We start from the raw sequence: 117,873 nt of genomic DNA, 5'->3' as shown, positions 1-117,873 counted from the left end.
GAGCCGCTGGCACCTGGTTGCACCCAGGGTTGCTTCAGCGCTGGTTTCTCAAGCGCTTGCTGGCAGTGCCCAGCCCCACCGTGCCCGTGGCCCCAGGGTGGCACCGGGACAGGGACGCCAGCTCCGCACAGCACCGGGGTGCTGGGGGCAGGCAGGAGCTGCTGACTTAGCATCACGGCTGCCTCTCACCCAGATTTCCAAAGATCTCCAGGTCTTTCCCATCCCACCCCTGCAGCTGGATCCGGCACCTGGTGCCACCCTGGGCTGCCCGGTGCCCCACCGGCCCTGGGAAAGGAGCTCACCCCGGATTCCTGCTCTGCTCCAGCACCCCATTTTTTACTAAAATACTTCCTACTGCAGCAGTGGGTCAAGGACACAAGGACATGAGGACATGAGGACACAAGAATAAGACCCTGCAGCCTCCCGGCTGCTCCTGCCAGCCACCCCTGCCCGCCAGGACATGCCGCGCTGGATCCCAGCGGTATTCCCACACCGGGACACCCGGTGCGGGTGATTAAACCCCCCTCACCAAGCCAAGCCAACCCGCTCGGCTTGTTTGCTGCTTCCCTTCATCCCAAAGGGTCTCCCAGCACCCAGCCCAGGTCTCCCAGCACCCAAGTGAAAAGCCAAGGTGCCGTTTAATATTCAGAAGAGACAGAGGGGCCAAGGGCAGCGGCTGCGGCTGCCTTTAAGCCAGTGACCACGGATTAAGCCGAGCCTCCAACCACATCGGGCTGAGCCCCGTTGCCGCGGGGTGAGAGCGGACCTGCCGCCTTCAGGAAAATCAAGGATTTGGTTTGGGTGGCTGCTGCGCAGGCTGGGGTTCATGACGAGGGCAGGGGAACCGCCGTCTCCCCTCGCTGCCCCCGCCTCCCCCTTCCCAGCCGTGTGGTGGGCAGCCCTGCGGGGAGGAGGGGGACAGGGGTGTCGGGGAGCCCCACTGTCCCCCCAGACTGGGTCGTGAGGCCACCAGAGATGGAGGAGCCCCAGCTCACTCCGGTGGCTCTGGGGATGCACTTTGGTGGCAGGAGCAGAGTTACGACCCCAGCAGCCCCCCCAAATTCGGGGACTGAAGGTAAGCCCCCACCTCTCAGCCCTGTCCCCCCTCCCTGGCCAGTGCTGATCCCAGGAGAGCAGAGACCCATCCCAGCACCCACCAAGCTGGGGCACGGGTCCAAGCACTGGGCAGCCCCCATGGGTGGCAGCTGGGACGGGAGCACCAGTGCCCTCCAGCTCCCAGCACCGTGAAGCCTCCCTCACCGCCAGCACCCACGCAAGCCGGGCCGGCCCGGGCGGCACCCTGAGCCTGGGGGCCTGCACCCCACAACCCCACGTACCTACCGGCCGAGGGTCCCACCGTGCCGGCTGGGTGCTGAGCGGGGTGCCGTGCCGAGCAGGGCTGGGGGTGCTGCTCCCTGCACGCCACGGCTGGGCGGACCGGCGGAGTCACCCGCCCGAGCACCCAGCCCTTGCTGAGCACCCAGCCCTGAGCACCCAGCCCTGGCGCAGCAGAGGTTTGGCATTCCTCAGGTGCTGACAGCCGGGGAGCCGGTCAGGCTGGTTCCCCAGCACCCAGCTCCTCCGTTTCCTCCGACTCAGCAGTGCCGGGAGGGAGCCCGGCCGGCCTGGGTGACTCTGAGCCCCCTGGACCCCTGCCTGGCCACCCCCTCCCCACCACCCATCTCGGTGAGGGTGAGCGTAACCCCGGAGGGGATCTCAGTGACCAGCTTTGTCACCGCACCTCCAGCCAGCCGAGGCACTGCGTCGGCCGCGCTCGGCTGGGCAATGGGGCTGGAGGGGTCCAACACACTGCGGTGAGGGGCTGGGGGTCCCCGGAGCTGTGATTGCACCTGGATTAATTGGCTACGTGGGGTCCTACATGGAGCCCCCAACACTGCAGCACGTTCCCAGGAGGCTCCCAATGCTGGGAGGTCTCCCAGGTCTTGGAGAGCTGGGGGTCTCGAGGGGCTTTGTGCTGGCTTGGGGATGGAGCGGGGGGTCACAGTAGCCCAGGGCCACTACAGGAGACCTGACCCCGGGGCGCAGGGCCCTTTCCGGGCAGGGCTCAGAGTGACAACAGCAAAGCCAGCACCCGCCCTGTATCCTCGCCCTGCCCTCCCGCTCCACCCCAGCACCCGCGGGTGCCCCGCCATGGTGCCAGCCTCACCCCGGGGCAACCACTCCCGGCTGCCGGCCCAGCCCCGGAGCCTCCTAGGCCACTGCCAGCCCGGTGCAAGTGGCCACAGTTCAGCTCCGGTTAGGGTGCCCGGGGCCACCCAGCTCTGGGTGCCACCGCTCACACACCAGAGAAGCCGAGGCACAGCGGAGCTCCCGCCACACCTGGTCAGCAGCGCTGGGGTCCGGCGGGGATGTGGAGCTCACGGCTCGGCCATCCTCCGCCCGCCGCCGCACTGGCTTTACCCGTCCTGGAGAAGTGCCGGGTCACGGCAGGGGCTGGAGCGAGTTGGCCGGACTCTGCCCCGTCCCTCCCCGCCGCAGCCGGCAGGACACGGTTGTGAAAGCCCCGGGAGGAGCTGTGCACCCCTGAGGACACCCCTGGGGTCTGTGTCCCCAACCCCACCTGGGGAAGGGTCTCTGAAGACCCCCTGTGCTGGTCCCCATTGGGGGATCAGCCTGTTGACCCCCAGAACCAGGGGAGCGGGGGGCTCCGGGGAGCCCTGCCGGCCCCCAGCCCGCAGAGCCGCAGCGGCAGGGCACCGAGCCGTGCTGCCTGCTGCCACTGCAGGAACCAGCTCCGGCCCCCACACCCCATGCCCTCCCAAGGGACACCGGTGGTGATGTCCTGGGGACCCCAGGGACCCTCTCCCTGGGGAGCTGCACCGGGTTGGGGCCGGGCCCTGCCGAGGGCGGGTGAGCTGCAGAGGCAGAAATGTTTATTGAATAAAATCACGGGAGGGATGCCACTCGCCGGCCCCAACCTTGGCAGCAGGCGAGGACAGCCAGGGCTGTCGTGTCCTTTGGGCGTCAGCGAGATGCTCGGGGTGCTGGCAGGATGCAGGGATGGGTGCTCTGGGGTTGTAGCAGCACCCAGAGGTACTGGAGATGGAGGTAACCCCCCCCTTCCATGGCACCCCAGACAGAGCCCCGGAAGGGTTCAGCGGCGGCACCAAGCAATGATGGACATGATGGGCATGATGGACAGAGCCGTGTCCCCGTGGCACCACGGTGGTGGCACACTGGGAGCTCGGGGGGGCACCTGAGATTGGGGGGAGGCTGAGAAATTAAAGCTTTTTCTGTGGAAAGGGGGGGTTGTTGCACCCCGGGTGCAGTAACGCTGCAGGGTGGGGGCACGGCCATGGCCTGGGACGGGGGGCTCACCGGGAGGGTGCCCTCCCCGAGGGCTTTGGGGACAGGGGGCTGCTCGGCGCTTTGAGGGGATCCTCCTCCATCCTTGTTCCCGAGGCTGGGGCAGTGCTGATGGAGCTGGGGGTTGCAGTGGATGATGGCGGTGGCTCCCCCTGGCCCTGAGGGTCTGGAGCTGGTGGGCAGCCTCTGCCTGCGCAGCCCCCCGGGCCGTCCCGGCTCAGACAGGCTCTGCCTGGGGACACCATGACGGGTCCCCATGTCCACCCCTGCCCACCCGGGCAGCCCCTTCCCCACCTCCCCCAGCACGAAGCCCTGCAGCAGCGCCTTAGCTTGGCTGGGCTGGCACCCTCCTTCCTCCTCATCCTCCTCCTCCTCCAGTCAGCCGACATCCAGGCTGGAGCACCCACCGGCCAGGGCAAGGCAGCTGCGGGGGGCCAGGGGGTGGGCACCAGCGCTGGTGCAGGCGCCAGTGGAGCTGGAGGTGGATGTGCTGGGAGAAGCGGCTGTGGCACTGGTGGCACTGGAAGGGCTTCTCGCCCGAGTGCAGCCGCAGGTGGGTCTTCAGGTTGCTGCTGCTGCTGAAACGCTTGTAGCATGTCTGCAGGGATGAGGGGACGGGGGGGCTCAGGGTGGGTGCTGCACCCCGGTTTGGGACCCTTCACCCGCCCTCCTGGCACCCAGTGGGCACCTACCGGGCACTGGTGGGGCTTCTCGCCGGTGTGCACCAGCCGGTGCTTCTGCAGGTGTGCCAGCTGCCTGAAGCGCTTCTTGCAGATGGGGCACTGGAAGGGCCGCTCGCCGCTGTGCACCCTCAGGTGGACCTGCCGGGGGGGCACAGGGCTACAAGGGGGGGCACCTGGGGAGCCCAGGAGTTCGGGCTGCCCCAGCCGCCCCTTCCTGGGAGTGTCCCGCAGCCCCAGGGCACGGCTGGAGCGCAGGGGGGTATATCCACAGCCCATCTCAGAGCTCTTCATGCCGATGGGCGCTTTGCTGGGGGGGGGAAACTGAGGCACGAGGAGAGGCCCACAACCTGCCTGCACAGCTGGGACGAGCCAGCGCTGTCCCTCGTCCCCAGCGTGGGCTGACGCTAGGGAAGCAGGAGGGGTGTGCTGCCAGGCTGGGGTGGGGGGGAGAGACCGAGCGTGGAGCACCCAAGTACCTTGAGGTTGGAGAGCTGCCCAAAGCTCTTGGCGCAGATGTTGCACTCGTACTTGCTCCTGATAACGTCCTTCCCCAACCGGTACGGCCCGGTGCCATCAGGCAGCTTGGCCACGCCGTGGCTGGGCATCTCCGGCTGCGGGGCAGAGCGGGGCATCTCCCCCCGTGACGGTGGGCACCCCCCTGCCCCGCAGCCGGGGACGGGGAAAGGCCCTTGGAGGAGAGGGAGAAATCCCACCGGTGGTTTCAGCAGCCCCGGAGCGCCCTGTGCGGGCGGCAGGAGGGTTCCGTACAGCCCCGGCCAGGGCGGCAGATGGAAGAGGGCACCGCCGCAGCTCTGTGAAGGTGACACCAGGGTCCCCATGCCACCCAGGCGGGTGGGGGGCGGCGTGGGCTGCGGGGCCGGCAGGAGCGGGGGACAGCCGCAGAGCGGGAGGCACAGCTGGGGCAGGAGGAGGGGGCACAGGGTGCCCAGGTGGACCCTCAGCTCCCTGGGCAGTGTGGGGGGCGGTCGGGCCCCCGCTGGCACCGGCTCTGCTTGGCTGAAGAGCTCCTTCCTCCAGCCCTCTGTGCTTCTATGCAGCTCTTCAGCCTCGGCTCTCGTCTCCTCCTCCTCCTCCTCCATGCTGCTGGTGGGGATCTCTTCGGTGCAGAGCGGCCACGCTGGCGAAGGGGACGTGTCCAGCCCCACGGCGGTCCCGCAGCTGGTGGCCCTGGTGGCATCGGGGTCTGCGGGCAGAGGAGCAGCCGAGGAGTCAGTGGGGAGCCTGGGGGGGTACAGGGGGGGTTTGGGGACCAGGGGCTGGCGGGGGGGAACCCAACCCAGGCAGGAGCCACGCTGTGTCTGCAGGACAGGCAGAAGCACGTGCTGCCAGGCTTGTGGGGCCAGGGGTGCAGGCAGCTGGGGGGGGGGGGGGCTCTGCTGCTCGGGGGGGTCTGCCGAGCCCTCGGCCCTGGGCAGGAGCCCTTCGGGGGCAGCCGGCAGCTTGGCCCCAGCCCGGTGGGGGCCCGGCCACATCCTCGGGACGGGAGGGAAGAGGCAGAGGAGGGCAGGGAGGAAGAGCAGGGGGAGGAAGGAACGCGGGAGGGTCCGAGCAGAGACCACTATCCCCTTCCCGGCCGCATCCTCACGGAGCCAGGGGGCCGCGGTGGTGGGTGCCGGGTGGGTGCCGGGTGGGTGCCGGGTGGGTGCCGGGTGGGCCCCGGGGAGCTCGGGGCGGGCGGCAGCGGGAGCAGCCGTGGAGGCGGCGGGGGCCGAGCGGGAGGGCGGGGGCGGCGGGGCCCGGGTACACGCAGCACATCCGGGCGCCGCGATGGGGGCCGGGGGGTGGCGGGGGTCCCCTCCGGCCAGGGGACCTGCGGGGGGGGAACATGAGCAGAGTTACGGGGCCGGACCCTCTGGACATCAGCTCTCTGCACAGGGGGGTGGGTTCAAACCCCAGCCCTGCAGCTCGGCGGTGGTTTTGCAGGGCCCCCCCCGTCCCCCCCGACCTGCAGAGCAGGTTCTTTAGCTGTCACCATCTTCCCACTGCCCCACTGTGGTCGTGCCTCAGTTTCCCCCACTGCAGTGGTATGTGGGGAGGGCTGAGCTGTCCCCAGGGCTGCAGTGGGGAGGTCGGGGTGTCCCTGCGGGTGCTTGGAGGTGAGGGGGAGGTTGTGGGGTGACAGAGGACCACGGCGGTGGCAGCACGGTTGGTACTCACCCGCCAGGAGGGCTAACCTTTGGATGTCCCCTTCGGTGTGGATGTCCCCAAGTGGTGACCGGACCTGTGTGTCCTGCAGGATACACTCGCTGCTCCCCATGGCCAGTCTGGGGGGGCACTGGCCAATGTTCAGAAGGGACTGAGGGGTGCTGTGTTGCCTCCTCACCCCATCCCACACCCCCAGACCTGTCAGGCTGAACCCTGCAGCAGGGTGAGGCTGGGGAGCAGGGCAGGACCCCATCCTGGTGGTTCCACTCTGAGGGAGTGCTTGGGGCTGCATGGAGCCCAGCCACATCCCAGTACCCTGGGGACAACGCTGGCACCCAGCCCCAGTGCCCTAGGGATGGTGCTGGCACCCAGCCGTGGCACCCCAGTATTGACCTCAACCCCAGGCATGAAAAGCCATCGCTGGGGGAAAAAAAATGACATTTACATAGTGCTGCCCAAACCCAGGGCCGGGCAGGGAGCAGAGCCAGGGCTGGGGCACATCCAGGCAGGGCAGTGCCCTCGGCTCAGCCCCACTCCCCCAGCCATTGGAAGGCAAACAGGCATTTTTTCCCCCCCCTTTAGCTCATTTTTTGGGGTAACTAAACCCAAAGCTGTCAAGCCTAAAGACCAGGTTCGTGGCATGGGCTGGGGAAGCCAAAGCCCAGCGAGCAAAGCCTGGCATCGCCATGTCCTGGCACCAAAAAGCTCTGTCCCCCCTCCCCGCAGCCGATGCTGCACCCTGTAAAATGGCAAACAACGGCGATGGCAACCCCGAGCTGGAGCGATGGGAGCTGGGATCTCCAGGGGAGGAGGAGGAAAAAGCAGTGCCAAGAGGGATGCCCACACGTGGGGACGTCCCTGCAGGATTTGGCAGTGTAGTGGCACCTACCTGCTCCGCTCTGGTGCTGTGGCCGCTGATGAGCCCCGGCCGCCACCATGTTACGGCTCAGCGGCTGCCAGGAGTGCGAACAGGAAACCTCGGGGTTCTGGGGCCTGTGCTAAATTTGGAGAGGCGAGGTAAAGCCTCTTTGCGGGGAGGAAGAGGAGGAGGTGAGACCGGGTTGTGTCTAATAGACGCAGCCCCACAGCCAGGGACTCGGTTCCCTCGCCAGGGCACGGCCTGGCACCGGCAGCCACCCCCAGTGACGCTGCGATGGGGTCCCCCCAGGGCACAAAATCCCCAGGAAAGCAGAGGGATGTCACCGTGTGTCCCCCCGGTGCTGAGGGCACTGGGGGCACTGGGAGCTGTGCAGGATGGGGGCGCAGCAGGGCCCCAAGCCCCGCACAGTCGGGCTTTCCTGCCCCGGCCGGGGGTGGCAGAGGTGCCACCGCAGCCCACCACAGGGACAGCGGGACCTCGGCCACCTGCCAGATGGAGCCACCGGCCCCAGCTGCACGGGGAGCCTGAAAGAAAGTGTCAGGAGCAGCAGCAGCTTCGGCTGGGGCTGGCCGACAGCCTGAGACCACATGAATGGCTCCCCTTAAACAGAGTGTTAACTCTGAAACCTACTGGTGGCTAACAACAGTCACTGCTTTGAAGAGAAGCACTCGGTGAGTGCACACAGCAGCTCCCGGCTGCGATGGCAGCCCCAGGTGGGGACCCTGACCCACGGGGGCTGCTCTGCTCCTGTGGCAGTGGGGAGGGGACGAGTTCCACACCCACTCCAGCACCTCACTGGGGAAGATCAGAAAAAGCCAATTTCTCCTTCTCTGACAGGTTTCACCGGAGCCTCCAGCGCCCTTCACAGGGAACGTAGTGGCTTGGGAAACCACGTGCAAAACCCAACCAGGTGGGAGGTGGCAGGGGAAGGGTTTTGGGGCAGAAACCTCCTTTCGCACTGGTTTGCTTCAGGAGGAAAGTTTCCCGTGTGGGGTCCCACAGCCGCAGCCCTTCCCTGGGGAAGGGGAATGCCGGCAGCTCCTGCCCGGCTGCCCCAGGGCCGCAGCCCTGCTCCTGCGGTGGTACCAGTGGGTACCAGTGAGTACCAGTTGAGTCCCCTTGGGAACAGCCCCAGAGACAGAGGGGACACGGAGGGGTCCCCAGCGGCCCTGGGGAGCCCAAGGGTGGCTGACCACCCATGCGGGGCCCGGCTGCCCGTCCTTGTGGTCCCGGCACAGGAGCAGGATCCAGTGCCTGCATCCCTCCAGCGCCGTGGGCTCCTGTGAGGGGCAGCGATGGGGAGGTCCCGGGAGAAGTGGGGATGGCTGCAATGCGTGTGTGTGTGTGTGTGTGTAAGCATGTGCAAGCATGTGTACGTGCCAAACCAGCCAAGCCAGCTGGCTGTGGCTCTGCGGGAAGTGGGAGCTCCCTGCCGCGTCCCCCAGCACCACCGGGGCTGGCTGGGGAGGATTTAGTCAGTGCCGGGGAGGGTCCTCCCCAGGGCAAACCAGTTCCCCAGGCACTGGGGGAACTGGAGGGACACTGGGGCAAGCCCAGGCCTTGAGTCACTATGTGCAAAGGGAGGGACGAGGTACGGGGCAGGCTGCGGGGACAGGGACCGGCTCAGCCGTAGCACCCAGGGAGGAGACACGGGGTTGGGGGGAGCACTCGGGCAGGGGGGCCTGTAGAGGGGTCCCCGCTGTCACCCTCCCTCCTGGGAGAGGGAAATGGAAAGGTGACAGCGAGAAAGGGAAGGGAAAAGAAAAGTAAGAGGAAGTTGAGAGAGAGGTCGAGACATGAGACCAAAATAGTGCCAGGTCGGCGGCGGGGGCAAGGCAGGGCTGGGACAGGGACGTGTGTCCTGGGACCCCAGAGCACCCCAGTGCCCCGGGGGAGAGCCGGGGGCTGCAGAGCCTGGAGGGGATGGCAGGGTGCTGGGGGGGGTGACAGGGTGCCCACGGTGGAGATGGCAGGGTGCTGGGGGGACGATGGGGTGCCCAAGGGGCAGCTTTGCGGGTCTTGGGGTGCGTTATGAGCACCCAGGCGATGGTTAGCAGCCCACCAGCAGGGAAGGAGCGAGGAGGAAGGGGAGTGCCGGGTGCTGGGGATGGGGAGGTTGAGACAACAAGTCCTCAGGGACCGCAGCGAGGTGTCACCACTTCCTCCCTGCCAGCACTTCAAAAAGACAGTGGGCACCACCATCATCCCTGCCTGCACCCTGAACTAACAGCACCCACTCGGTGCTGCTCGGCACCTAAGCATCTCCCCCTCCAAAATTTCACACCTTCCCTTCCTGCCCGCGATGGCTCGAGATAAGCGTTTGTGGCGGCAGCAGCTCACCAGCACACAGCCAGACCTGAGAACTGACCTGCTCATGCTATGTGTGACTGCACAACCCCCTCATATCCCCCACTCCCCCCCCCACCCCGCTTTGACCCCTGCAGCGCCCAGGGATGTTGCTGGCATCCTGACAGCAGCATCCAGTATCAGTCCCTGGACCATCCATGGAGCCGGGATACCTGGCAGCATAGGGTGCTGGTGGCATCCCCGTGCCCAGGGGTTGGGGCAGGGGGTCCCCGAACCCCGCTCCCCGTGCACCCCCTTGGCCTGTGGTTGCTCTCAGCGGGGGCGGCAGCTGGTGCTTTTCGGAAACAGCCCCCAGCCCTTCACAGCTCTTTCTCGCTTTGCTCAAGTTGGGTTTTCCTGGAAGGGCCCGAGAGCTTAAAGTAACCTGGGGTGTTGATAAGAAACGGCTTCGGGTCTGGCCGCCCAGCTGGCACCCGGCGGGGAGAGCGGGGGCTTGCCGAGGTGCACTGAGTGCATCGGGTCTCTGCAGCAGCACATAGAGACAGGGATGCTCTGACACCACCTGCCCAGGAGAGGCCTTTGCCCGTGTCCCCAGGGCTCTCGGGGCACCTGCGGTGGCAGGGACAGAGCCACCCCAACCCCTGGGCTCCCTCGGGTGATGCGGAGCTGGGGACTGTCCCTGTGAAGGGGGCTGGCGTGGGGCATCTCCCCCGCAGGTGGTCTCAAAGCACCCGAAAGCTGCTGGGCATGAGGCCCATTTTACGGGTAGGGAAACTGAGGCACAGCAGGAGCAGGGACATGAGAAGGGTCCGTCTGGGCTGATCCAGACCCATACCACCCCCCCTGGGCTGTATTTTGGAGGGGGCGTTGAGCCCCTGATGCTCATTTGCACCCATGGGTACGCAGGGCTGTAGCGCCTGCAGGCAGAGCTCCCCCCTAGGTGAACACTGGGTGCCCCCACCCCGTCCCCGTGGGACAGGCACCTGGAGGGTGCTGCTCCAGCCACACCTGCAATGAGTTTCCAGGTCTCAGCTCTGGGAAAAGAGCTGAGCACAGGGCAGTGTTGGCCGCAGCTGCTGGCGTTTGGGGGTGATGGGCTGTGGATGTACCAGCCAGCTCAGCTTCCCTGGGGTCCCCCTGCCCAGGACTTTGGGTGGGGGGGGGCCTCTAGCACTCTAAGAAGGAGGAAAACCCCCTTTGCCAGACCACTGGTGAGAGAAGGAAGATGATGCGGGGCAGGCTGATGCTTTGGGAGGTGAGATTCAGCCACAGGAGGAGAGGTTCTGCCTCTTCTCCCCAATGTCCTGCCTGGGCCAGCTCCCCCAAACCAATTTTCTCTCCCACTGCCTGGGTTTGGTGTCAGGGGAACAAGGCTTGAACCAGGGTGGGGGGATTTAGGGGGTGAGGAAAGGCTTGTGAGCTCTGGTCTGCTGAGGCTGCTGCCTCAGAGGAATATCTCTTTCAGCTATTGATTTCCCTTTATCAGAGAGCAGGAATATGTATGGGGCTGAAATCCTGATCAATCCCTGCTCTGCAGCTGATCGATCAGCTGCTGCCCAAGGGGCTTTTATCGAAAGGAGCTGGGGATGCAAAGAGGAGCTGCCGAATTTGGGCACGACCCATCGCTCCAGGCCAGGACTGTCTCTACCCGCCTTTACCCCTTCCTGCCTTATCCAAAAGGCAGCGAAGCCATGGGGGAGCCTGGCACCGGGTGGCATCCTGGCGGGTCACCCTGCAGGCACACTCCTCACCCTTCCTTTGTCAAGTGTCGATGCCCTGGGGAGCCCCATCCCCACGCTCCATCCCCACGACAGGGACCCCAGAGCCCCAAACCTGGAGGCGTGGGGCACCCGCCAACACCCTAAAGCTGGAAAGCAGCCCCAGGGGAGCATTTTTGGGGTGTTTGGAAGGAGGTGCCTGTTAGGGCATCCTTGGGAGCACACCTGTGTCCCCGGTAGGTTGATGCACCCCACAGCCCTGTGTCCCCAGCACTGGGAGGTACCGGAGCATCCCTCAATCCCAGCCAGGCTTGTTAGACGCACGGGACAAGCGGGGGGCCGGTGAGGGGGAGGAGCAGGACCGCGGCCTCCATTATTGATTGCCTCGTAGCCAAAGGTCAGCGGTGAGTGTGCAAGGATGGGGAGGAGGGAGGTGGGTGGTGCTGGGACACGAGGGGATCGCTGCCAGCAGTGGGGCTGTGCATGGGGGGCACCGAGCCAGTGTACCTGCCTGCCCCGGTACACAGTCCCCACCGCACAGCTGCCATGGATGCTCCTCGTGCCTCAGTTTCCCCACCAGCAGATGCAGTGCTCAGCTGCACCCTGGGCTGTGCAGGCAGGGAAGGAGGCGCTGGGGGCTGGAGGGAAGGGTCTGTGCCAGCAGGAGGGAGGTGGAGGTGGGTGCTGGGGTGGGGGGGTGGAGGAGGTTTGTGCGTGTCTGTGTGCAGCCGGGAGGGCCGTGTCTGTGGGATGGGCAGGGAATGGGGGGATTCAGAGGCTGCTTTTGAGCTGGTGTCTACCTTTCTGGTGGTTAAATGGTGATGGTGACTGTGCTGGGAGATGGTGCTGGAGCCACAGCCCTGATAACACCATTTCCAGGGCCCTTCAGCTCCCCAGAACCAGCCCCTGATGGGGTCTGCAGCACATTGAGGATACCAGTCACCATCTCTGGCAGAGCTGTGACTCACATGCCTGGGTTTTTCACACCCCCGGAGCCTCATCCTGCTGGGCTCAGGACCTGGCTGGAGCCGGGCAGCCCCCAGACAGCACCGTGCCGCCTGCCTGGGCGTCCGTGATGCCGGACCATGGGCAGCACTGCTGGTGTTGGGCTTCGGCAGAGCACTGCCTGCCCTCGCCACGGCCGTGCCGTGAGGGGGAAGATTTACAGGCTGTCAGAGCTGGGGCCAGAGGTCAGCAGGGGTCAGAAAGTCCATTTTAGAGAGGTCACTGTCCACTTCTTTCAATCTAATGAAGCCATTATTTGTGAAAGCGGCCGCTTTGCCGGCTATTCCCTTGAAGCCAAGCAGGGCACAGCGACTGGCTCTGAAAGAACAGGAAGGAGTCCCCTTCCCTTTTGCATTTGCCATTCAACAGGCCCCAAAAACAAATACACCACACACAGAAATATGATGCGGGGCCATCACCGCTGCAGGACTGTGTTGCCAGGGCCGGGGGAGATGAGGTTGGGACGTAAAGTGGTGCGGCCTGGAAGTGCCGTGCTCAGGGTTGTCACTTGGCTGGAAAGTCACTGAGGATGGGCAGAATTGGGGGGGGGGGGGATGCTGAGGAAACTTGCTGCTGAATTTAAACAGAATTAACAGGAAAGCATCTCCAGGGGCTGCTGGTCCCTCTTGTCCATCAGGAAGGGGCTGGCAGGGAGGAAGCTGGTGTGCGGTGATGGATTATTTTCTGAAGGATTCATTTTGGAGGAAGCAAGGGCTGATTCCTTGCCACGTTCTTGCCCCGTACCCCCACGCCTCTGTCCTGTCTGCCCCAGTACACAGTCCCCAGGCCGTGTGTCCACTGGCACTGGGGTGTCCCCTCCAGGGACAGAAGGGACAGAGCGGTTCCCCCAGGGCTGCCCAGCGCCAGAGGCCCCTTATCCCCCACGAGTGGGCTGGGGTCGCTCGTGGGTTTTTATTTTGCTTTCTGTTTTCCAGGGCTGACAGAGGAGCAAAAACGCAGGCGGTTGGCTGTGCCGTCCCCAAATCCCGGGTGGAAGCGGGGAAGGAGAGGGGCTGGAAGGAGGGATGAGCCGAGATGAATGGAGCCACGCAGAGGCGTCTCCCGCAAGTCTTGGGGTTCCCCCCGCCCCCCCTTATTTCCTCTTGCTCCAGTTATCCTGCAAACAGGAGGAGAACGAGAATAAATGCAACCCGCGGACCTGGCCCTCGCTGGCCAGGAGAGGGTGCCAGATGCAGCCCAGCTCCCGCAGCCGCCGGGATGGTCCTGCAGCAGATCCCCACCCGTGGGTACCGGCAGGGAGAGGGAGAGCGTGAAGGCGAGAAAGTGTAAACACACACCGTGGTTTCCCTCTTGCCAAGACTGTCCCCAGCCCCTCCGCCAGCCCCGTACCCTGGGCTGGGAGCTCTGCAGGCTGCCGGAGCCTGGTCGCGAGTGGGAGTGGCGACCCCGGTCTGCGCCCGGGAAGCGCCCAGCCGGACTCTCCTCTCCTGCTGTCGCAGACGAGGGGCTGCTCGTCGGCTTTGGGGACTTGACTGAAGACTGATGTTAAGAAAAAGAGACTAATGGGGTTTCCCCCCCCGCCCGGTCTATCCCCGTTAAAACGGGCGTAAAGATGAGGTGACACCCTATGGGCGTCATGGAATTATTAACGCTGCTGTGTGCGTGTCACGGGCACCTTCTGCTCCACCCGTGCCTCGTGGGACCCTGGTTCACCTGCACTGCGGGAGGTGGCGGAGCCTTGATGGGCTGGGGGGGCAGGCTCGGAGGCAGCTCTGCCCCAGCCCCGGCCGCGTCCTCCCGAAGGCTCACCCGTCTCCCTGCCCTCGGGGTGCCCACGCAGAGAAAAACCATCCTCCTCCTCCTCTTCCTCCTCCTTCTCTGTTGTCCCCCCAGACCCGCGGGTGAAAGTCCAGTGGGGCTACTCAGCTTTGCGGGGAAGGGGCAACGCGGAGCACCCGGGTGTGGGTAGCCTCGGTGGCGAGCGGGGTGTGTGCGGGGAAGGAGCAGGAGGAAGGGCAGGAGGAGGAGGAGGAGGGGGGGCAGGAGGAAGGCGGCAGCCGCCCAGGACCCTGGACAGGGCCGTTGCCGTTCAGCACCATGGCCAGCGCCGGCGGCGCGGCAGCCGCGGGGGTGGCGGAGACCTCGCGCGGGGCTTCCCACGCGGGATTTTGCCGGCAGCGCCGGGCCGGGCCGGGGGACTCACCCCCGGGTGGGACCGCAGCCTCTGGCGTGCGCAGCCGCCGCACGGTGCCCCCCCCCCCCCCGCTCCTCTCAACGGTACCACGCGGGGCGAATCCCGCGTGGGACGGCCGCGGTCAGCGCAAACGGACCCCCAGCTCTCCCTGCGGCGGGAGATGAGGGTCACTGCCAGCTCACCCCAATTTGGGGGCCGTGGCGGTGCCCCCCCCCACGCACACCCCACACCGCCCGGGCGGGGCGGCGGGCGGCGCTGTGCCCCCACGGGCCGGGGCGGCAGCGGGGCATTGTCCGCCCGCCGGAAATGGAGCTGCTGGTCACTCGCCCTTTGTCCCCGCCCGGCCCGGGGGGCGACGGGCCCCCGCCCCCGCTGCGCCTCCCCGCCGCCGGCACCGCCTCGGCACCGCTCCCCCGCCGGCGGGAGGGCAGCCTGTGCCGCCGGGCCAGGGGGAAGCACGACACGGGGTGTGGGGGGGGACACGGCTACGGGAGTTGCATGTACCTGGAGGTTGCACGGCCCCGGGGGTGCACGACCCACTCGCGGGACACGGGATGGGGCTGGAGGCGCGGGAAGACCTCAGTGTCCCGGAAAGCCGGCCCTCCCCGCTCCCCAGTGCCTCGGCCCGGTGCCGGTTCCCCCGCCCCGCCGTGTCCCGAGGAACGGGCCGTGGCTCCCAGGTGGCTCCACTCGTGGGGGTAGCTGGGAGGCGGGGGCGCGGAGAAACGACGTGGAAACTCCTCTCGGTCCTTGGGGGTCCCACCTCCTCACTCCCCCCGGGGGTCACGTCTTCCCTTGACAGGTGGCCTCGCCCCTAAGTGTGTGGGGGGTCAACCCACCCCCCCCCTCCAAATCCCTCCCGGAATGTGTCGCTGTTGCCGGGGGGGGGGGTGGTGGTGTTAATTAGGATCACGTGGGGGCGGGATGGCGGAGCGGGGCCCGGCGCCCCCCGGCCCCGCGGGTGGGTCCTGGGGGTGGGGGGGGCGGGGGTGGCGGGGGCTGCTATTGTCTGCGAGAATTTGGGAGCCTTTGAAAAAACCCTCCCGCTCCCTCCCACCCCTATTGTTGGAGTGAAGATGGAGTCAAACCTCTCCCGGCTCCCTCCCGGCGGGGTCTAAGCTGGGGTTTTTGTTGAGGGTTTTTTTTTTTTTTCCTTTTTCCTTTTTTTTTTTTTTTTTTTTTTTGGCTGGGCTGATACCCTCAAAGCTGGCCGAGGAGGAGGAGGGAGGAGGAGGCGGTAACAGCCACAACTCGGAATTTGCAAGCGAGTGTCGGGATGGGGTCTGTTTCCAACCAGCAGTTTGCAGGTTAAGTTATATTATTGTCGCAGCCCGCCTCGGCTCCGCGATTATTAATAACGGCGGCAGAGCCCGGCCGGGGGGCGCAGGGACCCCCCCCAGACCCCGGCCCACCCAGCCCCGCTGTGCCCCAGCAGCGAGGCCGGGCCCGGCGTGGCCTCGCTCCCCCGCTGCAGCTGCGGGGAGTTCAGAGGGGGAATTTTTTTTATTTTTTATTTTTCCTACCCCCCCCCCCAGCCCCAGGATGAGCCCAGAAGTTTGGGGCTGGTGGTGGCTGCTGGGGTTGTTTGGGAGCGGTGGTGTTGGGGGGGGTCCCTGTGCAGTGGAGGGGGGGGGGGGGGGGGATGCTAATGGTAGGGGAGAGACTTTCTCCAGCGTGGCTTGCTGGGGGTAGGGGGATTTCGGGTTCGTATTTTGGGGGAGTTTTTCCCCTTTTTGTGTTTTTTATTTATTTTTTTTAACTTGACTTTTTTGTTTGGGTTTTTGTTTGGGTTTTTTTTTTCGTTTTTAACGTTTTTGAGGGGACAACGGATTTAGGGCCCCCACCCCACGCACCATCCGGGTTGTGCCGGCAGGAGCCGCCTTCATTTCCCCCCGCTCCTGGGGTGATCCCCACGCACACGTGGAGGCAGAGCTGACCGCTCTGTTTGGAGTGGGTTTTCTGAGTTTTGGGGGTTTTTACCTTTTCCATCCTGGGGAACCCAAGCAAGATTTGGGGCTCCAGCTGCGGGGGGGGGCTGGGGGGGGGGGGAGGGAGGGCAGGGGACCCGCGGCTCCCCCAGCCTCTCGGCTCAGCGGCTCGGTGGGTCTTTCCCCAGGTGCGAAGCCGGGCGAGGAGCCGGCCGGAGACTCGCCCAAGGCTGAGAACGAGTCCCAGCCGCTGCACGGCTCCGGCATCTGTAAGTGGTTCAATGTCCGCATGGGCTTCGGCTTCCTCTCCATGACCGCCAAGGGCGGCGCGACCCTGGACTCGCCCGTCGATGTCTTCGTGCACCAGGTACGGGGCCGGATCCCGCGTAGGGTCCTGGGGAAGGAAGGGGGTGCAGCCCCTGGCACCCCCTAGGGAGGATGTGAGGCGGGATGGGGACTCCCACGCCGCCTACACGCGAGGTCGCGGCTACCCCCATCCCAGCTCGGTGTCTTGGGGGAGCCGGAGTCCCCCGGGTTCGTTTCCCCGGGGCGAGGCGGGTGGCGAAGGGCAGGCAGAGCCGCTTGGCCCGAGGAGCCCAGGGCTCCTCTCCGGGGACCGGCCCTGTAAGCTGATCCCCGCGTGATTTCATTTTCCCACCATGGTTCCCTGGGGAGCCCCCCAGGGCCGGATCCAGGGGAGCAGGTGCCCGCGGGACGTGCTGGACGGGGGATGCTGCTCACCCCACGGAGGGACCCGGGGACGAGCTGGTTTCCCCACGGGAAAAGGCTCCTGGGAGCCCTGAGTCAGGCAGGGATGCAGGACTGGGCTTTCCCCAGCCGGTGGCCCATCCTCGGGTGGGGGTATCTCTGCCCAGGCCCCTTGTTTCGGCTGCAGCTGGCACAAAGGTGTGTGGGGTCGCGTACGTGCTCCTATGGATCCTGCATGGTAGTGACAGTCTCGTGTCTGGATTTGATCCGTACGCACCTCGCTGAATGGGGAAGCCCCATGTGTGTCGGTGATCCTGTGCCGAGGGAAATCGTGAATTCGGGGCTGTGGCTGCTTGAAACCCCCCAGCTGGTGGGGGAGGATCTGTTGGGGGACCCCATTTAGGAGTTGGGGGAATGGGTTTGGAGATAGTGCCCAAATCGGAGCCAGTACTGAGAGGGAGATGTGGGGCTCGGCGCCGGCTTGGATGGAAAGAGGTCTGTGTGATGAGCGTGGCCCGTGGGCCCATGCCCCGGGAAAGCAGCGGCCCTCAGGGTTGGGGAGCAGAGTGAACATGAGGAAAGGGGGCACGGGCGTCTCTGGAGCAAACACGAGTGGTTTTGTGGGTATGGCTGGGAGCAGCCGCCCAGGATTGAGCCCGGGGCAGCGTGATGGTGCTGGCTCAGGGGAGCCCCTGGACCAGCCGGCTTCAGTGGCTGCTGCTTTCCATGGGCCCAAATTTCCCCAAACTGGAGACCATCCTGCGGTCTGCTGATGGGCTGGGGGTGCAGGACTGAGCCACTGGGCTGTGCAGAGCTCCTGGGACCTGGGGGTCTCTCACCCCCTGCCCATGAGGCAGTGGCTGCTCCAGGCAGGGCTACAGTGACTTGGCAAGTGAATGGTGACCAGGGGAGAATTAAATCCCTTTTCCTTCGGCTGCGGTGTGGTGAAAGTGCCTTGGTAGGAGCTACCGTCCCAGGCCATGGCTGGGTTTGCAGGCAAGGGCTCCAAATTAGTCTGCAAAAACCAAGATCATGGTGCAAGGAGTAAGCAAACGGGTCTTTGCATCTCAATGTAGCACGGTGGAACCCAGTGCCTGTGGGGGGGAAGCCTCCCGCCTTCCCTCCCTTCTCCCCGAGGTTTATTGCCCCTAGACAGTCTGGTTTCCTGATTGCTCTTGCTCACATTCCTGCAGGAAAAGAGAATTAGCTGGGGTGTCTCTGCCAGGAGAATCCCACCTCCCGGGGAGAGGTGCAGCTTCCTGGCATCCCCCGTTTACCAGGGTCAGGAGAGCCGTGGGGTCCTGTGTGCAGGGTTTGCTGCGTTCGGGAAATAGGGTGAACGCTGGGTAAAAGTGGGTTATTTTGGGTAGCAGAGAGGCAGTGTGTGCGTGTGTGGTTCTCCCGTGCAGCGACGGGCAGGGTGCTCCCAGTGCTGGGCTTTGCGTTGCCAGAAGCGAGGTGGCTTTGGGCTGATGTCGAGTCTTTCTCCTCCAGGTCAGGCTTCGCCTCCCGCCCTGCTTACTGGCGGCACAAAGTCACCGCTGACCTGCAGCGAAACAGCCGGGGCTGATGCTGGTGACTCTCCCACTGCAGAGCATCCTGGCACCGGCTCAGCCCCGGACCCCTCCTCAGAGAGGGACCAAACTCACACTCCCACCCCAGCCCCAACGCTTTTGGGTGGCTTGTGGGGAAACGGGCCCTTCGGCCGATGGTCTCCCCATCCCAGCATCCAGGCGCTTCTGGAGAGCGGGTGCCGACTCTGTTCCCTGGGGAGGGAGTCAGGCCTGGGAGGGCAAAAGCCAGAACTGGCTTGGAAGGATACAGATGGGGCAGGAGGTGCTGGGCTCAGGGTGCTGTGCCCGGCACCCACCACCCACACCACACACAGTACCCCAAACCAACCATTGGGCTTTAACACCCCAGAGCCCCCCATAACCCGCTCCCTCCCCTCTTCATTTACATATGTGAATGATGACCCACAGGAAGTAATTGTGGGAGAAAGAAGGGAATTGGCCTCTTTAGATCTATTAAATCACTTTATTACAGGAACCAGGTCTGAATGGCCCTTCTCTGCAGGGAGCGCGTCTCCATCTCCCTCTCCCTTTATCTGATCACAAAGAGATTAAAATCTCGGCAGGACAGGAGACTAACAGGGCTCCTCGGGGCTGCCTTTCCCTCGCATTGTGAGCTAAAAATGAGGCATTTGGGTTCAAATGCCTCCCCTGGACGCTGGAGATGGATTCATTTGGGGGCTGTGAGGAGACAGTGGGGGATGAAGCACGGAGGAGCGGAGCAGGTCGTCCCGGGGAGGCGAAGGGCTGAGCAGCACCCATGAAAGGGTGGGGGTCTTGAGGTGGCAGAAATCAGGCTGGTGCTAGGGAAGCCCCCAAAGCTGCGCTGGTCCCCTGGGGATGCGTGGTCCCCTGGGGATGCGGCCCCTGGGCTTGCACCGCGACTCTGGGCATCACTTACAGGGGTGCGGGGCTGCCGCAGAAGGCAACTTGGAAAAAGGGAGAGGAGAAAATCTGGGCACCCCGTGGCCCCAGGGCTCGGTGCCGCTGGCTGGAGCGGAGGAGCGAGCACAGCCCAGCAAGGCTGGGGTTCACAGCCCGTCCCCAAACCTGGCCCAGTAGCCCTGGCTGAGAGCAGAGAGGAAGGGGCTGGGACCCCTGGGAACCACTGCTCTGCACAGATCGGCTCTGTCTCCAAGCATTTCTCCAAGCCAACAGGTCTAAATCCTTGATAAAGGCAATGTTAGCTGGGGTTTTTTTGTTCTTTTTCATGATTTTGGCAAGGAGAGCTTCTGGGTACTGCTGGGACCCCGTGGCTGCTGTGACCGCAGTGTTCAGTGGCATCTTGGTGACGTGGTCCCGGTGTCCTCGCAGGGACAAGGCTGTGCCTGAGGTTAGACCCGCTGGGATGTGTCACTCCTGCCCTGTCCGAGCGCTCGGTGCCATGTGGGCATGGGGGGGTGGGGGGATTCAGTCCCCCCACGGCCCCCTGGGTGCTGCTGTCCCTGGGAGCTCTGCGGGGGGGATGACGGTCGGGCAGGCAGGGACCGGGGCAGACGGGGGTGGTGGCTGCTGTTCAGCCGTGGGTTTTGGCCAAGCCGACCTGGGTTGTTGCCCACCTGCGCTCGTGCTGTCCCCCTGTGTGTGGCTGGGGATGGAGCCAAGACGCGGGCATGATGTGAGCCCTTAAAAAAAAAAAGAAAAAAGAAAAAAGGCACGTGTTTGGAGCAGCTCCATTCCTGAGCACACAGGAGAGCAAAAGCAGGAGCACAGGGGAGGATTTCCCCACTGGGGAGCAGGGTCCAGCCTTCCTGCAGGGTCCCCCACTGCCTTCCCCTGGGCTGGGGTGCAGGGCAGGATCGGTCGGGGGGGGATTTCATCTGTGCAGAGCCGGGGTAGCGGCAAAGGGAAGGGTGAACCTGGTCAGAGCAGAGGTTTGAGTTAGTCTGTGCCTTGGACCACGATGCCTACAGGGGCACGGGATGTATTTAATTTCTTGCTTTTTCTGCTTTCTCATGTGCATCGCTCCTGTGTTTGCTCTCTGCAACCCGGGTCACCCAAGAGCGCTGGGTGGGCACCCTGAGGCGCCGGCATGGGTGGCTGCAGGACCCGGGAGCACCAGGGTTACGTGTGTCCCTGGGGAAGGAATCCCCCGGGGTGTAGAAACACAGGTCAGCATCTCCACCTTAGGGGTGAGGGGATAGCAGCAAATTCCTTTTTTTTTTTTTTTTTTCTAATTTTTTAAACAACTGCTGGAATAAAATTGTATCGCACCGCTTGTGCGCCACGTCCTGATGGGAAATAGTGAAAGAGAGCGGCTTTATTCCACCCCTGAAACTCCCTGAAGATGCACACAAAAAAAGCCTCCTGTCTCTGTCTAAAGATTAACTGATGGCTGCAGGCACATCCCTTCCCCCAGCTCCACCCTCTCAGCCCCAGGGTGAGGGGCAGGGAGAGAAAACACCCTTAAATGGTCTCCCAGATAAAATGGCCCAAATGAATGGGATTGCTCCCGTTAAAGCCAGGGAGGAGGGCTGGGATGGAGCCGCTGGCTTGGCAAGTCCCTGTCCCTGCCACCGCCAGCTCCAGCATTTCTTTTTCCTCATTTACTTGGTCCTAAGAATAAGCGGGATGAAGCCGAAAATCACTGATGGAAGGTGTGCTGCTGCTGCTGCTGCTCCTGGCCGTGCCCTTGCTTTAATATGGGAGTATGAAATTAATATGCGGCCGCTGATCCCAATTAGCTGCACCCTGGGAAGCACGGGAGGGTTTGGCACCCTCAGGGTGGGGAAAATACAACTGAAGGAGCTGAAGGTGTGGATTCAGGGCAGGTAGCTGATGTATTAAACTCCTTGGTGGATACTTTTTTCACCAGAATTAGCATCTAGCATTTAATTTTGCTGGCTTATGGTGGAAAATTAAGAGCAAGCGTAGTTACTTTGGCAGCAAAGTGGCTTTATTTTGGTTTTACTTGAATTGGGGAAAAAATCCTTGGGGATATTGCTTTAGATGACAGTAGGGAGAGACTGGAAAGCCCTGGTAATATTTCGTTAAACCCCCTGTGCTCTCCCCGTGGGTTCCCGTAGGCATCACCAGCTTTATCTCCGCACCGAGCCCCCGGAGCTGAGGGAGGACCCTCTTTCCCGAGCAGCATCCGCTGGCTGCTTGCACAGGGGCTGAGCCGCAGGAAGGGACCACGGGGCGATTCCTGCTCTGAGCCGTACGTGCATGAGCCTGAAAATAGCAGCAGCGCAGTCCGCCGGTGCTCGAGCTGCCGGCACCACTGCGTGCTTGGGAGAGGGAAGGGCTTTGCTCGGGGATGGATCCAGGCGCTGGCCGTGAAGGCAAAGGGATGTTTTCCTGCTGGCGGTGGGGTGCTGAGCTGGCCCCACTGCGGCACGGGGGCTTGAGTCACCGCTCCGACTTGGCAGGGTCTGACCCTGCCGAAATCTGCTTCGGGGGCTGCTCGGTGTCAGGCAGTGCCCAGCTGAGGGGAAACCTGCTCTGCCGGAACAGGGCTGGGAGCTGGGCTGGGGCTGCCCGGTCCCAGCGGGATTGCGATGGCATCGCTTGGTGGCTGGCGGAGCCGGACTGGTGTTGGCCGGGCAGGAATCGCTGACGGGCCAGCCCAGGCTGGGGCACGTGCCAGCCCAAACTGGGCGAGCGTTAGCCCCCGCACACCGGCTTATTCCTGGTGCAGGAGTCGAAGAAAGGGCTGATCTGCACCAAGCCTGAGCCCTGCGGGGCTGGGGGTGGCTGAGGGCTGGGGCTGCTCCCCCCAGGATGGGAATCCCCCTTGGGACAGGCTGTGGTGGGGCGAAGGTGGCCGGGACACGTGAGGCTCTGCCGGCCACCCTGCACCCCGGTCAGGCTGGCTGCTGCATCGACCGCAGCAGCATGGGTCTGGCTGGCACAAAACAAGGGATTTGGGGGCACGGGGACACTGCGGCTCTGGGGGACAGAGGCAAATGGGGCAGCACGGCGGCCAGGGTGCCCTGAGCACCGTTGTGGGTGCAGGCTGAGCAGAGGGGACTATAGTTGGGTTACCCCCAGCCTGCGGGCAAAGGTGGGGTGCAGTGACCTCCCTGGGGGCTCAGCAATCCCTGTGCCCAATGCCAGGACCTGCCGGGGGGTCCCATCTTCCCTGGCCCCTGTGGGCTGCTTCCCTTCTCTGGAGTGGGGGAAACTGAGGCACGGGCATTGGCTGCAGTGGGGTCGGGCTGCCCAAAACACTCTGGGCATGGCCTGGCCATACCCTTGGCACAGCTCAGCGCTGCCACTCACGTTTCCGCAGCCACTCTTAACCCAGCGTCCCAACCCGGCTTGTTTTCCAAGGGATTTAAGTTTAAACGGCTGCAACGCTCCCGCGCTGGTGAGAGGCGAGGTGCAGCGGCCGCTCCGCCCCAGGCCCCTCCGGACACAAAGATGGTTTGATTGAGTGGCCGGGGCTGGCTGGGAATAAACGTCCCCTTGTGTCGCGCTGGGGAGGCCGCGGGGACAATGGTGACCCCGGGGCCGGCCGAGCCCCTCCGGAGTCCGGCAGGGTGGGGGTGAACCGGAGCCTGGTGGTTTTGGGGAGCAGTGGCTGGATTTGGGGTGCTCCATGGTGTCACCCCTCCGGGTGGGGAAACAGGTCTAATGCTGGGATCTGCGGTGAGGGATTTGCTGGGTGGGAGGAAGAGGAGGGATGAAGGCACCCACGTGCAGGTGGGGAAGGGGTGAGTGTGGGGGACACCCAGCGCCGAGGGGACGGTGGGCAGCGCTCAGCCGCTCGTGTGCTGCGTCTTTGTCCGCCGTAAATAATTTTGGAGCTGCTGGGGTGCGGGATGGGTGGAAAGGCAGAGAGGTGCCCATGGCATCGCCCGGTGAGGGGGTACCCGGGGGGCTGCAGAGGTGGGTGAAGTGGCGGCGCCTCTGCTGCTGTTCCTTGTCCCACTGGTTAACTCTGGACCCTAATGATAACAAGTGCAACCCTTGCTCTAGGATGTGCTTTAAAGCAGTTTTATTATGAGGATGGCAATGCTTTGTGATCCAAGCCCAGGGTCACCCTGCACCCCCCGTACCAAAACCATCCCCCCAAGACGGAACCCTCAGCTCAGCCGTGGGACCCACATCCCAAAACCCCAGCACCCAACGGGCGAGACCCGGCTCTCCCTCAGCGGGCCAGTTGGGCGTGGGGCTGATGCGCGGAGGGGCTGCAGGGGGTCAGAGGGGCCGCGGCCATGCCGGCCACCCTTCCTCCCCCCGCCGTGGCCTGGAACTCCTGGAATTTGGGCAGCGGGAGTGCGGCCGCCGCCGGCCCTTTGTTCTCGCTGGCCGGTGGCTCCCGGCCCTGGCCCTCCCCTGCGCTCCCCCTCATCCCCAGCATCCCCGGCTTGCTCCAATCCCCCCCTTCCTCTCTTTATTTTTTGGGGGGGGGTGTGGGGTGTGTGGAAGCCTGGGAAGGCTCCGGCTTTGTGTGTGGTGTGGGACAGGGGCTCTGGGCCCCTTCCTTTCAGATGCAGGAGGTATGCAGCTAATTCAATGGGCTGCAGTTTGATTACCTATCTGATAACAGAGGAATGCCAGCAATGTGTGTGTTTTGGGAAGGGGGCAGGGGGGATGCGCAGGGACCACCAGCCACTCTGCAGCTCACATCAAAAGGCTACGGCGGGGGGAGAGCTGGGGCGCCCCGGCCACTGCCCCCCCCCTCCTTCCCCGGGGAGAGGGCGTTTCCTTTGGCCTTTTGGCGGAGGGGGCCGGGGAGGCGGTTGTCATCCTCACCCGCTCCTGGAAAATAAATCGCTTCCCCCGTCATGTTGCAGCAGCTTCTGCCCCAGCCCTCCTCTTCCTTGAAATGGGGGGAACGGATGGCTCGGGGGGGGGGGGAACGAGCTGGACCCCCGGCACTGCCCACGGGTGATGGTGTCCAAGGCATGGGCTGAGCTGGGGGGAGCCCAGCCTGTATGCCGGGGTCCCCCCTGCCATGGCTCGGCTTTGTCCCAAAGCTTGGGGCTGAGCGCCTGGGAGTTTTCATCTCCACAGTGTAAACACAGCTGGCCGGGCTGGGGCTGTAAACACCCCCGATAAGGATCTCTGGCTCTCGTCCCCCAGCCTCTGGAGCTGCCATGGAGTGATGCTCGGCTCCTCCTTGCCCCCAAAATGCTGTGGCTGCTGCTGGAGTGGGGCAAATTCTCCATCCGTGGCAGCCCCTGTCACCCAAACTGCCTTGCACGGGGATTTGAGGGGACTGGGGGGGGCAGCACGCTGGGGATGGGGCAGGGTTGGTGTCCGACCCCGAGGTGCCAAAGCTGAGCCGGGCACCTCCTGTGTTGAGCTGGCAGTTGCTTTGCACGGAGAGCTTCTGCTTGGGCAATGCTCAGCACCCTCCTGGTGATGCTCAGCACCTGGGGAAAGCCAAGCTGGGGTTGGGGAGCAGTGTCTGGCCGTTGCGCTGAGCGTGGCAGGGTGCTTGCCAGTGGTAGGTGATGATGGGACCGCTCAGGTCAGCCCTGGATGGGCAGAGGTTGCTGCTGAGACCCTGTCGCATCCTTCTTGTCGTTGGGGACCTTGTAGCTCATGATTTGGCTCTTCCTTTTGGGTCCAGGAGCAGGTCAGAAAGCAAAGGTTTCTGGCGATCCCACCCAGACCGCCCTGGACCCCGTCCCAGCAGATGAATGGACCAGGTGGGTGTGGGTGACCTGGCCCACCCGGACCTGGGCCCCAGGGCACAGAAGGGGCAGAAAAGCAGCAGAAAAAGGGGCCCTGAGGGTTGTTCCTCGAGCTCTGCCACGTTCCCACTTCTCATGTACGCCCATGGACACACACAGGTCCCGCAAGACCCCGCTGAAACAAATTCACTCCTAAAACCCAACAGCTCCATCTCCTCCTCTCCTAAAAGCAGAGATGCTTTTATGTGGGATGTTTCCATGTGGGTCCTGATGAGATTTGGGGTCGAAGATGGGAACCGACCATGCCTGCCCATCCCCGGGCAGCGTGTGCACGGAGGCTCGGTGCGGGAAGAATGGGCGGCCGCAGCCCACGTGACGGGAACTCGCTCGGCCATGAATGGGGGAGATGCTCCATTCATAAATGCAGAGTCCTGCTGCAGCCGCGCAGGCGTTGGCGCCGGCTCTGCCGGGAATCCCCAGCCCGCTGGAGCTGCTCCTCCTCCCTCTGCCAGCATATCCCCCTTAACTCTTTGCTCACGCTCGTTTGGGCTCCGCTAACGAAGTCAAGCGAAAGCCCCGCTGGAATCGCTGCCTAGGATGCAGCGGTCCTCTGGCAGAGCAGGCAGCGATGCTCGTGGCAGCGTTTGCTGGCACAGGGGCCAAGACATGTCAGCTGCACCGCCCGGTTCAGCTCCTTAATGATTTTTTTCTGCTAAAATGGATGGAGCTCCTGGAAATGGAGTGGATTTTTCTATCATCTCACAACCCCCCTTCCCCAGCCTGGGTCTGAACTCCCAAGTTTGATTGCACAGTGATGACTGATGTGGTAATCCTGGGAGGGACAGGAGATGCTTCCAGCAGCGACAATCCAGGGCCAAACAGCTGCTTAATTAATTATTGGGGACATTTATAGGGCTTGAACTGAGGTGAGCTGCAGTGCAGGGGGCTGGCTGGGACTCAGGACCAGCAGTGCCAGCTTCCAGCCTCCTGGCCTTGCTGCGGATCCTGCCACGAGTGGGGTTGCATGTGTCTGTGGAAAGCCTCGAGATCCTTTTGCTGTTTTAAAATGATGTTTAGGATCTCCCTGCGAGCATCCCCAGCACAGGGTGCCAGGAGGTGCCGGGGCAGCTCTCGCTCCCCAGGGTGGGGCTGGGTGGGAGAAGGGGGCTGTTTTGCAGCACTGAGTGCCAGCATTTTCCATCGAACGCTGAAATTCAGGGCAGAGCTGACTCTGCTGGCCCTCTCTTGCCAAACCAGTGAGTCCCACTCAACCGGGTGCCTCAGCTCACTGGGGGCTCTGTGTTATCGGGCTCCAGAGATTTTGGGGAGATGAAGGTGCCCGGCGAGCTCAGTCCCCTCACAAGGAGCAGGTACAGGGGACATTGGCAGCTCCAGTGCCACGGGAGGCGTTTGCTGGGCTGGGGCTTGTCGTGTGCCCAGCAAACACCCCGGCTTGGTGCTGACCCCCGTCCTTTCCTTGTGCCCCCCCTCTCCCAGAGCAAACTCCACATGGAGGGTTTCCGCAGCCTGAAGGAGGGCGAAGCTGTCGAGTTCACCTTCAAGAAATCATCCAAAGGTTTGGAGTCGATCCGGGTGACCGGCCCGGGGGGTGTCTTCTGCATCGGCAGCGAAAGGAGACCCAAGGGCAAGAGCCTCCAGAAACGCAGATCGAAAGGAGACCGGTAAGGAGAGGCTGGGGCCTGATCCAGGGCAGGGGCTGAGCCCTGCGGGCACCAGGAGCTGCCCAGCACCCTGCCTCCAGCATGGGGACGGGCTCGGGTCCGGTGGGGCGGGCAGCGACCCTTCCTCTGGGAAAGCGGCTTCCTTCGGCGGTTAATGAGTGGCAGATGCAGCTTGGTGGGGAAAGGGCAGCAAACCAGCAGCAAAAGGGCAGAGGTCAGGGACACCCCGGGCGGCCGCTCCCCTCGTCTGGGGGAGCCGCGCTGGGCAGGGGTAATTTTCTTGAAGAGAAACCCTTCCTTGTGGGAAGGAAATGGCCGGACGTCCTGGCAGCATGTCCCATGGTGAGGCTTGGAGCCCTGGGGCAAGTTTCTGGCCAGCCCTTCATCCCCCCTCTCTTCTCCCATCCTCTCCATCCTGGCTGCCCAGGGATGCCGCATCCCGGCTTTCCCTGTGGATGCTGCCTGCCCCACCTGGATGTTCTCGCAAGTGGGGTTTAAAATTAGTCAGAAGGGAATTGGGAAGGAAAAGGAAAGAGAAAAGGGTTGTGGCTGTCCTAGAAGGATGCAGGATCCTAGATGGATGCAGAGGACGCTCCCTCTGCCCACACCGCTCTGGTGCGAAGGTGGCACCTGAGGGGATGAGTGCTGCAAGGGTACAGCCGTGAGAGACGCCACGTTTGAGGTTGTCCCCACACCAATGGCCACGGTCCCTGCAACCCTTCTCCCGGCTGGGGCTGTCAGTCGTCCAAGAGCCTTTTCCTGCTCTGCCACGGGCTTTTGGTCCGTAGTGTGTAACCCTGGGTGCAGGGTCTATGGATGCAGGAGCCAGAACCATGATGGAGCCAGAAGGGGTGGCAGCCCCCGACGACCCTGATTTTTGTCCCCGAGTGCTTGGTTTCGGTGCGGGGGTTTGCTGCCATCTCCTGGGTACCAGCAGCACCACTGAGCCAAACTGGCCGTGCTGGAGCTGGGGCTCTGTGGGGACCAAACCCAGCACCACCCACCCACCACCAAAAAGCTGACCCCACATCCCCTCAGTGGCCAGGCCATTTTAAGCCCAGCTCTGTCTGCAAAGCCAGATGGGTCCCAGTCACTGCCATGGCAGCTTCCCACCTCGTTTAATTTCTTCTCCTCGAATCTTTCTCCTCACTCCCCCCCCCCTCCGCAGATGCTACAACTGCGGCGGGCTGGACCACCATGCCAAAGAGTGCAAGCTCCCGCCGCAGCCCAAGAAATGCCACTTCTGCCAGAGCATCAGCCACATGGTCGCCAACTGCCCCGCGAAAGCACAGCAGTCCCCCAGCTCCCAGGGAAAGCCTGCCTACTTCCGAGAGGAGGAGGACATGCACAGCTCGGCCCTCCTCCCCGAAACCCGGGAATGATGGCGGGTGGCAGGGAGGGGGGGGCTTCCATCGGGATGAAAGGGCTTTGGCAAGGCAACGGGCAGTCGTGGGGGCTTGGAGGAGGGAGGGCAGGGTGAAGGACTGGGGAGGGAAGACGGCAGTGCTAACGGCAGGGACCTGGTGTCCCTGCACGGACCTTTTCCCCCCTGTTCCCAGCCCGGGGAAAGCCCTGCTTTAATCCGGATGGCTCGTTCCAAAAATAGGGGGAGGCAGCACCTAACACACCTTGTCCAGCTAAAAAAAAAACCCCACCATATTTGATTAATCTTTATTCTTTTCCTAAACGAAGCCAGGCAGTAGTGTCTCTGGGAGGAGGAGCAGAGAAGCAACATCTCAGGGAGGAGCTCACGGCTCCATGTTCTCCTGAGCTTCAAACAGGCTCCAGCACAGCCTGGGCGAGCTGCGGGGGACCCGCTCCTACGCCTGCCCCGTCCCTCTCTGCCCCAAGGAGGGAGGGCGAGGGGGGAAGGCTGGCTGCAGAGCGCCGGGGAGATGCCCGTGGGCCGGCCCCATGGGTCCATCTGCTCCTCGTGGCTTCTCACTTGCAGGTCGGTGCAAGGATTTGCAGGATTTTTTTTTTGTGGTCGTCCCATTGCTGAAAGCAGCGGAGCCCAGATTTGGGCTCGGTCTGGAAGGAAATGGTGTGTTTCTCGTGGCTGGGCTAACGCTCGCCACCTGCTTGTGGGCTTGGAGGAGATCAGGTCAAAAGAAAAACACTTTTTTTTCCCCCCCTAAGCCTTCCAAGTGCCAGCCCTGAGAGCACAAGGTGTTTTATGCAGCCAGCTCTTCCCCTCTAAGGCTTCTCCCTGCCTCTAAAATGCAGAGCCGGGGAGCAGGAGGGTTTCACAGCGTGGGAATACTCTGTTAAGTCTTGGGCACCGGACACGGGGCAGAGCCAGCTCCCAGGGATGTTGCTGGCAGCGTTTTCCTCGGAGGCTGTGTACACAACCCACCCGGGGCTCACGCAGATCCAACCGTGGCTTGATCCAGACATCCTGGCTCTCCCCACGGGCTCTGGATCAAACCCCCACAGGACAAAAACTTGCCTCTGCTCCTTCTGCCTATCCCACGCTCCAGAAACCGATGGCTCCTGGGCTGAGCCTCCCCAGGGGCAGAGGAAAAGGGTGTCCCAGGTCGTTAGCGGCTGCTGTCCTCCCTCCCCACTGGCTCCCCCAAGTCTTGCCTTTATTTATTGGCCCCAGCGGACGGCCCTTGTCCCGGGGCAGCCCCTCCGTCCGTGCCGAAGCCAACGCCAAGTGAAACCTGCACTAGGACGTGCGTGAATGACGTATCTTTGGGTTTGTTTGTTGTCTTTGTTTTGGGGTGGGTTTTTTTGGTTTTTTTGGTTTTTTTTTTAATATAAATATTCTGGTTTTGTATTTTTGTATATTTTAATCTTTAAGAGAAGAAAAAAAAAAAAAAAAGAGAGAAAGGACATAATTCCTGCAACTTATTCTCAGGTATTCGAGCAATCTCAGGGATAAAATGCCTCTGTAGCCCAGTGCTGGACAGAGAGGAGGGTTTTTTCTAACAGCACAAAGACGTGATGAAGTTTGCATTGGAAGTGTAGATCTACCTCACTGGATGTTTGCTAGGTGGACTGACGTGTTGCCAAGCTTTTCTGTTGTGGTTTTTTTTTTTTTATATGTTTGGGGTTTGTTTTCTTTTTAACTGTATTTTAATAGAGTCTCTTTCCCTTCCCCACTGGACTGAGGAGGAATTTGGGTCTGTAGATTTGTGTGCGGGGACGGAGAAGCCAGGCAGTGCCACGGGGCAGGGAACAGCTGCTAGAGCCTGTGTCGGCTCCCCAACTCCAGATTTTCTCCCAGCCTGGTGGCTTTTGCGGACTGTCCTCCATTTCTCTCTCCTGTTTACGCTCACATGTCCCCTCCCCGTCATCCCGATGGGAATGCTCCAGTCCGCCCTGTGCCCGAGTCTTCCCATTGCCCACGGGTTGGGATGTCGCACAGGCTCCCAGCAGGCTGGTGCCATGTGGTTGGGGGGTCAAAAAGCCAGGATAGGGGTCCCAGCCCGTTCAGGGGGACGTGGTAAGAGCTGACAGCAGCCAGGGAGGTTGTTGGGAGACAGAGGGTTGTCCTTGATCCCCTGCCCTAACCTGCCCTCGAGCAAAGGGCTGGCTGGCTGCCCATGACATCCTGGGATCAGGGACCTGGTGCCAAGGTGCACCCAAATCCAAGGGAGGTGCAACTGCTCCATCTTTCTTCTCCTTTCCTGGCTATCCCCAAATGCTGGCTCATGGTGGCCGAGGGAAACTCCTCTGGATCCCTGGTTTTGAGGGAAACTCTGGATCCCCGATTTTGGGGCATTAACACTCCACTTTGCAGCCCGGGGGCTGGCTGGAGCCTTCCCAGGGAAGGCATCTCGCTGTGCTGGCGTGTCAGGACGTGGGCATGGTTTCTGCTGTTTGTTAGGTAGCAATAGGTTTAGATGTAGAGCGAGGCCGGAACAGACGGGGAGCACCTACTCCGTCCCTGGGGGGGGTCTTGCTGAGGCTGCTGGGGCCCGGTGACCCCTCTGAGGGTCACACAGGCACGGAAGGGGACAGAGTGCGGCTCCCCAACTGTTTGCCTGCCCCCCCTCTGGTAGTTTTTGTGGTGAGGTGGTGGTCTCTTCTTGGGAGGGTGGGAGGGGGGAAGGACTTTTAGTTCTTGACTAGTAATGGGATCTATACAAAACTACTTCAGGAAAACCGCTTTTGTCCGAACGGGGTAAATGCAATAGAGCGCACCGGGCTGCGCGTCTAAGCCTGGGCCTCGGTTCTGCTGCCACGTTGCAGAGGGCTGTTGGCCTTCCCCTGGCACCTCGGTTGTGCTGGGGAAACTGCTGCCCCCCTAATTCTTGTATCTGTCTTCAAGAATCGTGTAGGACCTTTCCCTTCTCACCCCCTGGTTTGATGGTTTGGTGATTTTTTTCTGCTAGATGTCTAGTGTGTGTAAATATCTCTGTAAATCTTTCCATTTTCTCTCAGTATTCTCCTTGATTATTGTTTACAAAAGTAAGAGGGAAAAAAAAAAAAAGGAAAAAAAAATAGCCAAAGCATCTAATAGGTTATGGACCAGGGAGACAGGATCTTCTCTGTGTACTCTGCCTTGCAACTCTGTGTGGGGATATGAGCTCTGTAACCATCCCTGTCCTAGGCTAAAGCAAATAGCAAATGACAGAGAATCACTCAGGTTTCCCCCGGGGCCAGTGTGGTACCGGGATCCAAGAAAACAGGGATTTTTATCTGTAAAGGGAAACCACACTGGAGAAGATGGGATTGATTCTCATCTTCTCATTTTATTTGCTATTGTGGTTCTTCCCGTATCTTGACAATAATTAACTAAATTGCTGCATCATCACCCACCCTGCCCATGCTCAGCTTGCAGGCGCTGGGCACTATGCATTACGGGACAGTGAATCGCGGGCGGATGAGGCTGCACACTCAGGGCCCTGCTGTAACACAGGAGCGTTTGAATGTATAAGAAAAAGCTGTCCCTTGTGGGAGGGTGTCTCCCCTGGTGTGAAAGCCTTGAGTCACAAGATTGTCTAGGAGGAGACGGAAGAATGTAATCCATGTTTACTGCTAGCAACCAAAGCTTGTTTGTGTCAAACTCGTGAATTTTTATGAAGTGGGTGGGAGGGAGGGGATAATGGGGTGGCTGTGTGTTGCTCGGGTTACCTGAGCTGCGGTTTCCAAAGAGATTTCCTGCTGGAGTCCCTGCAGCGAGATCCCCAGTTCCTGTTGCTGCAGGTTTTTCCCCCTCCTTTCATTTTTTTTTTAATTTGTTTTTGTACCAACTATGTAAAATGTGGGTTTTTTTCTTTTCTGGAAAAAACCAAAAAATAAAGACCATGGGCAATGGCTGCTGGTGATGTTCTGTGTGTGGTTACTCTTTTTTTTTCCCCTCCCCTGGGGCTGAGAAGCCCAGACCCAAACTAGGTGCTGCCTGGGCAGAAAGGTAGGGAGTGCTGGGAGCTGGGGCACCCCACAGCTTGCAGGCAATAACGAGCCTGGCTGTGCCACCAGCCCCCCATAACCTGCCTCACTGCCAGCCCCCCCATAACCTGCCTCACCGCCAGGCCCCCCATAACCTGCCTCACCGCCAGCCTGCGGCCGCCTCTCCCCGTACCCCACCTATGCTCACAGCCCCCCCACCCCAGCCCCTCTGACAGCTTGCAGTGACCCGTGAACACCCCAGCTGCACCAGGCCCCCCCAACTCTGGCACGGCCCTGTCAGCCCGCAGCCCTCCCCAACCACCGCGGCCTGCAGCCCCTCATAACCGCCCCGGCCCTGCCAGGCTGCCTCAAAACCAAGCTGACCCCGCCGTCAGCCGCCCCAATACCACAACCCCACCGCTGCCCTGGCCCTTCTAGGCTGCCCCGTAACCGCCCTGGCCCCGCTGCTGGCTCCGGCCCCCCGTAACGACCCAGGCCTCGCCGCCCGCCCACCTCCCTCCCTCCCTCCCTCCCTCCCTCCCTCACGGAGCCGCCACTCCGTTGCCTCACACCGCCCTCCGCGCATGCGCGGGATCCACACCTCCTGCCCCGCCCCGCTGCGCCTGCGCGCACCTCCCACCCTGGGCGCCGGCGGGTGACGCAGGCGGAAGGGCACGTCACCCTCTGCGGGAGGCTGAGGCGGCGCTGCCGGGAGAGGTAACGGGCGGCGGCGGGGCGGGCGCCGGGGCCAGTACCGATACCGGGGCCGACACCGGGGCCGCTGCTCACCGCACGCACGCGGGGGAGCGGGGCAGCCCCTCGGGAGTGGGGTGGGGGTGTCTTATTCCACTGGGTCTCTCCCACCGGCGTCCCTCGGTAGCCGCTTCCCTCCCCTCACGGAGCCGGGGGAGGCCTGAGGGACGCCCCGTCCCCCACCGTGAGCGGGGAGATCCGGCGGCCGCTTCCCGCCTCCCCCGTGCCTGGCGGGGAAGGCTGAGGAGAGCCTGTCTCGGGCCTGTCTCACCCAGAGGAGGTGGTTTAGGTGTCCTTCCTCTCTACCTCCGCTCGCTGCCGGCGGTGGGTGGCAGCCAGGCTGCGGGGAGGGAGAGCTGCCTCCCGGAGGGAGAGCACCCGGGGGACCGCAGACCCTGCTGGGTGCACCCACCCGGCCGGGCGGGAGCGAGTCACGGCCTTTCTGGTGCTCTGTCTCTGCCTTGAAGACAAGGGGCTTCTTTGTGAAGCTTATTTTTTAAGATGACTGTGTAAAATCGTATGTCAAAGATTGATTGCTGTTTACAGCCAAGGGTGGTATTGGAAGAAGATGGGTTTTCAGCCTGAGCTGTTCAAGGGGAACATTAAGAGCTTTAGTAATGGAGCCCGAGGTTCAGCAGTTCCTTGCCTTAATGTTTTGTGGCTGCATCTGTGGGTAGATATCCCTTTCTGTGGGAAGAGGCAGAGAAGGCCCGTAGGGAAAATTAATGCAATCAGTGTAATTTGAATCTGCTTTGTCCCTAGATGGCTATCAGGTGGTTGGATCTGGACTGTTGCCCCCACAGCTCTTTCTTCATAGCTGCCTTGCCCACATTTTTCAGGGTTCCTAGCTGACAGAATTGAATAATAATGTGGAAGTTCAGCAGACTCTTGTATCTTGTTAGCTCAAACCAGATCTTAATATTTGATGTGCAGATAATGTGGTAAAACTTCCAATATTTTTACAGCTCCAGAGGCTAAAGTTCTTTACTCATGAATGAAAAGAAATATCAGTTGGTGACACAAGTGCAGGGTAATTGGTGATGTAGATGGTTGCTTCATTTGAAGGATTTCCAACAACTCCAACACAAAAGCATTGAAGGTCAGTTTGCTCTGCTGCCACCCTGTGACTCACCTGGTAGTAGCCCAAATTTTGGGTCTGTGTTATCTCACCAGCTAGTTCAGCTGGAAGACCTAGTAATGGTTTGTTGGTGGGTTTTTGGTTGGTTTTTTTTCTTGCTACCAGCTAATGCAGAATCTATTCTCATGACATACAGCTGGAAAACCCCAGAGCTCATTTCTGGGCTCTCCCATGGTCTGCTTATTGAAGTACTTGTACAGATGATAAAAAGGGCCCCAAAGCAGCTAGTCGAAGCTTATTTTCCCAAGGTGATCATTTGTAGCATTGCCTTGGGTTCAAACAGAATCTTCTGTACCTCTAACCCCTTTATTTCATCTTCCCATTGAAGAAGAAAAGGAGCTCTCAGTTAGACATGTCGTGGATCAGAGAAGGAGAGCTGACTATCATAGAGAGATTTTGTGCCAACATCATCAAGGTAAGGAATGAATTTGGTTACCTGGGGTAAAGAATTTGTAGGTTCACCGTGGTCCAGAGTGGAACTGTCTCTGACTGCTCTGCTCTAGAAAGATACTGTTGCTGGCAAGGCTGCGTATTAATGCTGGCACTGGATGTACATCTCTAAACAGCATTTGAGGACGGAAAATTACTTAAGCTTAGTCTTGCAAATGAGCAGGCCTGTAGGCAGTGCTTGCCAATAATGAGCTTACACTCCCAGGCTTCCATGTCTTGTGCCCTTGCTGATGAAGGCAGGGCATGGGAAGGAGGAAGAGAAGCAAGATGGTCGGATTAGGAGTCTAAGAAATGAAACTGAGTTTCTGCTGAGTAGAATAAAAACCAACCAGTTCCAGGAAAATTCTGTCCTTGCTCAGCAGAGTCTTGAGACCGATGCTGCTGGATGTGTGCAGACCTAATGAGGTCAGTGGAAAGGAATACTCTTCTTAAAGGGGGGGAAGACTCATGACTTTATTTTCATTTATGTTAATTGTGTCTGTGAAAATGGCCTTGAACTCTGAAATAAAAAATACTCCCGTGACTGCGGAGAGGTAGCTGTGGCAGCGCTGCTCTCTCTCCTGAGTACTACAGTTCTCTGTCATGCAATAGAAATAAGGAGAACAAAGTTGCTTTTCAATTTAGGCAATTGTCAATACTGATATGCTTTTTAGAGAGGCTAAACTGGGGTTAACAAAGAGGTAATTAGCATCTTACTCTTTCCAGCTCCAGACTTGAAGCTGGGAGATACACACAAATAGGCAGCGCTGCCAGGAACAGCGGGACTAAGCTCTCTGTGATGCAAGATGCCAGCTTGGCTGTTCACTTTCTGGTCTGTTTTGTTTCTCCTTGTTTTCTAGGCAGGTCCAATGCCCAAGCATGTTGCCTTCATCATGGATGGCAATCGCCGTTATGCCCAAAAGTGTCACGTGGAGAGACAGCAGGGGCATTCACAAGGCTTTGATAAGCTGGCACAGGTGTGAAGGATGTTTGCTGCTTTTAAGTTGTGTGTGAAAGCTTGAGCTGTGTTTTCTGCTTCACTGGTGTATTGTGTTCCTTTTCTTCGCTGGAGTCAGGCCTGTGCTTGGAGCTGACGTTAGTCACCAGGGTTCCTGCTTCAGCTCCTCTCTCTCTCTCCCTGTTATCTTGCAGAGTCATTCTAAACAGCTTCCCCCCCCCCCTCCTCTGTTTTACACTCAATTGAAATATCCGCCTTGTAGATCTTGAAGCTTTTAATTCTGTGCAGCAGGTTGAATTTCTTTGAAAAAGTTTTGAAAGGTATGGTATTATATAATTTATAGTGTTATCTACAAAAAAGTGTTTTCCCTGGCTGGATTAGTCCCATATCTGTTGTGGATTCACATCCTTAGATGATGTCCTGTTCTTTAAGATGAATCTGACATTTTCACCGAGTGGATTTCATTGCCGGCTCTTGATGGTTGTTTCTTTTGATTCAGTCTTAGCATAGTGGGAAACAACAGGAAGTTTTTAGCAGAGGAGAAGCTGGGTCTTGCTGACTTGTCTGAGTCTGCTTCTCTGATTTTTTGTTTTCCGTTGTATTTTGTCTTCTTGCAGACACTACGGTGGTGCTTAAATCTGGGCATCCGGGAGGTCACTGTTTATGCCTTTAGTATTGAGAACTTTAAACGCTCCAAGGAGGAGGTGGATGGACTAATGGATCTGGCAAGACAGAAATTTAGCCGCCTACTGGAAGAACAGTAAGAACCATTTTGTGCCTGTATCCCATGGGGCGGAACTAAAGCAGAACATGATTACGAGTTGTTACAGGGATGCTGGAAGTTGTGAAAATGGATTAAATTAAGGATGCCGTTCTCCACCTCCAGCTAGAGATTTGTGTTCAGGGTCTCTGCCTACCTGGATGGAATGTAACAGCTCCTGAGCACGCACAGTTCCCCAGCACACCAGATTTGTGTCTGTGTCATAGGGCTTACTGTGCGACAATCCCATGCAGCTTTCAGATGAGCCCGGCACAGTTAGAAATTCCTGCTTAGCGCTAGAGTGCTGGATGCAGACTTTTCATGAAGCATCCAAGCCTTGTCTTACATTCTGTCATAGAATTCTTGGCAGATCAGAGTTTAGCTCGACAACTTGCTGTGCAGTAACTTGAGACTTCTACATATGGGCACACGATGTGTTAAGTCACTTGTTGAAGAACTAGTTCACGTATTGCGTGTAGATGGAACTAGTACAGATTTGAGTGAGCAGGGAGTGGGGTTATGGTGCCTTGTTGCTCAGTGGGTATGTTTGTTTCCCCACGCCTGACTGGTACAAAGAGTGGTTGAAGTAAATTTGAAAGGCAGTGAGGGAATGCAGCTGGAAGAATGGGAGGGAGAGGATAGCATGCCTGCGCTAGTAGAAATTGGGCAGATCAGGGCTATCTGAGCGCTGCAGTACGCCGTGATTCAAAGAGACCGTTTCCCTGGTTTCTACCCAATGCGGCCCTTCATCAGGGAGTTTGTACCACTGGGCAGACAGACAGCAGGAACCTGTAAGATCCCGTGGGGTGTCCTGTCTGCTCAGAATAATGCTGTGGCAGGAATGGATGATTTCCTGTCTCATCTGACATTCACTCCACCATCCCCATCCCACCCTCATACATTAATCTTTCCTTACACCAGAATGTAGTTGTGCTACTCTGTAGGTGGCCATTAGTTATCTTAATTTTTGATTAGTTATAGGTGGCCAGAGTCTACAGTTGTATTCTGAGTTTTCCATAGGGATTTTTAGAACTTCAGGTAGGAATGCTTAACCTACGATTGTTTTCTAGTCCTTTGGGTATGCCTGCACCTCAGGAACTTTTCTGCGGAATGATCAATTTCCCTTTACAGAATGGTTTGGGATGACCAAATCTAAACCAGGTGTCAACACCTGAAAAACATTAGGTCTTTTTGCCTTTTTCAAATTCTTTGTTTTGTTGAAGCTATGCTTGCTACATGCCTGCTGTTTTCATTTGGTGGACGTTGCTCAACACGGCACTTGTGTGGTAGAGTCTGATCTGTTTTCTGTAGTCCTCACTCTTCTTGTTGGGCGTAGGGAGAGCTTGAGGAAGCACGGTGTGTGTATCCGTGTCCTTGGAGACCTGCCACTTCTGCCTGTGGATATTCAGGAGCTGATTGCCCAAGCTGTGCTGGCAACTAGGAACTACAACAAGTAAGTAACACACAGTTCAAAGTAGCTGATACCTCATGCCTTTCCCTTCAGCCCGAAGGCTGAGATGTGGCAGACATGATACACCTTTTTTCTTTTTGTCCTACAAGCACACATAATTGTTGTAGATATTTTTCTCTCCGTCATCTCCTGGACCTTCCTTAGGTCAGTCTTTCACATATTTCTCCTCTTTTCAGATGCTTTCTAAATGTCTGCTTTGCATACACATCGAGACATGAAATCAGCAACGCTGTGAGGGAGATGGCCTGGGGGGTGGAACAAGGACTGCTTGAACCCAGGTAACTCTTGTCTTTGTGTGAGGCTTCACAGATGAAGACTGCCTATCTTACCACCTACGCTTTATTAATAACCTCTCAGAAGCCACGTGGCTTTTAAATAGATCTCATTAAACAGTATGACTGGAACAAATGACTTAAAGTTACTATGCAATGTTTGGTTTTTATTATTTCAGTTACCATGGTGATAGATACACAACCAAGACAGAAGAGAAATTAGGTCTGTGTCTTAAGTTAGTTTAAATATGAATGCAGATTTTTATGCCACAACTATTGGCTGCTTGGCTGGAAGTCTTAGCTATGAGGTCAAACAACAGATGAATCATGAATACTGAACTGTTCCTCCACCCCGGAGGAGATGGAGTAGTTAGCATTCTGATCTCTGCTCCAGATGGAAGTCCTCACGGTCTGGTTCCACCACTGTATTATGTTTCAAAGAGCATGGGGGGATGCTCTGGGGGCTGAAAAAGCATTTGAAAAATAACTTGTGGAGCAGACAGCAGTGTCCATCAGAACAAGTTGATGACTGGCCGTGGTACAGCTCCACCACCCCGTTTTAATCTGCAGTCCTGTGTTTATAAAAAAAACCCTCAGTAATTCTGATTTAGTAGTGCCACCTCTGTTGGGTCAGGAAAGTGATCTTAATAAGATGCATCTGTCTTTTAGTGATGTGTCTGAATCGTTGCTTGATAAGTGTCTGTACACCAACAACTCCCCTGACCCAGACCTCCTGATTCGAACCTCTGGAGAGGTTCGATTGAGTGATTTCTTGCTCTGGCAGGTAAAGTTTTTGTTTTCTTCTTAAAATATTCCATCTTTGCATCAGAGAGTGTTCTACTGTCTCCAGGCATGAGCTGACATGAGGGCTCTTAAACTCTCTCTGCCAGGGGTTAGGTAACTTCTTGGATGGACTGAGTGCTGGGGCACCTCAGAGGAATCTGTTTCTTGCAGTTCTGTGCCTAAAATACCTTGCAGTGCAAGTCTGAAATTGTATCATCCTGAAAACAATAAGAAATCACAAATTAGTTTCTCTGACAGCAGTCAAGGAAGTCATGAATTGCTCATCCTTTTGCTCCTCTTCTCGCATTTAGGCAATTCCTCATTTGATTGGTAAATGCCTGGCTTTGATTAATTTAACCTGGCAATATGTTTCCTGGGATGAGAAAATCCCAGAAAGGATTTCTAGATTCCTGGGAGAGGCGTTTGTCACATGTCAGCTTTGGGTATTGGAGGTGTGACCCTGTAACGTATATGTAATGTTCATGCCTGACGTCACAGTTTCAGAAGTGTATTTGACTTTCATAATGAAACAAGACCCTGCAAGACAGGTTCTAAGGATGACAAAGTCAGCATGACTAGATTGCTAAGCTAAAACATAGTAAGTTCTTAACGCATATAAAGTCCGTGTATTTGCAGGTACAGTATCCAAAGCTGCTTCCATCTCTCTTTCTCCTGTGCTAGGCAATATTGACTTGTTTGTAAGCCAAACTTTGCAGGAGAACATTTGAGTCAAGCAGCTTTACTTAAACCTAATGTTTTGTTTTACATGTACAATTTGGAGCCAAAACCCAATTGCCTTTAAGCAACCACATCAAATGTTCCTATTCCAATTTATTTAATTGGCAAGTTCACAGAAGTTGTCTGGCCTGAGTTGTGGTTGCGTACCAAGGCATTTCCCTCTCCTCCCTGTATTTTGGGGCACGCGTATACCCTGGATGGGTGTCAGTGCTGCGAACTTACGTTTTTGCTTGCTCCTCTTGGTGGTGGTCCTGGCAGAGGTGTCTCAGAGGCTGAGCTTGTGGCTGGTGAAGCATTACTGAGGAAGTCAGTGCTCTGTGAGTCTGGCTGGCATGATGCCCCTCTCCCGGGCCGTGAATTACGACAGAGGCAGCAGAAGAGAACGTGTGCTTGTGCTCCTGCTCTGCCAACTCACATGCCAGAGTGTTAGTACAAATTTCCCTTCAGTAGTAATTGTGTGTGGACAGCCCCAAAGTAGGAGGGACGTCGTGCTATTCAGGATGATTCTCTGGTGTCAAGAAAATGTCCTTATGTTTTTTTTGTATAGAATTGACACTAAGATTTTCTATATCATTACAACTTTGAGTCATGCAGAGTCCTTTTAAGTGTTAGATTTTGTAGTAATGGTCATAGGAGCACACTTACCTGAAACTTTGAGGGACTCAATGGCAAAAATAGGTTTTAACTTGAAATTCTTCATCTTTCAGCTCTAGGATATGTTCAGTGCACCACAACTCTTAGATTCATTAAGCAGTTTAAATGCCACGAGTGGGCAGTAAGGAATATCACGAGATGTCATTTGATGAATGGCTTAAATGTCATGTCCTGATCCTCGGTTCATCTGTTATTCCCTTAACTCAGCCTTTAGTAGTCCAGTGTCGCTATTTTAGTTTTGTTATATGTCTGTAATGCTTAAGCTATTAAAAATACCTCTGTGAAGACCAACATAGCATTAGAAGGAATTCTGCTGGTATTTTTACAGGAATGGATGACTTGTGTCTCAGCATTAAAAACAAATTAGAAAGACTCTACATTGTGTCATTTCAAACTCTCCTAGCTGGTACTTATTTTGTTTTCAGTTGAATTTGATAACACAGCCTAGGTAAAAATCTTTGTGGGGAAACTGGCATAGTTTGACCAACAGAGCTGCATCTTGATGACTTTTCCCTCACTAGATGATTAAATTGTTGGTGATCTTGCTTTCTGCAGACATCCCATTCATGCCTGGTGTTTCAGTCAGTCTTGTGGCCCGAATATTCCTTTTGGAACTTGTGTGAGGCCATCCTTCGGTTCCAGATGAACTACAGTGCTTTACAGGTAAGGGAGCCTTAGGGGGATGGAAAGCTCAACACAGCATGTTATCTGCACAGCTGGAGATCAGGTGAGAGCGCAAAGCGGAAACAGAGGAATTGTTCATTTAGTGCGGTTAGTTAAGATCTTGTTTCAGTAGCAGCTAATGCCAGATGTGTGGCTTGTGCTGTATCCATGTGGCTTGTTAGCAGGTGGCCAGACTCCTCTACTTTCAGGAATATCTGAAGTATCGGAAGTCACCACTGTCTTTACTGCTCATTCCACCAGCTGGAAGTGTCTGTTCCCACTCCTCAGCTGACAGGACAGAAGAAACAAGCATTTCTGATGTGCTACAGGGTAAAATTGAGTTAAACTCAAACCACTCCATTAGTGGTTTAAGCAAAGACTGCTGAGTTCACTCTGGAATGAGCAGGGAGAATTTGCATGCTGTTCCTTTAACTCTGCTATTGTTCTTAGAGTTTTGTAACAAGTGGGTTTAGAGTTTATTTTCTGGGAGCTGAAGTGAGGCTGCCTGAGCTGTGAGACTGTGGACAAGTGTCCTCTTTTCTGTGGGTCAAGATGTGCCTACCAAAGAGACTGTTCCTATTGCTCATTGTCATTGTTCCTCTCCTTTTAGATTTGTTGTTGTGAGCTCTCCCTGACCTGGTTCAGATAAATCTGGCCAAGTTGACCAGATTTCTAAGTCACTACTATTTTTAAGCAAAGCAAGTTTGGGAGCTGGAGCTTGTAGCACAGAGACAGCAGTAACTGGCAGGAGGAGGAGCTCAGTGTGCTGACTCTTAACTTTTGCCGTATCTAGTTGCTGAATGTGTCTGTTTCTTAACTGTTAGGGTCTTCTGTTTTTTCTAGCCAGGCATTATATTGCCTTTTTCTGCCTTCAGGGACCTTGCTCACCTTTAAGAGTTGTCAAAGAGATTATAGATGGTTGTGGTTATGGATGAATTTAATTGGGTGCAGTCACTCTGGAAGCATCCAAATTCTCCATGTCCTTAACATCTTTTATTCCTGTTTCTGCCCCAAGTCTGCCCTTTTCCTACCAGTAATTCATTGTATTAATACAACTAATGGCAATTCACCTTCTGCATGAAGAGGAAAGCAAAAAAAGGCCGTAGTGTTTGTCACTGACATTAGCTTTGACTCTGTCTTGAACAGTAAGGTCACTGCTCTGACTTTGCTCCTAGCGCTAACTTCTGATGGGTAACAAATGCTGCTTCTGTTCCTAGCTAGTCTCATCTTCTGTTAGTTCTCGTCTGTGACTCTGTGTTCGTGCAATGCTACTATTAAGGTTTCTTATCATCCAGATTTGTTCTTTGGTCAGTTTTCTTGCTGTAAGACCCATTTTGCAGTATATAAGGCCACCCTTTTTTCAAGGGATGCAGCCCAGTTGTGCAGAAGGGAGGACTTCTCAAAGGAACTGCTGAGATTTAGGAGCTGGTTTTTTGTTGTTTGGTTTTGGGTTTGTTTTGTTTTTTTTTTTTATTTGAAGTAGGTGATCCTGAAAGCCAAAAGTATCTGGAGCTCTTGGAACAAATTACCTTGGTGGAAGAGTTGCTTGTCAGTCAGAAAGGTGGGGCTAGGGGGTTGACTTGCTGAGAAGTCAGAACATATGACAGCAGCTCTGTCTACTTTGGGAGAGTGTTGCTGTGCTCGGGACACTGGAGGCAGTTACAGTGTGGATAGGCAGTTGGATGGAAAGTTTGACAAGGTACAGAAAAAACCCCTTGATTCGGAGGCATTTCACAAAAGATCCTTCCATCACTTCAAACAGCATCACGTTTAACAGCCACCTTCATATTCCACTTAGCCTGCTGCTCAAGGGAGTCTACTAGTTGGTTGTTGCTCACCGCTTAGTCCCGGGTTGAGCTATAACCATGTACCAAAAGTATGTGGTAGACCGAGGGAGAGAAGGCAGATGTCGGTTGATGGGCCTGCCCTATGGAAGTGGTCACACTGGATCTGTTATGGTGAATAGACAGAATTTCACTTTATCCGAGAGTGGAAGTCTTTGGTTGAACAGGCTGATGATCTTTACATTTCAAATAAGCAGAGCTGCAGCAGTGGAGTGCTATCAATTCAGTTGGTTTTCTGTAGCTAAGGATATTTCTACTTTCATTCTCAGCCCAACAAAAGCTAATTTACAGTGCCAGAACATAGACTACTGACTTGGGTACGGGGAAAATGTGAAGAGTGAGTCAGGCTCTCAGAATAATTATTTCTTCTTGTTTGTTTGAAAGGCCAGCACTCCCTAAGTGCGTGTGTGTCAGGTTATGTCACAGTGACCAGTTCTACCCTTTTTAAAAATGAAAGCTTAATACTCCTGCAAGCAGATGTGGTTTTGCTGTTGGAGGCTGCAGGCTAGGATACGTGCAATAAGAAGTAATTCAAAAGTGAACTGCAAAAATATTTCAAATACTTGAAGGGTAGGCAAGGATAGCTACTGCCTTTTCCTTCCTCCTGTCCATCCTGCTGTGTCTCGAGCCAGTACATCATTGGAACACAGGCATTTGGGAATGCTCTTGTTTTTTTTGCTGAAGCCGATTAGCTCAATACCTGATCATCAGCTCAAAGAATTGCCCCATAAATCATTGTTCTGAATCCCCTAAAACCTTTCAGCTGCCATGCGAGTAGGATCAAAGTTTCTGTGATGGCACTGGCAAGGATAGCTTGTGTGCACGTCTGTGGCTTGAAAGTCCTCTTGTATGCTGTTCCTCTCTGATTCTGATATCTGAGGGTTTTTCCACAATCTGTCATGACCTTTATCTATTTTAACTAGGAGTTAATGCTGTGAGCAGACTTGTGTCTTGGGGAGAAGGTCCAGAAGGATATCCCTGTGTTGTTTTTTTTATAACCAATCAAGCAGGCTGCCTCAAAGTGGAGGAGGCGCGCTCAGAGCCACCCTTCATTTAACCTGCAGATTGATAGCCGAGCAGAGGCTATTTCTTCCGTAACCTCTGCTGCCTTGCATCTGTACCACGGATGAGCTGAAGGGCCTGGTGAAGTGCTAACGCTCTACTGCTTTTCACTCCAGAAGGCCAGAGACTCCTACATGGAGGAAAGGAGGCGACAACAGATGGAAAGGGATCAGGCTTACGTGACAAAGAAGCTGCAGCAGGAAGGGTTTGCGTCCCACGGAGACTCTCAGCGCCGACGGACACTGTTGCAGAAATGCACCGCCATGCGGGAAGAGAGAATCCAGGGCTTTCTACAGGCACTAGAGCACAAGAGAGTGGACTTCTTTGAAAGATTGTGTATGGTGTCTGCGTGACATAGGTGCTGGGTTGTTCTTGGGAAGAGAATTTTTAACTGTGGTAGAGGGAACAGCTGCTGCCCAGAGGAATTCACTCAGTGTGGTTCTGCAGTGGGGATGCAGGGCTGCTATAGGACTTTACGTCCCCGCTGGCCCTGTCCAAAGGCAGGGACAGAGTACTGTGAACCTTTCTAGTTCTGTGAATGCTGCTGAGGAAGGTAATGCCGTCCTTCTGTCTCGTCTCCCTGCCCCTGATGATGGAGAATACGCATATCTCTGCTGCTTGGTACTTTACAGGCCTGGGTGGGTTTGGTGACATGAAGTTAACTAAAATGAGCCTCTGGTTCTGTTTGATGCCTCATGGATTGGCCCAGGCAAACCAATTCAGTCCTGTTAAAATCAGCCTGGATGTGAATTCTTTCCATGGGTTTGCAGTAGTGAATCTTCTGTTGAGATTTCCTCTGCTGTCCCTTAAGGGGAGCCTTGCTTTCTGTAGGGAGAGGATTATTCCTGGTGTAGAAGGGAGCCCTGTGCCAAGCGGTGGCAGAGATAGTCCCCGCTGCCTACTTCATGATAGCATGTTGTCTTTTCCCCACTTTACGTCAAAACCAGCACAGTATCTGCTCTCATCTTCCAAAGAGCTAAACCAAGGTGTTGTCAGCCTTGTTGTAAAGAGAAGAAGGAAAAAAAAAAAATACTCCAAAGCTTCACCGGGTCCTGTAATCCCTTCTGAGGAGTGTATGTGGGGAAGAACCAAATGCCAAAGATCTGATGTTGGAACAGACTGGCTGTGCTTAGGAAAGGCTTCAAGCAGGCAAGGAAAAAGGATTGGTGGGGAATTAACTTCATGGCTTAAAAAAAGAAAATATTAGTTAAAACCAGGTGATGGATACAGTATGTCAAATCCTCTGGGACCTCTCTAGAGCTATGACTTAATGTCCTGTTTTCAGGGAATGAGTGGGCTTGGTTCAGGAATGCAGTAGCCAAAACCAACCTCTGACCCAGCCAAAATGGCTTAGAAGGGCTACTTAGCTGATTCTAATGGGAGTGGCTGGAGCAGCGGAGGAGTTGTTGTTTGTTCTCTTTTCCATCGGCAGGGAGATGGACTAGCTGATTTCCAAGATTGTTTCCGTCTCTAATTTCTCCTCGTTTCCGTCCCCATGGTCAAAATAACAGAAAATGTTTTGATTTTTGTTTCTGATGCAGGTGCAGCAGTATCAGCTATTGCTGTTTTTAAAGTGTTCCTTTTTACCTCCAGGTGAAAACTAGAAAATGCAGATTTAAGAGACTTGTAAGTGCTGCAAACTCAGCACTTTGAATGTGATTGTGAAGAGGATAACTCCATTGTCAAATCGTGAATAAAGCATATTCATACCAAACTTATTTAAAAAATAAGCTGAACATTTAAAAGTATGTAGAACTTCTAAGGTGTGATGAAGTTGGGATCCAGGTCTGATATAATATTGTTTAACCTACGACAGACTCCTCATCTGATTCCTGTTAACTGGAAATTATTTGAAGGCTGTGTTTTTTCTGCAGTCTAGTGTGAGCGATTTGCTGAGAGCCCAAGGCTTGGCTGAATGAAGCTCCGTGCACGAACCTCGTCTTGTGTAAGTAGCAAATAGTAGCTTGGATAAAAATGTGTCGAGGTGATGGGAGCTGTCGACTTTTAAACTTCTTTTGCTCTTTTTTATTTTCTCTGTCTTCACATTTCAGGAAGCTGTCTGTGGAAATAGTTTAATCTCCATGAGATGGAGTACCCTCCAGTCTGCTTTGCCAGCCTGATGGGGAGGGTGTCTTCTACCCAAAAATGTACTTTTGCCTTAAAGGTTTACACTTGTGTTATGATGATACAGGTGTCCAAAGCTGAAGTGGTGGTTTTCCACAAAGTAGTATACTAGTACTGTTGCAGGTGTAGTAATTGAGGGATCTGGTTTACAGAAGCCTTGGAAGGAAAGTTTTTAATCCCTTTTATAAAAGTCATTGCTGTAGTAGGGGAGGAGAAAAAGCTCTTCAAGCTGTGGAAAAAGGCTTGTGTTAGCTGACAGTTTGTTTATTCCACCTGCATTAGTTATTCTTGTAAAATAGCAACTTTCCCTCTAATCCTTGCTTCATTAGAGGGTGGGCATAACTCCGGGTTTCAGGAGTGCATCTTTTTCCAGTGAATCTTTGTGACAGTTGTGGGAATAGAGCTACAGGCTTCTTCCAGTGAGAATTTAACTTCCTAATTCATGTTTATAGGGTGAGGATGTGGAATAAAAAAAAAATTAGCATGACTGGAAAAATGTGCTCTTCTGGCATTTGAGATCTGAAAAAGCCTGAGAGATTACCTGGGGAGGGAAGGGGGGGCAGTGTGCTCCTTGGGGTGTTTTTCTGGATGAGGTTCAATTAAAAGGTGAAGAGTTCAGGGCGGAATGAAGTGTATATCTTCTAATTGGATTTGTAGCAAGCAGGCAGTGCCTGTATCCAGGTGTGGGGAAGGAGCCCAACTTTACCAGCTGTTTAGCGTGAGCAGTGGGCACCTGTGTGAATTGGCTTAGTCTCAATTTCTTGCATTTTGATTTTTTTCCTCTTATTTCAGCATTTTCCTTCCTCTCCCTCCCTTCTCTTTGGATATAACCCTCCCTAGCTCCCTTTTTCTTTATTATTTTTTTTTTTTTTTACAGGAGAAAGCGCTAACCTTCATTCCCCAGCCCTGCCTCCGGGACTGCCTCTCCAGCTCGCCGGGATGGGGTGGGGATGGGGTGGGGGGGGCGGGCAGGGTTCCGTGCTCGCTGCGGCCCCGCGGGAGCGGAGGTGCTGCTGGTGCTGAACGAACAGCTCCGCTCACCTGCGCGCTGCACCGCGCAACCCCGCACGCCGCGGGGGCGGGTTTGCAGCTCCCCGCGGAGGAATTCGAGGGGAGTAGGGGGGGGTGGGGGGTGGCCCCCTTTCCTCATGCCTGGAGGGGAGGAGCGGCCGCGCTGCCAGGCAGGGCCCGGCGCATTTTGCGTTGCTGTTTTTCTCCCCCCCCCCCTTTTCTCGGCAGCGCGCGCTCGGGGGGGGTGGGGGCGCGAGGCCCAGTTGCGCGCGCGCCACCTCCTCAGCGCGCCCCCCCCATCCCCTCCCTCCCCGCCTGGCCCCACCCCACGTGACCCTGACGGACCAATGGGCAGGCGGGGCGGTGGGGATCCGGCTGGAACCGGTTGGGCCGCGTCCGGCTCTATATAAAACTTTATAAACACCCGATTCAAATTAGTGGGGTCGGCAGCCAGCGTAGCCAGCCGGGAGGCAGCCCCGCCGCGCCGCCCGCGCCGCCCAGACAGCCGCTCCGCTCCCTTCTTTCCCTTTCCCCCCCCCTTCCCTCACCCCCCCCCCCCCCCTCCTCCCCCGCTTCTCGCCGCCGCCCCGGACCGAGCGCGCCCGGCTCCCCCATCATTTCCCCCCCCCCCCCTTCCTCCGCCTTCTCCCTCCGCCCCCTCACGCCGCCCAGCCGAGCTCCTCTCTTCCCTCACACACACATACACACACACACACAACACGCCCGCACGGAGCCATGCCGAAGAGAAAGGTACGTGGCGCCGCCGGGCTGGGGGAGCGGGCCGCCTCACCGCGCCCCTCTCCGCCGTAGGGGCCTACCTTCCCGCCGCCCCCCCCCCCGCCGCCGCCGCCGCCTTCACCGCCTGTGGAAGGGGGGGCGGGACTAGGCGCTCATTCCCCCTCCTTTCTCTCACACACGTTCCCCCCCCCCCCCCCCTTCGGGGCGGTAACGGTTGCGAGGTGGCGCGCGAGGCCCCAACGGGCACGGGGGTGGGGGCGGGGCGGCGCGGAGACCGTTACCGGCCGCGCGCGCGGGGGCTTAACGGCCGCGGGGGGCCCTGCGGCGGGGGAGGGAGGGGAGGGGCGCGCCGAGCGGCGCCGGTCCGATCCGGTTGGTTTTGGCGGGAGGTCGGGGCGAGGAGGAGGAGGAGAGGGGGAGGGGAGCGCCGGTGGGGCGGGAAAGGGCGGGAAGCGGCCGCGCTGCTGGCGCCCGGGCTGCTTTGCCGCCAAAACCGCCGCCCCACGGGGGCAGCCGTGGGCGGGAGCGGGGCCTCCCTGAAGGGGCAGCGCTGCTCCCCCCTCCCAAACCCCCGGGGGAGGTGTCTGCTCCCGCCCCGCTGTGGGGTGGGTCGGTGTGGGGCTTCCGCCCCGGGGGTTTGCCCGGGGATCCCGCGGCGGAGGGGGCTGCCAGCTTGTCTTCCTCCCCCGCCCCCCCCCCCCGGTCCCTTCCCGAATCTCGGCGGCTTCCGAAGCGCTGTCCGCGGCCGGACCGCCCAGCCTGCCGGGCCGAGGCGCGGTGAAGGCCTGGCACCCTCGAGAATGGGTTGAAAACGTTTCCTTTGCGGATGGGGGGGGGGGGATTAAAAATAACGGGTGGTGCGGGTATGGGGCTGAGCGTGCCTCCCCTTAACTCGTCGGTACGACTTGTGCTTCCCGTCCTAGGCCGAAGGAGATACTAAGGGCGAAAAGGCCAAAGTTAAGGATGAGGTAAGAAGTTCAATATTTTGAGAAAGTTGGATCATAAAGTGTTTACGTTGGAAGATGAGGTTTAACTTCATCAAAATAAAGAACTGGGGATGGGCGGGAGGGTTGGTCTTAGTTGATTCTGACTTTTCAAAGTATTAACTGTTTTTTAACCTTAACCATGAAAAATCTAACTACTGTTAGCTATTAGTGATTTAAATGGGATAGGCTCACGCTTCTTGAGAATGAGAGAAAAGTGAACTAAAAACTTAACCATTAGTTCTGGGATTTTACTACTTTGAAATGAGAGTTACTTTATGAGTTTTTTTCATCACGTTAAATTCAATCCTTTTTCTTTCTAAACAGCCACAACGGAGATCAGCAAGGTTATCTGCTGTGAGTATTCTCTTGTTGAGCAGAGATGTCGCGACACCCAATAGTTCTAGGCTTGAGCATTACGTACCGTGTCTGTGTGAGAACCGTAGGTGTTCTGGAGGGACGCGGTGTTGAGTTGAAAGTAAGTTACTGGCTTAACGAACTGCCCTATTGTGTTATGGGAGTGGTAGAATAATTGACAAATCAAGTGCGTGCTTCAATTTCAAACATTTTGATTTTTTTTTTCCTGAAACCGAACTATTTGGGTTGAATGTTTTTAAAAAGCAGTATGTTTCTCTTAAAGTAACTTGAATAACGCAAGGAGGTTTTCTCATTTACAGAAGCCCGCTCCTCCGAAGCCAGAGCCTAAACCGAAAAAGGCAGCTCCAAAGGTAAGTCGTTGTGTCAGTGCTATTATTGAGAGGTAAATGGGTTATGAGGTTTAGATTTGTCCAGTAATAACTAATAAAACCTTGAAAAACAGCGTATGTAGTGATGAAATTGAGCTGCATCGTTGCTTCTATAAAGTTACACAGAAAACTTGTGAATTTTACAAAATTTGCATTAAAAATAGAGAAGATTCTTCACAGTTGTTGTCAGTCTCTTAAACACACAAACGTTTGTGCGTTGTGTTCTTTTCAGGTCAACATAAAACGTTGGGTTTTACCATTCTAGTTTTTGGATTCTTGTGGCTTAATGTTGGTAATTGTAACATCATCTTACGTTTACAGAAGAGCGAGAAGTTGCCCAAGGGAAAGAAGGGGAAAGCTGATGCTGGCAAGGAGGGAAACAACCCTGCAGAAAATGGAGATGCCAAAACAGACCAGGTACAACAGCAGCTCTGGCAGCTTGTGTCACATCAGCAAATTATTTTTTTGCCATATCAAATGTAGACAGGTCTAGGCTTGCGCTAATGAAGAGGAATTATTGCTTGATTGTTTAGACCTGTTGCTTATGATGCTAAGGACACATCTACAGATGGAGGGGGGTGTTGGTTGGTAAAGAGTTTGAGTTGTCTGTTTGCCAGTTGAAGGTGCCACGTGAAAGCACTGAAAATGTGTAAAGTTCGCATGTAATAAAGCAACTTACGGTTGCCTTCCACGGTACTTGAAATGTCAGATTTCAGTTTGTTAAAAATGATGGTGCAGCCCAGATAAGATTTCCTCTGTTCAGAGAACTGCTCTTTAGAAAAATGAGTTATCAGTTGTTTGGTGCAAGTGGTGTATATTGACTGGTTCCCCTTTTTCTTTTAGGCACAGAAAGCCGAAGGTGCTGGTGAAGCCAAGTAAAATGTGTGAATTTTTGATAACTGTGTACTTCTGGTGACTGTACAGTTTGAAATACTATTTTTTATCAAGTTTTATAACAATGCAGAATTTTGTTTTACTTTTTTTTAAGCTATGTTGTTAGCACACAGACCGCTTCGTTGTTGTGTTGGGGGGGGGCAGTGGGGACAAATGTCACTTAGTCTATTTCTTGGAACCTAAATTTTAATCAGAAAAGTTTTCCCAGTCCCCCAGATTTTGGAAGAAGGGCCCTTCCTGAATAGAGGAGGAAGGGATTCCTTTGTGCCGCACGTCTGTTAAGTTCTGTGAAGTGCATCAGAGTGAACATCGCAGTTCCCAAGATGCCTGTTGCCGACTTCAAACCCACAGTTTGTAACGCCCTCTGTATTTCCTTTTGCCTCCTTGTTTGCCTAGGGTCTGTCACTCCAAAATACGGCAAAAATGGCATTTTGGGACTTAACCACTCTAAATGCATTGTCAAGTGATCTGGACTTCTGTCTAATTTGGGATATAATGGCTCTGAAAGGAGCTGTATTTCCTCTTTTATATTGTGGATCTTCAGATTAAGAAACCTGCATTTTAATTTTATTTTTTTTTTCCTTCTAAAAGTCAGGGTAGGTTTGTGAAGAGTTGTTAAACAACATGCTAAATGTGAAAGTGTCCACCCTCACTCTAAACTTTTCCCTCACGAGTATGAAATGAAGATTCTTCAGTTTTATAGCAACTTTTACGTTTTGGTAGTCCATGAAGGGAGGGGAGTTTGACAGTTGTTGTAAAATGTTGCAGATTGTAGCCCATGTCCTGCCTAAATTACCATGATTGTTTATGAAAAGTACCTTTAATAAAGCTGGATACGGTTTGGCTTGGACTGTTCTTAATGCCTTTCTAATTTCTCTTGCCTTTATTTCATCTCTAATGTAGTTTATGTCTGAAGAATACTTGCTGTGTACGTGTATGCATTTGTATTTAGGCAGCATTTTGCTAATAGCCAAGAATATGTTTTAAGCATCTTGAATTAAGATCATTAATTCAGTCCTAATTCACAAGCGAGATTTCCTTACCTGAAAGCTAGATTGCTGCAGGGTGTTTTGAAACTCCTGGCTTACCAGGAGGCCCAATATGGAACCTGTAAGTGAATCTACCAAGATAAATTATCTTTGTTACTGTTTAAAAAGTAGTACTATACAAAAAGGGGAAGAACAGAGCAATCTTACAGTCGCTGCAGAGAAAAATAAATTTTGGTAAGCTTTTCTTGGTAGTGAAACCAGAACTAGCTCCGTAAAAGTGATTATGTGTTAGAATTCTGCGCTGAAGCTTGAATATTGTTGCTTCTGCTAATCAAGTACAGACTTTGCTGTGGTAGTGACTAAGCAGGAAACAAGATTTGTTGAGTAAAAATGCACCATTTTTATAGTCGCTACTTAGACTGTAGAGCAGAGCCAAACCAAAACCCCCAATGTGTAAATGTCTCCTTCAGTAGCTTTCTCAGAGTATTTTTTCCATCTCTGTTTGGCCTTTCCTGGGGCTCGAGTATCTGTTCTCAATTAAGTTTGGTGACCTGTTTCAACCTGTGCTGTTTTCAGAGGGAATCCAATGCAAACGAGCAGGGCAGAGGTTCACATAAAGAAATTTTTGGTATCTAGAGTGCTGGAAGTCTTCTAGAATGGCTGGACGTACAGAAAACAGCCAGTTTAAAGTGGTTTAAAACCAAACTACTTCCATCTTGCATTATAGCTGGTATGCCTTATGTTTCCCCTAGCAAACGTAAGAAAAATCGCCTTTAATAATCTTGCATGTACCCCACCCAGAAGCGGCCAACAAAATTCCTGACAACTTGCTGGAGCGACCAAGCAGCAGTAGGATGGAGCTGCTGAAAGGCTGCGGCTCCCCAGAGCTTGGGTCTGCTCCGCCTTGTCCTGCGGAAGAGACTCCGCTGTAGGGAGCAAGAGCTCATCGAAGCACCGGAGCGACAGGGCTGGTGGCGGGTTTGAACTCCGATGAATTTTTAAGTGCCGGTGGGAGACGACCCTTGAGGCTGTGGAGTGGTCTGAGATTCGGTCACAACCTGGGTGACGCTGTAGGCGCTCTCCAGGCAACGAAATTGGGATTTCGCCCAATAATAATAACAATTGTCATTATGTTATAATAAATGCTTTAAAATCAGAAAATTTGAAATATCCTACCTTGCCTTCGCGGGGCCTTATGTTGGGCTTCTACAAAGAGAACGGGCTGTTCCAAGTGAATCTGGTTTTGAGCTGGTTGCCAACTGGAGCGCTCTGGTGTTCTCTGCAAACATCTCTGTGGTTGGAAGGTCTCTTCATCCCCTAGTCGTAAACTGAAGTACTGCTAATTGCGGGGTTTCCTTTTGTTGAAGAACTTACTGCTTAACTCTTAATCTTTTCAATACCTAGAAGTCTGAACTGCGTGTAGCTGTACAGGGCATTCTTTCCAGCCGAGCAGGAAAATAATTCTTTATGTTTTGTGGTAACTGCCACGTAAGCTGCTCTGTAGTTACTCCGCCGTGCTATCTTACTGCTAACCGGTGAACTTCCAAACCTCCTTACATCTCGGATACGCCGAATCCACTGCCCTAACATCTGTGCCACTTGTTACTTCGTGCTGGTACCACAATGCGCTTTGCAAAGTATTGATGCTTTCATTTTTGCTACAAACCTCTAGTATTTTCCTTTATCCTGGTCTGAAACCTACTTGCTGGTCAGAACATCCCCTCTCCTCCATACTTGTAAAAAAATTGTTAGAGAAGTTTTTAACACCCTTAGATGATCTGCGTCTTGGTTACGCGAGGGTTCTGCCCGTCTCTACGTATGTTCGTTGCTGCAAGATCTGAAACTCTTGCTGCATCTGAGGTGTTTCCTGCTGGATGTGCCCTCGTGCTGGAGTTATTGGCCTGTTGGGCTTGACTTGACATGCAGGGCTCATCTATTTCTCCTTAAGCAAATAGAGGGTAAGGGATGCTAAAGACGGTAAATCCGACTAATTAGTTCTGTAAATTAAAAGCTAAAGAGCAGGCACTGCTGCGCTGCAATCCACGGATGTTTAGTGGTTAGAAGAGCCACAAATCTGCATCTCCAGCTGCCAGAACGCCTTAAGCTAAAAATAAGTTTTTTCTGTTAAATCGTAATCATTTTACATGGAAAATCGTCTCTGTGTATCTGCCAGGAATGTGATTTATGCTGCCGGGTGCGTTTAAAAAGCTGGCCTGTCAGGTGGTCTTCACATTAGCATGTGTTTTGTCCTGTTTGTTTGAGCTTACAAAAACGAGACCACCAGTGTTCGACAGAAACAAGACTAACACGGAAAACTACCCGATGATCTCCTGTATGCAGTAACGTGTGCTTATTTCCCAACTTAGCATCCTACTTTAAAGCGAGCTGAAGAATTGAGAATTGAAAAAAAATCTGGGAACGCACGACGACACTTCCCTCTTGCAGCTGAAGATGAGGAAAGGCCACGGGTTGCACTATAGGTGAAAACACAAGTATTAAGTGTAGAGACAAACTACCGTCAGAGCTCGGTTGCATTCCTGGGCTGCACTCAAGGAATTTGGTTTTCGTCCGCTGTTCTTCAATACTTCTCAGATGTCGATATCTTGAGGTGACGTTTTGGATGGGAAAGCTGGGATCCTGGGAATGGTCAAACAGCCGCATCGCTTCATTTTAGGTGGTTACTGTGAAAGCTGCGCTAGGCTGTTAGGCAGCGCTGGGTACGTTGGATGTGTCCCGTACTTAGAATAAGACACGAAAGCTTTTTGTCTTTCTGCTAATTACCCCAGTTCTGAACATTCGCTGTCAATTTACGTGATAATTTTTCTTGTTCTGCTGTCTGACACTTTTCCCACCTTCATTTTATCTGTCTTACAGAAAAACTTGACTTGCACAAGAGACGTACAATGAACCAGAAGCCTGATGCAATATGCCGGAGGAATCTCTTGCTCGGAGCTGCAGCTGCTTATATGTGAAGGGGAACGGCCGCATCCAGGATCCAGAAAGTCGCCGCCGAGAGCAGAAGGGCGCATGAGTGGGTTCAGCGCTCCTTATCAGGCCTTGTAGAAGTAGTTGTGTACCAGTATGGTCTAAATCCATGGAAAATTAGTGACTATACCGTTAAATTGTTTCACAGTTTATTAATTTCAGCACAAATTGCCTGGGAAATAGACCCAAACTTCTGTTATCATTTATTTGCCTCTTAATAGGTAAGATTGCAAAGAGTGGCTGAGTTCTTATCGGTGCTGAAACCTTGGGCAGGCTTCCAGCAGAGCCCGTGGATGATTCCTGTTTTTCTAATACTTCTCATTTTTGCCGGGGTGTTTAGAACATCTCGATTACTGAGAAGCGATAGAGCGATGTCTCTGGACTCCCCAAAGCAGTGTGACAATTAAAACCCAGTAGAAGTTAACGTGAGCTAATCGCAGGCCAGTGGGTCACTTACCATAATCCTACAGAACCGCCTTTACCCCAACTGTGTTTTTATTTTCAAATGAAAGTGGATTGTCAGGCTTAAAAAACCGTATGAGAGCAAGTGAACTTAGATGTGTTGAGAGGATTCTCCGAGAATGACGAACTCCTGTCCCTGTTCCTCCTACTGCAGTGCCCTTGGATTAACAGTTTGGAGTTTCAGGATAATTTACTCCTGCAGCAGTTTTCATCTTGCATTCACAGAGCTCAATTATATTTGGAAAAAGTGACAGGTACTTCTCCCATCTGCTGAGCCCTGCCCCGGGTGGGTATGAAAAGGAACAAGGAAGGAAAATGGACTAAATTTCAGTGAATATTGAGTTGAAGGATCATTTGTGTCAGAAGAATCACCTGCCTCGATGGCACAGGGATTTCATTGTCCCTAAATCATCCCGGATATGGTAATACCATACCCAGGGACTAATATTGCTGACTATAACTTCTGAGAAATGGGTCCTTAACGGAGCTATAGTTAAACTCACAATTTACAATGCGAGTCTGTCCTCGCTGGCGAGGGAGGGGAAGGAGATGGCACAGGGGGAGCTGATCTGAGTAAAGTTTGATTGAGGCTAATGAGGAGCAGATCCCACCTAATAAAGAGCTCTAGTAAGCTGACATGAGGAAGACTTCTGATGTGAAAGGCTGGGCTTTTTTTTAAACTATTTTGACAATCATTTTGGTTTTTAACCATCTCCTTGCAAAGGGAATGGTTAGGGTGCCAGGAAATCTATAGCGTGACAGAAGAAATAGCAGTGGAAAACGTCAGGGGAAACTTCTGAAATGTGAGGTCTATTAAAACGCATTAAAGCCTCCAAACAAGAACATGTTATCGCCTTAGGTGCATAAAACCAGCCTGGAGAAAGTGCTAAGAAAACGTAGAAGGAACGGTCCCGCAGTGGCCGCGGATGACCCAGAGGTGCGGCATCTCATCGCTCCACCTTCCAAAGCACCTGCAGGTACTGGAAGACTTTGCATTTTGCTACCGGATACTTAAACCCCAAACTTTCTACGTTTCCCCTTCTAAACAGATTTGATAGCGGATTTCATTTTATCTCACTCAATTATACCACTGAGTTTACTTTTGGATTTTTAATAAATTTCCCTCCAGGCAACAGCTCTTCCCTGCTCTCAAGCTTGTAGGTTGTTGTTGTTGTGTATACAGCAAGAGAGGAATTACTATTAGATTACTATTAATCTAGATACGCTAGGTTACTATTTTAGCATTGCCCAGACAGGAGATCTTGTGTGCCTTTATTCTAATAAAGTGGTATCTCGGTTGCTTATTGTTGATGGAAATAAATGTTATCTAAGTAGAACTGAATGTACATATATGAGGGGTTCTTAGTCTAGCCTGAGGACTGATTGTAAACTTAGGCAATTAAATTAGTTTTTCTTGTAATTTCCTTCTTACTGGAGATAACACCAGAGATTGTTAGTACGCTGCGGGTGTTTGGTGAATAGGTTTTGTTGGACCGCAGCCTGGTTCGAGATGCCCAGGTTTCCCAGCCACGCCGTGACCAAATTAGCTTCCTTGTTGGCAAGCCCTGCAGAAATCAAGGAAGGAAAATTCCATCGATACCGAATTCATTTCTCTTGCAGGGTTGCAAAATTCAACTGGAGCTGAGGCACGTTGGCAGGGAACGGCTGGATTTGGCAACCTCGCTGTACCTCCTCACCACGGCTCAGTGGATTTGGGGATTTGGGTAGCGCTGGTTTATCTCATTAACCACCCGCTTTGATTAACAGCCTGTTCCTTCCCTTCGCCACACGGTGGTACCAGGAAACGCAGAATCGGTGCTTGGAAGGCGATAAATGGCAGGCAGCGTCCAAATGCAGCGCAAGCTGTCGGGGAACAAACTTGGGGGACTGGAGCCCGGTTCATCGCAATCTAACGTGTGTTATTTGCTTCTAGAAAGCGGGAGAAGCGCTCCTCCAGCAACCTCCATCGCCCGGCTCTTCCGCCACCTCCGGAGGATCAATAATCGCCCGAGCAGTGTGAGTCTCCTCTGAGCATCTCTAACGTATCATACAATCGCAGTATGCGAATGCTTTCCAGTTTTTGTTACGTTTTTGCTTGAAATCCAGAAAGAGTGCTCAATTCATCATCAGTTTACAGGCGTAGCCGACATCTCACAGGAACCTATCTGTGGTATAGCAGGTCTTTGAACTTAGGCTTCCCAAATTCTATTTTAAGAATCACTGGACCGTTCCTTTTCTTCCTCGGGCAGTGCTGTGACACATGGCCTGAACATTTAAGCCTAAACTAGAGCTGTCACTATCCATCTCATCTGTCCTCAACTAGGGAAGGGATACTTTATCTTAAACCCAGATTTAAATAGGTATCATATAAGCCTGGTTAGTTTTAGGCTTGTTGGTACAAACTACTTATATTGGATTTGCTGAATTTTCAACCTGAGATTACAGAATAGATGGTATTGCTCAACGAAATAATAATTTTTTTATTGACAAGCTTCCTGCGCTTTTTGTCACGGCTCCTTTTGCTTTTGGATGCCAGTATTCTGAGTCTGCGTGCTTTTTCTCTACAAGCTAAATCTAGGAAATCAAAGTGTAATATTTGCGCTAATTGCCAGTGCTCCTTAAAAGCCTGCCTAGCGTGATTTTTCTGACGCTGTAAAGCTCTGTGCTCAGTTTGCTAGCCAGCGACTTTGACCAGCATTGCATTACAGAATCCCATCCTATAACCTGTATTGGGCTGAAGCAATACCATCGATTGCGGAGAGCCTGTTTTCCTCCACCTTTTACATCATGAAATACCTTACTCGTTGGGTTATCACCTTCTAACACATGCTTTCCATGTTTACCTTTACCGAGGAGCAGTGTGTAAAGCTGGAAAGGAAGTGGCTGCTTCCCAGAGTTGGCGAGATTGCATGCGGAGCACTTGACACCCTCGTGATACTTCCTTGCAGAGGATGCAAAACGGAAAAATGAGCTCCTGGTAAGCCAAACTCATTCCTTTTCTTCAGTTCTCAGTGCCTGCTTGGGGCGGGGACTTATGCATTTATTGGGGTAGGGATTTATGCATTTATTGGGGCAGGGATTTATGCATTTATTGGGGCAGGGATTTATGCATTTATTGGATGAAGTAGGCAAAACACCACCCAGAATTATAGGGAAAAGGCAGAAGGCAGAGATTTCCAGTCGCAAGTATAAATGCTGTGGCATGAAGATGTAGCAAACATTGAAACCAAATGTTTCAGGGACATCTGAGTGTGCACTGTACTGAAAAATATGACGTAGATTTTATTCACATGTCTCCATTAAACTGTCCCTGTCACTACGCCCCACTAGTTCCTCGATAACAAACCTACAGTGATTATTCAGTGATTAGCAAAATGAGCAGACCATGGTTCTTATCCGTTTGCAGGGGAATGCTTTGGGACTTTGGTTTATTGATTAACTCAGTGCATGAGCAATTTCTATCAGGAAAGCAAGGATGAGCCAGCTTTAAATTGAACTTAGAGTTTGGGGGTGGGGGGGATGGGGAATTGGGAATGCTGATGACTCTTTCCTCCTGTCGTTCACAGAGGTGGTCGGGCTGGCTGGCCCACGGCTGCCTGAGCGAGCAGACTGAAGTGTACCGGCCCCAGGTAGGTTACATTCTATACGGTGCCTGGCTTGCACACATGAGTAAACAGATTGTTTAAGATAAAACGCCCCAATGTCATCCCAAGGTCCTTCTCACATGCCGTGTGCTTGGGGCCGGGTCCGTGCGTTCGCTGCCTTTGTGCACCAGAGCGGTGAGAAGTGCAACAATTTATTTTTTGAAATCAAAGGCGTTGGGTTCCTGCCCGGTATGAAGAAACGGTGTCTGAGCAGGTAGCTCATTACACAACCAGACACAGGTGAAGACAGAACTGTGGCTTCTCTGCACTTGTGTGCAGCTAACCCAGCAGCAGTTCCGTGCACAGCTGCCTTATGTAAGTCTCCGTGCAATACCGGGCTTTCCTCGCAAGAGGGATTCTTCCAGCGTCGCCACCTCACCCACGCTCAGGTTCTGCAGATTTTTTTGCATTTCAGACACAGTTCCCCTCTTACACTGGGAGGCAAATAACTCCATTTTCCCCGTGACTGGTGCTAAGAACTGTGCTAAGGACCGTAAGAGGTAACTAAGTGATGCTCTGGGTAGGCTGGTTTACCCTGTTCTTGAGCCGGACTGGTTTGCTTTCTGACACAACCCTTTCACTTCACTGAACGATTCATTTCTAAGGCCATAGTGATGCTATTTAAAGCCATCCATTTCTGTCTGTAGAGTGATGATATTTCAACCCATCCATTTCCGCCTGTATCCTCTTCCAAAACACTTCTGTCAGCAGGCGAGCTTGTGCCAGAAGTGAGCTGGTGATCCATTTGTCCGTTGGTAATCAACTCCCTTATTAATTTCCAAGGACTTGGCAAACAGCTGCCAAAAAACTGTTTTCCATCTCTGTTGATCAATATTACCTTTCAACAAGTATATGGTGTTATGAGTGTTAACAGCTAATAGCACTGTGTTTCTTGTACTATTTTAAGGACTGTAGCATACCCCAGAGTCCTTATATTCGAGAGAAGACTTTTGAGTTAAATAACATTACATCAGATGTTATTTATTATCCATTTCCAACACACTGACCCTATTTCCACTGTATCTTATGCTGGCCTGCTGCCACTGGATATTTATCTCCAACATTATGTTAGTGGATTCTTATGGTTGAGGGGGAAAATGATTCTGCGCAGACTTTAAATAGACAAATAAATAAGACAGCAGGTCTGGCCAGGACTTTCTGAAACCAGGTTGTGAGCAAATACCTGATTTCTCAGAGGAAAAGGGTGGAAGGAGTCATTACCTACCGTGCAAGTCTCATTTTTGCTGTCACTGAAGTCAGTGGCAAAATTCAAACCACTTTCCAGAGTTGGAACCTTTTAAAATGCTCACTGCCTCTGGCAAAACCTTTATTGATATAAAGCAGCGTGCACCGAAGCTTTTATCTGTCTATTGAGTGCCCGTCGCCGAAGTTCTTACGTTGTGGATTGCTTTTCCTCAGCGGCTGGAGACACACGTGCGAGCAGAGACGGGAGGTCCCACCAACGGTGAGGACATGTCCCTTGAGTGCTCTGGGTGCTGGAGGTTTCTCTGTGCATTGAGCAGTCTTTGCTTATTTTATATTTTTTATGTGCTTATTTTATGAATTCTTAAATGTGAATGTTGGGACACGTTTCTTTAGAAAAGAAGTTTAGTCCCCAGTGGTACGAACCTTGCCGTCTGAGCAACGCTGCCCTCCCCTCTTACAGTGACAGAGGAAAGGCACAGCCGCAGCGTAACAAAGAAATGGGTTTGATCACGCCAGTGCCCACAAAGTTCAGCGGAAGAAAGATAAAAGTAAGCTTCTTGCTTTTGATCTTAGAAATTATCTTTTCTGAGCAATTCTGGAGTATGACAATGAAATGGCAGCAGCGCACAAGAATCAGCAGGTGGATTTTTAGCCTGCTAAGGGAAAAACCCTTTGGGCTGAACTTTTAATGCCTGTACAGGCACTAGAGAATAATTCTGAGAGAGGATTTTTCTAGTTGAGGATCGAGTGGTTCCTCCCTCATCAGCAGAGGAGTACTCTAGGTTAACTGGACAAGAAATGCACCAAGCCTCTGCTCAGAGAGCCAGAAAAGGCCCAGCTGGACAGTCCTTACGTTGCTAATATGAACCCCAAGTGCCTCTTTTGGAGAGAAGAAGGTCTAAAGAGCAGTCTCTGAGCTCCCTTCCTTTACTCATCATGAAGGAGAGAGGAGGAAAAGAGCAATTTAAAAAGCAGAAACAAAAAGTTCCTCCACCGTTAGCAAATTCTCTTCTGCTGTCAGGTATTGATCCTGTCCCCGGGGGAGCAAGGAGGGTGGGTATGATGAAACAGTCAAGCAGCAAAGTACTACCCTTGTATTTCTGCACCGTTTTATGGTGTGCTGAGACATGCAACGCTGCAAAATATCTCAGAGCCTCACTAACTCCAGAATCTTTTCTTTTTTGTAACACTGATGAGGGACGGAGGGGTTTTCTTTTGCCAGGTAGTCGGGTTTCTGACATCCCTGAACTTACTGTGCCTTTTATTCACTCCCCAACAAGGAAACCATTGAGCACCATGGACGTGTATCTGTACCTGACCACGCAAGCCGCCCGACTTCTATCTGTGCTGTGGTGCTGCCTCAATCAGCATCTGAACTAGAGGAAACAAGTGTTATTAGAAGAGAAGTTGGAGACCTGCTTCTCTCTCCCTGCATGATGAAGATACCTCTTCCCCACACTTCTCTAGAAAATTGTGCTTGTATTATGTCTTCCTATGTAAAACAATTGGTCACGAGGCCAAAATACTCCCAGTAAGGATTATTTCTCATATTCTGGAAGTTTATTTCTCTGGTTATTTTTGTGATGTGGCTTTTCAAGCCCGGATGTGTGCAACAGCCTCTGTTTTGTCAGACTGAGAAATAAAATACTGCCAGTATATCAGTCTTCAACAAATCAGAAATAAAGTTTGCTTCTTCCCCTAAGAAAAATCAGTTACTGGGGTCTTTAGGCTTTTCCTCCGGATTTCTGAAATTCACTTCCAATTCTGAAATTTTTTTGTTGGTTTGTGGTTTGGTTTTTTTTAACCTTGAATGACAGCGTCCCTAACTGTGCAATGGGGTAATTAGGAACGGGTATTTGTGTGTGCCCTCTATTAAGCAGGACGAGACTTGTTCAGTTGCATGACGTAGGCTTGAGACCACGAACACTGGAATGACATTTTCCTCTCGCCGGAGCTGGGTTTCTGCTGAAATGAGGTTTTGTTTTCCCCTTCCCTGTCTGGAGAAACTGGGACCTCTGCACCTCAGTTTGCTCTGCAAGTAGCACAAAACTAAGGACATCTATTTGTATCCACTTAAAAGCCCCATCACTTGTTTACAAGTTCTTAAACCTAAAAAACCCATAAAAACTGACTGTACTTAGCCCTGTTGTTTACTCAGCTTTCTCCCTGGCTAGGGGACAGTGAAAACAGGCCCGGCAGTTTCACTTCTGTTTACAGTTTCTAATAGTTTTCTCTTTCATGTTATCACTCCCTGGCATAGCACTACGCTGAAACAAACTACAAACATAGCTGTATGCTAATTAAAAACCAAAATGTGCCAGATAACTCGCTCTAAATAACTTACCACCTGGGCTGCAAACCTGCTTTACAAATTAAAATTAAAAATAAAGCAATTCCTTGTATTTTATATGGGTTTTTTTTTTTTAAAAGCCTTTCTCAGGTGTAGTTTGAGCCACACTTGACCTCTCGTTTTTCCTTTTGAAACGGGGAGCTGAAGTCACTGGGGCCCGCAGAGTTCTGCCCGGGTGTGCGTGCAGCTGGCAGAGTCCAAGTCCGTAGCAGCTCGTCGCGAATCCTAAAAGCTGAGGGAGAGCGAAGGCTGAATGGGCTGTGAAAACAGCTCCTCTGAGTTCCTAGGAAATAGCTAAAGGTTAGGGCAGCACCACGGGCAATTGGGCAGAGTATTATCAGGCTCGCATAGTTTGAATACCGAAAAAGCAAGTCACCTCCCACTCTCCCCTCAGATGATGTTAAAAAGGAGATGTCTGGGTTTGAAACAGATGATTTTTCTCCTTTTGTTTGGCTGTCAGGGGTTGTGTTCTGCATAGGAACAGGAGCAGACCACCGCTCGTTTATTTGCATCCAGGAAAGGGAAGGTAACTGATACAGGAGACCGGCAGCGATTGTATCCATGACAACCAGCAGATATGGCCTCGCTGCCTCGCAGATTCCCCATCGCCTCCCCTGCCTTCCCAGGGCGCATCCCAGCTCCGAGGCGTCCCTCTCCTCAAGGCACCTCTTGCCTGCGGCTCAGTGTTCCTGCGAGATAGGTGCAAAATTCACTAATTAAGCGCATTTCCCGGAGCCAACAGCCGAATCGATTCTGCTAGCTAAACTCTTCCCTGGCTCGAGCTGTCTGTGCTTCAGCCAGGGGCTCCCCGGGAGATGTTTCAGAAGATCCGGTCTGTGGAGGGACGGTATGGTTTACAGTAATACCACGGAGAAGCAGGGTGGGCTTAGCAGACCGATAGTTTGCAGAACCAGCAGGCAAAACGCAATATATTCTGCAAAAGAAAGGGTTTCAGATACGCTAGACACCTTGCGCAGCTCGCCGGCGTTTCTGAAGGTAGCTTGATGCTCGCCTTTGCGGGAAGTACGGGCAGAGGTTAAAGGTGTTTGCTCTATGAATAAGCCTTTGGTCCGCACAAACCCCGTTCGGGGGAACGAGAGCCGTGCTCCCCAAGGAGCTCTTCATCCCGCTGCCTGCTGCGGTGCGGTTTCTGCATTCCGACCGCTGCCTGGACCTGCCTTGGAAAACACTGGCATTCGAGGCAGCTGCAATCGCGCACGGTGCTAAGGAACGGAAAGAAATCTGTTGGAAAAGCAAAAAGCAATTCTGCTGTTAAACACAGCCAAAGTTTCTCATTTCCCGGCCCCTGCTTTATATCTGCAATGTGATGTTTGCACCACGCTAAGGAAAAATGTGTCCCTGGGATCAAAACAAGGTGATCTATCATCTCTTCCTTCGTAGCGGCAAAACAAAGCAGAGGAGGCAAGGAAATGAGAGGGTGAATTGAGAGCCGGCGATTAGAAGACAGGATGTGAAGTTCAAGTTCTGCCCTGACAACCTATTGAAAACGTGACTCAGTTTCCCTGTTAGGACAGCGAGGATAACGATGAACTCCAGACCTGATTAGTCAATGTTAAAAATACAAAGAGGGTTGCTGTGAGCTCTAATTAAACGACTGTCTTAGCATAAACACAAAGCAGATTACACGATTCTGTAAATTGCAGCAGGCGTTTGGGACTCGGCTTTGCGAGTTCTCGTGCCTGCAAGCTTTTTTGCATTTCCTCGGATGTGTAAAAGCAGCGTAGCATGAAGCAGGCAGTGAAGGAGAGATGCTCCCTGGTAAAAAGAAAGGCTACGGTGAGCCAAGGGAGCGCTGAGTTACTGTAGGGTTAGGTGGAGAATGGTTTGGGCAGCTTTTGGTATAATGAGGAAAAATTGGATCTGGTAATGTGGATAAGGACGATAACGTCCGCTTTGGAAGTGCTTCTCTGGGGCTAACTGGCTTAACGAATGTTGTCGACCTCCCTGAAAAGGAAAATGTTACAAACCAAAAGCCAGCCAGCTGCAGAGGCAAAACCGTCTGCAATTGGATTTGAGGAGGATTTAATGTTTTTAAAACCAAACTAAACCCGCAGCATTTTGAATTTTCACCAAGTGCGCTGGTGACAAAAGGACCATCCAGCTGAGCTGGAGTCTCTGTTTGCCGTAGCAGCAGCTCTCCCCAGCCTGCAACTGTCTCAGAAAAATGCCAGTATATATGTTTTAATTACCGTATTTAGCCATGACACTCACCCAAACAGCAGGCTCTGCTGTTCAACTCCAAAGAACACTTTTTGTACCCTGCTTTCAGGATAGGGGCTGCTTTTTATAGCTGTTCTTCGACTAGGAGACAAACCCTGGGGGAGAGCACTACCCCATTTCTCTTACCCAGACATCCTGCCCTGGACTTACCAGTCACTCGTGTGCCACGTTTCACGTTCTGTTAATCACGATTTAGCGTTATCTGGTGCAGGAATCAAGGGGAGGTCACTCTGGTAACAGCGAGCTTCTATCAGCAGATGAATTCCTTCTCTTTGAGTCCTGGAGCTGGGGATTGAGAGACCTTAGCTTGTCTACCCAGCACTGTCGCTGAGTTATCTGGGCTTTTTTGGGGGTGATAATATAATATTGAGGATACTATAGAGCCGCCTCAGCAAAATCCTCTCCTTTAACAAAAGTAACTGCAGGGAATAGTCATGCACGAGTCGTTTGTGGTCTTCCCAATGTCTTTAATTTGCTGTTTTATTAAAAGAAGCGGGCAGGATAATTTGGTAGGTTTATTTAGGTGCAGCGGTGCCCGTGGGTTTAAAGCCGTCTTTTTCTTCCAGCCTAAAGAAGTCATTGCTCCATAAAGCTTCATAATTTCTGTCTTTTGTCAAGTTCACGGTCAGCCTGCCTGTCTCTCTGCTGTGAAATACGAAGGACCTTCTGCACCTCGGTAGACCTGCCAGGGGACGGAAGCAGCACCAGCGGTTCCTGTCTCCCATCCCTCACCGAATTGCAATCGGCCTTGCTCTGCTTTTCAAACGTTGCTCTGGATGTTCCCGTTAACCTTTCACTGGGACCTTGAAAATGATGATTTGCTTTCCTACTAGGTACTGTACCACCCTATAACTTTTCAACACTTCGAAATTAATTTCTTTTATTCTTAAGATCATTTTTTTTACTGCTTATAATAACAGTCGTGACCTTGGAGTCAGAAATTTCCCAGGAGTTAATGACCAGCCTGACTGAGATTACCCCCTCGGCCGCTGCAGGTAACTGCTCAGCACCTCATCCTGCCTGACTTCCATGCCTAACCCTCCTTGGAAGTTGGGAGGCATTTGGTGGGTCACCTGATGGGAAACGGCCTTTGCGCCCGGCATTACAGCTTAAACATTCCCTGTGGGCTTGTCACCCAGGTGGGAAGCTCCAAGTGCACCAGGATGCGATGTCCAAAGGTTGGGTTCACGGGGCATCTCATTTTATTCTCCTTCTAGAAAGGATGCGGAGAGCACTGTCCTACCCTCACCTCCCTCTGCGTTCCTACCCTGCACCCATCCGACACGCACACAGAGCGGAAGGAAAGGGAAATGTGTTTTGCAAACAAATGAAGAAGGTAAATGGGATGCCGGTATTGACATCATCGTGTTATCGATGCCATTTAAAGCAGGTTGCAGCAGCTGGAGGATGGATGTAACCAGACGGCATGGCGTGTACCAGGCAATAAGGGGAAATTACGGACAGCTTTGGAGCCGAATGAATAGCTCTCCACAAGATCTGCTTCAGTTTGCTCCGACAGTAAGTGACATGAGTTTAATTGGCTAGAACAGGACCTCACTTAGCACCAGTCGGGTGGATTTGTGTTATTTAATGCCTTCATCTGGGGCTCCAATGCTTCTGGCACGGAGGGGGGCTCCGAGCACAGGACGTGGAGACAGCAGTTCCCAGGCTCGGCTCAAACACTTGCTGTCAGCTTGGGAATTTTCTACACTCGATTCCCCCATGTGCAAAAAAGATGACAGCTCTAGCCTAAATCACAAGCAGGTCCTGATGATGACTTACAGATTAGCTTCAAGTGCTGTGAAGATTTTTTGAAGCGCTGGGCTTTGTCCTAATTTGGCTTTTTCAGAGTTCGCTGCCCTCTCTGAAGAGGTTCTGGGCTAAGGGCTGTACACCCCCAGCTTCCTGGGAGAGTCACCCCCAAACACAAAACCCCAGCTGTGTAGGCTTTCACTTAGGCTCGTTAAATATTTCCAGCCACACCTTGATGAAGTCAACCCTTAGCAATGCACCCTTTTAAAAAGATTTTTTTTTTTTTTAAATAATTTTATAATGAAACATGAAAACATGGTGCTTTTGGGGTTTGGTAAAATGTGAGTAGAAGAGAACTTTTTCCTGTTTGAGAAACGTAGGAGGTGAGAATAGCCAGGAATTATGAACACGTGTGCTTAAGGCACCTTCCCTCTGAGGATCTCCAAACACCGCAGAAAGGTGGATGTGTTTTTTTATCCATGTTTTGTAAGGAAGGCTGAGGGGCACTGCAGGTGGTGATGAACAGTGAGTCATTGCACATCTCAAACTTGGAATCCGGATTTCCCAGAGCAGTTTCCTGCTTTCAGCTGCAGTTTGAATTGTGTCACCGAGTTTATCGTCACCACCTCTTCTTCTGGTGATGCTGTGCAGCATTGTGTGTACAGTGATACAGCTGGACACTCCTAGAGGGGAAAAAAAAAAGACCTTTTCCAAGGCATGGAAGAGCGGGACACTCGGTGCCGTGTATTTTTCAGTAGATGTTTGGTGTTCGGGTGTTCTCGGTGCCTTGAGGATTCCCTCGGTAGACACGACCACGCAGTGACTGCCCCTCTCACCTTGCGAGGAGCGAGCAGCACCCTACCAGCACTTTGAAGTTCTGTTTGCATCCAAAACTGATCAGGGCAAAATGCACAGGGAAGGGTGCAGCTGGCAGGGAACCCATCATCCCTGAGCCCCCCTGCTACCCACGCAAGCTGCCTGTGGCATCCACGCGCGGCTCATCATCATCATCATCACCATCGTCCCTTAATAACCCCGCTGCACCTCGGGATGGGTTTGCTGGAGGTCCCCTCGCCACGGCAGCACCACCACCACCTCGACTTCCCCCGGGAACCCGCGGGGCCCGCACCCCTCCCGCCCCGCAGCTCGGCGGGCGGAGCCGCCCCGCTCCGCCCCGCTCCGCCCCGCTCCGCCCCGCCGCTCCCGGCCCGGCCCGGGGAGCCGGTGCCCAGCTTGGGGCTTCGCTCCGAGCCCAACCGCGCCCTCCGAGCCCCGCGGGGCGACCCGCCGGCAGCATGCCGCTCGCCCAGCTGGCCGAGCCCTGGCCCAACATGGAGCTGGTGCATCTGGACACGGAGGTGAGCGGGGCACCGGCCCTTCCCGGCGAGCGGGCGGGCGGGGCGGGGGGCTCCGCGCCTCCACACCCCCCACACCGGGGGGCTCCGCCGAACAAAGGAGCGTCCGGCCCGGCCTTCCCCCCCCCCCCGCCTCCCCTTCCCCGTTCTCCGGCCGGCGGGACCCTCCCGGCCGCGGGTGCCGCGGTGCCCCCCCCGCCCCTGCGGTTCCCCGGGGAGGGGGGGGAGGTGGCGGCCCCGGGGGTCGCAGCCGGCCGGAGCTGTGAGCGCTGCCGGGGGCCGCCGCCGGCTGCTCCGGGGCTCGGTGTGGGTACGGCAGGGCTCCGGCCGGGCGGGGGCTTCCTGGCCCCGCTGCTGCCCTTGCAGGGTTTGATTTTTCGGGGAGCCGTGAGCAGCGTGCACCTAAATCTCTTCCCAGACAGAGAGGAAAACGGTCCCTGCTGAAGGCCCAGGGAATGAACGTCTCGGCTTTGGGGTCTTTCTCCTCCGGGCTTCCTCGCTATCCGCCTCCCCAGCCCCAGCTGCGCTCACAGGCCTGTGTTTCAAACTCCGATCGTGGTCCTGTGTCACTTTGCTGAATATCCGCTCTTCCCTTCTGCTTTGCTCTTTTCCTTCTAATTAACACCTCCGAGCCAGATGTGCAGGACGGTGCACAGCGTCTGTCCACATCTGCAGGCTTGCATCACAGCCATTTCAGAATAAAGGGACAGCTTGTAGCAGTTTTCGCCCATCGCAGAGCAGCCAGCTGAGGCACTGTGCTCTGGCACTCTTTAGTTAAACATCTTCTCATCCAAATTGGAACTAGCAGCTCTCCTGGAGAAACCAGAGCGATGGTGGGGATTTCGTCCCAGGTGTTCGCTCAGACCTTGGTGCTTTCCCATCATTTTGGCTGGATTCGATGCTGTCACGCTCCTCCATCGTGCCTAGGGATGCCGCGATGGTTAATCGGTCAGATTTGCTCTTTCCTATTTAAAATTGCCTCTTAAGAGATTTCTGCTTTGAGTGGAGGCAGCATTTCACCGTTGCTGCAACGACGGCAGGGAGGTCTGCTGGCGATCGGGAGGTGAGATTGCCTAATTTTCATCGGCCAGATACGGCACGGCTTCTCCTAGAGCCCCCCTCGTGCAGGTGGGGTGCTGGGTGGAGGGTCCGCTTCTGCTGCGGGTGCCAAACAGCTGGCGCGAAGGTGCGGTGGGCTAAGAGCTTCTAAGAGTATCTGCTCTGAAGCATCGCTTGAGTCGTAAGGATGGGTTTGTGCTCGAGGTGGGAGAGGAGGGAAGTCCTGCGGTGACTTGATCGTGATTCCTGAAATCACACCGTGCACCCAGAGCCGGGGTGTAGGTTATTGCTGGGAGACAGAGCTTTTTATTTGTGGTTTCTCTCTTCCTAAGTAGGAAGATAGCCTGAAAAGCTAGACAACGCAACTAGACTTGTAATGGGAGGAAACTAATGCCAGTGCCCAGGGTGGTGAATGCCGCGGGCGAGATTCGTTTACTGCTTAATCCCAGGTCTCCCAGGTGCCAGGCAGGCGCTGTGTCAGCATCACGGGATCTCTTCTGAGCGGAAACGGCCGGGGGGGTCCGGTGTGTTTGTCAGCCCGAGTCAGCTGTGAAGATCCCACAGCAGCAAGGACTGTTTTCCCCAGTGCTTTAGTAACGGGTGGGTTCATTGTAAACTGAAACTTTGGGGGGGACTGCATCTGGCTTCCGAGCTATCCCCTTCCCCCGTCCCACCTTGGCCAGAGCTCTAGGTCAGGGTCAGGAGCGGCTTGCAGGTGATATTTCTGCAGATGGTGTTTCTACATCTCAGGTTCACAAGTGGGACATTAGCGATTTACCTCCCTTTGTTTGGAGGTGAGCAGGTACACGCGCTTGACTCCGGTGAGGAAAATAACACGGATGCTCTTCACCTCTAAACCTGGCTGCCATCGCCTGGGCCAGGCGTTAGAGGGTTCCAGCAGCGTATCTGCAAACAGCAGAGAGGGACCAGGGCTCGGGGGGAGTTTTGCACCTTGAGAGGTTAAAATCACCAAGGGCAGGGGCCCAAGGAGAAAGTTTTCATCACTCCTGGGCAAGGTGGCACCACTGAGAAATGGAGGAGACTTTTCTGGAACGCCTGTTACGTAAATTGCCCTGGGATCGCTGCCATCCAGGTTAGAAACCAGCTTCCTCCAACCTTTGCTTTCTGAGTCACGGAGCAGAGGTGCTGTCACCGTGCTGGTGGAGGCATCAGTCCCATTGTCTGAGGGATTTGGGGTTTTTCCACTGCGCTCTGGGAGCGTTGGCCGTCTGCTGCCAGGGACGAGTCATGGCTGGCGCCCCTTGTCCCAGCACACCGGAGCTCAGCCGGGGACACGCGTGGGAGTGGGTGGCAGTGGGAGCTTGAACTGATCCCTTGCAGGAGACGAGTCCCTCTGTCCTGGGGACTGAGCTAGCTTCATAATACTTCTTTTTTTTTTTTTTTTTTTTTCCCCCCTCCCCCTGTTCTCTCTGCTGCTTATATTATTCAGATATTCCTTACATGGTAGAAGAACCTGGCTGGGGCAGAGTACAAGTGATAGAGAGTGAAGTTGAATGACTTCATCACCGTAGTGATGGATACTGTCATCGGGGCTACGCTTTTCTTTAAACTCTTGTCTCGTTACGCAAACGTACAGCAACACAACTGACGTGGGATTGCACCAAACCCAACCACTTCAAGCTAATTATTTTTTGCCTGTATATGTGTATCATCCTTTATTGAGCAGGAGCTACTCATGAATAACTATCTTTTTCAAGCATCTTAGCTGAACAATGCATAAAACAATGATCAAAAGACAGGGGAGGAAGCCCAGCCACTTTCATCTCCGATATGCCTTGTGCATAGACTCCTCGGTCTGTTTGGGCTATGTGAGTTCTTTTGGAGATCTTTATTTTTGCAGAATCATTTCCTTTCTCTGAACTGCAGTAGGCAAGATCCATAAATTCCACTTAATAAAATGTCTCGTCCTTGTGTCAAACTAGCGGAAGCTGTAGGGTGAAGGGTTTCTTTCCCTACTCCTTCCTGCTTGGATGCTTCACGGTTCAGCAAAGTTGGGTGAAAGAGCTTCTCTGGGTACCTGGTGCCCTCGTGTTGCATGTGGGCATCTCAAAAGTGACTAGTCAAAACCCAGAGGTCCAGAAATAGCAGCAGGCTGCTTTTCTAAGCAGAGCTGTCGGTAATCCAGGATGACTTGTCCCGATGGTGCTAACTATAGAGCGCAGCCCTCGATGGCAGCGGGAGCGGGCACAGTCTCGCATGGTCCTGCCAGGGGTGACACTCGTCCTCGTTTCAGAGCAGAGCAGCACTGGCCTGTTCCGTAAATTGCTCCCTGTGTTGCGGATTATGTGGAATTAAAGGGATTTAAAATGCAAGATGTCCTAAGATAAATATCTCCCAAGTTCAGCCAGGCTGGCAGTTGTGTAACTGAATACACTTGTTTTCCAGTGTACTTTTCCGCACGCTATTAAGAAAACTTATTAGAGCAGCGTGTGTGCAGAAGAGCTTTTGCATTCCTTCTCGGGCAGTTTTAGCTGTTGCTCGCCCAGAGGTGCCCTCGCTGCCGGGCTGTCGCTCCACGTGCCCATCAGATTAGCTCTGTAATCTCCGTTTCCGCTCGTCCCAGAGCAGGGCTGGCTGGAAAGCTGCAGGGACAGGCTGCTGCCCCCCCACCCCACCCCGGTGAGGCTCATGCCGTTGCCTTCTTGTTAGCCCAAACCCTGCTCTGCCCACCAGTTTACGTCGGCTCCTTGCTGCTCGGGGCACCCAAGGGAAGGAGCTGTGCCTCCCTCCTGCAGCGGGGATTGCCTGGTTGCTGCCTGCGGGGAGATCTTCGGGGTTGCTTTTGGAGTAGGACGTTCAGGAGGCTCCTTTCCAACCCCATGAACAACGTGCTGTAAGAGGGTATCTGGCACGAAGGCAAACGCACGCGCACTCGCTAACACGCTGTGCGTGGTATGCAGGGGGAGTGCAGAAATAAACCATTTTAAAGAGGCAAATGTCAAACCGAGAAACCCAGAAACTATTTCAGCTCTACTTACGACGCGGTGAATGGCCGTATTTTATCTCGGGAGGTGATGAGTCTGTAGCCGCGTATTTCCATCCTGCGTGCTTACAAATGGCTCTTGGATTCCATATGAGGGAGTAAGGACTGGTTTTGCTCTGGGGTAGAAGAAAAGCACTTGGCTCTACATTTTGCACTTCTCTCCTTACGCATTTACCTTATGTCAGCTTGAGAACGTGACTCTTTCATCAGGAGCTTCATCCCTCTAAGACCTGCGCACCCTGGAAACCTCCCTTCATGGACACCGTTCTCTTTCCACGTCCCTTCCGTCCCCAGGTAGGATGGTTTTCTCTCAACAGCAGCGTGCAGGACAGGCGTCCCTCGAGGTAGGGAGCTGATGAAATGCAGCGCTCGAGGTCTGGCAGGTCCGGAGGTAGCACCCGGCCTCTCCTAGCTTTTACTTCAAGCTGAAGGGTTGGACAGACCCCGCGCTCACTCGCCACGTGCCAGTCTTCCCAGGGGAGTGAGAGCTTGTCCCATGCATCACCTCACCCCTCTCCGGACACACGCCTTGTAGATCTGTTCTCCAGACCATCAGCCAGGCACTGCTTCCCTCTGTCCATCAGGGAAATTGGACTACTTAAGCTGTTTTAGACATAAACAGCCCTCCCCGAGCCATGGTTTTGATTAGCAGTGAGTTATGAATTGTTGATCAGTGATGGCTGAGCCAGTAAACATAAGTGTCTTTCCAAGTCTGGTTATCTTGAGTGCAGTGTCTCCCCCTCCTTTGTGGAGGCCATACATAAACACAAAATCTTACTTCACTTCTCAGCTATTCTTTGTGCTAATGGCACCAAGAGCTCTGTGTAAACATCAGGGCAGCGTTCCGCTGGAAGAATTGGCTTGCGTGGTAGCGCTATTGCTTTTTTCAGTCATTGGCCAAAAATACTTAGGAGCTTAAGCCCAGTTTTTTAAGTTGGTACTAAGGTGAGATACGGAGCTTAGAGTGGATCCATGTCAATGTTAAGTATCGCAGGGCCAGCGTCTGGCCGAGAGGGAGGTGGTCTTCTCCCCAGCTGGTGTGGTGGTACTCCACGTTGTGGTAGGACTAAGCTGTTCCATGAGATGCTGCAAGCAGCACAGGTTGGGCTGAGGTGGGAGCGGAGAGACCTCAATATGAAGATATATGGAGTCTCTGGACTATCGTCTGTGGATCTGAAAGTATCTGAAAACCCAACTTGTGCTTGAATTTATCTCTTTAGCCTTACACCTTTTATTGTGAGGTAGCCACAAGCAGGTAGCCAAGCAGGTGAGAACCAGCAGTGATGACCTGCTATGGGAAGCAGAAGAGTGTGAACCTGGAAGCACCCAGTGAATGTTGTAGAAAGCGAGTGCAGCATTAGAGGGAGGTTTACAGTAGCCCAAAGCTCCCTCAAGATCAGCAATTGCAAGTTTTGCTTTGTGTTAAAAGGAAGCAAGTTAAATTTGGCCCAAGGGGTTAGTGAAGTCCTGAGACAGATGCCAGATCGATGTCCCCTTGCTTCTCCAGGGAAGGAGCTAGCTTTGTTTCTGTCAGATTCCTGCAAGGCTCTCAAACCCAGGCATTCAACTAAGAATCTGAGGCTGAAATACAATTCCACTCCAACTCTCCTCTTGGACCATAACATCTGCAGAGAGATGAATAAATTTGCCTTGTTCTTTCAACAAAATGGAGGCATTCCATGATTTTTTGGAGCCTGAGACTGCAGTGCAAATAGACGTCAAAGCAAAATCTTCTTGCCCTTGTTTTTCTCCACAGTCTGCAGAAAACCTTTTGTACGTGCTTATCCTGCTCTGAGTATCTATGTCTAAGTAAAACCCACCCGCTTCTGCTCCCGCTGGCTTCTCCGGGCACGCTGCTGTGCCGAACCCGATACGTCCTTGGGCCAGCACAGAGTGTGACCGAGCGGCCCGATGCCGTTCCAGGCGGTTCAGGTCACCCGCTGTGACTTTGTACAGAGCTCCAGCAGCAGAAGCTGGACTTGCAGGCCGGGGGTGGTCTGGAGCCAAGCAGGTGGTGCGGATTTCCTGCAGCGGTATCAGCTGCGATAGGGTAATAAATAACCGATAAGCGTTCATATTAAAGCCAACGTCATTGCAAAATGGCTGTAAACTGCACTCTAGCGCTGATTTAGTGTCTTCGCCTGGTCTCCCCTGCTTGCTTCTTCCAGTAATCCCAGAGAAGCAGTGGAGGGGGTAGCCACGATGGGGGTGCAGGAGGGGTGGGACTCTAGCACCCACCACCCCGGGGATCCACGCCTGAGGAGCGCAGGGGTGCCGTTCTCCCCACAGGTGATGCTCGGTATATAAGCAGCCCTAATTTCAGCTTGGGGGGGGGTGTGGAGAGTTTGAACAAGAGCCTTTTTTTTTTTTTTTTTTTTTAAACAAGTGGCTTTTTTCTTAGCAGATGGTGACCTCTAGGTGTATGGGGAGTGTTCAACCATGTTGGACCATGTCTGAAAGTGGCATCCTCCCCTGTTTGTCCTGGATGAAGGGCTCCCAAAGCCAACAGCCTTTGTAAGGGGGTGTAAGGAGCGGTCCCATGCTTGGCGTGTGCTAACGGCAGGTTCTCTTCCTTTGCAGAATGGGCAAGCTGCTACGGAAGAAGGTGGGAATCCTCCATCCAAGGTAAAAATTCTCTGGGGTTACGTCTTCAAGTGATCCCTGTGAGCTGCGTGTGGGGCGTGAGCTGACTTGGGGAACGGGTTGGGGACGGCTATTTTTAAATCCTGTAAGCTGCCGCTTTGTAATCTGGGTGAGGGCATGTGGGAGTGTAAGGGACTGGAGTAAGGGAAGAGAAGAGATAACCCCTCTTTTCTTCCTGTCCCTTTGGTCATCCAACAATATCTGGAAAGTTTCCCAGAGGGCCACATCAGTCCAGCATGCAGGAGGTGGACTGGTGGCCGTAGCAGAGGCGTGTTTCGGTGCTGCGTTTACACCCTTCTCCATGTTGTGATCTTGCCGGACGGGATGAGAAATACAAGAGTATTTGGTGGTTTTGGCACAGCTGCCCTTGCTGAGTACCTGGTGTCTATTATTCTCTTGCCTTGGTGGGGTTGGGAGAAGCTCCACTTCTATCAAGTTGCTCTCTGCGTCCCCGTTAACATCAGCAGGGAATGGTAGAGGGAACCGAGCTGCTGTCTTCCGTGTTTTGGACAAGGGTCTTAATCTGCTAGACCTTCTTCAGACACCTAAAGCTCGTCCTGCTCCACACGTGAGCAGCATGATGTTGAAGAACTCGATTTCTCTGATGCGAACCCCCTCCGAGTACGAGATCGAGGACTGATGGTATTAGCATGGGTATTTCCTAGTCGTGCCCGTACTTCTCTGTCCTGCCAGACGCCGTGCAGGGCAGAAGAGCCATTTCAGTGCCTTGAAATCATAAGCCTTTCAGGATTTCCTTTTCTAATACGTACATGTGAAGAATGACACTACATGTTTGATTTGGCTTGGGAGACCTTGCTGAACGGGTTGTCAAGAGCTCGTCCTGCGCCTTACCCTCAGTCAGTGCCCTGTAGCATTTTCTCTGTCTGAATCATCATCCGTGCTAAAGGCCATGGGGGCTTATTGTATTGTTTTTCCAGTTGGTTACTGTCATATTTTTAGTAAAAGACATTTAAACCTAAAAAAACCTGTCTACTTTTCAGCCAGTTCTTTTCCAGGAACTTACATTGGACTTCTAGCATCGCCATTGCGTCTCAACTACCTGTTCTGCATTTCTGTCCCGCTTGCCGGACTGGCACTTCTTCAGTGGCCTGCAAGAAATCTGGTGTGGGTCAATGAACTTGGGTCAATGAGACCGTGCGCTTCCCTCCCCTGAGAACAGTGGTTTTCCAGTTCTTCGCTGTGCCTGCATCTCTGGCATGGGGAAAAAAAATAATAATCTGTCTCTTCTGGTTGGATTCCAGCTGGGCTTCTAAGGCTTGAGACTTTGCCTCTTTCATCTTCAAACACTTGGCTAAACTGTCCTCCTGTAAAAGCAGCCAAAGGATGTTGCTTTAAAAATAATTGAAGATTTTTTTTTTTTTCTTTGAAGGAGATCACTGGGACAAACCCTGGCTGATTCCATCTGTAGATGCAGCCCCACAGAAATATCAGGCGATAGAGGCCAAAAAAGCACCAGGGGTTCTCTTTGCTGCTCTGTGCCTGTCCCTCCGTGGGACGTGGCAGTGAAGTCCCCTTTGCAGCTGGGGGGGCTGGAGCAGAGCAGCAGCCAAGTTGTCCACCATCCCATAGCAGGGAAACAGCAAGAGCCCTGCGCTGCGTGCAGGTGTCCTGCTTTGCACTCCTCCGAGGCTCCGTGGCCAAAATGCCTGCGAGCGGTGTCTGACAATCCCATTTTTGGTAACTTTTGAGCACGTGAAGCCCTGCTCCGCACTCCTGAAATAACCTCGGTCGCGTTTTCCAAGTTTGTACAAGGTACGTTTGCTCCCAGCACAGACAAATGAAATCCCTCCTATAAACACATACCTTCAACTCCAGGGCAGACTCTGGCACTCTGAACCACCTCCGATGGGGGAAGCAGGCAGCGTGCTATCTATTTTTCTGTTCGTTTGGGAGTAGAGGTTGTCAGCAGCAGCTTCTGGCACTGGCTTTACCTACACTGAGGACTAAAGAAGGAGAAGTAAGCGGCAGTAAACATCTGAGGTTGGCTATTCTCAAGTTGAAGGTTGCTCAGGATCCCTCCCGTGCCCTTCTGTTCTAGCTGCGTGTGGAAAGCTGTAAGGGGAAGAGGCACCTTTATTCTAGGTTTGTACTTGCTCTCCTTTTGCGGCTAATTCTGTGATCCCTTCTAAAAATAGCCTGAAGCAGCGACAGCGGCGATTACTCAACACCCACGAAGAAGTGCCGTCCCTCCCCCTGTCCCCGTAAGCGGGATGCTGCCAGAAGTAAAATCGTTATTTGCCTGGGCAATAACTGAAGGCACTTTGCAAAGGAGGAAATCCAAGAGTTCCTCAAAAGAGTCGGGAACTTCGCAGCTGGTAGCGCGAGACCGATGGAGTCTAATGCCTCCGTCATCATCTCTGCGCTGTCGTTGCGCATCAGGGTCTTTGGGCATGAAATGCAACGAAACGGTCACCGCGGAGGTAGTGAAGGGATGTTTTGGGCCAGGCTGGCTGCGATCTGGTACTTTCTAGATGCCTTTGTAGCTCCAACTCGGCTTCTTACCGAGGACAGCTGGCGCATTTCGCAACTTCTTGTGGCTTTCGTTGCTGTGTGGATTCCCACCTTTCAAGAACAATTGTGGTACACAAGTCCCTGCAAGCATCGTACCTCGGTGCGTTTATCTGAGTATCTTGGAAATGCCTGCAAGATCCTACAGGTTGGGCAGAGAGCTGTCTGGAGTGCCTGCCTCCCTTTGCATGGTCACAGGGAAAGGAGCCTGGCTCTGCAGTCAGGGCCATCCCGACAGCATTCCTGCTCTGCGGCCATAAGGAATTCCAAGCCAAACCCTCCCCTGACAGCAAGCACAATCCTAGATTGCTCATGCCCGCGTCTTTGCTGATCTGGATGTTCCCAGCGTGTCCGTACTGTAAGAGTTTGCAATCTGCCAGGCGATCCTGGCCACATCCCTAAACCCAAATTGCTAATCCAGCGCTGTATTGGGCAGGAGCCTTTGGCAAAGATGGGTACAAGGATGGCTTTTTTGTTTTCCTCTCCTCTTTGGTGGTGATGTTTGACCTCGTTTAAATTCGATGTTGGGTTTAGGATGGCAGCAGCGCGGTCGGTGCAGGGTTTCAGTGCAACGTCTGCAGGATGCCGAACGGAAGAGCCGCTCTTTCCCATTCGTATTGGCGGTGGAGGAGCAGGACTGCAATCCTGCTGTCCTCTGCATTTCAGGGCTCAGGCCTTGCCTGCTTCCTCTTCTACCTGTTTCCTTTGACGTAGCCTGGGCTGACACAGAGAGCAGCATCTCCCGCGACAGCCGCGGCTTAACCTCAGCCCTGTGGCGGTCAGGAGCGGGGTGGGAGGTCTCTTGCCTTGCTCTCAAAAGCTGCTGTGCCCCAGGGGCTAATCAGCAGCGCTGTGCATTGGTCTCCAGGTGCTGAACCTCGTTCTCTCCTATGTTCTTTAGATTTTAATTGTCAGGTAGGCTGGAGATTGGTCCTTGTTCAGCTGGGGAACGGCAACAGAGGGCTTGAATTCAGCAGAAAAATGGAACCTCGCGTAATTGGGGTTTTACAGCCTGCTCTGCAGCCGGCTTGGCTGAGGGGTGAGCTTGTGCTCCCTGAAGGTGCCAAGTGTGAGGAATTATGCATGAAAGTACAACACCCAATTAGTGAAATCACTTCATAATGAAGAGCAGAGGAGTGGATTTGCAGTGCTGAGCGTGCCCACTCTCTCTCTGGAGGTAACGCTGGCACAGGCTGGGAGTGCTGATCAGCTTGTTCTTGGGTGATAATCACAGTGCGCAATGAAAGCTGGGGAAGTGAATAAGTAACCTCATCCAGCTCCGCTTTGCGCTATAAAAGAGACCTTTGAGACGGGAGCGAGGGCTTGATCAGCTCTGCACGCCAGGCGTGAGGTGCCCCACCTGCTCAGGCTGAGCCTTGCTGTTAGGCACCAAACCGCAGCAGGAATACGCTAAAGGGGAAGCCACAGCTCCTTCCCAGACCTGTGTAACTCCTGCTGAACCATCACCATGTCCAGAGCAGGTGGAGCTTGCAGTAAGAGCCTTCCCCCCACAGCATCTTCAGCAAGGGAAGCTGTAGGTAGAACCCCGGACGTGGACGCTTCTGGCCAGAGAAATACCCGCGTCGCCAGCGTTGACATCGGTTCGTGGTGTTCTGGGTGAAACACCCTGCTGTAACGCTCCAGTGATGACAAAGTACAGTCGCAATCACAGCTCTGAATTGTAATTGTTTGGGATGAGTTGGAGGAAGCAGGGTTGTAACCATCTACCTCGCAGCTGGGAGACGTCAGGCTGCTCCGTGTGGTTCGATAGCGGTCGGCTGCTGTTAGAAATAAGGCTGGTTCTTGGTTTTGCTAAACTCGTTAGGCACCTGCTGAGGTACTCGAGCCCTGCAAATGGATGTAGCTGGAGCAGCTTTCCTGCAGGCCGGACTTCGCTGCTGGTGAGGAATCCTGCTCTGACCTCCAATCACAAACTGGGAGTTCTTCGTGCTCCTCCAGCGGGATGTAAGAGAGGAAGGCTTGGTGCTGCTCCATCGTGGCATACCGCATTAGTGCTTGCTCAGAGCTCCGCTTTCTAGCGATACATCTCTCTCCTTCACCCAGGCCTCGTGCTGGGCCTCTTGCTGTCGGCTTCACTGTCTGGCAGAACGTCCATTGACCGTTGTCCTGTCTTTGGAGCTGCCTCACTGAGTGGGCAGTAAGAGGGGAGACTTGAAGCACCTTCTCTTCACACTGGGGGAGGAAGAAAGAGTCATCCGAGACCTGCTGGCCACCAAAGGGGCAAGTCCTGTGTGCCCACCTAGTGTCCGGGCGATGGAGGGCTCTCGTTGCTGAGTGCGTAAACCTCGTTGACAGAAGACACGGCCAGTGGTGTGATCCTCATCGCTGCTGGACACCGCTCTAATCACGGCCTCTTCGCACGAAGGGTTTTAAAACAAACAAGCGGGGAGCTCTGCTTTGAAACGGGCCTGGCGCGTTGGCGCAGCTGCTGCCGTTTTCTCCAAGAATTGGAAAGCTGTCGAACGTGGGAAGAGACGGGGACCTCAGCAAATCCCTTCTCTGCCCGCTGCCCCTCTTCCGTTGCTTCCACTCGCTTGGCCAAGAGCATTCCGGCTGCTCTGGTCCCCCAGGGCTCTGCAGCACCTGGGATAACGCGGTGGGAGCAGAACATCTCGAGCAAGGCACGGCGCTGCCTGGAAATCTGCCTTCCCCTCTGCACTGCAGGGACCGGGCTGCAGCTATGGCCTCTCTCTTAACGTTCGGCTTTTTCAGCCTGTCAGTGGTAAAGCTCTTAGTTTAAACTGGCTGCTCCGTCTTGTCGGTGGAAGTAATCAAGTGGGTTTGTTTTTAATGCGATGCCTGACAGCTGCCTGGCTTGTTCCTGCCGGAGCGTTTGCTCTTCGTCCTTGGCGAGGCCGGGCTATGGTTAACAGCAAGCTTCTGAGCTCTTAAAAAAAAAAAAAAACAACAAAAAAACCCAAAAAACCCAACATAAAAACAAATAAATGCCTGTTTGAGGAGCAGAGTCTCTGATGAGCTGCAGACTCTAATGAATAATTGAAGAGGGGTCAGTTTACAGGACTTGCACACGAGGAATGCAGCCGAGTCTGCAGAACTGGCGAGCAGCGCTCCAACAGCCCTCCTGCACGGCGCGCCGCCCCGTCCAAACTGCTCCGGTTTCTCCTCTTCCATTTCCACCCCCCTCGTGGGTTAATAGAAACTGCCTCAAGCTCTGTCTCCAGAAAGCCTCTTTTACTGGCGGGGGGGAACAAAAAAGAAAGTAATCTTTTACTGAATGCTGTACCTGGAGGAAACTTGTGTCATCTGTGTCCCCATCAGAGTTGGAGCCTGCAGCAAAGCGAGGGATCCTGCCAGCCCTCCTCGCTGGGCTTCTCCCGGCCGTCTGAGCTGGGGCGGGGAGCAGAGGACATGGGATCGCTGAAGTCAAGTCCTTTGTGGACCCGGGAGGAAGCCTGAGCAAGGGCAGAGCTCTGCTGGCGCTTCCCCGGAGGGATGGAGGAGTCAAGGTGGATGGAGGGCGGCTGCAGGGGATGGGGTGGTGGCAGGTCCCTCTGTGCCAGGGACAGCCGCAAAGGGCTGCCACGGAAGAGGACCCCGAAGAGCTCAAACCAAAGAACTTATTCACGTTTGATTTTTGAAGGGGTCAGAGGGGGCTTGGGTCTCTGGAACATGCCACCCCGGCAACTGGGAGCTGTGCGTCCCCTCAGCTGGGTTTGTTGGAGGGTCGCTGGCTCAGACGCCGATCCGGGACCCTCCCCGCGCACACAAGCAGTCTCTGAAGCTCCTGCAGCTTTACAAGTCTCAGCTTTATTTGGAAGCCAAAGCCTAGTTTTGACACGAGCAGTAAATCCTTTCCGTGGCTCCAGATGAAGCTGCAACAACTTTCCCCCCTTTCCCGGTTGCGCCGTGCTGCCAGCCAGGGGCTGCCACGGGGCTGGGGACCATCCGGGGGGGAAAAGTCCCAGCTACCCCTGAGGATTCCCGCCTGCCCTAGAGCCCTTCTCCTTCATCCGTAGGAAAAGCCGCTCGCCGCGTGCCTGGGGCTGCCTCTGTGGCGAGGGAGGCAGAGGCATTGCCTCCCAGAAACTCCAACTGAGCTCAGATGCTCTGAGGCAAAAAGGATTTCCCAACCGCAGCGTGAAATCTGGGTCCTTTCCTCGGCAGTCCTGGAGCACGCAGCCGGGAAATGTCACCCTCGTGGCAAACGAGGGCCTTTATCCCTTGTTTGTACTTGAAACCTTGGTCTCAGCAAAGTTTCTGGCGTGGCTCTGGGAATAGCGAACGGACTGCAAACACAATCTTATTGTGCTCCCGTAAGCGCTCTGAGACGAGGCGGTATTGATTTCCTCGCCGTCAGAGAGGTGTATTTAACCGGACGGCTCAGGCCGGCCTGGTTACCGATCGGGAACGTGCAGTGTCCGCTCACAGAGGGGGAGGCGATGGCTCTGCACCGTCATCGGGCCGGGCAGTGAGCGCTGGGCTGGGGTCAGCGGTGGGCTTTGTGCAGCAGCACCGGGAGGGGAGTCTCTGCACGGATAGAGCGAGGGAAAAACGCTCCTTAAAATAGGATTTTTCGTATCTTAGGGGAACAGGACCGAACATGTTATTGCCAGTGTTCAGGGTGACTGTAATTCCCGTGCCGTGATGTTTGGGAAGGGAGTGGATAGCGATCTTCACGTTACGGTCCCGTCCCCGGCACGCAGGGCAGGCGTGCGCCCGCGTCGGGGCTGAGCCGCAGAGGGGGTGGCCGCTGGCTGCCGCCGCATTTTTTTACAAGCGTTAAATGAAAAATCGTGCTTTGCTACGGTGAGCGCTCGTCCTGTACGCTCTCGCGGGGGTGTTGGTAACGCACAGCTCAGGGTGTGTTTTGGACGCGTTGGTTTTTTAACGCTGATAAAGTTCAGAGCCACAATGAGAACGCGACGATCGCTTTTCTCTCAATGTATCTCGCACGTGTATCCTTTGCGGAGGGTGGGAGATAGCTGGGTTAGTCCACGTACCAAAACCTGGTAGGTACCAAGCAAAGGCTTTACCGTGTCCTGAGACCACTTTTCATGTGTCTTGCAACAAGAAAACTGCCAGCAGCATGTGTGCTGTGGGAGGAGTATGGAATTCCTGCGTTCCTGCGATAGAGAATAGTTTCCACATCCCACGATAACTCCAGGGGCAGCAAACAAGTCTTGGTTCTCGTTGTGAAACCGGCGTTATATTTTATAACTCAGTTGGAAAGAGGCTTCACCTTCTGTACTGAAAGTAGCAAAACTGTATCGTGCCTAGATGGAGGACAGTGCTTTAATGCTGGTTCCTAACCGTAATATTCTTCATTTAGAAAAGCCTGAGCCGCGGTATCCTCCTGCTTTCACCACCATCAAAGCACGAGTTGATCTAAATTTGCTGAGAGCGAACCTTTCCTCCTCGCTGCAAAATGTGTGTAGTGCTGCAGGAAGGAGAGGCAGTATCCTTTGCACTTTATAAACAGAGACTAATTTGTTCTGTAGAAGCTGCATAATTAAGTAGTAGTTCCTTATCTCCTGCCGGTTCAAGGTGTTTTCCTCTCTGGCATCTCATTTCACTGGGTGCAAAGTCCAGCCGGCCGTGAGCGAGCTCCGCGGGAGGCTGCAGTGGCACCGCAGAGCTATCAGAAAGTCTCGGTGGGGTTTGGGAAGATGCTTTGCCTGAGCTTGTATCTTTAGCCCAAACTGCTCATCGTCAGCTGATCCTGGCCAGCTGTGGCTTGTAGTGTCTGGAAAGGGTGGAGAGGTTTTATTTGATTTTTTTTTTTTTTTTTAAAAAGAAACTTTCAGGATCTGGTGCCAGAATGCCCCTGGAGAGAGCCAGGAGCAGGGAGGAGACCGGGGAGAGCGAGGGGGATGCCTGTGCCGGAGCCTCCCTACTGTCTCCATCCCACGAGGGGCCCGAGCTCTCTGGCGTAAAGCAGATATTTTGGTCAAATGAGTCAAGTAACAAGAGACCTAAAAGGATGTCGTGAAGCAGAAGGGCTTGCCTTGCCATCGGAGCTCTGCGGCGTGAGGCCACCTTCTGCCTTCTCCCTTCTTGAACCTCCGGCTTTGCATGAGAAAACATCTTATCCCGTGATCCCTTCCCAGATCCCCCTGTCTTAGGGATGCTGAGTCTTCCCACAGAGGTGTTCATGAACTGGGTGTTTATGAACTGGGGCCTCTGGGCTCTTACCCTCCTGTTTCAGAACAGAAACACATTTTGGACATTAAAGATGCTCCGAGTGCCACCTGCTGGAGTGTGCTCAGGGGGAGCGGTGCCCGGGCAGCCAGCCTGGCAGGGACCCCCGGGGACCCTCTTTGGGGTGACACAGCCTGGCCCAGAGCTGCAGACACCGGTACCTGTCACCGCTGTCCCACCACGCTCTGCCGAGACGTCCCGTGCTCTGTCGCTGCTGCTCCCCTGCCCGTTGCCAGAGTGTGCTGGCGTCTATTTGTGGCCTCCGGGATTTCGCGGTGTTTCCTCCCCGTGACAGCTCCATCCACCTCCACGGAAGGTGGTGTGGGTCACTTTCCTGCACGCAAGAGAAGTGAACTTGCTGGTGAGAGAAGGGGCCCGTGAAAAAGGGTGGAACTCTGCTCCATCTGAACACCAAACAGGGTAAAACCGCGCTGTCTTGGTCTGAGTTTTCCCTTTTTAGGGATTTGCTTGTAATCCCCTTTGCGGGGAGCCAAGGTCACTGCTCAGAGTGGCAGCAAAGTCCTTCCTAAGGGTGACCAAATTAATTTTGCGCTGAGCGTTTGGCTGCCTGTCTGAGTGGAAAGGAATCGCCCCAAGGAAGACAGCGTAGTGCTTCTGGGATGCTCAGAGTCACAGGCTTTTGATTTAGGTCATAGGGAGGGAGGCTCCTGGCGTTATCTGTGCCATGATGGAGTCGGTCATTCACTTTTCCCAGCTGCCTTGGCCCCGTAAGAGTCCGTGCGTGAAGGTGGCGACAAGCAGGATTTCTAGACGCCAGTGTTACCGACAGCCTCGCTGTGCAGAGGTCTGACCGCGTGTCCTGGATTTCTTCTCCCTCTCCCGGTTTTGGTTTGTTTTGTTTTTCAGGAGATCAATAAAACAGCCTGAGATAGCGTAGGGTGAAACGTGCCTCTTGTCCGCCGCAGCACTGTTCCCCCTCAGTAATCCCTTCCTGCAAACCTCCAGCAGCAAAGCTCCTGCCAGGAATCCGCCCCCGTCCTTATCCACTTATCGGGAAGTTCCAGTTGCCGAAGTCTCCGGTGCTCCTTAGCTGTGTTTGTAGAAGTGACTTTGTCCAAGACTTCCATCTTCAAAGCCGCCCCGCGGTGGGCCCTGCCTCCCCCCGGCTCTGGCTGCCTCCCGAGGCTTTTGTCTGTCAAAACAGCGAATGCCCTTGTTCAGCGTGAGTTTAAAAGACTAACGAAGCCGCCTCTTTCCCTGCAGATCCTCTTGGATTGCTCTGAGACTCTCCCTCTTCTTTTAAGCTCTGTCCATGACCCCAAGCATTTACACTGTCCCGGTTCTCCCTCCTCCTGCAGAAGCTGTTGCTGATTCTCCGATGTCCCGCAGGGGCATGGGCACACCTCTTCCCTCCGTCTGCCACCTGCTTTTATAAAAAAACAAACCCAGGACTGAATTCTTCTCTAGATTTTCCTCCTCAAAGCGTGGTTGGAAGTGACTGAGGAGCTCAAGTGAGAGGTCTCATGTCTTTTCTCCCCGACCTTTTGCAGATTGTGGGCGTGCACCTACTAAGCAAAAGTACCTTTGTCTTATAAAATGCAATAAAATGGTGGTCAGACCTTTGCTTTGAGCAGGCAGCCCTGCAACGATGCTGGAGCGGTGCTGTTTGGGATGATGCTGGAGTGGGAAAAACCAGAGCCCACAGCGTTTCTTACCGGGAAGGGGGACAGCTTGGGGCCGCAGGAGCTGTATGGCCCGGGCAGCGTAGGCTGGGAGTAAACCCGTTGGAACATGTGCGGGAGAACAGGGCAGAGTCTCCTCTTGGGCAAAGAGGTTTTTAAATCTGCTCGAGGTTTCAAATTGTTGGTTTTTTTCTTTAATTACTTGTGTGGTACGTGTAAGCGTGAGAGATGGCTTTGGTGTTTAATTGTAGAATACAACCTTGATACTGCAATGCCCACTGAATTAGATGAAGTGAAACTCTTCAGTTCTCCCAGGTGGGGTTTTTTTTTTTAACTTTGGCAATTGAATGAAATTGGTACGACCTCACAACGTGTTCTGCTTGGCTGGACTTCTGTTTTCAACTTCTCTTCTAAGCTGTAGTGAGTGGCAGACCCGGAAACAACTCCTTTCCTGAATAAACACGGAGTAGCAGCACCTGCTTACTCTGACCCAGCTCTTGCTCTCCCCTCCCCGCCAAACCCCAGCGGCGGCGCGGGGCCGGGGGGGCTGATGCAATGCCCACGCCGCGTGCAGGACGTCGCACGTAACGCAGGTACAGGGTGACATTTTTTAGCTCCCGAGAGGTCCCGGAGCAGTTGCAGGGCTCTCGAGAGGTACATCGCTCGGAGGCCAGGTTTCCTGTGCGGGTAGTTAGCGTCGCCTGCCTTGCTTTCCTGGAAGTCGGCGGATGGCGGCAAAGCGAGTTAAAATCTGCAGCTGCTGATCCGACCATCTCGTTGCTGTGGGCAGCACTTCCTCTCGTGTCAAAAATGGCTCTGCCTCGAGGCACAGCTCCATCCTCTCCGTCCCGTCTCTCTAAACAGGTCCGGTCCATCCGGACCGTCTGGTTCAGACGCGGGTACCGCAAGCCGAAGCATTTTCGCTTTGCGAAGGTGCCTCTGCTCAGGGAAGAGCGGTGCCGCTCAGCGACAAGCGTCCCACGGGATTTCTCAGGCTGGGGCCAAGTCTGGGGGCTCCCAGGAGCACCGAGGGAGCTCTGCCCTAGAAGTGCAGACAAAAGGACGTGGTTCTGGCCAGTTCTTTGGTTGCAGATGAGACCAACCGTCAGCCTTGCCCAAATAAGGCCTTTGCAGGACGGCAGGCAGTGGCTGGGGAGGTTTCTTTGCTTTGTTTGTTCCCCTTTTTGAGAACCACCACTTTAAAAAAAGTTCCAGACAGAGCAGCCTTTGCCTCTCTGCTCTTTACAACAGCAAAAAGCAGACTCGCTTCCTCTGCAAAGCTGCAGCATCTCTCGTTTCCCATGTATTTCGTGCTCCCCTTCCCAGAGCGGGAGTTGCTGCTCTGCAGAGAGATTATTGCTCTGGAGTAGGCTGCATAAAATAACTTCACGCCGAAGTTCAGGAGTGCGAAGCTCCCTGCTCCTGCGGCCAGCACCCAGGAGCAGCCCGTGTTTGGGGGGGGGGGGGGGGGTCTGCACGCTGTCAGACGTCGTCTTCATCCAGTGCTTCCTGGCCAGCAGCCGAGACCTCTGCCGAGACATCCCGTCGGTCTTGCAGGGGGGCACCAGTCCCGCTTCTGAAGCGTATTGACGTGACAGCAGCTGTCTCTCTTCAGGCAGCGGTTCTTCACACCATCGCCTTCCTGTTTATGAAACCCTCATCCTTCCCTCCCCGATACTGTTCCCAGTGCTCGGTGGGAAGTAACTGGATCCTGGCAGGAGGCAAAGGCACTCCCTGGTTATTCTGATTTCAATCTATAGGGCTAGCCAGCGGCCTGTTTTATGGAGCTGATGGTGGGACTTGCTGGAGCTTAGTCCTACAGTCCTGTCTGCTGTCACAGAGTTGGATTACAGCATCTTTAAACCGTGCACCGGGCACCATTTGTGTCTGGCACCACTGGATTTGGGGATCATCTTTCCTTGGACTGATGTACCAGTGACAGAAGGTTCACGCAGAGTTTACAGCCGGGTCTTGGCACTTCAGTGCCAGAGTCTGGTCCGCTGCTGCTCAGACGGCATCATCTCGCTTTTCCTAGGACCCAACTTTTTGTTTTTTCGAAAATACAGAATAAGGCTTAGAAGCAACTTAATTCTGCCCTAAAAGCATCAAACTCACCTGGGATGCGTACGGTCATTTGGAACCGTGATGGAGGAAGGCTCTTGCCTCGGCTCGGCCTACCTGTCTCTTGCCCTGAGACCCACAACCTGTCTATTTGCATGCAGCTGCCTGCACTGCACTTTCCTTTGGTTTGTGCTTCTTGCTTTAGATTTATCGCCTTATATTGGGATCTTTACCTGTTTGTCTGGTTCTGGTCCCTTCTCTTGGGAGCGGAGGCAGCGAAGCAACGGAGGTTTGCACTCTCACAGCAGCCTTTCCCTCCGTGGCTGTCAACCGCATCTGAAGCGAAGAGCTGATGGCTTCAGCCTCTGACCAAGACCGAGCGATGGTCTCTGGGTTTAGCAGCTTCAAGGGTGGGCCTCTTCCTTGTGAAAAGCCTCAGGAATTCAAAGCGCTGTTTCTAGGGGAGGAGAGGGGCAGGCAGGCTGAGCCAGGCCCCTGGCGAGGCAGGACGGGGCGAGGATGCAATTCTTTATGCCCATGTTAACACACAGGTCAGAAAACTGATGAGAAGAGAGACCAGACCACGAAGCAGGGTATTGCATCGTTCCGTCTCACGCCGAAACATGCCTGCCTTCTGCAGCTGCTTTATTTCCTTGCATGAGCTGTAGCTGCCCAAACGTAAGCTCCAGTTTTTGTGTTTCTCTGCTGCAGAATTGTTTTGAGATCCCTTGTGTCTCCTGCCGCTGAGGAGGGAGCAATCTCCCCTGGGAAACGGGCTATGGGAGTGGGGAAGAGCTATCGGGATGCTCCAGGTAGCAGTTTGAACGCTGCGGTCCAGGGCAGCACTAAGCAACTTAACAGCTGCTAAAGTTGCACGGATCTGGAAAGTTCAGCGGGAACTGTGACTTTTTGAAGGTACAGAGTGGGGACAACTAAAGGGATTCTGTAAACCAGCAAAGGACCTCACAGTGACGCTGGTGAAACATCTTAGGCACCTGTTTTGCATAGATGAAATGCAGGTGGCCTCGTGACGGGAACTGGGGGTGAGCATGTGGCTCGCTCTTTTCCTTGCAATCATGGAAATTGGGAGAGAATTGAGTCAAAGCCATAGGGCTGAAGACTTTCTTCCCTCTCCGCTCCCCACGTCTGCACCGCCTGACTTGGCCCATTCCCATCTCCTTCCCGCTCCGGCCCTATGAAGGCATCCCTTGATGTATAAGAGGAGGGGTGCAGAGCAGCGTCACAGTGCAGGAGCTGAGCCCCGAGCAAGCGGACAGGATTGTGCAACCCTCCCATAAGATGTCAGCATGCAAACCTCACAGTGGGCCTCGTGGCAGAGTCCCAAAGACCCGATACGGCCGATGACTCTGACACGGGGCAGGGACAAACCAGGGAAGGGTGCAGGAGCTGCCTCCTCCTGGCCCCTTCCCTGGAGATCTGCAATTCAGCTGATCCTACGGGGAGACAATTTGTGCTGGACTCAGCATTTGTGCCGCTCGGAGCAGGGGCAGCGTAACTTTGGGCAAGAAAGCTACAGAGACTCTCGGTTGCTTATTGCTGCCTCGCGTAGGGTCTGAAATTGCTCTTTCTATGCCTGTTTTCCTGTCTGTGACATGGGGGACTATACTGATCCTCTTGAAAAGCCTGCTGAGATTTGCTGATGGAAAGAGCCATGCCTAAGCACCCGTAAAGCCATCCAGCGTTTTCATTCGGCTGCTGGTATTGTGCAGCCATCGCCACACAATGCAATTTCCCCATACAAAACCACAGTTTCCTTTCAGCAAAAACTCCCAAAATACATCCCGGTGACGTAGTTACTACACTCGGGGTTCTCATGCTGGTCTGGGTGCTGCAAAGTGCTCTAAGTTCAGAAGCCGGCTTCCAAAATATGGGAGAATAGCAGCCTAAAGCTTTGGAGATGCTGAGGCTCCTCTTTCGCAGCAAGCCAAGGATCCAGGAGGCAAGTGTCTAGCTGATAAAATGTCTGCTCTGCGTACAGTACTGTGCTCTGTCTCTTCTGCAGGACGCAAGAAGTTGGTGGATCGCCTGACCTTAGAGACCTTATCCAGTTTTAATTAACGACTTCTCTTTTGGAAAAGGCATTTCTGATGGTAAAACTGCTTTCTAAGAAGCCTCTTTCCTAGGTGTTGCCAGAATTTGGGAGTGTTTTGGGACCAGAGCATGTGTTGAAGCAACAGAAATTAAAACAGCTTCTGGTTAGTTGTTGATGAATAGGAAGCGAAATGCCAAAAGCGTAATCTGTTTTAGCTCTTGCAGGTTTTTTTTTTTTCTTGCATTTAGATGTGACTGTCTCAACCAGCAAAGTGACAAAACGCGAGCAAAAACAAACCTGTCTCTTGGCTTCTGGCTTGTAAAATCCTTCCTCAAAAAAGGGAAAAGTAGGAAAGAGGATTTGTATTTTGAACTTGGTGTTGGGGAAAAAAAAACAAACCCACCCCGTATGTATGTCCCCAGCCTCTGATCTAGGATGACTAAGCCATCTGTGCAGCTCAGAGGCGGCATTAGGAAGTTCAGAAGAAGTTGGCTCCTCCTCTGACTTGAGCGACCTCCTGGGCTCAGACCTGGCCGGTGGCCGGGGGTGTCCTTTTATTTTCCAGGAGCAGCAAATATCATTTCCCAGTGGTGCAGGAATCTGTGTCAGATGGCCTCCCCGGAGGCTGTGGGTGTCAGAAGATGGCTGGTAGCTCACAGGAGCAGTGTCTTGTGGTTGGTAGGGTGGACCTGCAAGAGAGATCCGTGCTTTTGGGAGAGAAATCAGTCCGGCCCCATCCGAGGCAGGGTTTGGTGCCTGCTCGCTGGTCGGAGCCGTGCAGAAGGAGCCGGTGTCCCTGTGGGTGGGTGTGATCCTGGGCGGGGGGGGGGACCGGTGAGGTTTTTGTGATCGCTTTTAGGCGCTCGGGAAGGGGTGTAGTTGTGGCTCTGGTAGACGTGTCAGCCGGCCGCCCCCAGCGCCCGCTTCCCACGGCGGCAGCGGGACAGCCACCTTCTCCCAGACCCAAAGAGATCTCGGCTGCTCCCACAGCAAGGGCAGAGCGATGGACGGGAGGAAGAGGAAGAAGGTGACTGCAGGGGCCCCCTCTGATCTGATTCAGTCCTTCCGGAGCTGAAAATCAGTTAATTCTTAACTCTAATCTCGCTGTTTTCACGCAGCTCCTCCCTTCCCTCAAGGCTTGCTTTTACTTTTCTCGCCTCTCCGTAGCTCCCGTCCTACTTTCGGGTCGCTCTGCCTCGTGCTGCGCCCACCCGGTTGACGTTGCTGGCACCAAAGAGCCCTGCCAGCACCGCGGGCTCCGTCGTGCTGACGAATTCCTTGAAAAGACACGAGAGAAGTCACAGCTCGAGTCTCTTTTAGACCCCTTCTGTTGGCAGCCACATGAGTTTTATCTCATCCGCGACCAAAGACTTGAGCCTCTCGGAGGAAATGTTTCAATTCTGATTTGATTTTGGGGTGGGGTGGGGTGACTTTTCTATTCAGACTTAGCTCCTTCTCTCACAAACAGATGGAAGAGCGCCTAGATGTGATGATAAATCTATGTACGTTCATTAAAATACAGCAGGCTTGGGGATTGACCTTGCAAAAGCTGTCTGACCTCGCAAAAACTTTCTTCTTCCCCTAATTTTGAGATTTTGGGGGCAGAAAGAGCCATAGCCTAGCTGAGGAGCAGTTCTTTTCTCAGCTGCCTTTAAATGCTTCTGCATCTCTCCCTATAAGGGTTCACAGAATTGCATCTGGCCCCAGAGGCAGCGTAAACTGACATTTTTAATGCTGCTCCGGGACCTGTCAGAGCAGCTGGGCTGGCCCTGCCCTCGAGGGATGTGGTGAGTTTTGGTATTTGAGTATGTTCCTCCTCGGTTGCTTTAGAAACGCTGAGCGTGCCCCTGGAGAGAAGCCCTCTCTTTGCCATGGGGGTGCCAGGCTTCCCTGCAAACCCGGGGCACCAGTACCGGAACAGACACTTTTGGAGTTTGTCCAGGTGTAGCCGAGAGTAAAATCTGATGTAGACGTTAATCAACCTGCCAGAAATGAATTCTCTCTCCTTGGCGGTGTTGTTTTCATTGTTGGGGAACATGTGTAACCGAGTGCCGGCACCGTGTCCTTCTCCGCTGCCTGTCAGAGTTTATCAAAGCCCTTAAAGGCTCCGTCCAGCTGCTCTCCTGGAGCCACCGACACAGCTCAGAATCGCATCCCGAGGAGCAATGTCTGGTGGGACGCTGCCACTGACTGTAAACAGCTCTAAACAGTCGTGCTAAACAAGTTTGTTAGGAAAACTTTAGTGGAGTATCACAGTCCCTCTGTGCTGACACTCATTTCTTGTCCCACAGGCAAAATCGGACATCACTTGGATAGAGAAAGACCTCGTGGACTTGGCAGACGAGGTAAGAGAGCCTGCTGCAGATGTGCACCTCAAGGAGACTCATGCGTTTAATTCGCACTTTGTGCCATGACGAGTCGTTCCACGTATGCGAGGGCGTGAGCAAGGACCTCTCTGAAAACCAAACCCTTTCTCGCAGCACGCCCCTACCAGCCCGTCTCAGCTAGGTGGGACTGCTAATACAGAAAACAGCTATTACTCACTTGTTCACATGACATCCTGGACTTGACTTCATCCTCCTCCTCCTTCCTCCTCACACCAACCCCCTTTCCGTGCTGTCATTTATGTCTCCTGTGGCTTTCTGATCTTGTCAGCTTGCTGGGGTGGGGGCTCCAGCGCTTTCGTTGCGTGGATGTACAGTGGTGGTTGTTTTTTTGATTGCTTTTCTGAGGCTCCTCTCCCTGATAACACAACATGCAAAATACTCTTGGTCGGGACAAGATTTATCAGATCTTGCCGGGCCAACGCGCAGAGAGCTGGCTGGCTGCACCTCCTGCACGGCTTCACTGAGCAACGTAAAGCTTCCTTGGAAGCGGTGATGCTCGTCTTCGGACGGCACACCGTGGACACGGTTTCTGCTTCGCCGGGGCTGCGGCAGAATGAAGGAGGTGTCGGCGTGAACCGAGTCTCCTGGAGATTTGTGCTCAGCAGCTGCACAGTGCTGTTTCGTGCTCCCAGCTCCTTTGCTTCGGACCTCATCAGTTATTGAGGTTCCCTCTGCGGAGCTGGGACCAGCTGCCTTGCTGGTATTAGGTCATTTGTTTCTTTCGTTATCGGTTTTCAAAGAGCACGTTATGGGGGCAGAGGAGGCAGGACAGTCATAAGTAGTCTCTCTGGGTCCAGAGCAAGAACCTCTTTTCATACTCTGTAGTCTCTGGAGAAATTCAGAAGTCAACACTGACGCAGGGTTATTTCTAATTGCAAAGGTGCATGGGCGTCTTTTTACTCATTTCGAGGGGTTTCTTTCTTACCTGCGCTCTCTGGGGTCTTGCCGCAGAAAACATCTGTCTGTCCTGCCCCAGTGGAAAGGTCAAAGGGGGAAGGAGACGGTAAGGTTTAGTTTTAAAATAAAAAATACCAAGCGGTCTAAATACCTCTTTCCTGTCCTGCCAATAAATCTGAGAGCAGCGGGTTCAGAAGCTGTCTGCGTCAGAAATGCCCTTAAAAATACCTCGTGTGGAACTTCCCAGGGTGGCTCTTAGACAACTCCAGCGTCCAGAGCAAGGACTCTTGTGCAGCAGAAAGCAAACGAAGGGCTAGATGCAAATCCTAGTGATGCCAGAGGATTTGCCCGTGGCACTGATGCACCCTGAATCCCATCGTGGGTGACCCATCATCCCTGTGCCAGTGTGAGAGCAAAGAGATGTGCAGCTTTCCGAAGTGGTGTCTGAGTTCTGTAAGGGGTTTCATGAGTTTTTCCTCTTCCTTTTCCTTACAAGAGTACGTGGCTTCTCAGAATATTCCCCTGTTGTGGAAATACCCCCAAAGCTCACAGCCTGACATGAGATTCATGCAGCGCTAGATGGACGTCACTTTAACTAGACCGTGTATGTTTTCTATCAGGGTCTTGTCTGAACCAGGGAGCCCAAAGGTAAATAAGGAGCTATGAATTTATCTTTTTTTTTAAAGCAAAACCAAAAAAAAAAAAAAGCTCCAACCACAAGCACTGTTGCTGGGGAGTGGGAGCGTGAACTTGCCTCCGTGCGACCGAGTCGCTTGTCTCCACTGCGCATCTGCCAGCTGGGGCTTTAACCACCTGTATCTCCTCCATCCGGCAACCTCAAGCGTGGGGCGTCCATGCAGCGCTGCAGGAGCCTCCCCGATCCCCGGGAGCCGGCCGTGCTTCCCCGAGAGCGCGCGGGGACGGCAGTTACTGGGGCTGTGCGATGTTGATCGGGATGGGAGAATGGAGAGGGACCCTAAACTTCCTCGCATCTGCACGTTCCTCACGCTCTGGCTGCAGAGGAAACATCGAGCGAAGCCCTGCAGCCTGCAGCTGCCTGCCCCCAGCCAGCTCTCCAGCCCGGTCAGTACTGTCGCTCGCTCGCTTTGCTTCACTTGGTGTCGCTGGTTGCTCATCCAGGTGGGCTGATGCTTCAGATGGATGTTCAGAACGGTCTGGTTTGCTTTTCTTTTTCTGCCTTCTGGGATAGTTTGCTTAATGGTGCCATTGGAAGAAACTTATCTCGGTGCAAGCCAAGCCTGTTTGTGTTGCAGCTCGGTGGCACGGAGGTGCTTTTGTGCTGGAGACTTGTTCTGGTGTGCTGCTAAACTGGCTGTAGGAGCTGGTCTCCAGAGTCCTAACTGTTGAATTGCAAGTTCTGGGATGAGTCCATGGGAGGAAACCTCCCTTGTGTCAGCAAGATGCCAAATGGCATCTCAAAGCTTTTCTCAGAAAGCTGTCAACAGTGTCTCTGCCGATGCCACTTTTGGTCTCGTTGGCATGTCTGTATGTTTGCTGGTGTGGTCTGGCTGGCAGGCTGCGCATGCAAATCTCTGCCTGCCTTGAGATGCAGCTTGGGCTGCTGAAAGCATTTGCAGTTAAACGCACTGGGTCTTGCAGTTGGCCAAGGTGAAGAACTCCCACAGCTTGTGAAAATACGTCGCTCCGCAGCTCCTGAAGAGCTGTGGTAGGAGGATGGGTCTAGACGCCTTGGAGGTGGATCTGGGAGTTTATTTGAAATGTTCCTCTCTGCGTAGGTGTGATGCTACGGAGTGAAACATCCATGGTTGTACAAGTGCTGATGCTGTGCAGACTTGGTTTCTCTCTAGTGTTTTCATGAAGATGGTGGGGAGGGAAGGAGCCTACACCTTCCACTGGTCTCATCCCCGGGTCCCTCCCTGGAGGGGTCTCTCCGTGGAGAGCTGAGCAATGTGGAAGGACTAGCAGGAGGAGACCTCTTGGCTGACTCCCGCTCCGGCTCTTGGCCAGAAGTGGGAAGCTGTTCCTGGCAACCGCTGTCTGCCATGCTCTAAGCCTCCAAGTGAAACCACAAGTGTAAATTGGCTGATTGAAGCTGGGAGATCATGTGGAACACGAAAACTTCTTGTTACGGGGATTATAAGATCTTTCTTGTCTGTGATCACCGAGACTAGCAAAAGGCAGGATCACACGGGGGGAGCTCCTGCCCTCTCCCCGTGCTCGGGCTGTACGTGCTGCACCGCTGAGAGCGTGGGCTTCTCTGCTTGGTCCTAGTGTCTGAATAATGCAGGATCTTGAGAGCGCAAAGCTACCAACATGGAAACAAAGCCACTTCCTAATCTGGAGAAAAGCCAAGCATGAGAGTGGGAAGGGTGCTCGGTGCAGGTAGGCAACCACATCCGTGGGTGCTTGGCGAGGCCACCCTCCTCAAGAAGGTGCTGGGAGGGTGGGGAGTGGGCTGGGGTGCAGAGGAGAGGCAGAGCCTGAAACTTGGTTCCTGTTGTTTTTAAAAGCTGCTTTGATTAGGTGGGTTCCAGCCCAAGTATCTGAATAGTTTCAGAAAACAAAGCGTAACCTTTTTTTCCCCCAAGCTCTGCAAGGGGAAAAATTAAATAGTAGCTCCCACTTTCTGGCAGCCTCTGATGGCCACATCTGCCCTAGGGTCAGAGAGCAACCGACTTTAATGCCCTTTGGAACATAATTGCTGGCCTTTGGGTCCAAATAGCAACCAGACCACGTCTAACACTGAATAACCTGGGACTGAAGTGCTAAGAAGCCTGGACTTGCCCTTACAAGACGTACAGCCACGAGGGATTGCTGGCCTGAGTGAGATTCACGTCTGTAGAAGTGGGAAGTTGAGTCCAGCCTGCCCTGTGGGCTCTCCCCGGGCTCACTTGGGAGAGGAGCTGGAACAGGTCAAGCTCAGAGGAGACCGAAGTACAGCTATGCTGTCTAGGTGTGATCGAGAGAAGTGGAGGGAAAGGCACGGCTGGAAGACTAGCAGTATAAGACATCTCTTTATATTTGGGATGCAGATAGAGAGCAGCACAAGGTGTTTCTGTTGAGCCGAACTCTGGGCTTTGTGCACCAGAGGTACGAACAAGGTTTGCTGGGGAAAGGAGGTGTTTCAGCATCACCTCAGGGGCCGGGGCTGTTCTTGAGCGCTGGCCTAGCTTTGTTGGTGAGTTTATTCTAGATACTGCTGATCGAATCTCTTTTTTTTCTTCTTTATTTTTTTATCAATAAAAGAATGTGTTTTAAACAAAACATGTGCCAGAGACCTTGGCTTCCCCTCAATCTTCTTGAAGGCTTGAGTCTGTTACAGCATCATCTGTATGTGCTGAAGATGCACTAAGACTTATGTTGCAGAGTTGCTCAGATTGCTGAGCAGATGGGCTCCAACATGTCTGATTTTTGCCAGCCCTGGCCGTGTTTTGACAACAGTGCCGTATTTTTGTGTTGTGGGATTTTTAGTGGCATAAACACTCCTGGTTTTGCCACCAGTGCCTTAAAAAGGAAGGTGCTTTTCAAGCACTCTTCTGAAATGCAGTTCAAAGAAACGCAACACCTGCGGAGTGAGGAACGGAGCCGTGGGGAGAGCGCAGGATATTTAACAAGGCTGCCTGGTGGAAGCCTACCGATGACTTTTTATTCCAGATGTTGAAGCCAGGAGATACCTGTGACAAGCACCAACTTTTATGGTTCTCTCAGATGTGGTCCCTGTGAGTCCGTAGCTACAATCCTTGTTCCTTAATCCGATAAGGCTTGCTTTCCCTTGTTCAGGAGTATATTCCCAGTCAACCGTGTGTCCCCTTTTTTTCAGGGCGAAGGTGTTGTGAAAGAAATCAACATCACGCACCATGTGAAGGAGGGCTCCGAGAAAGCCGATCCTTCGCAGTTTGAGCTGCTGAAGGTGCTGGGACAGGGCTCTTTTGGCAAGGTGAGTTCAATTTTTCCTATGCGTCATGCCACACAAATGATTTTGATGACAAAAGGGACTGTCCCCAATGAAACCACTTTCCTGATTCCCACCAGATCGTGAGAATCTGACTGGTGAGCCCACTTAGCAAATGGTTGCTTCTGATTTCAAAGGCAACCGTAGCGATGCCTTCTCATAATGGGCAGCCTGTACGTCCAAAGGTCCCCTGTAATTCTTTTTTCAGATGATCAGGAGGAAAGGAGTAGTATCCTGCTCGCGAATGCAGGTGTCGCTCAGGGCAGAAGGACCTCCTGCAGCTCTCTAGCTGGCTGCCAAGCTGTCAGTTGAATCGAGGACTCAGGCATGTTCCTCTCTTCTCAGAAAAGACGCTGTGTGCCAGGGACTGGTTTTGGCCCCTGTTTACGGTCCAGTTTCCCTTCTGCGAAGGGGGAAGGAAGTAGGCTGTAACTCTTATCTCTTTCAATGTGTAAATAATCCAGGTCTCTTACAGACCATCTGCTCGCACATTAAATCAACTTTGCGTCAATCGGTTACCAGCACTAACAGTGGGCGCTCGTACAGGACCATGCGCTGTTGCCTGGGCAAATGCAGCAGTGGCTTTCTGCAAAAGAAAGGTGGTGTCTTTGTGAAGCTGCCTAAAACCAGATAGTTTGGGACATCAGAGAAGGGAAGGAGGTAAAAATCTAGAGAGGATGCAGGACCTGAACAATAAGGGGTTGATCTGGCTGTCAAATCAGCAAGTCACCAGGAGGCTTTGTGGTACGTTGAAGGATCAGTGCTTCGAGTCACAGCTCCCAGGCATCGGCCACAGCCCCACGGTAACTGCAGGAGTGAGCAAGAGGTGTGGAAGGCGGGAGAGGAGGAGAGGGCAGTATAAAAGCCCGAGTGTTGTAATGGCTGGAGATAGGGAGCGAGAGGAGTCTACACACAGCACTTTCCTGAAAAACCTCATGGGGTTTCACCTGGAGAGCTCGAGGTCCATCTGCGGCCAGCTGCTGCTTGGGGTTACCGTGAGGTTTGCCACTTTGGGAGGCATCCAACTCCTACCGCTAATATTTAGCGCTTGGCTAATGTGGTGCTCTTCTGCCTCAGGTTTTCTTGGTGAGAAAAATAACACCGCCAGACAGCAACCACCTCTATGCCATGAAAGTGCTCAAGAAGGCGACATTGAAAGGTAGGAGGCTCTCGCTGCAATGCTCTTGTCCTCCACGACTTACAGAGCACTGGGAAAATGTCACAGCAGCCACTGCTGGCCGCAGGGTGATCTGGGTGAAAAAGTATCTTTATCTCAGCCAAGAGAAGTATCTTTATCTCAGCCAAACAGCCTCCTTTTCCCTCCATCTATGGCAAACCCTTGTTGCAGTGCTGGAGGTGGAAAAGATCTGGTACTAAAGGACTTAAGGCTGGGGGCAAGGCTGACGCCGGGGTACTGTGTGCCTTTGTGTCCGAGCTGTTCCTCTCTCTTCCCACAGTGCGTGATCGAGTAAGGACAAAGATAGAAAGGGACATCTTGGCTGATGTAAACCATCCCTTTGTGGTGAAACTCCACTACGGTGAGTGCGGAGCTAGTTGGGACGCTGGGAGAGGGGCTGATGCTACTGCAGGCACACCTGCCAGGAGCAGGTAGATGAGCACAGGGCATCCAGCAGTAGGCTGCTTGGAGGATGCTGAGAGCCTGTCATGGTCCCTAACAGGCTTCTGGAGATACCTGAAATGGAGAAGAGGCCTGGATCCGTCCGTATCCCTCAATGGCCATGCTGCTGTGCAGCCTTCACAATCCCCTTACACAAATCCTCTCTTGGAAAGGTCTTTGGTCCCGTTGCCGCTCTGCCCATTGAATGGGGAGCAGAGCATAGACCGGGAGAAGAGGTTTAAACGTCAAATCCTTGGGATTAAAACATTAAATCAGGAGAAATTTGAGAAAGCAGAGTTAACTAGTCAATCCAGAGTTTGGCAAGATTAATGCTCTGACTCTGAGGAAGACGAGGTTGGCTTCTTTCCCCGTACCTCTCTCGGGAAAACAGCCCTTTCAGGGGGGCATCGCTGGCTGAAAGGGAACCGACCCCCCGTAAAATGAGGATTTTCTGCAGCGCCAGGGTGCTGCTGGCGAGCTCCCATTCCAACGTCACGGGCAGGCTGTCTCATTTACCCCAATTAGCCCTACCTGTGTTTAACCTCGTAACCACGCAGGGCATCTGCATGACTGGAGCCACTGGGATTTAGGTGATTAGCGTAACACTGTGGAGCCTTTCCTCAGCAGAGGGGTCTGATTCCTGCTCTGGCTTGTGTTTCAGCATTCCAGACGGAGGGGAAGCTGTATCTCATCTTGGATTTCCTCAGAGGAGGTGACCTTTTCACTCGGCTTTCCAAAGAGGTGAGTATGCTCTGGCATCTTGGTGGGTTGCTGAGGCTCTCGGTTCATCTGGGCTTAATTGTCTGGAGAAGCGATTGACCCTTGCAAAGTCTGTGAGATGGGTGGAAACAACCTCCAACCTGCTGCTAGGCCAGAGCTGGCAACAGGGGAGGATGTCTCAGGAACCCTGTCCTCTGGGAGAAGAGCAGCAGGTCTCACCTCCACAGCAGCTTCTGCTGAGCATCACGTTAGGAATGAAAACAAGGCGAGAACCGTGTTCTGCTGCAGTGTTGGCTGGTTGTGCCAGGTGAACATAACCTGGTGAACGTAAATGGAGTGGTTTTTAAAAACCTGTCTGCTGCTTAGCAACTTGGTTTGGTTTTGGGTTAGTTTTTTTTTTTTTTGGTGTTGCTGCTTAACTGATACTTTAGGATGGTGGGTGAAGCCTGGGAAACTTAGGTATGAAAGGGCAGGAGGGAGGAACATGGGTGTGAAAGGTCTTGCCTGGGTGCAGCAGGAACACGTTCAAGCCAGCGTTGTAACCCCAGTGCCTGTCCTCTTCCTCTCCCTTCCTGCAGGTCATGTTCACCGAGGAGGATGTGAAGTTCTACCTAGCGGAGCTGGCTCTGGGGCTCGACCATTTGCACAGCCTGGGAATCATATACAGAGATCTCAAACCAGAGAAGTACGTGCGGCGCAGCTGAGGCAGGGAACAGAGTCCTTCGGTTCAGTCCCAAGCCCGTAGTCAGCAAACGGCGTGGCCTTCTTCCGCAAAGGCAAAGCTGAATGATGCCCCGAGGGCAGCCAGATGGAAGGCGGCAGTGCCAATCGACAGGGCTCCTGCTCCTCAGATCAGCAGCTATGGCCAGGAGCGCCGTGGAGGCAGCATGTGTGCACCACATGTCTGAGCAGTAATCCTTGGCAGTCCCCGGGCTCCAGCTTTAAGCAATTGAGAGCCTTCGGAGGGAAAAGGCACCAGGCCGGGCCTCTGCAGAGCCACATAGCAGCCGCGTGACTTGGTTACGCGTACCTGGGGTACGTGGGGGATCAAAAGTGGTGTAACCTGTGTGGATGGTTAGTTCAATGTGAGGTTGAGGGCGTAGAGAGAAGGGAGCTGCTCTTTGTCCCACTTGTGTCTTGGCGATGGAGCTTAAAGCACCGGGGGGAAGGGACAGATAACTTCTCCTCTGGATTCTGGGAGCATCTCAGACCAGCCTCTGATGTGCGTGCGTGTTCTCACCAGCCCTTACTGCAGACAGTAACAACTTGTTTTTTCATCCGTGCTGCAGCATCCTCTTGGATGAAGAGGGGCACATCAAACTCACAGGTAGGCCACTCCACAAAAGCCTCGTGCTCCAGCAAGCTTGGGCCTCGATGTACGGAGCTGCTTCTCTTAGGCCTCTGTGCTCCGTGTGATGGCGCAGAGCACGTGGGTGCGTGCTGACAGTTGTTCTCTTACGTAGATTTTGGCTTGAGTAAGGAGGCTATAGACCACGAGAAGAAAGCGTATTCCTTCTGTGGGACAGTGGAGTATATGGCACCAGAAGTTGTGAATCGCCAGGGCCACTCTCACAGTGCTGACTGGTGGTCCTACGGGGTGTTAATGGTACGTACCCAGCCAGCGGGTCTGGAGACCTGGCTTAGCAGCTGCTCCAGCCGTAGCTCTGAAACACCCCGACGTGATGCTGCGTGCCTGGCAGATGTGCTGACCCAGGGATGTTCTCCAGGCTCCCCGAAAGGGCTCTGTGCAGGCCGTCCAGGCACCCAGCCAGGAGCACGTGTTGCTCGAGGGAGGCAGAGCTCCTGAGGCTGTTGTCCCAGCGAGCGCTGGGGCGTGCGGCCGTGGGGTGTGGGTTTGCTTGGGGGTGTCCGCGTCGGCCCCAGCGCTGGGACGTCGGTGTCCGCGCAGATCTGGTGCCACCGTCTGGCGGTTGCTGAATCCGAGGGCTCCCACAGGAGCGGGCGCTGGCTTGAACGTGTTCCCGCTGCCAACCTTGCGAACCAAGCTCCTTCAGAGAAAATACGATGTCTGCGATCTTTTTTCGAGCTAGGCTTTTGATCCCTTGCAAGCTTTTCGCTAGCTTTGGCGAGCTCCCAGATGGAGCAATGGGATCTGTGCAACCCTCAGACTTGCTCAGACGTGTGACCTCCCCTTCTTCTCCTTCCCTCCCAGTTTGAAATGCTCACCGGCTCGCTGCCCTTCCAGGGGAAGGATCGTAAGGACACGATGACCCTCATCCTCAAGTAAGAGGAGTTTCTCTCTCATGCATGCATGGGAGGAGAGCTTCTGCTCTTTCTCCGAGCGTGTTGCAATTTGAAGGTTCTCGCAATTTAATGGCATTATTTGGCAAGCCGTTTTGCATCAGCAGTTAGTTTGAAGGGCGCAGTGTAAATGCCAAACGGATTATTGTATTTTCGGGGGTGGAGGTGCTGCAGTCGGCTTGTGGGTTGACTTCTTTAAACCTGCAACTGATTGCGTAACTTCCTCTCCAGAGCAAAGCTGGGCATGCCGCAGTTCCTGAGCTGTGAAGCGCAGAGCCTCCTGCGAGCCCTTTTCAAAAGGAATCCAGCCAACAGATTGGGTAAGACTTGTTTTGGTTTGTTTCTGAATACACCTGATGCTGTATCGGGGCCTCTCACATCCTTGCGGGTCAGCAGCGTGTTCACACTCGTACTTGTTTCATTGCAGCCAGGTTCCCCGTAATGCCTGGCTGCGTTGCGTACGCGGTAGCCTTCGCTTTGTCGGTGGTCCTGATTTAATGTCGCGCACCCCGCGGGTGCATCTTTCAGGTTCTGGACCAGATGGGGCAGAAGAGATCAAGCGCCATCCTTTCTACTCCACCATTGACTGGAATGTGAGTATCAGAAATACAGGAGCAAACTTTGACACCGCTCAGCACCAATAACGCAGTTCTGCCGACTGGTCCTGATGCTTGCAGACTGCCCAGCTATGGGAGAGCTACCCGTCCCCGTTTCCATCTGTTCCAGTAATCCTTCCTGAAACTAAAATTCTGTTTGTCACATGAATAACTGTTTCATACCTGAGTTGCCTGTGATCTCACTTTGGTTTGAATTTACTCATCTCTCGACAGTAAGGTGCAGGTTTTAACTGGGGTTTGGCACAACAAGGATTGTCTTGCACAAAGTGGGAAGGACTCAGGGAGACATTTCTGGCAAGGAAATACCTTGTTTTGTACAGAGAAGCAGGGCGATAACTGAACTGGCATTTCCCAATTGCTTCTGGCCAACTCCCTACTTTACCACATCATTTTGTTTCTTCCCTGTTTTCCCTTACTTGGTAAGGGATTTTGAAGATCAGTCTTCTAACACTTTCGAGGCACCCGGCAAGCTGCTAGACTGAACCTCCAGCAATGCTAGGAAAGCTTATTTCAAATTTTTGCTTCAAGAAGCAATTGAAAAAGGCTACTTGTGGGAGTGCTGGGATCCGAATGTCCTCCCAGGGCATCTCCTCTGGCTGTCGCTGGGGAGGTAGGTGTCAGCAAAGCCCTCGTGGGAGTTAGGAGGAGGTGGAAGAGCCTGGCGAGGTAAATACTTTATGGATACCGCTTTTGGAGTGGGGCCAAGTTACATACAGAACATTTTTTTTTTTTCCCTTGATTTAATATATGGTAGAAGTTGTAGTATTTCTCCTGTCGGAGCACTTTCGAGCTGCCTTTGTTTTGCAGAAGCTGTACCGCCGGGAAATCAAACCTCCCTTCAAGCCTGCAGTAGGCCAGCCAGATGACACCTTTTATTTTGACGCAGAATTTACATCGCGGACGCCAAAAGGTTTGTACGAGTTCACGCAAAGCCAAAGTTTCCTGTGTGAAATGATGCTGTACGGTGTAATAGAGCTCGGTTTGCCTCCTGCTAGTGCTGCAGCTCCAGCTGTAGATATGTGGGGTGTTTCGGGGTGAGCTCGGTGCTGCGTGGTGTAGCTCTAGTCTCGAATCACCTAAAGAGGAGCCGTAGCTCCTGGGCAGTAAGGGGAAGGCTTCTGCTTCCGCAGGGCTAGCCCTCTTCAAGTCGTCTCTCAACTCCCGTTGCAGATTCCCCAGGCATCCCCCCGAGCGCGGGGGCCCATCAGCTCTTCCGAGGCTTCAGTTTCGTGGCGACCGGATTGATGGAGGATGGCAAGGTGAAACCTGCCCAGTCGCCTCTGCATTCAGTGGTACAGGTAAAAAGAGGGGACGGAGGACCAACGGTTCGAAGGTGCAGAAATACTCCAGAGTGGGTCTGCGGGACCTCTGTACCATCTGGGAAGCCCGAGGCAGTGTCATTCTGTTTGGAATTCTTGTATCCTGTTGTTCTTTCATTTCTATTGACTGTCATGTGCAAAGGTCGTCAGGGCAATGCGAGGCTGTCTGCTTTCCTCTCCCCGGGTGGACCCGTGCTAGCGGGAGGTCTGTGTAAATGCCTCTGGGTCGATAGGTGCCACCGAAACGCACCATGCTAGATGCAGACGGTGTTAGCCCACTGACCTATATCTGCCTTGTTCTCTTCTCCTCCCTCTCCCCAGCCGGGAGGAGAAGCTGTGGGATGTAGCAGACAGCAGTCTGTCAGTTTGCTCGGTGTTGCAGTTAACTCACCACGTTGCACAAACCCTTCCCTGAACCCTCCCGGCTCATCAGCTCTCCGCTCTCCTCTTGCAGCAGCTGCACGGCAAGAACATCCAGTTCAACGACGGCTACGTGGTGAAGGAGGCAATCGGCGTCGGCTCCTACTCAGTGTGTAAACGCTGCATTCATAAAGCAACCAACATGGAATACGCAGTCAAGGTCTGAGATTTACCGTCTGAACTGAACTCCCCTGTTAGATTTCCGTTCATCCCCTTGATGACCAAAATAACATCCAGGAATGAAATTGCTTTCCCCGCTTGCATAGGGCCTAAACGGACAATTTCTGTGCCGCTCCGCGTGTAACTGCACAAGCTTTCCTGTCTAGGAGTAGCGGGGAAGCAGTGCTCTCCTCTCTGGGGGAGGACAGTACCTCACCTCTCTTTGCAAAGCTTGCTTTGGCTATGTCAGGTCTTAACAAATAAGCCAGGCATAAAGCTTGGGAGTTTGGGGACACGGAACTGATGAAGCAACTAGAGAGGGCAGGACCAGGGAGCAGATGTGGTGCAGGATCTCCGCAGGGCTCCAAACACTCAGCTTGTTTGCTTTGTCCTGGCCCCTTTCCCACGCCGTCGTGGCTAATGCTTATCCGTACTCTTGCAGGTTATCGACAAGAGCAAGCGAGACCCTTCGGAGGAAATAGAAATCCTGCTGCGATACGGGCAGCATCCAAACATCATCACCTTGAAAGATGTGAGTGTGACTTGAAAGACTTCTCCTGTCTTTTGGTTTTGGAAGTGCAGGCTGGTCTACGGGGGGGTGGGCACAGTGCCGCTCAACGTATCGCTCTGGGGTGGGGAAGCATCCCCAGATCCCCCTCTGCGTTGCCGATTTCTGTCTGCTTCTTGGTGATTAGAAGTACGAAAGGGAAGCTCTGGAAGCAGGTTTGGGTTAACCCCTCCATATTTGCTTTGGTAGGTGTATGATGATGGGAAGTACGTGTATCTGGTGACTGAGCTGATGAGGGGAGGGGAGCTGCTGGATAAAATCCTCAGACAGAAATTTTTCTCGGAGAGGGAAGCTAGTTCGGTCCTGCACACGATCTGTAAAACAGTGGAGTATCTGCATTCCCAAGGGGTGAGTATGGTTACTTCTGTTTTCCTGGGAAGCTGTCTGGCATTGCGCTACGCTCCATCTTCCTCCAGGGAGTAACTGTGCCTGTCAGGACTATTATTTCTTGCTGGTGTTGCTGTCTTGGCAAGCCAGATGTGGGGCCAGAGCAGGGGTCGAGTGTCCTGACGCAGCTTCAGACCTTTGTCTTCCACGGGTGTGAGAATGGCACGTTCTTTGCTCCACAGGTGGTTCACAGGGACTTGAAACCCAGCAATATTCTCTACGTGGATGAGTCAGGAAACCCCGAAAGCATTCGCATTTGTGACTTTGGCTTTGCCAAGCAGCTGAGGGCTGAGAACGGCCTTCTCATGACTCCCTGTTACACGGCAAACTTTGTGGCACCCGAGGTAAGCACCTTACTACCCTGAGACCCGTTGGTGGCTCTCACGTCCCTCCCCTAGCATGTGCTCTCACTCAGCACAGGTAGGTCTGTCCCCGTTCCTAACTCCAGCCTGCTCTGGCTTGTCCTGTCCTGGAATAGGTAATTACAGAAATACCACTTGTAGTAATGAAGAAATAGGGGATCTCAAGTGCAGTCCTCCAACTTGTACTGCGGTCATGGGGGGCTCTGCTTAGGGTAGTGAGACTTTAAAATCCCAGGGAATTTCTAGGCTGCTTCTCTTCCTGATTAACTGACCTGTTAAAAGAGGTGGGATGATTTTCCACTCGGCTGTCTTGGTGTGGAAGAAAGAAAAAGAGCAGGCAGTGTCACTGCACTGGAACGTGGCTACTTTCTCGCTTGTCGTTTTGATGTGCCTGAGGGTTCCTCTGTTCCACGAATCCAAAATCTGATTTGAATCCTGATCTTTAGTCCAAGACTTTGCTGTTCAGTAGGGCTCTAGGAGCTCTGCGTACAGACTGCACACAGCGGTCGAGCTGCTCTTCACAAGCTGAAGTGAGCTCAACAACAAGAACCAAACACATTTTGTTGGTTTTTTTTTCTTTGCTTATTCCTTTCAGGTACTAAAACGCCAAGGCTACGACGAGGGCTGCGACATCTGGAGCCTGGGGGTTCTCCTGTATACGATGCTCGCAGGGTAAGCGCCTCTGTCTCGCTGGAAGGCACCAGCCAGGGCCGTGACCGCCTTGCTCTGGGACACGCTCTGCGGTGGCAGTTGGACCTCTCCTCGTCGGTCACTGCTACGTGGAGGCACTCCCTGCTGGGTTACAGGACAGTAAATCAAACCTCTCTTCTCTCCCCAGCTGCACTCCGTTTGCAAACGGTCCCAGTGACACTCCAGAGGAGATCCTGACCCGGATAGGCGGGGGGAAGTTCTCTGTCAGGGGAGGCAACTGGGACACGATTTCTGACATGGCCAAGGTACGGTTTGATATTCGTCTGCGTTACGTGACGGGGTCGGGGTCAAGCGCAGGCAGCTGCTGTGAGACAAGGTTAAAGCAGGTTGGGGAGGGAGGGCAGAAGAGCGAGCAAACCAGCAGTGCAGCGCATCTTCCCCACAGCAGCTCAGCAGCGTGCCTCTCCCCACTTTGTTTTAGCTCTGGCTGTGAATATTTGTGTGGAGCACCAACCTCGTGCTTGACCCATGTGGGGTTTGCTGCTATTATACCTCCCAGGCTTACCGAAAACGTATTTTATACAAAAGGAGATTGATGTCTGGGGACTTTAAGCTTGGCCTCTGAATCTAAATCCTAATTTGGGGGCGGACAGGTGGTATATTTGCATTTAAAGTATGAAATCTTCTAAAGTTTAACTTTCCAAATGATGCCCTTAGGACCTGGTATCAAAGATGCTTCACATAGATCCTCACCAGCGTCTAACGGCCAAGCAGGTCCTGCAGCATCCGTGGATAACCCAGAAGGACAGCCTACCCCAGAGCCAGCTGAATCACCAGGACGTTCAGCTTGTAAAGGTACAAAAGCCGGTTCCTCACGCACCTTGGGCTCTTTGGAAAGCAGCGTCCAGGTGGGGTGATGGCGGTGTGGGCAAAGCAGGATGGAAGGCTGGAGAGGCGTGGGCCGGGGGAGATTTAAAGAAAAAAAGAAAATGCTTCTGGCTGTGTTTGTGGGTCTGGCTACTCTGGTCCCTCATCTTGTAAAGCCGTGAGTCTGAAATACCTCTTCTACATCTAAATGACTTCTCGTGCCTTCTCTCCAAGGGGGCGATGGCTGCCACGTACTCTGCACTGAACAGCTCCAAGCCAAGCCCCCAGCTGAAGCCCATCGAATCCTCCATTCTGGCACAGAGGCGGGTGAAGAAACTTCCTTCCACCACCCTGTGAAGCTGGGGCGGTCTGCAGCCGCGCGGTGCGGCGCGGTCGCACCCGACTTTGCACAGCTACTGAAGACGTGGCGGGGGGGGCAGGAGGTCTGGCGGTCAGTGCCTGCACAGGAGCTTCCTTGAGGACTTCTCAAAAGGCCAAGTGCCCTTCTGTTTCTGAAAGACTGGCTCCTCCTTGTGTGGACTGATCTTTGCTGAGAGAACTTCACTGTAAAACTTTTTTCTTGAAGTGTAAATTGTCAATTTTTAAAGACATCTTTCTGTGTATATGAGAACTAGAATATATAACTGATGTCAAGTGGCACTAAAAAGCAGCTCTGATACACCCTTTCCTGTGTAGGGCCAGATATTTGCTGTAGCTGCATCATTTCTTAGAATCAATCCTCTCCAATGCCATTGCAGCTGGAAGACACATAATGTTTGGGGTTTAGTTTTTGGGGTTTTTTCCTCCCTTGAACCTCTGGATGCCCTTCCCAAAGTCGACCCTGCAGACTCCTAGCCAGCAGCACGCGTCTGCGTAAAGGACTTCTCCCCTCCGCTCCTTGTACATGTGTGTTCAGAGCGTAAGGCCGATTTTTCACATCCTGTTTCTTCCCCTCTCCTGCCCTCCCCCAGCCCAGACGGCAGTTCTCTGAGCAAAATAAACCACGGGTTTTCCAAACCCCCCCTTAGATGCTCGGCTGTCCAGAATACCTGCTAGGTTTGGCTCGTTCCTTCCCTCTGCCCTCCCATCTTCGCGTTCTCCCCATCGCTCCCCGGGGAGTTTGTCACCCGTGCTGTGGGGATGACAAAGGCACCTTCTCCTCGGCAAAGCCGAGGCTTTGGGCTGGCTCTGGCTGCCACTTTTACCATTTTTGAGTTTCCTTTCCTTCAGCAGGAACCTATGAAACAAACCATCTTTTTTTTTTTTTTTTAATTATTATTTAACTCTGGTCTATAGCTGGTAACTCAGGGTTTCTTTCTGAATTGTACAATAAATGTGTCATTCAGTTGATGCTTTTTTACTGACTGACTTTTAGCCGTAGAATTAAGTGACCCCGGTCGTTTCCCCGCATCGTACGGGGATGACGATTCTTGCCTGCAAGATCTGCAAAGCTTTTTCATCTGGCCCTGTGATGGGAAAACCAGCGGTACTGTAGTAGGGCTGCACATTAGGCCACCTTCTCTCAGGTGCAATACCTCACTTTGCAGTGGGAAGTAATTAGAACCAGTTACGGAATAAGGCAGTAATCAACAGGAAAAGTGGCAGGATGCAGGCTGCAGAGGGGAATTTCTTACTCTCAGGACATTTTAGTGCTAATTGAAACCAACACTTGGAGGCAGACTGTGCTAGAAATAAATTCCGACTCATTCTGACTTGCAGAGAATTGCTGGAGCTCCCTGGGTCGGTGGTGGCTGTTTCTCAGGAGGAGCAGGAGAGCTACAGGGACTGCAAAAGGCTCACGTGCTCAAGGATGTGACTGAAGCCAGCAAAGGTTCTCATGTGAATTTCTGCTGCTTTTGGCTGATCATGTAACAGGAGGGGAAACTTGGTTTGCTTTTCCCTTTCGCTTAGTCCCAGTTGGCTCTCTAATGGAGAATTCCATTAAAAAAAAATTCTCTATGCACAGCTCTCTCCTCCTCTACCCTCATCCAGGCAGGTCCTGTTTTACTCCCCTGAGCAGCCAGCGGGAAATCGAAATAGTCACAGGGTTTTTTTTCTATATTTATTCTAAGTACCGCCCTAGTGTCCAGTGCTGCTGAGAGGAGGAGACCAGCGCACACTGGAGCTTCTCACTGGGTTTGCTGCCGACCCTAGCAGAGCTGGATTGAAACTTTTGCTGATAGCTGGGGAGGGGCACGCTCCGCCACGCAAAATGCCTTCCTTAAAAATACTTCCTTTCTCCTCTGGCACGATGTTTGCATTGGTGCCGATGAACCTGCCTTATTTTTCCTACGACTGTGCAGTAACTCTCGTGCCAGTGAAAAGGCGTGCAAATTTTAGGTACCTGAAACAAATACAATAATTATAAACGGCTTCTTTCTGGAGCTGGGGTGAGTCCCTTTTGGGTGCCGTTGGGATTGAAGCAGGCTCCTCAACAGTTTTTCAGAATATTTCCTACATCGTACTTCAAGGGTGGGGTCTGAAACGGTGGATGGGGTTGGACGTGTCGGTGGTGACCACTCACTGTGAGCCCCTCAACAGTACGGACCGTCAGGATGGGTCGTAAACCGAACGTTCGCCCTGCTTGGATGGTAGCTGGCTTATTTGTATGAAATCGTAAATGTTTTCAAATATCAGTCAGGAAAAAAACGTTACACCCTCTTGCTTAATCCTCCCTGTCATGGTGCTGGTGTGAGGTCAACTAGCGACAGCTCAAAGATGCGTAGGACAACCTCTGTGGGCGCAGGTTGCTGTGAACCCTGCCTGGCCGTAGCCGATACCAAGAGCGTCGAACCCCTTCGCCTCACCGGGGTCTTCAGAGGAACTTTGGTGCGTCTGTAGCTTCTGGGACCTCCATCACTTGGGAGGACAGAGCGAACAAGGGCTACACCTTGCTTTCTGGGTGCTTTTAACCAAGTTGTTTTGAGTGATCCTTCCAGAAGTAAAAAGAAGGTTTGAATTTTAGTTCCAAATCAACCAAGTGCTGTTCCTTGTTTTAATTCCAGTGCTCAATAAAAATGGATCTGTTGATTTTTCCGTGTATGAGAACTGTAGGTGTTTGTAAGGGGTCGGGTGGGCCCCCTCGTTCCCTTAACGGTTTCGTCCTGACAGTATTAAACCTTTGCAAAATACAGTTGGGACCAACTGCTGACATCTTGACTGAAATTGCATTATTTGAGGGGAAAGTTGGACCTGTGTCAGGCTGGGTCTCTAACGCCTCTTGGGGGGAGCTAGAAGGTCTCCTAGAGAAGGTCCAATGATCTGTTCTCACAAGATTTTGAGGTCATTCAGCTTTAATTTGGGACAAAGAGGATATACAGCTTACCTTTGTCTCAATTTGAAAAGGGACAAAAATGCATTTCACTTTCATACATAAGGAAATCTTTACAAGGAAAGCTGCTTGTGTTATTTTCAGGTGTTTAATAGTCGACTTGACCTTTAAGATTTTGTCCTCTACGTCTACACAAAAGCTCAAGGGAGCAGAAATCTCGGAATCCAGCCTCTAATAGCTGAGTCTACCTGGAATTAACCTGTGCGGAAATAGCGTGTTAATCCATAGACAAGGAACCTGAAAATAATATTGAGCAGCTCTCTTTATATAATACAGCTTCTGTATAAGAAAAGTTAAACTTTCCTATTCTGGGATGTAAATCAGCAACATTTTCTGATGTAAAAGAGGTTGGCCCAGCTGAGTTTTCCTCCTTCCCGCTGTGTAAAGTAGTCGTGCCTTCCTCTTAATGATGTGGTACGGACCTCTGTCAAATTAAACAGAGCATAAATAAATGTATTTTGGCCTGATAAATATTCCCATCATGATTATTTAGGCTGTCTTTAAAAGTGTCGGCCAGTAACTTTCTCAGCAATCTTTTTTTTTTTTTTCCTTAGTGAAACTTCGCCGAGCAACCGCTCTGCTTTTTTTAACTTTCCATCCAACGAATGCAAATATCCTCTTCAAATCCCCCCCTTCAACTTAGTTCATTTAATTCTTTTTTTCCTGCATCTTTTGCCATTTGCGGACAGCGAATTGCGCAGCCGGTGGCCTCCCGGGTGTCACCACCTCCTCGCGGCAGCCGCCGCCTTCCCAAGCGCGCGGAGGCTTCGGAAATACTCGGCGACCGCAAGCGTGTTCGACGGTACATGGGGCGGATGCCGCGCTTTCATGTAATATTCAACAATTTAATCCCTCTTTTAACGCAAAGAAAACATTTAAAATATTTCAAGGTCTTCTTTTGCAAGTACATAGAGGGCTGTGAATAAAACCTTCATTCATGCTATGAAAGCTGGAGGTCCGCTGCCACTCCATTTTCTTGCCTCTGGTTATTAAAACATCAAGCTGTCTTACTACTTAAGCTCAGCTAACTTGCTGCCTTCCTCCTTTTGTGTTACGCTGGAACACCTGCCATTAATACTAATTCTACTCCGGAGAGAAAGTCCCTTTCAGATATGCTTGTCTGAAAATAAATTGACATGTAAAAGGTCTCTTTTGTCGAGAAGCGCGTGTAAAGGGCCGGGGTAAGAAGCTGATCGCTTACAAAAGGAGCCACTGACTCTTTAAATGATGTGTGGGGAGCGGGTTATAAATGTTACATACGGAGGGCGATGCTGTAAATGGGCTGACGTGATGCGACTAGAGAAGGATCGCGTAGCTGCGTCCTCTGTTTGGTATTAGACTTGAAGATTTTGGGGGGCTTTTCTGTTGAAACCTGTGGCGATAAAACTGCCGCATTGTCTCGAGGTGAATGGCTGGGCTCATTTGGAGAAATTTTTTTTTTTTTTTTTTTTTTTTTGAGAAAAAGTGGTGGCAGTAAGAATTCCTCCCTGCTTTTTGAACACGTGCAACAAAAACTAACTCACATTGGTGGCGAGTCCTTCGATTTATATGTGTAACGAACTCCAGGGCTCTGTTGTTTTTCCTGGGACAAAAGTTTGTGTCGCATTCCGTAAGGAAGCAGTAAAAGACTCCTTGGTTAGAGTATTTATTCTGTCATACAGGCAGCAGTGTCAGACAGGAAAAAGGTAAATATTTTTATTTTTAATGGAAAGAACAATTTTCTTTAAGGTCCTTAGACCCTGTGGAGTCTGTGGCTTTCTCCTAAGAAAAAGTTTTTAAGTTGGTTCTCTGGGCCAGGCTTTGGAGTGGAACGGCACTGCTTCAAAATCTGCTTCAATGCTGAAAAGACGGATGGGATGCCGTGACTCTGGCTGAAGATTTAAGTTTCGTGGTGTGGACCTGGCTTTCAGCTGCTGCTCACTGGGTTCCTGGGTCTTCTAGCTGAGAAATAATTCACTTCATAATTAAGATCAAGTCGAAATATGTTCAGGGTTTGAAAGAACAGAAGCGAAACGTGCCAATTACACAAAGCTGCTAGATGAGCTGGTGTCATTTCTGGTTTATCAAACAAGTACAAACTCTCCCGTGCTGCTGAGCTCAAATGCTGTCTTATTTTTAAACAGCAGATGGTGTTAGAAACCTGTAACAGGTGGAACCTCTTCAGCTTTATGTGAGAGATCAGAAGTAGCAGCAATTTCTCGTTTCCCTAGGAGTAGATCCTCCACCAGATAAACAGCAAGCTGGCCCTCTACTTGGATATTTATTACAGAGGGAAATACTTTTGAATCACATATGTTCATAGAAAAGAAAGCAATTCCGGTTTGACTTATTCTGGTTATAATAAAAGGAACCTGGTGATGTTCTCCATAATCCTGTGTTAGCAACTCTAAAAGAGAGATGTAGCGGGAGAAATGAGCTGTGTTGGCTGGTGTGCCTCAAAATCCAGCTCCAATCTGCCATAGTCTATTGGTTTCTTGTCTACAATAATAGCATTTCGCATGCTTAAAGTGTTTTATAAACATTTAATTACTGCAGCATTTGACTCAAAGCCAGGAATCTCTCATTCATCTGCATCTTGCAAGGTTTGTGAAAATGATATTCGTATTACAGAATTACAAGAAGGGCTGAGTTCAAACTTCACTTACAGAACCCTCCGTCGGCGGGGATCTGTGAGCGTCGCCTGTCTCCGCTGCCGCGTTTGCAAAGCGAATTGCTGCTTCGGCAGTGGAAACAGTGACGTGGTTTTGAATGTCTATAGGTGGGGGGATTTGTCAGTACCCCAGGACAGGGAGCTGTATTTTAATCATATTAGGGAAACGATATGCTAAATTCTCCTCAGCCTGTGCTGTACGAAGCTCTAAGGCAGGCAGGGATTGCAGCTAAGTCTAGACTAGAGCCATGTTTGATCCCCACTCCCCTACTTGTCCTCTGCTGCCGTAAGCAGTAGGAAAATCATTCTTTCTTAAAAGTCGGGGTTTTTTCCTCCCACCCACCAAACGACTTATAATTTTAACGTGTCTTCACACCAGCACCCAGCTCTATTTTTTTTTTAACAAGGGTAGAGAAATGTGGGCTTACAGCATGATTTTTCTGCTCTGCCATCGGCACGCCGGCAGCCTGCCTTCCTCGGTCAGCTCAGTGTCTCAGCCTGCGGGGAAACTCCCAGTAGTTGTGCCACCAAGTAGAAGCAGCAACTAAAGGTAAAAAAGGTTGTATCAGATTAATAATTTTTATCTAACCATCTGCCTCTTTCACCAGCTCCCTGTTCTGTACAGCAGATTGTTAAATGCAGACGGGGTGTGCAGTAATGGAAATAATTTACTTTCCATGAAAAAAAAAAGAAAAAAAAGTTGGTTCTCGTGGATGCACGTAAATGATCGCTTCTGGTCAGGGCAGGAAACTCAGATGAGAAGTTGCTCCTCCACGAAACACCTATGAGCTGACCTTGATCTCACTGGCTTGGTGAGGGGCTACGCTAAACTATCGGGGAGAAAACCGAGGTCTGCACCTGCTAACAGTCCTGCGTGTTTAGACTTTTCCAGTCTTCACTGTAATTCTGAAGGCATATCGTGAGCCCCCTCTAATAAATGCCATTTTTAATGAGACAGATCCCCAATTTCAAGGCCCCAGATCACGCTCCCTCTCTACTCAGTGAGTTGTGAGCACACGATGAGCAGCGACTCATGGAGTAAAACAGGGCTCCCTTTTCCTGCGCTGTTTAAAGAAGGGGTAGGGAGCTCCTCTGATGTTGCATTAAAGCTGGCTTTTCTCCTGGTGGCAGAGCAGATTTAATCAGACCCGCCTCCTAGTTCCAGCTGCTGGGTTTGAACGCTCTGATCTCTGCGCTGGGTGCACGTCTAATTATGGAGGCAATTCCCATGGATACCAAGAATTGTCTGCACTGGCAAAAATGATCCCAGCTGGGAAAAACGGCGAAGGAAAATGTATTGAAAATATTCGGGAAGAGACTTCAAAAGTTTCTGGAAATGTAAGTGAAAAACATTTTGGGTGTTCTTGCACCTCAATGTGCAAATCTTCGTTGTTTTAAAACTAAGATACAGGTTGTTTTCATTCTGGTTTGCAAGAGCTAATCCAGAGTCGCTGGGTTTTGTGCTGCTGGAGGATTTACCAGCACAGCAACACTGAATTTGCCCCAGCTTGTCATCCACATCCACTCGGGATTCCTTTCACACCGTTGTTTTTGTACCCCGCAAAGTTCCCTCTGCTCACCTGTACAGCAGAAGCGCGTTTTGAGAAAATGGCCCAGAATTTGTGTTTCCACGAGGGCAACACCCTGGGTGAGGCAGCACGCTCTTCCCGGGGAGACGCCTGCCGAAGGGCTGGTAATTCTGGTTCCATCCACGGTGCCAGTGTACGGGACTTCGGTAAGTCACTCCCCTTTACGCCTCATTCTTCTGAAATGTATGAATATAAATAACTTATTTTGGTATAAATATTTGAAGGGTCTGCTCAAGGAAAAAGGATACTCCCTGGTTAAAAAAAAGGGGGAAATACCTAGTCATGCGCTGCTCAGATGTGGAAAATTAAACAAATGTGATTTGAAATTATTTTGCTCAGCTGCAAGGCCTTGTGTTCAAACTGCACAGGGAAAAAAACAGATTTTTTTTTTTTTTGTTCAACTACACAAATAAGTCTTTTTGAGGGTTGGTGGGGTTGTTTTTTTTTTTTATTTGGGTTTGTTTGGAGGTTTTTGGGAACATCCTAATCAACTGCACAACGGTTGTAACTTGTATTTATTTCACTAATTTATCTCCAGCAGGAGCTCAGACACTTTTCAAGATGTTGCTACCTAATATAAACACACAGAATAAGAAAAGCTGCAGTGCTATTAGGTTGGCTTTACCATCTCTTTCTCATCCAGGGCACCTGCTCCCCTTTCCCTCCTCCCCCAGCCTTCCCAGCTGTCTGTCTGTCTCATTTATGTCAATTAGAGATTCAGTGCTGCCTGATTTAATTGGCCTGACTTTCCTCTCTAATAGAAACCCAAGTGAAGGCAGGGCAGGCAGGGCAGGCAGCTCTCCTGCCTGACCGGGGAAGGAGTCTCTCTGTCTCTCGCAATTGGGAGGGCTGGGGCTCGTTTGCAGAGCGGAGCACAATAACCTGTTTGTTACCATCCGCGATGGAAAGGCTGGTGACCTCCTAACGGGGATGGGACACGGGCAATGATGTCATTTGAAAGCTTAGGGGTATTTCTGAGCAGTTAAGGAATTTGCGCAACCAGTCGCTCACCTCGGGCTGGTTTTTAGTGTGCTGTAAAGGGTTAGATTTGCTGCCCGATCCGGCGTTTCCTCCTGCCGGGAAGCTGGCTCCACGCGTGCTCGGGGCAGTAAGCAACACAACTTCCACCGACCGCGGCTGCGGAGGGCTCGTCCTTCCTCTTGAGCCCGAGCCACCCCCAGCAGCGCTTAACCATGAGAGAGGTTGACCGAGACCTGGGTTCCACAGGGTTTCCATGAGAGCCCGACCCTGTCCCCCCTTCAGGCAGCAGACCTGGAAGCAAACCAGCTCAGCCGAAATCTTTGCCACCCCTCCGTTCCCCTTCCGACAGCTGAATCCCAGGAACCAGCTCTGACCTCCTTCTTCTCCCTGGCTCCTCGCTTGCGTCTCCCTGGCAAATTACACGGCTCTTCTTCGGCTCGTGGCAGAAATGCGAGTTTCCCAAATAGCTGGCCCGCAGAGGCGTCAATATTAAACAGCAACAGTACCATCTAGTGACTTTGACTTCCAGAGAGCATCATTTGGAAGGGGAAGAGGAAATCTGTGAATTAGAGAGGCCGAGCAAGGTCTCAGATTTGCAAATTCGATCTTATCTCCCAGTTCATTTGGATTGAGGAAACAAATCATGCTGATGCTGCAACAGTTTTTCTTTTAGAGAGCCGTGCCGTGATGCTTCCTTGGGAGACCGTCCCATTTTTAGCAGACTGACTCCCCGCTGAACCCAGCCCTGCCCCACGCTCCCTCTGCTGGTAACCAGCTCATGGATTGAACACGTTCACAACGTCTCGCACGCCCACTCGCACGCACGACAGCGAATCCTCGCACGTGTCCGAGCCAAAATTTAGGGCCGCGGTGGTTTCTGCATCCCAGTAAACGCGCACCTTTTTGCCCTGATGAGCTGCTACTGGAATCCTAAATTGGACGCGTGAAATAAATAGATACAATTCAATTTACTAAATCAAAAATAGGCCCGAAACCGAGTGTAAAGGGCCCATTCCACGCAGATCTGAAATGACATGCTCCCCTTCGCAGCTGAAGGGAGGAAATCAAATTAGAGCGTTTCTTTCCCCATCAAAGGACATTAGTCCTGATACAGGCTTGTTACACCTCGCCACCGTTTATCCCTGTAAGGATTCCGGTTGACCGAGACATCGTTTGGAGGTACCAGGTTAACGACGGCGCGTTCTGTACATAAGGCGGCAACTTTCCACGGCTGTTTTGCAACGCGCTCGTGCGCCTTACCTCTCTCCCAGTGCAAAGAGGCTGTTTTCACATGCACAAAATGCACCGGATTGAGGAGAGGTGACACAAAACCCAACGCTGCAGAACTTCAACGCTAAAACGCTCTATCAAGCCTATTAAATGCCATTGGTACTGGCAGAAGAAATTGCTTTGCTGGCTAATCAAATGCATCCCCTCTTTGCTGTCGAGAGCGCAGCACTGCCCGAAGTCCACTCAGCCTCGCTCGTAGGCTGATGAGTGCCTGACAATTTTCTGGTTTCAAATTAAACAGAAAACTAAATTAGCAAATTAATTGTTTGCCGTGTTTTGCCTTCGTCCCCATCAGCTGCCTCAGGACCTGCAGCCAATCCAGAGCCCCTCTCCGCAGTCCCGAGTAGAAGGTGGAGCCCTGCGCTACGTCCTGCTATCTACCAAGTGTCAGTCATGTTAATTTTAAATTACTTTTGTACAGCTTGGTGTCAAAACGATTAAAGCATGAAAAGAAAAACTGAACTAGAGGGAAGGAAGGGAGGGAGGGAGAGAGAGAGAGAGAATGAATAATTTACCTTGCATTTACAGCAAGGACACTTGGATTTCTCTAACTCCTCAACTCAGAAGCCTGAAACTTTATATTTCCTCGACTGTAACCTGCTTGGGACTGTTGCCTCGTAGTCTACAGGGAGGCAATAACTGCTCGCAGCACAAAGCCGTGATTTTTATCTCAGTTTCTTCCCAGACAAGACTTTTCTTCACACTGCACTCACCGTTTGTTGCAATCACCAACACAAACCCACCCACGCAGACCTTTTCTCCCCCTCTCAGCGCTCCACTCCCAACTGGGTTTACTCCATAACCCGCACGTACTGTGCTAGATAATTACGTACTCAGAAAATACAGAAATGCATCATCAGATACGGCCTTAAACGTGCAAGAATTAGAGTTGTAGGATCACAGCCTAACAGCCCTGTAGCTCTCTGCATCTAGTTCACGCGACCAGCCTGTGTGCATTGTGAAAATTTTGGGTCTGGGGCAAAGACTGCTTTTATCTTTCTTCTTAACTCCATCCACGGCTTCTTTCTCTTTCCAGCTACTGAATGGTATAATCAGCCGTCTTTGAAATATTCTAAATCTGTTGAGACCAGAACAACAGCGAAAAGATTTGTAAGAGGGCAACTCAACATCACCAGTAAATGTAAAACTAGTATAGACACTTCTGTTGATGTTTACTGTGTCTTCAGCTTACACATAGGAGCATCTTCCAGTCATTAAAACAGGGTATAAATATTTTGAATTACTTTGTCTTGAGGGACTACAACTTGCAATGAGGTGTCTTTGACAGGCGATCGCTAGTAGGGTGACAGAGCTGTTGGGAAGTAAGAGAGGCCAGATAACCGAGTGTAACGCATCCTGCAGGACATGTGTGGGCTTGAACTGATTTGTCAAATTTAAGCAAAGAAAACAATTCCACTAACGGGTGTTTTCTCAAAAACGAGCACACTGTCTTGGCTATTTTTGGTCTGGCTTGTGCTGTCTTCTCACTACCTCTCCTTGGCAGCTGCAGAGAGGAGACACCTGTATCTTCTACCTGTGTTTTCCTTCCTTGGCCTTAGGACTAACACAGCCTTGTCAGATCCCAAACAGGTCGCGTGACGGGTTGAAAAGCATCCTTGAAATTTCCTCCTCCAAAAGTACTTGCTCGACTTCTCGAACGTGTTTGCTTTGGCTCGGTAATCTCCACCTCTTCATCCTCGCGGCTGCAGTCGCAGTGACCTGCAGCGTAGTCTCCAGTGAGAAGGTGGGCGCAGGAACTGTCGACGGTAGGTCGTTCGAACAAACGACGCTTCCTCTCTCTGCTCCCCCATGTTTGTGCTGCCTGTGCCTGGAGCACGGAAATGGTTTGCAGGGTTTAGGAGCTGGGACTGGACAACGGGTTTTCACTTAAGCATGCGGGCACGGAAACGTTTCTTCCATTAATAGTGGGATTCCCTTCGCATGACAACGTTTCTTCAGCTGCTGATTCACAAATACATCATTCAACTGACTTTTTTTTTTTTGCTTTTCCCATTTGGGAAGCTCCTGTAAACTTCCCTCATCCTCCGCCAGAGGCCTAGCAGGAGGCTTGAAAGATGAAGAGCGGAGTCTCTTGCAGTATATTTCGGTAATATCACTTCAGACGTACCACGTGGGAGTACCGAGTATCAAGTACTCCAGTCTGATAACCACAGCTTTCCCTCTTTAATATGCGCTTAGCACCACAACAGCAGCTACATAAAACTAACACCTTTTTTTACTAGATTCTGCTAGTCCAGATTCAGATTGATCTTTGCTCACTTGAGTAACTTTAAAAATAAAAAAAACATTGTCAGCTGGAACATGACAAATCCAGGTGTAAATACTACAGCGGATCTGGTAATTATTTAAAATAAAGCACAATTCTCAACCAGATTATCTTTTTCCCTAACCAAGCAGGACTGCCTTTCTACCTGGCACTGGGGGGGCTAACAAAACAGCAGGAGAGGGATTTGCGTTGGATCTATCATCGACAATACTGTTAAATCACTTCCAACTGCAAAATCTTTACATAGCAGTTATGAAACGGTTTCGAATTCTAAATCGTCTGCCGGCCAGGCAATTAACATCATTAATTGAACAAAAATCAGCCAGTATAATTGATT

At 53.1% G+C, this 117,873-nt stretch overlaps 5 protein-coding genes and 1 long non-coding RNA gene across 22 annotated transcripts; 5 read left to right on the top strand and 1 right to left on the bottom strand.

Annotated features, from left to right (window-relative positions):
- Positions 1 to 3,115: 3,115 nt before the first annotated feature.
- On the bottom strand, positions 3,116 to 7,099 carry ZNF683 (zinc finger protein 683). Its single transcript, XM_054802751.1, has 7 exons — positions 7,066 to 7,099; positions 6,189 to 6,382; positions 4,487 to 5,214; positions 4,020 to 4,148; positions 3,735 to 3,925; positions 3,340 to 3,559; positions 3,116 to 3,217 (listed from the first exon to the last, which is right to left on the bottom strand). The coding sequence occupies exons 2-7, from the start codon at positions 6,286 to 6,288 to the stop codon at positions 3,116 to 3,118; spliced, it is 1,470 nt and encodes a 489-aa protein (XP_054658726.1). The 5' UTR covers positions 6,289 to 6,382; positions 7,066 to 7,099.
- An 8,418-nt stretch (positions 7,100 to 15,517) lies between these two features.
- On the top strand, positions 15,518 to 28,102 carry LIN28A (lin-28 homolog A). The gene is made up of 4 exons (XM_054802537.1): positions 15,518 to 15,548; positions 16,358 to 16,536; positions 26,536 to 26,720; positions 27,889 to 28,102. The coding sequence occupies exons 1-4, from the start codon at positions 15,518 to 15,520 to the stop codon at positions 28,100 to 28,102; spliced, it is 609 nt and encodes a 202-aa protein (XP_054658512.1).
- Positions 28,103 to 32,712: 4,610 nt separating this feature from the next.
- DHDDS (dehydrodolichyl diphosphate synthase subunit) lies at positions 32,713 to 46,903 on the top strand. 6 transcript variants are annotated; one of them, XM_054802267.1, is made up of 10 exons: positions 32,713 to 32,780; positions 33,782 to 33,915; positions 34,283 to 34,369; positions 35,244 to 35,360; positions 35,959 to 36,101; positions 37,438 to 37,554; positions 37,749 to 37,850; positions 38,514 to 38,628; positions 40,575 to 40,682; positions 43,705 to 45,315. In XM_054802267.1, exons 3-10 carry the CDS (start codon positions 34,307 to 34,309, stop codon positions 43,939 to 43,941), a joined length of 1,002 nt encoding a protein of 333 aa, XP_054658242.1. In that variant the 5' UTR covers positions 32,713 to 32,780; positions 33,782 to 33,915; positions 34,283 to 34,306; the 3' UTR covers positions 43,942 to 45,315. The 6 variants fall into 6 exon arrangements, with proteins under 6 accessions (XP_054658242.1, XP_054658243.1, XP_054658246.1 ...); XM_054802268.1 differs by lacking the exon at positions 33,782 to 33,915 and having other exon boundaries at positions 32,725 to 32,780; XM_054802271.1 differs by lacking the exons at positions 32,713 to 32,780; positions 43,705 to 45,315 and adding exons at positions 45,463 to 45,533; positions 46,590 to 46,903 and having other exon boundaries at positions 32,835 to 34,369.
- Positions 46,904 to 47,090: 187 nt separating this feature from the next.
- HMGN2 (high mobility group nucleosomal binding domain 2) lies at positions 47,091 to 50,939 on the top strand. Its single transcript, XM_054802272.1, has 6 exons — positions 47,091 to 47,473; positions 48,385 to 48,429; positions 48,772 to 48,801; positions 49,122 to 49,172; positions 49,512 to 49,607; positions 50,034 to 50,939. The coding sequence occupies exons 1-6, from the start codon at positions 47,459 to 47,461 to the stop codon at positions 50,067 to 50,069; spliced, it is 273 nt and encodes a 90-aa protein (XP_054658247.1). The 5' UTR covers positions 47,091 to 47,458; the 3' UTR covers positions 50,070 to 50,939.
- Positions 50,940 to 56,164: 5,225 nt separating this feature from the next.
- Positions 56,165 to 61,704, top strand: LOC129195983 (uncharacterized). Of its 3 annotated transcripts, none has more exons than XR_008574007.1 (6): positions 56,165 to 56,536; positions 57,380 to 57,497; positions 58,087 to 58,149; positions 58,234 to 59,629; positions 59,831 to 59,918; positions 60,651 to 61,704. It is a non-coding gene; the product is annotated as an uncharacterized LOC129195983 (long non-coding RNA). The 3 variants fall into 3 exon arrangements; XR_008574005.1 differs by having other exon boundaries at positions 59,764 to 59,918; XR_008574006.1 differs by having other exon boundaries at positions 58,336 to 59,918.
- A 5,214-nt stretch (positions 61,705 to 66,918) lies between these two features.
- RPS6KA1 (ribosomal protein S6 kinase A1) lies at positions 66,919 to 108,442 on the top strand. Of its 10 annotated transcripts, none has more exons than XM_054802382.1 (23): positions 66,919 to 67,071; positions 73,712 to 73,756; positions 90,532 to 90,585; positions 95,327 to 95,443; positions 96,536 to 96,617; positions 96,916 to 96,996; positions 97,738 to 97,817; positions 98,375 to 98,481; positions 99,086 to 99,123; positions 99,260 to 99,402; positions 99,970 to 100,040; positions 100,290 to 100,378; positions 100,587 to 100,651; positions 101,483 to 101,585; positions 101,846 to 101,973; positions 102,449 to 102,574; positions 103,016 to 103,105; positions 103,331 to 103,489; positions 103,711 to 103,872; positions 104,486 to 104,562; positions 104,729 to 104,846; positions 105,259 to 105,396; positions 105,643 to 108,442. In XM_054802382.1, the coding sequence occupies exons 1-23, from the start codon at positions 67,009 to 67,011 to the stop codon at positions 105,763 to 105,765; spliced, it is 2,259 nt and encodes a 752-aa protein (XP_054658357.1). In that variant the 5' UTR covers positions 66,919 to 67,008; the 3' UTR covers positions 105,766 to 108,442. The 10 variants fall into 10 exon arrangements, with proteins under 10 accessions (XP_054658357.1, XP_054658362.1, XP_054658361.1 ...); XM_054802383.1 differs by lacking the exon at positions 66,919 to 67,071 and adding an exon at positions 70,771 to 71,425; XM_054802387.1 differs by lacking the exon at positions 90,532 to 90,585.
- The last annotated feature ends 9,431 nt before the right edge of the window (positions 108,443 to 117,873 follow it).

The sequence above is a fragment of the Grus americana genome, chromosome 23, assembly GCF_028858705.1.
Source record: "Grus americana isolate bGruAme1 chromosome 23, bGruAme1.mat, whole genome shotgun sequence".
Taxonomy (NCBI): Eukaryota; Metazoa; Chordata; class Aves; order Gruiformes; family Gruidae; genus Grus; species Grus americana.
This window is presented reverse-complemented; position numbering and strand designations above follow the sequence as displayed.

What these genes read in the sequence shown, in the direction of transcription:
- ZNF683 (XM_054802751.1), bottom strand. Translation starts at nt 6,288, where the DNA reads ATGGGGAGCAGCGAGTGTATCCTGCAGGACACACAGGTCCGGTCACCA. An exon ending in GGCAGCTCTCCAACCTCAAG is followed by an intron (nt 4,149 to 4,486) that starts GTACTTGGGTGC and finishes CCCCCCCGGCAG; the next exon opens with GTCCACCTGAGGGTGCACAG. An exon ending in CAGCTGCCTTGCCCTGGCCG is followed by an intron (nt 3,560 to 3,734) that starts GTGGGTGCTCCA and finishes TGGTGTCCCCAG; the next exon opens with GCAGAGCCTGTCTGAGCCGG.
- LIN28A (XM_054802537.1), top strand. Translation starts at nt 15,518, where the DNA reads ATGGGGTCTGTTTCCAACCAGCAGTTTGCAG. An exon ending in TTCCAACCAGCAGTTTGCAG is followed by an intron (nt 15,549 to 16,357) that starts GTTAAGTTATAT and finishes GTCTTTCCCCAG; the next exon opens with GTGCGAAGCCGGGCGAGGAG. An exon ending in TCGATGTCTTCGTGCACCAG is followed by an intron (nt 16,537 to 26,535) that starts GTACGGGGCCGG and finishes CCCCTCTCCCAG; the next exon opens with AGCAAACTCCACATGGAGGG.
- DHDDS (XM_054802267.1), top strand. Translation starts at nt 34,307, where the DNA reads ATGTCGTGGATCAGAGAAGGAGAGCTGACTATCATAGAGAGATTTTGT. An exon ending in GCTTTGATAAGCTGGCACAG is followed by an intron (nt 35,361 to 35,958) that starts GTGTGAAGGATG and finishes GTCTTCTTGCAG; the next exon opens with ACACTACGGTGGTGCTTAAA. An exon ending in GCAACTAGGAACTACAACAA is followed by an intron (nt 37,555 to 37,748) that starts GTAAGTAACACA and finishes TCCTCTTTTCAG; the next exon opens with ATGCTTTCTAAATGTCTGCT.
- HMGN2 (XM_054802272.1), top strand. An exon ending in GATCAGCAAGGTTATCTGCT is followed by an intron (nt 48,802 to 49,121) that starts GTGAGTATTCTC and finishes TCTCATTTACAG; the next exon opens with AAGCCCGCTCCTCCGAAGCC. An exon ending in GAGATGCCAAAACAGACCAG is followed by an intron (nt 49,608 to 50,033) that starts GTACAACAGCAG and finishes TTTTTCTTTTAG; the next exon opens with GCACAGAAAGCCGAAGGTGC.
- RPS6KA1 (XM_054802382.1), top strand. Translation starts at nt 67,009, where the DNA reads ATGCCGCTCGCCCAGCTGGCCGAGCCCTGGCCCAACATGGAGCTGGTG. An exon ending in TCACTCGGCTTTCCAAAGAG is followed by an intron (nt 97,818 to 98,374) that starts GTGAGTATGCTC and finishes CCCTTCCTGCAG; the next exon opens with GTCATGTTCACCGAGGAGGA. An exon ending in CTGTATACGATGCTCGCAGG is followed by an intron (nt 104,563 to 104,728) that starts GTAAGCGCCTCT and finishes TTCTCTCCCCAG; the next exon opens with CTGCACTCCGTTTGCAAACG.